At 40.0% G+C, this 144,179-nt stretch overlaps 1 protein-coding gene and 1 long non-coding RNA gene across 2 annotated transcripts; one reads left to right on the forward strand and one right to left on the reverse strand.

Annotated features, from left to right (window-relative positions):
• Positions 1-7,754: 7,754 nt before the first annotated feature.
• Positions 7,755-9,050, reverse strand: LOC138882653 (uncharacterized mitochondrial protein AtMg00810-like). The gene is made up of 3 exons (XM_070163260.1): positions 8,974-9,050; positions 8,108-8,419; positions 7,755-8,043 (listed from the first exon to the last, which is right to left on the reverse strand). The coding sequence occupies exons 1-3, from the start codon at positions 9,048-9,050 to the stop codon at positions 7,755-7,757; spliced, it is 678 nt and encodes a 225-aa protein (XP_070019361.1).
• Positions 9,051-27,332: 18,282 nt separating this feature from the next.
• LOC138884234 (uncharacterized) lies at positions 27,333-117,509 on the forward strand. Its single transcript, XR_011404409.1, has 3 exons — positions 27,333-27,379; positions 117,174-117,275; positions 117,477-117,509. It is a non-coding gene; the product is annotated as an uncharacterized lncRNA (long non-coding RNA).
• The last annotated feature ends 26,670 nt before the right edge of the window (positions 117,510-144,179 follow it).

Below are 144,179 nucleotides of genomic sequence, written 5' to 3' on the forward strand. Positions count from 1 at the left end.
AAGCAAGACTGGTTCTTGATATTTCTATCTCCCTATTGTAACGTTCATTGTTTTGGAGAGGGAGAGTGTAAAAGCACGAAGGGTGATGCCATGCACTATTTTTGTGAGTGTGTGATAATGCACGAAGGGTGATGTCGTGCCATATTCTGCGAGTGATAATGCATGAAGGGTGATGCTATGCCATACTATGAGAGAGTTAATGCACGAAGGTGATGTCGCGCCATTGCTATTGTTTCTTAGGGTGAGAGTGAGAGTAAAAGCACGAAGAGTGATGTTGTGCACTTGTTTTGCGATGTTATTGCTTACGTTGGTGCAAAGCATGTTATTTACTGCGTTCTTTACTGTTATTATTTTAAGGATCTTATATTCCCCTCGGCATGTTTTCCCCCTTCCCGTTATAATCTACTTAGTTTTCATTTGTTGTTATTTTCTCGTATGGTATTTAACTTAATAGGTTTATGTTATTGTTATGTCCTAGCCTCATCACTACTTCGCCGAGGAAGTTTGAGGTAAGTGTTTGGTCTAACATTAGCTTGAGGGATTAGGAGTCGTGTCTTATTTGCTATATGTTAATTGTGGAGTACGGCGTATAGGCATGGTGACTAGTATCTATACATCGGTGTCAAGCATGCCCGTGAGTCTTGTATTATAATTGTTGTGACTCCGTTGTGATTTATTCGTGCTTCATATGAGGATTATCATTATTGTTCTCTTGCCGGGATGTTATTGTGATATTATTGTTCCCTTGCCGGGATGCTGTTGTTATATTGTTGTTCCCTTGACGGGATGCTGTTGTTATATTGTTGTTCCCTTGCCGGGATGTTGCTGATATATTATTGTTCCTTTGCCGGGATATTGTTGTTATATTATTGTTTCCTTGTCGGGATTCTTTTATGATTGATGTTGATATATGAAATGAGAGCGAATTGAACGCCTACAACGGTACTATATGAAATGGGAGCGGGTTGCACACCTGCAACGGTACTATATAAAATGGGAGCGAGTTGCACGCCTGCAACGATACTATATGAAATAGGAGCGGGTTGCACGCCTGCAACGATGTTACATGTGTACTTGTTTCTTATTTCCTTAACTTTTGCTGGTAATTGATTTATGGCGTTCCTTGCATTTCTCTATTGGTATTCTGTTGTTATCTGTTACTCCCCGCAGCATGTTTCCCCTGCCTAACTTTGACTGTAATTATCTGCTTTTATTTTCCGCTCTATATGATTTAACTGCACAGGTTTATTTGGTAGTCTGGTCCTAGCCTCGTCACTAAATCGCCGAGGTTAGGCTAGGCACTTACCAGCACATGGGGTCGGTTGTGCTGATACTACACTCTGCACTGTGTGCAGATACTGATACCGGAGCGTTTGGACCGCAGTGAGGATGCTGTCTTCAGTCCACTCAGGCGACCCGAGGTAGTCTTGCAGACGTCCGCGGGCTTTGGCGTCTCCTCCTATCATTTCTCTTTATGTTTTTACTTATTCAGAGACAGATTTGTGTATTTCCATTCAGACCTTATTTGTAGTATTCTTAGATAGTCTGTGACTTGTGACACCAAATTCTGGGTAGTATTATATTTCAGATTATACAGAAAATTTTGGCTAATGATTAAGTTTTCGTCTTCCCCATTTCTGGTTATTTAAGTTATTCCGCTGTTTAATCACTTATTACTTTGAATTATTAAACATGCTTAATAAAAAGGGTAATGTTTTATAATACTCGACTTGCCTAGCTTTCACGAGTAGACGCCATCACAATTCCCGAGGGTGGAAAATCTGGGTCATAACACTAACGTTATATTTTTGGCCTATTTATGCCATTAACGTTATACTTTTGGCCTATTTATGTCATTGTCGACTAACTGTTCCATTTTCTGATTTTTAAATAATAAAAATTAATTTTTTGACTCCACCTTTGCTACGTGTCTTTATATTACTGGTTCTTCTTTACTTGGTCCTACATTTCTTTTAACCCTGATTATGTATAATTAACCATGTCCAACCCCATAAAACCCAACCATCTTTTAACTCAACCCCTAATTCCTTATCACGAGTCATATTCGCTGCTGCATTATTTGGACATTGTCAGTAGCTGCGTCAAGATCGCCACCGTTTTCTGCTAAAATTACAGCTCTTGTGCCACGTTGAAACAGCCTTGTTCAATGTATTGATTTTCTATAGAAAATCAAGATTTTCAAGAATATTAACTTCCCTCACTTTCATATCTTACAACTAATCATTTTCCCTCTCATTCTACATCATTCTCCTCTGTTACACAAATCTACATCATACTCCTCTGTTAAACTCTAGAAACTTACAAAGACTACACTACCATGGCAGATTCTGAAGAAATGAACATTGCTAGTTATCTACGTGCAAACACTCCTCCCTCTTTGGAAGATGCTCTGCAAAACAATCACAATGAAATGATTCAAGATGAAGATGCTATACAAGACAATTATAGTATTTAGTATGCTAAAGTATTCAAAAACTAACGGTGTTAACCAACTCTGATTCATGAAGCAAATCTTCTGCTCTGAAGCAAAACGTTTCCTCTCTTTTTATTGGATAATGTGAATTATCACTTTAGTTCCTCGTTTTTAGATAATATCTTCTAAAATTTTGACCTTGGAAATATTCCCTTTTGTGCTAGTTTTCCATGAGAAAATGATATCGTATAGTCTCTGTAAAAATAATAGCCAAAAAATAATATAAAATTTGTATACTATTTTGTACACATGTGCATTTTGTTTGTTAATACACAAAAATTATAGAAATTTTATTTACTTTTTCGGCTACCAAATGTAAATAGTTTCTGGCGCAGGCTAAAAGTGATAATACAATTTGGTTATTTATTTGCTTCAATAATATGCCTAGAAATGATCTTGGCAGCTCTATTTTTTCAAAGTTTAACTTTACATTTTGTAAAAATCAACCGAAACTTTTAAAAGTAAAAGTTTCAATGTTAAAATCTTAAATTTATGAGACGGTGTGTGTCGAAACCAATCCCGTAATTGATCTTGAGAAGATTCTGGCATTGAGACTAAATGTGCTCCACTTAAGCATACTTAAAGAATTGAATATGTGGGGTTATATTTAAGAGATCAAAATAGACCTACCTTCAAAGATAGACCTACAATATTGGCTAAAAACTCAATAAAGTTTCACCTAGATTAAAGTCATTTCAAATTTTCTCATAAGCCAAAAATCCTTTAACATCGTAATTTTGTTGTAGAAAATAATGGGTAAATTGGTTTATAATATGACTCTGTCAACTATATCTTTAATTTAAATCCGAAGCCCCTGGATTTCGACATCTTTCTAATCTTTATCGTGATATCATAACACAAACATAAAACTATCTGATGTTAAAGTTCACAATAAATATTCGTCGTCACTGAAATTGCAGAATGATATGATCTCAAGATGCGACAAAAACTAAACTATCTGTTGTAATATACCACAAAAAAGGAGAGAAATTTTGCATGTAAAGGATTTTTAAAGGAATGAAGGGACCCGCAGGAGGCTGAAAGGTCTAATGCGCTAGCGTGTTAGCGCAACAACTTATTCTTGTTTTCTTCGCTGCTATTTTTTTAACATAAGGTCCGTAGGAAAGCGGTGCTAAAGCTTGTAGCTTGCTTATGTCCGTTGGTACTCAGCATCTTCACGGAGAATTCAATTTCTCCGGCGGAGATCTGCAAAGGTAAGCAGATGCCTTTTGCTTAGGACCCGTTCCGAATGCTTCTACGATCCGGAAGTTCTTGCGAAGAGAACAAGATGGTTTGACTTATCGTTTATCAGTTTATAAATATAGTATCCGCTAGCCAACCAATATGACATTAGAAGGATTGATGTCGGATTAGTAATTATCGATCGATTTATCGGTTAAATCAAATAGACAATAAAAGAAGTACACACTATCATAAATCTTTGCTTGAAGAGTTTACAAGAATTTGTTTTTCAGGTTTTCGACCATAGTCACTCTTTAAGGGTGCTGTCGATGTTGAGCTGCTATTGATTTTTTGCTTGATGAGGTAAAGAGAAAATGCCTACGCTACCACTGCGGGCTGCTAGTATTGAATTGGAAAATTAGGAATTTAGGATTTTAAATAGTACTTTATATACATAGGGGTAAAAGTATAAATACAAAATTTTTTAATGGGTTAATAGTTTATCCGAGAAAATTGAGTAATCCGTCCCAAACTGTTAAATCATTAATTATAAAATTTTAATGCATTCATCAACCAGATAACCCGTAATCAATAATTCAATAAGTCAATTTTTCGACTCGATTAGCGGTTATGGTTCGATTTTGAACAATTCCACTTTTGAGGAGTCTAGAGCCCAATGATGTTGCCGATAAATGAAGTGGGAGGAGAACAATGAAATATTAGCATCATCTGTCAGTTGAACATAGCGGTGTTCGTCATTCGGTACAATACGATGTTTAGACATTTCGGTTCGGTATTCGATTTTTTAAAATGCTATACCAATACCGTACCTAATTAAATTCGGTATGGTTCGTTTTTTCTCCTTAACTTCAATTTATTCGGTTTGAAGACTAAGTAATGCATGAAGACATAAATATATATTCTTAAAAAGTACTCAAAAGTAAATAATAAGAACATTTGTTGACAAAAGTTTTGTTCAAAACCAACAAGTATTAACCTATAGAGAGAAAACTACACATAGAAGAATAAATTTGATCATTGGAAATATCTCGTTACCTGCTTAGGGTTAATTGATGAACTTGGAGAACAAAAGGAAAGTAAAATTTTAGAATTTTATATTATTATAATAGTATGTGTATTGTATTATTATAATATATATTTCGGTACGATATCGATATTTCAATATTTTATTTTAAAATACAAAATACCATATTTAATACCAAAATTTTTAAAATTTTATACCTAATACCAAAATACCGAATACACAAATTTTGTGTTTTGGTACGGTAATTCGGTATTTACCAAATTATGCACAACCCTAGTTGAACACTCCAACTTATCTAGTGATCATTTAGACACCTTTCGTTTGCGTAAGTGTACCGTGTGCACACTTGGATATGATAGATCTCAAGCGTGAGTTGCACTTGCGAATGACATGGTAAAGTAACAAACAGAAAAATGATACGTGTAATTTTGAGGAAAAAATAAAATTTAACTGATCATTTCGTGGACTTCAAAATTTTTGTCCTACTCGGGAAGGCTATAACTGATAAAAAGTATTCTTTTTCTCTATGCAAACGTTTTGGTGCCAGATATTTATCATGCCAAAAAAGATCATACAACAAGTTGAAGCTGTGTGTAAAAGATTTCTCTGCACTAGAGGAAACGAGATAACCATGAAGGCATTAGTTTCATGGGACAAAATATGTTATCCCAAATTAACTGGAGGTTTTAATGTGATTGATATCTATATATGGAATAAGGCTTCTATATGCAAACACTTTTGGGATTTATACAAGAAAAAAGACAGATTATGGATCAAGTGGATCCATAACTACTATGTGAAGAGCAATCACTTGTGGGAGGTTAAACATCGAAATGCTTCTTGGATGGTGATCAAGATGTTTAAGGCATAGGAGACTGTCGAAACTGCTGGCTATACATATGAAGATCTAATGGATATTACTTAGTTCTCATTTAAGAAGTTCTATCACATGTTATGAGGTGACTTCCACAAGATTAGCTGGAGAAGACTAGTATGTAATAATCCTGGATGCAACAAATGGACTTTTATCTTGCAACTGGTAGCTCTTGGGAGAATATATACGAAGGACAGGCTGCTTAAGTGGGGTGTAGTAACAAACTTAGAGTGTCCTCTATGCAACACTAAAGATGAATCCATATAACATCTGTTCTTCAACTTCAAGTTCTCTATAGAATTATGGACCAAACTACTCAACTGCCAAGGCATCAACAGATTACCTATGGGATGGAGTCAAGAAGTTAACTGGGCAATCAATTATGCTAAAGGAAAAAATGCCAAAGCTGGCATATTTAGGATGGTGATGGCTGGTTGTATATACTATCTGTGGTAAGAGAGGAACCAAAGGACTTTCTTGGGCAAACAAAAAAGTGTTGCATGCCTCTGCAAATTGATAGTACAAGACATACATGGAAGAGGACAATGGAACATGTTGTAAAAAGGGATGGGGGAGGTTAAGGAGATAGTTGTGCTAAAATTGGGGTTGTCCAGCTTTAAAGATTTTGATTTTTTTAACACATTTTTCCCTTGGTAAATAAAATTTGAATAATTACCAACAAAAAAGAAATATGTTAAAAGAGACCTCTCCCCTATGCCCCACTTTATGCCCCACTTTCTACTTCTTCTTACGCCGAATTCCAAACAAATAGAAAAATGATGTGTAAAAAAAATATATACTTATTAAAAAGCCCTTGCTTCAATTCTTTCCATTCCCTCCTCTTCCTTTCTAATTCATCCAAACCTCTCCCTCTTCAACTGTTATCTAAAGCCTAATGTTCTATAAATTTCTCCTATTTAAGTTAGGTACGGGTTTTCGAGCTTTCTATCCTGATATATAAAATACAACTAACTGGATAGTGTGGATTGTATTATATTTTTTGGAAGAGAGAGGGAGAGAATAAAATTGGGTTAAGGGATAGTGGGGTTCATGTGAAAAAAAAAATAAGTATAATTATAAGGGCCTTCACGTTGCGTGGAAAATAAATATTTTGCCATATCAGCGGAGAGGTTCACGAGATGCACTTGCGTCAAGTTGAGATCTAAATGATCATTAGGTAAGTTGGAGTGTTCAACTGACAGTTGGAGCCAACTTCAAATATTTGTTTATGTATTTTTGCCCTTTTATAAAGGTAACATAATTTTGCTCTGACATCAATGAGACATAATTGAAGAAGAGAAATATTAAATTTGTGACATCATGGGCAATGTGGTTACTAACTTCCCTTAAATTAAAAGAAGAATATGTAGTTAGAGCTGTGAGTTAAAAGGAATTGACAAATTGTTTTAATGCATAATCACAGAAAAGCAGAAGCCACACATACTTGCTGAAAATTTTCGTTGCACGCTATAGGAATTAGGGGCAGCCTCTCCTAAAACCATACTATAACATGGAGCAAAAGGTGTCACAAAAGTTTAAGGAAAGAAAAAGAACATAAAAAGAACATAACCCAATAAAAAATTAACAAATTCACTGTAGGCCTCTATATTGAAGATTTATGTGAATCAACTGAAGAACTTTAGTTGGACAGAATTGAGAAAAGAGAGGAAAAATGAGCTTAGCTCAGTATTTCTGAAATTAACTAAGAAGAAGTACTGTTACATTGCCTAACTAATCGCCTATGTACACATCTCCCTTCTAACTAACAAACTAACTCCCACGCGTACAAATACATATCCCATTTAACAAAATGTAATAACAAATATTCTACTCCTATTCTATTTCTATTAACAGATATTGACAGCTCATGCAATCCCTTTTTCATCACTCCCCCTCAAGATGGTAGGTGCAAAGACATTGAGCACTCCCAGCTTGCCAATTAGACACTCATGTTGTGGTCTTCCTAATCCCTTCGTTAGAACATCTGCCAACTGCTCCCTTGAAGGAACGTATTGAGTTTTCACTAGTTCCTCTTGTATCTTCTGTCTAATGAAATGACAGTCGATCTCTATATGCTTTGTTCATTCGTGAAACACTGGATTTGTTACTATTTGCATTGCAGCTCTACTATCACTATGTACATTTACTGGGAGTTTCAGCTATGTTCCCAGCTCCTTTAGTAATGCTGCTAGCCAAACAACCTTTGAAACTGCACTTGCCATGCTTCTGTATTCAGCTTCAGCTGAGCTTTTTGAAAGTGTGTTTTGCTTCTTTGACTTCGATGAAACTGGTGATTCTCCAAGCTTGATTTGGTATCCTGACACTGACTTTCTAATGTTAGGACATGAGGTCCAATCAGCATCACAAAAAACATTGATTTCACTTGAATTTTGACTGCTCAGCAAGATTCCCAGTCCTAGTTCCCTTTTAATACTACTCTTATGGCAGCTGCATAAATTGGCTGAGGGTTTGTATTGAGAATGCAATATCTGGCATGGACATAGTTAGGTACAATAATTTCCCAATAAGCTTCTGATATTGGCCTACATCTGCCAATATTTGATCTTCTATTGTGCACATCAGCTTGTCCAGTTCTGGAACTATCAGCTTGATATTTGTCTCTAATGGTGTCCAGGCTGGTTTTGCTCCACTTAGTCCCATGTCTGAAATTATTTCCAATGCATACTTTCTCTGATTTATCAGGATACCCTTGTTGGATCTACTGAACTCCATGCCAAGAAAAAACTTCAGTTCACCCAAGTCTTTGATCTTAAAAGCCTGTTGCAAGAAGACTTTGGTGGCTTCAATCAACTCCAAATGTTTCCTGTAACCAACATGTCATCAACATATATTAGTATCACCATTATATCTGCTCATTTCTTCTTGATGAATAATGAATGGTCTAAATTGCTTTGCTTGAACTCAGCCTCCACCAATGCCTCTGTCAGCTTTAAGTTCCATTATCTGCTTGCTTGTATTAGACCATAAAGAGATTTTACAAGTCGACGAACCAATCCAGACTCCCCCTGACTTGTAAAACCCTATGGTAGATGCATATAGACCTTATCAAGTAAGTCTCCTTGCAAGAAGGCATTGTAGACATCTAATTGTTGAACTGGCCAATTATGCATAGCCATCAATGAAAGGACTGTTCTCACAGTGGTGATTTTCACTACAGGTGAGAAGGTCTCATTATAGTCAAGACCATCTCTTTGATTGTAGCCTTTGGCTACCAACCTTGTCTAGAATATCTCCACATCACCATTATCCTTAAGCTTGACTTTGTAGACCCATTAACAACTTATAGTTGTTTTCCCTTGAGGCAGTGGAACCAGTTCCCAAGTGTTGTTGGCCTGTAGAGCTTGAATTTCATTCTACATAACTTCTACCCATCTTGGATCCTTAGAAGCTTCCTGAAAAGTCCAAGCCTCAACAACTGAGGAGAATATACCCATTTATGCTTGATAAGAAGTAAAAAGATTAGCATATGTAATATAATTGTTGGTAGGGTATAAGGCAGTGTTTCCTGTTTTCCTTGTGGTTGCATAATCTGTCAACCAAACCGGTTCTTTAGGTTCCCTCTGTAATCTTCTTAGAGTGTTAGGATGCGTCTGTGCCGCATGAGGATCAAGAACCTCTGAGGTGATGGCCTCTGAGTCTTAGACTTCAGTGGCATTGTATTGATCTGTTGCCTGCAAGATGTTGTCTAAGCTTTGCAAATCTTGTGTAAAACTGTCTGAATCCTATAAATCCGCTGCATATTGTATAATGTATTCTACAATACCATTAGAGACATCTAGCTGTTCTGTGGCTGTAGCAACAGGGCCATCTATATTTCCACCTTCAAAACCATAAGCATCATTAGCAGTACTGGGAATACAAGGCCTGATTTGGTCCCTAGAACCATCAGCTGTATCTTGAAAAGGAAATATAGACTCCTTGAACACCACATCCCTGTTGATAAAGAACTTGTCCTTATCCAAATCATACAATATGTACCCTTTAGTGATACCAGAATATCCCATAAACACAGCTCTGACAGATCTACTGGCAAACTTGTCTGTTCTGGGTAGTGTACTTGCAAAGCAAAGACATCCTAGTGTTTTCAAATGAGAAATGAAAGGTTTCCTACCAAAGAACAATTCATATGGTGACTTACCACTGAGTGTTTGTGATGGTAGCATGTTAATAACATAGGTTGCAACCAGAACACAATGGCCCAAAAACTTCACAGGGATATGACCTTGAAATTTGAAAGCTCTTGCAACTTCAAGCAAGTGTCTATACTTTCTCTCAGCCACACCATTTTGCTGTGGTGTGTAGACACATGTTCTCTAGTGAACTATCCCTATAGATGTGCATTAGTCCACCATAGCTGAGTTTACAAACTCTCCACCATTATTACTTTTAATTGTTTATACTATTCCATTAAACTGTGTCTGTATCAGCTTAAGGAATGATTTAAAAACAATCATAACATCATTCTCCAATTGCAGGAGAAAGATCCAGATTATACGAGAGTAATCATCTACAACTGTGAGAAAGAACTTATTACCATCAAAGGTTGGAAAAGTACAAGGTCCCCATACATCTAAATGCAACAGTTAAAAGATTTTACCAATCTCCCTCAATCTCTTCCATTGACACTGCTCAATGGAAAAGACTACCTCACATGTCTAGACATTGGATAAATATTATAACTATCTATTACACACTTGCAATCCTCCAATTTATATCCCAGAAGCCCATTCAATGATCCTCCAGATGCATGTCCTAATCTTTTGTGCCACAGAGATATATCCTCCTTAGTTGTCTGAACATTCAGCCCTTTGAATGTTGGTACATTGTTATCAGTATTTAAGGAAGCTCTTGGTACTAACAAATAGAGTCCATCTTTCTCTTTACCAATCTCCCTCACTTTCCCATTTGAGAGGTCCTGGAACAAGCAATAATAAGGATAGAAAGAGACAAAATAATGTAAGTCCCTTGTTATCTTTGATACTAAAAGAAATTTGTATGCAAACTCTGGGACATACAATACATCTTGCATTTCCCCTGTTTCTGTGATTTTACAATTCCCAACATGTGGCACAATTGTACATTCTCCATTAGGTAAATGAACTCTTTTGTCTCTAGTATGACTAATGTTCTTAACATTTGTTAACATCCCTAAATCTGCTACCATATGGTTTGTTGCTCCTGTATCAACTATCCAACTGCCTTTTGACATCTTAGCCATAAAGGAATAAGCTGTACCTGCCATGTTTGCCATCACATCCTTTGGAGTGTCTTTGTTGAGTAACTTCATGATCTGATCATACTGATTTGATGTAAGTTGGGGTACTTTTTGCCAATTTCTTGGGTCTATTATTCAGGGTAACGCGGAGATTGACGAGGATATTACGCATCGTGTTGGAGTGGGGTGGATGAAATGGAGGCTTGCGTTTGGTGTTTTGTGTGATAAGAGTGTTCTACCAAGACTTAAGGTCAAGTTTTACAAAGTGGTAGTAAGGTCGACTATGTTGTATAGAGCCGAGTGCTGGCCAGTCAAGAAATCTCATGTCCAGAAGATGAAAGTAGGAGATGAAGATGTTGAGATGGATGTGTGGGAATACCAGGAAAGACTGGATTATGACTGAAATTATAAGGGACAAGGTGGGTGTGTCCCCTATGAAAGACAAGTCGCGGGAATCGAGGTTGAGATTGTTCGGACATGTGAAGAAATGGGACGCCGATGCCCCGGTCAGGAGATGCGAGAGGTTGACCATAGCGGGGGAGAGGAGAGGTAGAGGTAGGGCCTAGGAAATACTGGGGTAAGGTGATTAGGCAGGACATGACACTACTTTAGCTTATCGAGGACATGCCCCTCGATATGGAGGTGTGGAAGTCGAGAATTAGGATTGTGGGTTAACAGGTAGTCGAGAGTCTCTTCTAATCACACTACTACAAGTAGTAGCAGCCTTGTATTCTCTTATTTCAAGTTCCTTCTTGTTAGACGATGCGACATTATTGCCAGTAGTTCTCACACTTCTATTGTAGCTTCGTATTTCTATTCCTTTGCTATTGTAGGCTATGTTATTTGTTTCTGTTAACTTATTTTCTTTACATTGTTGTTGTTTGTTTATTGTGTCTTTTTCATTGTTCTTGAGCCGATGGTCTATCGGAAATAGCATCTCTTCCTTCATAAGGTAGGGGTACGGTCTGCGTACACATTACCCTCCCTAGACCCCACTATGTGGGATTGCACTTGATTTGTTGTTGTTTTTGTTGTTGTATTTTTATGAATATAATGAAGTGCCTAGAGTTCAAAGAGCTTCTAAATATAAAATATATCACCTTTTTGAGACGTTCTACAAAAAAATAATATCATTTAAAATGAAGAAGACAAATTAATTTTTTGCATGTATATATCTTAGAGGATGTTTTATAGATATAAAAAGACTAAAGAAACTAATGAATGTAATTTTTAATATTTTTGTTCGAATGAGTGGATTCCTTGGACTCTTTGTATGGCTTGGGCAATTCATACTATTTGAGTTAGTTTTTGGGGTTGAGTTGGGCTCAAAGTTTATTCTTATCATGGTAATATAGCCAATCTCCCGATATTGAGCCCCAAGATAAATTAGTTATGCTCCAGTTGGCAGGTCTATGCATGCCGGTAATTTTTTTTGGGGGGAGGGGGGGAGTCCCGCATTGAAAATAGATGAGTTCCTTGAATTCGTTATATGACTTGGGCAATTTTTATCCTTTAAGCTAGTTTTTGGATTGAATTAGACTCAAAGGCAATTCTTAGCAAAGGCATGAACCAGCATTAAAAAGAAAGAAAGATTTCTATTTTCACTTGTCCTTTTTTCCTTAATTTTTTAAATCACATAAATTATTGTGTCATGGTGTTATGGGCAGGGGCAGAGCCACCTTAGCTTAAGCGATGTTAGATGACAACGCTTCGTCGAAAAAGTTTTCTAAATATAGAGTATTTGATTAGTAGCAAAAACTATATAACTAATAAATAAATTAAAATAACGCTGCTCTTCACACACGAAGTTTCAGCTCAGACGATCAATTGCCTGAAATAAATATTGGTGAGACGTTGCGGGTTCGAATCAAGTGGTTAGGTCTGTTTTGGTTCTGAAGGTTTGAGCAATGTTGGCTGTTGGGTCTAGAGTCTAAGTGTTAAACAAAAGAAAAGAATTATTGATTTCAATATCATTTGGAATGTAATTATTTTGTCTGGAGAATTCACAATGTTTTGTTAATGTAAATGCTATAACAGCCACTATCTTGTGTGCATGTTCGGAGTGCTTGTAAACAACAAAATTTGATTTATCACACTTTGTCTACAGTGAGATTGTAACTTGCATCATACAATATGTACGATGACCACACTGAACAATGATTGCACAATTACATACGCATCGTTCTCTTCATTAAAAGGTTAATACAAAGATTTTTACAAATTCAGTGCTTTGTACCAATCTAGCAATAGTTCAAAAGTTCCGCCGTCTGCAAATTCCCTGATCTTATCTTTGCAGTTTCGCGAATTTTCCTCTTTGGATCATTGTTTCTTGTGAATTTTCTTCTTCTTCTCATCTTGTGTAGCAGGCAGCTGGACAACATGTCTGCTTGGGATTTAAAGGGTAATATGGTAATTTAAGTTAAATGGGAACATAATGATTGGTCAAAATAGAATCTTACTGTAGCTCGTGCATAAAGTTTTGCATGCCTTGACTAAATTGCCCTTTGCTTATATTATTATCCATCACTACACACATTCCCATACAACAGCTTTTGCTGCCTTACTTTGTACTTCCCATGTGGACCCCAAGCCCAACCCCACCCAAACTATTTCTCTATGTAATGTGTTGCCGTTTCTCTTTTCTTGGTTAGACCTAAGTCTAAGTCAAGTTGGAAAATTACATGATAGACTACACTTCAAAATATGTACGAATAAGACTAAACTTTGGACGATCATATCTACATATATCTAAGGATTTATGTGATGAAAAATCTATCAAATTAAAGATCTTCAAGTCTAGCTTCTAACACTTCAAACTGTTCATCATTTGGACACTTCTACAAGAAATGACCAAATTACCAAAAGCTAACAGAATTTTACACTGACGAGCCACCCCGTGCGGCGTGCCTGTGGAGATTTCCTAAACACTTCCAAATGTCGTTTCTAGACACATTTTTCACACCAAACCATGCCCCGCAGCACCCCATGCGGTGCGACTGTGCAAATTTTGGATTTTTTACAACCCAACCCCATTTTAATAAGTAACCTTTAGGGATTTATTTGGGACGATTTTCTGGTGAGTTTAGAGAGAGGTAAGAGCATTTTAGAGAGAGAAGGAGAAAACCTAATACCACAATCATCCAATCATACACCAGTCCTCAAGAATCAAGGAAACCAATCACTAGATCATTATCTTTCCGGGTTAGTCCTACTTATAAGCTTTCATACAAGAGGTTATGAGTTCAAATATATTGTGGAGTTGGAAATAGGCCATGCATGTGACACACAGTTGTAGTATGTGGAGTAATGATTATTTTGAGTAGCTTCTTGTTGAAATTGGTTGAGGGATGAAAGAATCTCCATTGTAGAGCCTTGTAGTCTATTTCTCATGTTAGGTGTTTGACAAAATTTCAAAGAGAGTTACATCATGGGAATCCTTCTAATTATTAATCAATTTTCACTATCTTCCTATAGATTGTTATTGCTAGACATGTTTGGGTGTTGTAGTAACTTAAGAAAAGCTCGGACAAGGTATGTTGACTAAACTTTCTCTCTTAGAATCGAATTCCATAATGTTCCCGTAAGTTCAAGTATGGTTGGCTCAAGATTTCTAAATTCTATATTCTGAGTTAACCCCTATAACTTGGCTATTCCAAATGAGTTTTATGTCGTAAAATATATATTCAAAGTATAGATTACGTATTAAAATGTTATGTATTTGAGTCGTGTTTCAAATGAAAGCTAGTATGCCAAATTGGGTGAGAAAAAAACTCGATATGCTTAAGACTCTAAATTGCTCATATGTGTACCTAAAGTCTTGATTGAAAATGTGTTGTTGTTGATAATCTATAAAGATGCTTGAAAAGTAAATAAGTGAATTGGGGATATAGATTGTGTCCAATGCGCCAACAATTTAAGTTATGATTGTGGCTAGTGGTGCCAATGAAATGAGAGGATGGGATAAAGATTATGAAATGAGCCTTGACTCAACTGTTTGAAAATGATTTCGAAAATAGAATTTCCTAAAAGCTTTTGTACTCAAATTATGCCCATAAGTGGCTATTTTAACTAATGCTTTGCTTTTATAAATATATCCAATGTGATTCGAGTTCTTACATACTCAGGTGTTAAAATTGTACATTGTCATTTTTGGAAAAGAGTATTGCAAGCATAAATTGTGTATTGCTTGTCTATGATTTTGATGTATGTTTCTATTGCTGGTCGGTATGCCCCATTCCTTGGGAAGAAACCTTTTGTGTTTAAAGTTTCCATTACTAATGAATTTGAGGTATATGATTTATGAAATATTCTCTATGTTGGTATTTGATGGCGATCCTTGAAAATAAAAGAGGTGAGAGTGTGGAACATAAAATACGACCATTGTACCATGAATAAAGAATCTTGTAAATAGCCAAAAGAGCTAAGAAATTATTGTGGTTATGAGTGATTGAAAATGCTTAAGAAGATTTATACAACGTGAAAGATGTTAAGGTGGGTACATTGTATTTATGATACCTTTGTGTGCATATCAAATATAAAAAAATGTTTTTGGGATTATCGATGGTCGCCGAGGAAGGGTCGGTTAAAATAGCCTAACTCCGAAACTACACATGCCGGTGTAGGAGTGAATCATGAATATTTTTGGGATGATATTGATGTTGATGAAATTATTCCCCTCTATTGGGATGAGATTACTGGTAAAAATGGTTGATGTCGATCCACACGACAATGTGGTGAGATGGCCTAGCCGATCAGGTCGTGATCGGATTCCATGCTGCACGCATGGTGGTGATTGTGCTGGAAATTGTAATTGAAATTATTATTGTGGTTGATCGAACTTCGCGCTAGTCTATTGGGTCGTGATCGAACTTCGCGCTAGATTTACGGTGGTATATTTGCATAGAAATTGAAATTGTGATTGATCAAACTCCGTGCCAAGAGTACGTTGGCATTGTGAATAGTGGCATTGTGAGCAGTGGTATTGTGAACAGTGGTATTATTGGTACTTAAGATCCCCCAACCAAAAAAATATATATTATATTCGTATTTTGAAAATTTTTATATTTCAATTGGGCATTTGGATATTATTGATTATGAGTTGCTGTTTCTATGATTTTCCTTTTCGTATGTGGTCATTCTATTTTGAAAGAGGACTTTTAGCTTTACATACTAGTGCTATTAGACGGTACTAGCGCCCTTTTTGCCGGGGGCGCTACATTTTTAATGGTTGCAGGTGGTTCTACACCAGGCGATATTAATCAGTGATAGTGGTACACTCTATTCAGCTGACTTGGTGAACCTCACTTCATTTTGGGGTCATGTATTTTTTGTTTCTCATGTATTGCGTTTTGAGGTATATCCCGGGCCTTATTACCGACATTTTCATATTACTTTTTAGTTGTACCTAAAGGCTTCGTAGATAGGTTGTAGGTAGTATTTGATGTTGGGAACTGAATTAGAAATGTTGGTATTTGGAATACATATTTTTTAATAAATCTATAAACTCATACTTTTTTGGAAATTATGAATGAAGCTGCTAATGGAAATGGAAATTGGGGTTGTTAATGAAATCCCCTCGATGTTTAATTAATGAGATATATTTTCTATTTGTTCATTGATGAGTTTGGGTAGAAGGAAATCTAATAGGCTTGCTCGGACGAGTTCACTCATTTGAGCAGCAGTCGCGTTCCTTGAGTTCGGACCGTGACAGATTGCTTATGCTTCGCGACAGTTGAAGCCTCATGAGAAGAACTATCTGTCCATGATTTGGAGTTGGCTGCCATCGTTTATGCATTGAAGATTTGGATGTACTATCTCTATGGTGGTCCTGTGAGGTATTTACAAATCATCGGAGTCTCCAACACTTGTTCAAATAGAAACATCTAAATTTGAGGAAGCGGAGATGGTTGGAGCTGTTAAAGGACTATGATATTACTATTTGGTATCATCACAGGGAGGCCAATGTTGTGGCCGATGCCTTGAGTAGGAAGGCAGTGAGTATGGGTATGCTTTAATTCATTCTTGTTGGTGAGAGGCTACTTGCAGTTGATGTTCAGGCCTTGGCCAATCAGTTCGTGAGATTAGATGTTTCGGAGCCTAGTTGGATTCTAGCCTTTGTGGTTTCTCGATCTTTCTTATTTGATGGCATAAGAGAAAGTTAGTATAATGGTCCTCATTTGCTTGTCCTCAAGGACAATGTTCAGCACGGTGATGCCAGTGATATTACTATTGGGGTGGGGTATTGAGGATGTAGGGCCGTATATGTGTGCCCAATGTAGATAGGTTACGTGAGTTGATTCTTGAGGAGGCCCACAGATCGCGGTATTCCGTTCATCCGGGTGTTGCGAAGATGTACCAAGACTTGAGGCAACATTATTGGTTGAGGAGGATGAAGAAGGATTTAGTGGGATTTGTAGCTCGATGCCTTAGTTGTCAGCAGGTAAAGTATAAGCATCAGAGACCGGGCGGATTGCTTTAAAGGCTCGAGATTCCATAGTGGAAATAGGAGTGGAACACCATGGATTTTGTAGTTGGGATCTTACGGACTTCGAGGAAGTTTGATGCTATTTGGGTGATTGTGGATCAGCTGACCAAGTCCGCGCACTTCATTCCAGTTAGGACTTCTTATTGGTCAGAGTGGTTGGTTGAGATTTACATCCGCGAGATTGTTCGCCTTCATGGGGTGCTAGTGTCCATCATTTTAGATCGGGGCACGCAATTGACATCACAGTTTTGGAGAGTCATGCATCGAGAGTTGGGCACACGGGTTGAGTTGAGTACAACATTTCACCCTCAGATGGAGGGACAGTCCGAGCGCACTGTTCAAATATTAGAGGATATGCTATGCTCTTGTGTCATTGATTTCAGGGGTTCTTGGGATCAGTTTCTGCCACTCACAGAGTTTGTCTACAATAACAGCTATCAATCAAACATTCAGATGGCTCCGTATATGGCTTTGTATGGTAGATGGTGTCGATCTTCGGTGGGTTGGTTTGAGCTGGTAAGGTTAGGTTATTGGGTACTAACCCGATTCAGGATGCATTGGACAAGGTTAAATTGATTCAAGATCGGCTTTGCACGGCGCAATCTAGGCAAAAGAGTTACACCCATCAGAAGGTTCGTGATGTTGATTACATGGTTGAGGAGAAGGTTTTGCTTAAGGTTTCACCCATGAAGGGTGTTATGAGGTTCAAGAAGAAGGGAAAGTTAAGCTCTCGATATATTGGGCCGTTTGAGGTACTTCAGAGGATTGGAGAGATGGCTTACAAGCTTGCCTCGCCACCTAGTTTGTCAAGTGTACATCCAGTATTTCATGTTTCTATGATCTGGAAGTATGTCGGTGGTCAGTCTCATGTTTTGGATTTCAGCACGGTTCAATTGGATGGTGATTTAACTTATGATATAGAGCCAGTGGCCATATTGGATCAGCAGGTTTGAAAATTGAGGTCAAAGGATATAGCTCCAGTGAAGGTGCAGTGGAGAGGCCAGCCAGTTGTGGAAGCTACTTGGGAGACCGAACAGAAGATATAGAGCAAATATCCGCACCTATTTGAGACTCCAGGTATGTTTCTAGACCCGTTTCAGGACGAATGTTTATTTAAGAGGGGGAAGATGTAACGACCCGGCCGATTGTTTCGAGAGATGTAGCCTCATTCCCCCATTACTGCTTGATTTATGCTTTGCAGTTGTTATATGACTTGTCGGGGTAGTTGGTTCGGGTATGGAGGAATTTCGGAATGTATTGAGGCACTTAGTCTCAAGGTTGAAAGCTTAAGTTGAAAAGGTTGATCGGATATTGACTTATGTGTAAATGACTCCGGATTGGAGTTTTGATGATTCTATTAGCTCCGTTGGATGATCGTGGACTTAAGATCTTGTTCGGATTGTGATTTGGAGGTCCTTAGTGGAATTATGCTTGAAATGGTGAAAGTTGGAAATTTTGAAGTTTGACCGAGAGTGGACTTTGTGGTTACCAGGCTCGAATTGGGGTTCCGGGAGTTGGAGTAGGTCTGTGTTGTCAATTGTGACTTGTGTGCAAAACATGGGTTCAATTGAACGTGATTTAATAGGTTTCGGCATCGTTTGTAGAAGTTGAAATTCCTTAGTTCCCTTAGGCTTGACTTATGGCGTGATTCATGTTTTTGATGTTGCTTAATGTGATTTGAGGGCTCGAATAAGTTCATAGTATGTTTTGGGACTTGAAGGTATGTTTTGTTGAGGTACCGAGGGCCTCGGCTGAGTTTCAGATGGTTAACAGATAACTTTTGGACTTGGTATTATAGCTGAAGAGTGCTGATTTTCTGTTACTGGTTTCCTCTTATGCGTTCGCGAGAGAGGTCTCGCATTCGCGAATTGTATCTGTAGGTAGGCGAGGAGTTGTTCTTCGCATTCGTGAAGGGAGCAACGCGTTTGCGAAGGTTAGGGGTAGGTGTGCATCTCAATCGCGAGAGGGAGCTCGCGTTCGTGTAGAAGGGTGAAGCGGGCTTGGGCACCAGGCCCTAAGGCTTTGCATTCGCAGTCAGGGGAACCCATTCATGTAGGCTAAGCTCTATAAGGAACCACGTTCGTGAGGGAACATTCTCATTTGCGAAAGAGGTTTTTTCTGGGCAATCGAGTTAGTGCTTCGTGAATGCGAGGCTCTTTCTGCATTCGCGAAGAAGACACACCTGGGTAGATTTATAAGTTTAAAAAACGAGAGTTTGAGTTCATAACACAAACATTGATTTGGGAGCTCGGTGGAAGGCAATTTTCGAAGAGCTTTTCACGTGGGTGTTTGGGGTAAGTGATTCTTACCTAGTTTTGATTAATTTTCATGATTATGCCTTCGATTTCATCATTAAATTAGTGATTTGGGGTGAAAATTGGGGAAAATGGAGAAAAAGTTCTTAGGCCAAATTTTGAGGTTTTGATCGGGGTTTTGACGTCGGATTTGAGTAATTTTGGTATGAGTGAACTCGTGGTTGAATGAGTGTTCGGATTTTGTGACTTTTACCCGATTCCGAGATGTGGGCCCGAGGGCCGACTTTTGAGTTGAGTTTTTGACTTTTTATTTAAAGCTTAGTATTTTCTTATGGAATTGATTCCTTTAGCTCGTGTTGATTGTATCACACTATTTGTGGCTAGATTCGAGGCATTCAAAGGACGCTTTGCGAGGCAAAGTTGTGTTGGAGTAGAGATTTCCTCGGATTGAGGTAAGTAACATTTCTAAACTTGGAATTAAGGGTTTGAAACCCCAAAATTTGTGTTATATGATTTGTGTTTAGGTGACGCACATGCCAAGTGACAGGCGTGCGGGCGTGCACCATGAGAACAATGACCTAGTCGATTCCATAGAACTGTATAACTGATTTATCATGTTGATTTTCATTATGTGATTATGTAACTGAGGTGCCAATCATGTTAGAAATCATGTTTAGGTTACATGTTGGTACTATTGAGACCCATAATGGTCTTTTCTTGCTATTGACATATTGTTTACATTGAAATTTCGTACCCAATCATATTTATTCATTGCATATCATATCTCAGTCTCTATTGCTATTTATTGATACATCACATCATCATTTTGGGCTAGTTTTACGACATTGTGAGCCCCAGAGAAAGAGACTAAAGAGATGATCGAGTGAGGCCGAGGGCCTGATTATGAGTAACATTTATGGGATCGGGCTGCGCACATCAGCAAGTTTTATTGATTTATGCCTGAATTTGTCTTATGATAGCGCTTGGACTGAAGGAGCCCCTCCGGAGTCTGCACACACTCCTAGTAAGCGCAGTTGATTTATATAGAGGGATGGATCTTCCCTAGACATGGATCTTGTCCGAATCATTTATACTTTGGCATGGATCTTCCCCATGGGCTGGATTGGCCCTACCCAGTACTGAGTGACTGACTATTAGTTGATGTATGTATTTTTGGGATGGATCTTCCCTGGGCTGGATTGGCCATATACAATACTGAGTGATTGAGTATTCTAGAGTGTGAGTACATATGGCTTTTAGCATGGTGCACCACATACAACACGTGCATTGGCATGTAGATGTAGAGAAGTTATATATTCCTCATATCATTCAGAATCGATCTAGCGTACTTATATTTAGTTTAACTGTTGAACTAGAGAGAATGTCTACATTTCCATACTGTTACTTCTATATTGTACTGTACCTGTTGGGTCCGTCGCTACTTCAGTCGAAAAGTTAGATTTGTTACTTGTTGAGTTGGTTGTACTCACGCTACATCCTGCACCTCGTGTGTTTATCCAGGTGCTTCCAGGCACGGTGGTTGCTCAGTTGTGGAGTTCGGATCTTTGGAGATTATCTAGGAAGCTGCTTGGCATTCGCAAACCTTGAATCCCTCTTTATCTTTTATTTTATGTTTCAGTTTTATTCTTTGGACGTTGTATTAGACTACAACCCTATGTAGATGTGATAAGCGGGGATTTTGACTACTTATTAGTGCCTTTTTTGCTTTTGTTTTAGTCTAAAAATATTCAATTGTGTTCCTGACAACTGATGAAATGTGCTTAATTGTAAGACTATTAGAAGATGAACTCCCGAGATAGAATCCAACTCAAGAAGGAGTAATCTGAACTCAAGGACACAAAAGGCACAAAAGCTCAGAAGTGCGGACCACAGAATATCATCTGCGGCCATAGGTTATGAAGGAAAGGTCAGTAGAGAAGTGTGCAAAGTGCGGCCCACACATATATTATGTGGCCGCAAAAGCTAGGCGGGGAGAAAAGTTCATAGAACGTACATTCCCAGACCATCAAGAGTGTGGACCGCACAAGAATTGTGCGGCCGCAGATGTAAAAGTGCGGACCACAGAAGAGCAAGATGCAGTCGCAATTACAAATCTGCGGACTGCAGAAAGAGTGCCATGCGGCCGTAGATCAGAATTATGCGGCCGTAGACTTTCAGTCATGACAAAGTTGAAGAATTCTGTGGACCGCACATGGAATTATGCGGTCGCAAAACCTCTTGAAGGGCATTTTTATTAGAAATTTTCAGCCCTGTATAAATAGACGAGTTTCAAATTTTTAGGTTAACTTTTGACATCATCAGATATGGTAACCATTTCTCTTTACTTCTTTTAGTAGTTTTTCATCTTTTGGCTTATTTTAACATAAATTTTATCATTTTAATTTTGCAATATGAGTTTAATTAGCATTTATTCTTCTATTTCTTTAATTTCAAGCATGAGTAGTTAGATTTTTATCAGGGTTGTGACCTAACCCTAGTGTGTAAACCTTATGGGTGTTTGATTTGGTGCTTGTTTATGGTTGGATGTTTATTATTTAGCCGTGTTCATGTTTTAATTTGTGGAATTAAAGGTTGCAAATATTGGTTCATGCCTGTTTGACTTAGTCTTTATTTGAGAAAGAGAGACTTAGTCTAGAAAACTTGGCTAACAAGACATTGGGTCAATTGAGAGATTGATAGTCTCAATTAAAGGTTTTAACCTAGAGATTGTAATACCACGACTTGAGCTTTTACCAATTGTTTTGTTCAATACCCATTTGAATTTGAGAAAGCCAAATTGGGCAAAATCACTCTCTGACCGAGAGGTATTAGGTGGGTAATTGAGTGTTGATAACTATAATACAGCCCGACCAACAAAACAAGCATTAAACTTTATATCCCATTAGTCAAACACCTAGATGATGGTCATAGCCCTAGGCTTTTTAGAAAATTTTAAAAATAACAAAAATAATTTCCATGTTTCATTTCTTAACTTGCAATCTTAGTTTAAAATAGACAGAAACAACCCCAATTTGTGGAAGTATAAATTGAGATCGTTCATACTCATACACTACAATATATACTCCTAACTCCCATGCATAGCTCCCTGTGGAATTCGACCCTGACTCCTTGTTGGGTATTAATATTGCAATTGACCGTTTCATAACCTTGATTTGAGGTGTGAATTTGGATGAGATCAAGATGCTCATGTACTCGGTGACTCCCCTATTTTGGGAGAGATTTTGAATTGAGATTAAGTGTTTACCGTGAAAATAGTAACAACAATTAAATTTTTAAAATGAAATTCTAAAAATACGTGATCTATTTTTATCTAGTTGTTAGAGCAGATGATGCTAAGAATGTGGAGTTTAATGAGGAAATGCAAGCTAAAATGAGGTAGTAACCAAACCGAGGGGCCTGCTACCCGGGTATAGGACTGGCCGATGGGGGACCTTGGGGTCGATGTCTGGGTCGCGCTTGAGCTATCGGGGATAGTCGGGAATGGGAGAACAATTAGATTATGATCGAGAAAAGCTCTATATGGACAATACCAAGCGATAAAATGAAGAAAAAGTAAGAAAGTAATAAATATTAAAGTGGCCTCGGGCCAGCGAGAATGAGCAAGTTAGAAAGAAGAGAGAGAGAGAGATATTATTGCACTTGTGGAGAAATGGAGCAATATACGCCCTTTACAAGGTAGTGCGAGTTCCCTTTATATAGGAGGGAACTCAGCTACAGTACAACATGCATTAATTGTTAAGTATGGAGATGTGACGGCTAGACGTGATGCCTCGGCGTAGGCCCTGGATAGGCCGGCTTTGTCAGACTTAGCCGCGTGCCTCGGGAGCTTCTTCTTCTGTTCTGGCTTAGATTTCCATCTTCTTTGAGTCTGGCCTTGACGAGCCCCGAGGAGGGGATTCGGTCATGGCTTCCCGTCCTCGGGGTCTCGAGGTATTCTTCCGAAATGACCTGATAGCGAGAAATTAAGTCCTCTAATTTCACCGCGTACATATAGTCTCCGTGTTTCCTAGAACGAAGCGATGGGAAAAGATTCTAACACTTGTTTCCTCGAGCTTCTTATGGAAATGTCATACCGATTATGCGACCCATGGCGTGAGCTTTTATGGAGACCGGGGTGTCCCATGGACTTGTGCATTTTGATTCTTTCCTTATTTTTGTATGCTCTCGTGCCCTTCGAGGCTTTTGGATGTTTTCCTTTGTTGTCGACCGTTGATACCTAAGTCGGATGCGAGCGTTCTTCCTGATCCTCTACTGATTGACATGGCTCCTTTTCGAGCCCGTCGTCATACCTCAGATCGAGCCTAAATGATAGACTCGGGCTGTCGGGCCCTCTGAGTTGCATGGAGATAGTACGCTGAGTCTCGGAGCTTTTGAGAATGATATCCTGAATGTAGGTCAGCTTTGGGTACCTGGGGGTCCCTTTTGAACTTGATGTAGATAGATTTTTAAAGTGTATGTGATAGACTTCTGTTGAGGAGTTTCCTGTATTCAGGTACTGCCTCGAGCCTTCGTGGATCCTTTGTGATCGGAGCTTCGCGTGCCTATTTCTCTTTTTTAGAAAAGGAAACCATGAGACTAGGTACCACCTTAAGTCGAGTGATGGCATTGAAAGCTTCCTGAAGCCCGACTTCTTTTTTGGTGGAGGTCCTCGAGGTCGAACACTGTCCCGGGATTGGAGACAATATAGTTGACTTCTTGAGGCTTGTCCTCTTATCGGTGGATGCTTCTGGGGTCGGGTATCACCCCATCGATCTGTATTGAAGCTGTTGGCTTCTCGGGGTTCACTCCGGGTAGGCGAGTCATTGCTGCTTCTCACGTATATGTGGGGAGGTTTTGGCTTCTTTAAAAGACCTTACTATTTCAGATAGCTGCCCTTCAACTTTGGCATAGGGTTCTTCATTTCTTCAAGCACAAAAAGCGTTGGTGCACGTCCTTACTCTGGTCTATCAATTTTACCATAGTCATGGCAATTACTTTGGGGCCGGCCCGACAAAGAGTGGGGAGTGCTGCTCTTGGCGCTCAGGATCCATGGGAATTCGCCGTGAAGGCCATTTCTTTGATCAGAGAGGAACATCTGGAGATGGTAAAGAGATACTGTGGATGGAGCGAGGGGATACCGCTGTAGTTATTTTCCCCGGATGAGAGTATTACGGACTCTGCTGATGGATTCTTGAGCGTATACCTATATCCTTTCGCATTTGGCCCCCTTGATAGAGTATTACTTTGGCGCAGATACATCCATCATTTTGGCGAGTGGTGCTGATGTTGAGGTCCTTTGCGGAGGGGGCTGGGCTTGAATTCACGCTTAGCCACCTCGTTAGGCTATATCGGCCCTTTCATCACCAAGGCCTGCTAACCCGGAGGTGTCATTCGTCCATGCCCTTTGTTGTCAATAACGAAGAAGATGGGGATAGAGAGTGGGCCAGTTGGTTCATCCGGGTCCGGACGGCCGACATTATCCCTGTGGAGCTTTTTCCATTTCCCGAGGGATGGAATTATGCATGTAAGTGAAGCGTCTGGTGCTTTTTCAGATTTTGCTTATAGCAAAAATCAGTTGAGTAATCGTGTTTTTCCCCATCTACAACAACTTTATGGACGCCGGGCAAAGTTCTTGATCTGCCCGGATGGGTTCGGATGCTGGTGACCCATTCGACCTGCGATGAGCGTAGGTGGCGAGCTGTATTCCGCATTAGATGGGGAGCGAAATACGAAGGTGTGCGCGCATGCTGCCTTTGACTCGGCCTTCATATATTTGAGGTAACATTTTCCCTTTTCTTTTGTACTGGCTTTGTCGTTTGTAGGTATCAGGCAGTTCTTTGAAATGAGGTAGTGCTCTTCTGAAGAGGGGAAGGAGGCGTCAGCCTCCGAGCTGAGGGACGATGGCGATAAATGGGAGTGGCACCCGTAGTGTGATGGAGCTTTTAGTGGCGCTGAATGGGCCCGTGTCTTCGAGGAGAGGGTGTCGTCCGAGCCTGCTGTTCCCAGAGTGTTTGGTTCTCGGATGGCGGTTCGTCCAAGTGAATATGCTTTGCCTGAGGTTGGTCCTCCTAGGGCCGAAGAGGTAGGATCGACAGGAGTGTGCTCTGACTTCGAGGAAGTCCACTGGCTTCACTTCATGGTGAGCTTAGGCGTAGTTTTCCTGTATTCCGTGTTCTCCTATCTTTATTGAGTTTTCCTCTTGCAAGTCTGTGATAGGCTAAGGTCTGAGTTGCTCTGTCAAGGAGCTAGGCTTCAGAAAATTCTGGACGAGGGCGAGTCCCTTAGGCTATTTAGCCAGGAGAAGGAGGTTGAGTTACTGCATTGGCGATATTAGGCGTATCGGAGCTCGAATTATGAGAGCTATTTGATAGAGCAAGTAACCTTTTGTAGCACGCGCTTCGCTCTTTTTGGACTTTAAGATTAAACCCTTTTTGTTATATTAGTTGTAGAAAAAGATGGAGGCCTTGGTGTACCTCAAGGGAGACACAAACCGCGTCAGAAATGCTTGTGGTGAGCTAAGGGCTTAGATGCAAGATCAAGCTTTAGAGGAGGCAGGCGCTTTGGCCAAAGTCCTTACTTTCGAAGCCCAGCTCCGCTTAGCCCATGACAACGCCACAGTTCAAGCAGATATGATCGGGAAACTCGAGTCTGATCTCTCGAAGATCAGGGCTAAGATAATCGATGCCCGGGCTGAAGCGGCATTATGTTGAACCAAGGCTGATCAGGAGATGGTGATTCGTATGAAGGACAATGTTGATGCCCAAACCAAGCTAAAGCGGGTCCTCGATCGGGAGAAGAGAAACGAGGAATATGTTCGTTGCATATCCCAAAGAGAGGTACTCAAGAATATCGGTGCAAGGGGATTCGTTCACTCGGAGGAATTGGCTCGAGCAAGGGCGGACGAGTGTGACGCTCGATCACTTCTTGCTGACATCACGGAGAGCGAATCTGGTAGGTTATAGCCTTTTGGAGCGGAGTTAGATTTCGCTATTTTTTCGCTTTATATTTGATACTTGTAGAGCATGTTTGTATATGGAGAGTGCGCCTTTTTTGCGTATGTAAGATAAGAGGAAACTTGAAGATTTATTTTTTTTGCATTTCTTTCTGTATTGCTTTTGACCAGGCGGGCTAGTTTCGGTTTTTAGCAGGATCCTCGTAGGTCTGAAACTGATCAGGCAGGCCCAGAGGCTTTTAAGTACGATCCTTGACGTGAGCAGGCATTGGGGCCCCCGTGCTTTGCCCAACTATTTAGGCTTAGTCTCTGAGTCAGGCCTTGACTCGAGCTTGCCTAGCCTTTGATCTTGTGTGCCCGTGCGGGCAGATATTGATTGTTCTCATTTCTTCCCCTTGGGCATTCGCTGTTTCAACTATTTTGGGTTCAGTCTCCGAGTCGCATTGCGATTCGAGTTTTAATTGACCCTTAAGTTCTTTCCTTCCTGCATGGGCGGACGACAGTGGCCTCTATTTCTCGCCCTCGGGCGCTTGTTGTTTCAACTATTTCGGATCCAGTCTCCGAGTTGCGTTGCGATTCGAGCTTTAATTGACCCTTAAGTTCTTGGGCTGCATAGTTTATTTGATCAATTGTTAAATTAATATTTTTGCTTTGAGTCCCCAAGCTAATTTAAGCCCTGTAGCATATGCTTCATACTCGGCTTTGTTGTTAGTAATAAAATAACTTTTATGAATTATCTAACTACTTTCCCTGATATACATTAAGCATTGCCCCTAACTCGGAAAGTTTAGTACTTGTGGACCTAATTATGTAGAAGGTCTAGATCCCAAGAATTATCCCAGAAATAACATGTTCGGGTAATATGTTCGAGCTAAGATTAATCATAAAATCTGCTAAATTTGTGATTTATAGTCGTACGTGGCTAATAAATAATATCACATTCACTTAGTTCGACTACTAGTTTAGCTAGCCTTCTTGACAGTTCATGTTTATGCAAAATATTGCATAATGAAAATATAGTGACTACGGGAATTGAATTACATTGAAAATGAAGCCTTAGATTTAGGGCAACTACAATTAATGCCAACTTATCAAAATGTAGATATGTAGTTTCCGTATCTAAGAGCATTTTATAATAGATAGGAGAATGTGTACCTTTATCTTCTTGAATTAAAATTGCATTTACCGAGACATCCAAGACAATTTGGTGTACCGGCAACCATCTTTCTCCTCAGAATTTTGAAAGTAATGATGCATTGTTGTTAGATAGCAAGTTCGAATGATTCGACTTTTCGGACTAAATCGATATTTCAAAGTTCTGTAAATTTATCTTTTATTATTTGTATCTAGTTTCTTCTTTTGCTTGACCTGATTATACCACTGGTTAATATTGAGCATATAAACCTTTACCTCCGGTGGTACACCTGTTATGTTAGCATGGAGGCAAGCAAAGCAATTTTTGTTAACATGTAAAAGTTTAATCAACTTACCTATAAATTCGGTGTAGAGTCTCGACCAACGTAATCCTTCCTATTTGGGAAGTCAATGATAATTTTTAGTTCTTTAGCATTTGACCTCGTGGCTTCTGATGCTTTCAGTTCAATGATTGTTTCCGAAAATATTTGTATAATTGTCCAAGGTTATTAATGAACCTTCCTTCCTCGTGTCTATTCCATCTCGCAACTATATCTTCTTTTTCAGTTGTTAGGTGTGGTATCTTTGTAAGCAATCTCATAGGTGGTTTACCTTGTAAATTTTTACAATATAGCAAGGCAATTCCTTGCATGTTCGGGTAGAGCCGGATCTTTTCCAGCCCGTGAAGAAAATCTCGTATCTCTTTGCTCGGACCTGTTTTTTAGATTTTTGCATTTAGATTCGAATCACCCAAGAATCACATCCGCTTAATCTCCGGACCTGTTTTTAACTTTCAATGGAATGAACGTGTCTTCCTCTATTCGAAGCTTTGTATTATATCGAATGTAAATTTTACTCCTTAGTTCCGGGAAGGTCCGACTGTCACAGAATGAGTACTACAAGAATTTCCCAAGGATTTTTCAATGGAACAGTATTTTTTGTATTTTTTAGCCGTCTCTGATTTGTTTTTTGATTTTCAGCCCCTTTTTCTCTGCCTTGAATGGCAAGTCTTGATGCCTTTATAGCCAAGGCATTAGGGCAGCCTATTCTAGAATCAGATTTACAAAAGAAACCTTTTTTGATTATGATTTTAGCTTAGGAGCCCTTATTCAATTTTTGATTTTGCTCAAATAACCTCAGTTCACATATCAGAATTACAGAATATCCCCTTCCCCCAACTTCCTAGAAGCTTCCCTAGGTAGTTACCAAAGATTCCCTAAGCTAATTCCCAAAGTAACCCCTGCAACCCCTGAAATTACCCTGAACCAAAATGGGTCATGGGTCAATTTTGACCCAATTGTTCAGACCCAAATGAGTCGGAATGGACCCAAAGCCCAACTCACAGGATCAGAAATCTACTCAGCCCAGACTAACAATTATCCAATTAACAAGTTGTAAACACTAAATAACATGAGACAATTAAAGCTTTAGCCTAAATGATTTACTAACTAACAATTTGAACTAATATGATTATAGACTAACTACACTAATTAAGAAAAAGACTCACAATTACTCATGCATGAACACATAAACTCCAGAACAAATGAAAATGATTCAGGAAGAGGATAAGAAGCAGAAAACAGAAAAACAAACTAAGAAAAGATTAAACAGAAGTAAGAAAAGAACATACCTAAAAAAAATTCGAAAAACGAAGGAGGTAGCCTGGGTCTTCAAATCCTCTGATTTTCTGGCCAAATATGATGTTAATCGTGTGCTTTTACAAAGAACACACGAATAACATCAGATTAGACACGAAATTTCACCAAAAACTTGACTTGGATATTCTAGGGTTCATCTCTGATCTAAGATTCGACAGAATCTAGGGTGATTCGAAGGAAACAGAATAGAGATTGGGGAAAAGGGGGATGTGAGGGTTCTACGGTCTGAATTTGGGCTGGTTTGGCGGTGGCGCCGCCAGGTTAAGGCGGTGGAATTAGGGGCGGCGGGTAGGGTTTCTGTGAGAGAGATGAGAGAGATGCTGTTCGAACTGAACTATCTCTAGAGGTTTAGGACATGTTTAAATGAAAAAGGATGAAATGCTCTGGGCTGTTGGATGCAACGAGACGAACGACCATGATTTGTTGAGGTTTATCAAACTCGAAACGACGTAGTTTCACGCCTGTACTACGTCGTTTCCTGAGTCTTAGGGACAGAAGGGTTGTAAGCCGGTATGGCCATGGTTTGGATGGGCATTTGGGGGGGGGGGGCGACTTGGGCCTGGGAAATGGCCTGATTTTGGCCCAAAAATAAATTTTCCCTATTCTTAATTCAAAACTCTTTCTCTTCTTTTTTTTTGAAATTTAATTAAAATCAAAATTAATTCCTAGAACTAAAAAAAACTAATTAAACCTAAAATAATAATTAACACAATTAATTAAAAACAAATTAACAAAAATAAAACTACTCAAAATCAAAGCTAAAATTAAAAGTGCAAATTAAACTAATTTTTTGTGATTTTTCCATTTTATGCAACAATTAATTTTTTAATTAATCCTAAAATATAAAATTAATCCTAAATGCAAATGAAACATATTTTTGTATTTTTCACTAATTAAAATGCACAAACAAAATGCAAGTAATTAACAGAAAATGCCACGAAAATCCACAAAATTGCAAACACTGAAAGAAATTATTTTGTTTTGAATTTATGGGAGTAATTCATATAGGGCAAAAATCACGTGCTCACAGCTGCCTCTCGTTGCCCGGAAACACGAAGAGTTTTCGTGCAAAGATAAAGTGAGCGGATACGAGCGATTTTTGCCCGTTTGAATACTCCGTGGGAAGCATTTTTGAGAGATTTGACCGCACCCTGCTTCCGAGGTTGCCTACATATCCTTGGCTATAAATGAATCAGGTCAGTGTAGTTCGGGAATGTTTTATAGCTGAGACTACCATGAAGCTGTGATTTCACTGTTGTTGTTGTTGCTGCTACTGCTTACTGAACCCCCTTATTACACCACGTCAAAATAAAAGAAGCTAGCCTGTACTATGTTCTATGCATTACAAAATCCTATCTATATCTTCAACTTGCTCTTATGGTTCGTGTTGTCTCGTTGACTTGTATTCTCCTGGTGAAATCCCTTTGTTTCCGCCTTGAATTATAATCTGAGATGTTTTTTTTCCTTTTCTCCAGGTGGATGCCTGACTGTTGCACTTGAATGTATTCTCATGCTTTCCAGGTGGGCTCCTGACTTCAAAACGTGAATGTATTCCCATGCAATCCAGGCGGGCTCCTAACTTCAGCAAAATAGACAAAACAAAGAAAATTTTCTGCTCCAGTTTGGGTATGTGGGCCCATGTGTAAGTGTAAAACGAATCACATTACCGAATATCAATAAGAATTTTGAAAACCAAAACTTGAATTGTACTCCCTTGTTCTCCAGGCGGGCTCCTGACTGCTAAACTTAAAATGTATTCCCTGCTCTCCAGGCGGGCTCCTGACTTCAAAAAAGATAAAACAAAGAATTTGAAAGTTAAAACTTGAATTGTACTCCCTTGTTCTCCGGGCGGGCTCCTGACTGCTGCGCTTGAATGTATTCCTTGCTCTCCAGGCGGGCTCCTGACTTCAACTTGAAATATATTCCCTGCTCTCCAGGTGGGCTCCTGACTTCAACTTGAAATGTATTCCCTGTTCTCCAGGCGGGCTCGTGACTTCAACTTGAAATGTATTCCCTTCTCTCCAGGCGGGCTCCTAACTTCAGCAAAACAGATAAAACAAAGAAAATTTCCTGCCCCAATTTGGTAGCTGGGCACATGGGTGTGTGTTAAACTGAATTATTCTGCCAACTGTTACTAAGGATTTTGAAAGCTAAGTCCTATTATCTAGGGAGTCCTGACAACTGACAATTATAGATCTAAGTTGTATCTTCTAAAGGTATTATTTCCGCTAAGTCCTGTTATCTAAGATGGTTTTAAACAGCATCTTATTATCCAGGAAGGTCCTGAAAACTCTTAGTTGAATCCTATCTTAAACATGCAAACATTGAAACCAACTTATATTCCTTTGGGATACATTTATGCTGAATTATGCTACTCATGATTGTTTTGAATTTTAACTAAGCCACATTTTCCAGGAGGGTCCTGAAAGTTTACGGTCAAACCTGATTAGTGCTTGCTTTTCCCTTATAGAGAGTTCCTCCGGAATAAACGAATTTTCTGCCACTGTTTCAATCAAAGAAAATTTTGTCAGTTTAAAATGGTGGTTAGTTGATGGCATTCTTGCTGAAAATCTTTCCGCTGCATTGTTTTGTTCTGACTGGCTTCCCCGAACTGGCCCTGAACCGCTTTGACTTTCTGACTGACTTTCAAACCCCATGACCTTTGACGAACCGAGTGTTCTATACCCATGCTGTTGTTTTACCTCTGACCCCTTTATCTGAACCTTTGCATCTCCCATGACATTACAATACCACTCCATCGATGAAACATCCGGTGATTTCTTATATCCCACCTTACATCATGCTGTCTTTGCTATGCTCTGACCACACTGTGCTTTACCATTTTGGAAGTTGGTAGTGAGCTTTGAAATTTTTTTTCACTTGCTTTGAATAAGACTGACATTGAAACATCTTAGACAAATAAACCCAAAAGAAAATAAAATGCAATGCCTTTGCGGGTTAAGGATAAGAAGAATCCAAAACCAGATGACTGCTACAAAGGAAAAAAGAAAAAGAAACTTATCTGAGTGGAACAGCTGGTAGCAATGATCATGACATGCATTTCAGATTAATCGGCCCAATCTGTCCAACCAATCAGCTTTCAGTTGCCGTACTTTGTTGCCTCAGAATTTCCATGACCTGATTACTTTACCCAAACCTTGACCTTGTTCATCCTGCAGTGCCTTGAAACAGTTTTCTACCAACAGACCTTTCTCACTTGTTGACTTTTCAACTCACTTTCGCCTCAAGGTCCCGTGAGGATTTATACCAATAAGACTCTCTCATTTTAATTTCTCTCAACTCCCATCGCCTTACGGTGCTTGTGAGGGTTTTCACCAATAAGACTCTCTCATTTTTATTTTTCTCAGCTCCCATCGTCTTACGGTGCCCTTGAAGGTTTTCACCAATAAGACTCTCTCATTTTTTTGATTTTTTTTTTGCTTGAACCAGAGTGTTGCCCCTGACATGAATTACCTTTACCTGCTTGACTTGACATTTCTCGAAGGCTGATCAGAAGGTTTTTCTTTGGACCGTAACATGGACTTTTGGATGGGGTTAGAAAGAAAGGGTATCAAAGGCTTGAAACAATTTACATGGGTTCAAAATTACAACTTTCGGAATCGGATTTCTTACAACAACCACAACTTCTGCCCCAGTTTCTTTGGTTGGGGACTTTTGAATTTTTTTTTTGATGCGACTGAACCGTGAGGCTGCCTACATATCCTTAAAAGGAATCAGGTCGAATGTAGTTCATGTCATAGAAATTACTTGTTGTGATTTTTCTTTTTCTCTTTTGCTTTTCCCTTTTTTTTTCTTTTATTGTTTTTCTTTTTCTTTTCTCTTTTCTTCTTTTTTTTTCTCTTTTTTTCATTCTTTTCTTTCTCTTTCCTTTTCTTTCTCCTTTTCTTTTCTTCCTTTTCTTATCTTTCATGCTTGTGTTTCTGATATTCGCTACTGATTCCGAAAGAGGGGTATGAAAGAAAATAAATAAGGCTCAAAAGGGGTGACGAGGGATAAAGTGTTTAGATAGCAGAACAAAAAATGCATTCGTCATTTCAATCTGTCATTTCAATCTTCAAAATAGGCCAAATACAAACAAGTACAATCAAACAAAGAAATCATACATAGTATCTCTTGACTGCATCGGAATTGATAGCCATTTCTACATATTTCCCTTCTACATCTGTCAAATATAACGCGCCATTGGACAACACTCTAGTTACAACAAATGGCCCCTGCCAGTTTGGGGCGAATTTTCCTTTTGCCTCAGCCTGATGAGGCAAGATACGTCTCAATACTAACTGACCCACTTCGAACTTCCGTGGACATACCTTCTTGTTATATGCTCTCGCCATTCTTTGATAGTACAATTGGCCGTGACACACTGCTGCTAATCTATTTTCATCAATCAGACTTAATTTCTCCAAGCAGGTTTTGACCTATTCAACGTCATTAATTTCTGCCTCAGCGACAATCCGAAGGGATGGGATTTCAATTTCTGCGGGTATTACTGCCTCCGTGTCGTACACCTACTGAAGTTCGGACAGTAGTGCGATAACCCAACAATGCAAACGACAGTTTTTCATGCCACTGCCTAGAACCCTCCACCATTTTTTGAAGTATCTTCTTTATGTTCTTGTTGGCTGCCTCAACTGCCCCATTCGCCTTGGGGCGATATGGGGTGGAATTGCGATGCGTAATCTTGAACTGCTGACATACCTCTTTCATCAGATGACTATTGAGATTAGCCCCATTGTCTGTAATGACTACCTTCGGTATCCCAAACCGGCAAATGATATTTGAGTGCACAAAATCAACCACCGCCTTCTTGGTTACAGACTTGGATGTTTTAGCCTCTACCCACTTGGTGAAATAATCAATGGACACCAGAATAAACCTGTTCCCATTTGATGTTGATGGCTCAATTGGCCCAATGACATCCATGCCCCACGCAACAAAAGGACATGGTGCAGACATCGGGTGTAATACATATGGTGGGGAATGAATCAAATCTCCATGCACTTGGCATTGAGGACATTTACGCACGAAACTGATACAATCTCGCTCCATAGCGAGCCAATAAACCTGCTCGGAGAATCTTCTTTGCCAACACGTACCCACTCATGTGCGGTTCACAGACTCCAGAATGCATTTTAGTCATAATAGTTGTGGCCTGCCTAGCATCTATGCATCTCAGCAGTCTAAGGTCGGGAGTCCTTTTGTATAAAAACCCTCCGCTGAAGAAAAACCCGCTTGTCAGCCGCCTAATTGTTCTTTTCTGATCACATGTGGCTTGTACTGGGTATACCCCCATCTTGATATATTCCTTGATATCGTGGAACCATGGTTCACCATCGAGTTCTTCTTCCACCATGTTACAATAAGCATGCTGATCGCGGTCCTGAATATGCAATGGGTCTACATAAGACTTATCTGGATGATGTAACATTGACAGCAGAGTGGCCAAAGCATCAACGACCTCATTATGAATCCTCGGAATATGCTTGAACTCTATTGATTGGAAACGTTGACACAGATCATGCAAACATTGCCGGTACGGTATGAGTTTTAAATGCCGTGTTTTCCATTCTCCCTGAATCTGGTGCACCAGAAGGTCCGAGTCACCCAAGACCAAGACTTCCTGGACACCCATATCCATAGCCATCCTCAAACCCAAAATGCATGCCTCATACTCAGCCATGTTGTTAGTAAAGTAGAACCGAAGCTGAGCCGTAACAGGGTAGTGATTCCCTGTTTCAGAAATAAGTACCGCTCCTATCCCAATGCCTTTCATGTTAGCAGCCCCATCAAAGAAAAGTTTCCATCCTGGCTTTTCAATCTGTTCTAATTCATCAATGTGCATTACCTCTTCATTAGGGAAGTAAGTCTTCAAAGGCTCATATTCTTCATCTACTGGGTTCTCAGCCAAATGATTAGCCAATTCCTGGGATTTCATTGCAGTCATGGTCATATAGATGATGTCAAATTCTGTGACAAAGATTTTCCACTTTGCGAGCCTCCCTGTGGGCATAAGCTTCTGAAAGATATACGTTAATGGATCCAAATGAGAGATGAGGTAAGTAGTATAAAATGACAAATAATGTTTCAGCTTCTGGGCTACCCAAGTTAGGGCGTAACACGTCCTCTCGAGATGAGTGTACTTAACCTCGAAAGATGTGAACTTCTTACTGAGATAATATATGGCTTGCTCCTTCCTGCCAGTGATGTCATGCTGACCTAACACATATCCAAACGAATTGTCCAAGACCGTCAAATACAGAATCAAATGTCTCTCTGGTTCTGGTGGGACCAACACAGATAGGTTTGACAAGTACCCCTTTATCTTATCAAATGCTTCCTGACATTAATTTGTCCACTTGACCGCAACATCTTTCTTTAGCAATTTGAAGATAGGCTCACAAGTTGTCGTGAGCTGAGCAATAAACCGGCTGATGTAATTCAATCTCCCCAACAGACTCATCACCTCAGTCTTGTTATTTGGAGGTGGCAACTCCTAGATAGCTTTGATATTTGACAGGTCTAATTCAATACCTCGTCAGATGACTATGAATCCCAACAACTTTTCGGACGGAACACGGAACGCGCATTTTGTAGGATTGAGCTTGAGATTGTACCTGCGAAGCCTTTGGAAGAACTTTCTCAGATCTCTGACATGGTCAGACTGCTTTCTAGACTTTACAATCACATCGTCCACGTAAACCTCGATCTCCCTGTGTATCATGTCATGGAATATGGTCGTCATTGCCCTCATGTATGTTGCCCCAACATTTTTCAAACCAAATGGCATGACCCGATAGCAGTACGTTCCCCATGGCGTGATGAATGTTGTCTTTTCTGCGTCCTCCTCGTCCATTAAGATCTGGTGGTAACCCGCATAACAATCCACAAAAGAACCAATCTCATGTTTGGCACAATCATCAATCAATATATGGATGTTCGGCAGTGAGAAGTTATCTTGGGGACTTGCCTTGTTGAGATCTCGATAATCAACACACATCCTTGTCTTGCCATCCTTCTTCGGCACAGGCACTACATTGGCTAACCAAGTGGGATACCGAGTGACTCGAATGACTTTTGCATCGAATTACTTGGTGACCTCTTCTTTGATCTTCACACTCATATCAATTTTAAATTTCCTCAGCTTCTGCTTGATAGGAGGGCATGCCGAGTCAGTGGGCAATTTGTGAGCCACTAAGTTGGTGCTCAGACCCAACATGTCGTCATAGGACCATGCAAAAATATCTTTGAATTCAAACAATGCTTTAATTATCTCCTCTCTGATTGTGGTTCAAGATGGACACTTATTTTAGTTTCCCGGACATTATCTTGGTCCCCTAAATTGATTGCTTCTGTATCACTCAGATTAGGCTTGGGCTTTTCTTCAAAATGGCTTAATTCTTTACTAATTTCTTCAAAGGCTTCATCCTCGTCATATTCCGATTCAACATCACATTCTATTTCTTGAATTACTATTTTAGAATTAGATTGGCTCTTAAGACTGAGCCGGAGATTCCACATGCATGTCATATCATTGAAGCCAGCATAAAAAGAACTGTATAAGGAAGAAAAGAAAAATAAAAATAAAACTATCAGGAAGGAAGAAAAAAAGGAAATTGCATTTCATTGAAATTAAAGATAACAAGGTTTATACATCCAAACGGACGAAACATAGAATCTGAATTACAACCCTGGAATAATCCAGATAAACTGAAAGAAAATCAAAGCAAACTACCAAAACTCCTTCCTGGTGGGGAGAGGAGTAGCTTCCCAATTGTTAATCTTTGCACTGGGCCCAACAAATTGCACATCCGCCTTGCTAGAACCCTCTCCAGCTTCCACCATGTTCACTTCGTCGAATATCCTCTCGAACTTTTCCATCAAATCTCCATCCACATCAACCACCGAACTGGGAACCGTCGTCACAGGGCGCTTTCTGGTACAAGGCCTGACAAATGATCTGGAAAGACGCGGCACTGGCTTTGGGAGGGCCCATGCTCTCTATTTCATTTTCTTCGCCCTTCTCAGATCCGCAACTGTGGGATTGAACCCCAGACCAAATGTATCCAAGTTTTTGGGAAGAGAAATCGGTTGTACGATACCTTGCAGAGATGCACCCAAACCCTTGCCCAGTACAAAACCATTTTTCAACATTTCACCGGCTACCATGACTGATGTCGCCGCTACCTTGGGAGTTGGAACGCACTTCCCTTCTGGAATTTTCTCTATCGGTACTCTGTCAAAAACCTGATAAACCTATGGCCCTTTGTCGTCTTCAACCTCTATGAGCGGAACAATGGCATCATTGGGAATACACAAATTATCTTCGCCATGTACAACAGTTTCCTATCGATCCCATTCAAATTTGACCATTTGATGAAGAGTAGACGGGACCGCTTTGGCAGCATGAATCCAAGGTTGTCCCAATAGCAGATTGTAAGAAACAGCCACATCGAGCACCTGGAATTCCATAGTAAATTCAACTGGCCGTATGGTGAGCTCAAGCACTATGTCCCCAACTGAATATTTCCCTCCACCGTCGAATCCCCGAATGCAAATACTGTTCTTGTGAATTCTTTCTTCCTCCACTTTCAGTTTGTTCAACATGGAGAAAGGACAAATGTTCGCACTAGACCCATTGTCAACCAGTACCCGAGTAACCACAGAATCTTCACATTTCACCGTCAGATAGAGGGCTCTATTGTGCTCAGTACCCTCTACGGGCAACTTATCATCAAAAAAGTGATTCTATTTACCTCAAATATCTTGTTAGCTATCTTTTCCAAGTGGTTTACCGAGATTTTGTCAGGAACATGGGCCTCGTTCAAGATATTCATCAAAGCTCGACGGTGCTCGTCGGAATGGATCAATAATGACTATAATGAAATATGAGCCGGTATCTTCCTCAACTGCTCCACAATAGAATAGTCTTGCACTTTCATCTTTCTCAAAAATTCCTCTGCTTCTTCGTCGGTCACAGCTTTCTTCACAATACTGGGTTATCTTTGGAAATCTTAGCTTTTCTAGCTCTTCAGGGGCAAAGCATCTCCCCGATCGAGTCAAACCATGGGTCTCACACACTTCTTCTTTAACCTCTTTCCCCTTGTAAGTTACTGTCACTCGTTCATAATTCCATGGGACTGCCTTGCTACTGACTATCGGTAACTGAGTTACCGATTTGATAATAACAAGATCTTTGCGGGAACCCTTCACAATTACCACAGTCTTGTTTATCACTCCAGGCACTACCACTTTTGCTCTTTCATGTTTCCCTGCTATGTCACTTGAGGACCCCTTCTTGACCACCGCAGATGGTTCACTATTTGCCTCGTTCAACTTGATCACAGACTTCTCACTTGTTGACTTTTCAAATGGCTTGGCTTCACTAGCCCAAATCATCATAACAGTTTGCGAAGGCTTCTTAGGATCCCCTCCCTTATGCACTATCTCAATCATATTTGTCTCATGATGGGCTGGCAAGGGATTCTGATTGATATTGGGTAGCCTCCGGAGCTTGGACCTTAATCCGATTGGTGTCAATGAGCTCTTGAATAGCTATTTTCAATTTCCACCATTTCTCTGTGTCATGACCCGGGGCCCCTGAACAATACTCATAACTCACCGAGCGGTCAAGATTTCTGGGAGGAGGATTTGACAGTTTAGCCTCCATCGGATTCAACATACCCAACTGTCTCAGTCTGTGGAATAGACTAGCATATGATTCTCCCAATGGAGTGAAAGTCTTCTGCTTCTGCAACCTCTCATTCTTAAAGGCTTGATTGGGTCAAAAACCTGTTCCAGGAGGATTTTTGTAGGCTTTTGGGGGTGGATAGTTATTTTGTGGAGCTTGGAATGGATTTTGTGGAGGTGGCGCATGCCATTGTGCGTGAGCGGGAGGTTGGGTATAGGTTTGTGCGTGATGGACGGAAAAATGGGGATCTGGCGGTGGGTAATAATGTTGTTGTGGGCTATATGGAGTGTGGGGGCAAGTTTGGGGATAGAGTCGAGGCTGGTTGTAGTAATGTGGAAGGTTCCTGGATCCGACCCAAGCTCTTGACTCAATCGTCGCAACATCCTCTTTCTTCTTTTTACCGAGTACACCCCTAGTACCGTTTTGAATGGCTTGGGTGGTCACTTTGATTGCTGAATAACTCATGATCTTGTTGGACTTGAGCCCCTTCTCAACCATGCCTCCCATTTTTACAACTTCATCAAAGGACTTGCCCACTGCTGACACCATGTGACCAAAATAAGTGGTCTCCAAAGCCTGCAAGAAATAATCAACCATCTCACTTTCCTTCATCGGAGGGTCAACCCTCACTGCTTGCTCTCTCCAATGGAACCCATATTCTCTAAAACTCTCACCGGGCTTCTTCTCGATCTTCATCAATGACAGTCGGTCTAGAATAATTTCAAGATTGTACTAAAAATGGCAGGCGAAGGCTTGGGCCAAATCGTCCCATGTGTACCACCTGCTGTGATCTTGTCTGGTTACCATTCTAATACCGATCCACTCAAACTTTGGCTGAAATATGCCATCAGCAATTCATCTATTCAGACTGCTCCTCTCATCTTTCTACAAAATCCTCATAAGTGTGCTACTGGGTCACCATGCCCGTCATACAGGTCAAACTTGGGCATCTTGAACCCGGCTGGTAACTGAACATCTAGGAACAGACATAAATCTTTATAGGCCACACTTACTTGACCCCCCAATCCTCTCATATCTCTGAATGATTGTTCTAAGCTTTTGACCTTTCTGATCATCTCCTCATGCTCGGGATTTTTTGGTGGCTTCTCGGTCTCTGCCTAGAGATCGAGATGAGGGGTGTATGAATATGGTTTTGGAACTTTGAAGGTGGGTTCAGGGGGATAATACTTGTTGTCGTGAGTTTGGAACATGGGTTCACTGGAGGATCGGTGTAATGTAGCAGGTGGAGGTGCCACAAAAACAGGTGTGATTGGCGGAGGAGGGTGCAGGACTTCTCTGGGTGGTAGAGCTTGAGATGTATGGGAATTCGCGCCGTGGCACTGTTGGTAGAGGGGAAAGGCTGGAGATGAGTTCAGAGTGGGAGGTTCTTGAGGTTGAGCCAATAGTGGGATATAAGCAGGGTTGGTAGGATAAACCGGGGGTGGATGACCCTTTGCCCAGGCCTGGTACATTTTAGCCATTTGTTGCTTTAACTTATACATCTCTTCCCTCATTGCATTAACATCCAATTCTTCCACTTCTTTTGATGGGTCGACAATACTTGTCTCCGGTTCTTGGTTGACCATATTCAGCTTGTCTTTTGATCGGGTGTTGTATGAGTGAGTTGCCAGAATGCCAATCAACTACCCACCTGCCTGAACTCAATACATCAACAACAACCTTGTTATCGGTTAGGCGTTTAACAAATTGGTGACCACACATTTGGGGGATGAATGCACCTAAGCAGTTAACTGTTTCTATGTTGCATTTGATCGGCTACTTGCGTCATCCCGGCTTTTCCACTTGCAACTTTTTTTTTCATTCTATCCTTTGCTTTTCTTTGTTTTTATCCTCTCATTTTCCTCTTGTTTTGCCATTGTTTCTTTCTCTTATTTCCTTTCTTTTCTCATGTTTTTCATCTTTTTTTTTTGGTTATGGTCGAATCCTTTGGAGATTGCCTACGTATCATGACCCCGTATGAATAAGATTGAGCGCAGTTTTGGGGGATAAGTGTGAAAGTAAATAATAAAATATTTTTGGAATTTTCAGTTTTCATAAAAAATGAATACTTTCCATTATAAAAACTCAAAACTTAACAAATTTCGAAAGAAACTAACAGATTTTGATGCAAAGACGAAATACAGACTCCGAAAATAAACTATCATACTCCAACAAAAGAAAATATAGACTCGAAAACAATTGACAGACTCTAGCAGAAAGAAAATACAAACTCAACACGGCTGACAGACTCTAACGAAAAAGGAAATACAGATTCAAACGAAAAAATCATGAATACATCAATGCTCCTGGTGCCCGCGGGACATCATTCGGTCTCGTCGCGGGCCTATATGCAAGCTCCCTTTGAAGTCGGTCCAAGTCGTTCATTATTTGTTTAACAAATGTCATCACTGCTGCGAAGAAGGTAGTACGAGTCATATCCTCACAGATCTGACACTTCATAACGATGTAGTTGGTGATGTTTCTAATTCTCTCTCTTATGACGCCCTTTTCTTGTGACAAACACCCAATCTGCTGGGCCCTGGCTTCCAAAGTTTGCTCAGCCAAATGATTCTAGTCTTGAAGTTGTTGCAAATTTATTTCTAATTGCGCCAATGCTGTATAACAATGTTCCCTTTCAACCTTGAAGTCTTTTTCCTGTTTGATCATTTTGTTTTCCATGGCGATGACCTTTTTCTTTAATCCTGCGACCTCATCGTCGTACTTTTCTTTCAACTTAACCAGGAGTGCTCGTTCATCTACGTTTTTAGCCAATTGTTTTCGAGCCTTGGCTAGTTCACTTTCTGCTTTGCTCAAATCGAAACTATAGTCACTCACTTTCTACCTCAAGTTAGCTTAGTTTTTCATCTCTGTCACTTCGGGCTGGATTTTCTATAGCTATTTTCATTTTCTGAATTTGGGCTCGAAGGGCCTCATTTTCTTTGGCTAGTTTTATCTTTTCTCCTTCATCCGCCGCGACTTGCAAGCTATTCTCGAATTGAAGTTCTCTGACTTGCTTTCCAATTTGCTTATGGTAACCCTGTACTCATTTTCTTTGGTCAGCCAGTCCCATTACACTTAAGCTCCGTCGGTGAATTGTTGTACATGGGGTTTCTTTGCGGGCCTGTCAGGCTCATGTTGAACTCGAGATCTTTTACCATACCAAGCAATATAACTAGGCTCCACCTCGCCTCTGGATAGGTCTTGTACTTGATTACTAGGCCCTAAGAATCTGCACTGATGCCAAATCCGGCGCACTTTCTCTTCTAGGAAGGCAGCTTTTGGCTCTAACTCAATGACCTGCCGACTCAAATCTTCATTGTGTGGGATGGTCTGGTATCGGCCTAACTGATGTAGGACTCTGTACGGAGCATAAGGCTGGATACTCCGAAGTTCCATCAACAGCAAACACACACCTTAGCCGACATATAGATTACTTCATTGACCGAGAGCCACCCGAATGTCCAATCGATCTTATTTGCGGTCAAAGATCTCAAATGAGCATGCCATGCTTCCGTACCATCTGGGAACTCATAACCCTCTACTCGCCTTTCATGTTTTCAATGCACTCGAGGCCAGTCATACCGCAATTCAAGTATCCGGGCCGGTGGCAAAGGTGTTCCTCCATCCATATTTGTAACAGCATATTGCACCCTTCAAAGAAATTTTCTCCTTCTCGACAAAGAGTAAGAACTCGGTAAATTTCTGTCAAGATCAGCGGTACTATAGTCCCATTTACCTTTTCATCATAAAGTCAGCTATCCCTGCTAGCCCCAGCTCTATGTTCCCGTTTTTTCTCGGGCCAACCAAAATACCCAGGAACGCAACGCCACTATGAAAGCTAATCCTCTCTGAGCTTCCCACTTGTCTTGATTTCCAGCATGAGTAAGACCGATATCTGGCATTTCGAAGCCACGGGGATTCCCGTAACGTCGATATAGAAAGTAGAAGGTACAAAATCCTTTAGCCAAATTTCCGTCTCGGATGTTCCGACTGATGCTTAACAAGTCCAAACATTTGTGAGGGGTCACTGTTCATGGTGCTACTGGGTATTGACTTCTGAGATTTCCTTCGAAACCGGCATAGCCTGCTATCTCTTCCAACGTAGGGGTTAACTCGAAATCCACAAAGTGGAACATATTATGTGTTGGGTCCCAAAATGGTATCAAGGCCTCAATCACGTCTTTTCTGGGCTTAACCTTCAAGAGCCCAATAAGACCGCCCAATGCTTTTGTCACAACTTTCCTGTTGTCGCTCCCCAAATCATGCCACCACATATGTAGCTCCAAAGGGATCTCTTCATGGACTGAGAAAGGTTCCTTTTGATTTGTGCTCATCCTGCACATTTATTAAGGTGATTTAATTAAAAGAAAACTATGACTCATTTTGACTTAAGAGAAGTGACCATTTTTCAAAATTTTCACAAAACATCCGCCCTTGCCAACACGGCCTTTCAACACTTCGAAAACGAAGATTTTAAGGCTGTGTCGACTAACCGGCCAAAACCTTTAAAAGTGACTAAAAGTGGTTGTTCTTGCAAAAATAGCCTTCTGGTGCCCTTTTAGGGACATTCGGCTATTTCTGACAAGAATGGCATCACCTTAATTATTTTCAATTTAAAGTAAAATTTGTTCTTTCGGGCTATTTTTTTCAAAAAGGAAGTTGGACCCGATGGGGGTTGCTTACGTATCTCACACCATATGAGAATCAAACTGGCGTAGTTCGGGCGAGTAAAACAAACCATTTTTGAAAACAAAACTCTTTCTCTTTTTTTTTATTTCATTTTTCTCAAAAATTCGGCAGAATTTCAGCATTATTTGGACATTTGGTTTCTCTCAAAACAGGTGATCAATCCTCTTAACCCTCTATACTGCTATTTCCTTTTTTTTCGACTTTTCCCAATATTCATAAGCCGGTCAGCATGCAGGTCCGAAGCAAATAAATGCACAAGTAGCAAGTAAAATGAATCAGGTTGGTCTTTTTATTTCGGGTGCAGCTGTCCTAGATAGACCCAACCCCTGTGTTGAGTCTCCAAAGTCAAAATGTACATGATGCAAACAAACGTTCCTACTAGGGATTCGGCATGAGGTATTGTTATACTAGGTTTAAAACCTGGGTTGATTTGTTCTAGACCTGGCTTACCCGAGCGGACAAATCGAGCTGGGGGGGGGGCTGCGTACCGGGAATACAGAAGCTTCACCGGCTTTGCAACTTGTCCGAACCTCGTTCTAAATTTGGAATATGACTCTAACAGAAAAGAAGTCACACGAAGTATACACTTCTTCATGATTTAGAAGACTCAGAGAGAGGAGGCATTTCGCAATAATTTATATACAGTTCACGAAATATCAAAGCAGTAAAAGCAATCAATTAGCACATTAGGTCCAAATCAGGTAACAAAATCAGATAATGGATAAAGCCAACTATAACAGTTATTCTAAGTTCGAATACTTGAACCCTGAACCAGAGATTCTGGGTTCGATACCCAGCAGAGTCGCCAGAGCTGTCACAGAATAAGTACCAGAAGAATTTCCCAAGGATTTTTCAATGGAACAGTATTTTTTGTATTTTTTAGCCGTCTCTGATTTTTTTTTATTTTCAGCCCCTTTTTTCTGCCTTGAATGGCGTCTTGATGCCTTTATAGGCAAGGCATTAGGGCAGCCTATTCTAGAATCAGATTTACAAATGAAACCTTTTTTTGATTCTGATTTTAGCTTAGGAGCTCTTATTCAATTTTTGATTTTGCTCAAATAACCTCAGTTCACATATCAGAATTACAGAATAGCCACTTCCCCCAGCTTCCTAGAAGCTTCCCTAGGTAGTTACCAAAGATTCCCTAAGCTAAAGTTCCCAAAGTAACCCCTGCAACCCCTGAAATTACCTTGAACCAAAACGGGTCATGGGTCAATTTTGACCCAATTGTTCAGATCCAAATGAGTCGGAATGGACCCAAATCTCAACTCACAGGATCAGAAATCTACTCGGCCTAGACTAGCAATTATCCAATTAACAAGTTGTAAACACAAAATAACATGAGACAATTAAAACTTTAGCCTAAATGATTTACTAACTAACAGTCTGAACTAATCTGATTATAGACTAACTAGGGATAGAAGGGTTGTGGGCCGGGTATGGGCATGGTTTGGATGGGCATTTGGGGGACGACTTGGGCCTGGGGAAATGGCCTGATTTTGGCCCAAAAATATATTTTCCCTTTTCTTAATTCAAAACTCTTTTTCTTCTTTTTGTCTTTTTTTTGAAATTTAATTAAAATCAAAATTAATTCCTAGAACTAAAAAAGACTAATTAAACCTAAAATGATAATTAACACAATTAATTAAAAACAAATTAACAAAAAGAAAACTACTCAAAATCAAAGCTAAAATTAAAAGTGCAAATTAAACTAATTTTTTGTGATTTTTCCATTTTATGCAACAATTATTTTTCTAATTAATCCTAAAATATAAAATTAACCCTAAATGCAAATACAACATATTTTTCACTAATTAAAATGCACAAACAAAATGCAAACAATTAACAGAAAATGCTACGAAAATCCACAAAATTGCAAACACTGAAAGAAATTATTTTGTTTTGAATTTATGGGAGTAATTCATATAGGGCAAAAATCACATGCTCACATCGGCGTTATTCTTCTGACTCCTTCAATCATATCCGGAATCACCTCGGTTTGGTTTTCGAATTTGTTTTTGGACACTTATTAGTGTCGATTCGACTTACCGTGTCTTCTTCTGTTTAAATTCTGGTGTTGCAACGGTTATGCATATCATTCTCGCATGATAGATCGGAATTCCCGGAGGTGTTCTATCCGCTCGTTCTATTCCTTGATCTGTTTCTGTAAGGTTAGAACTAAATTTTTCAAATTAAAATTACCCGGTGTATCTGAACCTCCTATTCTGGAACTGTTTCGTACAGATCCGTTATAATCAGTTTTTGTACTGATAGTTGTGGTACCAATATATCGATGTACATTCTCCATTTTTCTCTGCTTGTTGCTTACATATCATTATCATGACTATTCTTCCCTTTTTATTTTTCATGGTAAATCCATCTCCAACTTGGTTGTCCTTAAATGTGTTGATTGGCAAATTTCGGTCATGATGAAGGTTTAGACTGAAAACAAGCGAATATTAACAAAACTTGTTACTATATTTGGATGAATAGCAAATTTGCTTGAGTTCCCGAAAGATATAAAATTTCGTTAATCCAACGTGATAGAGATGTGAAAAATAAATTCAATGACAGATAATATAATAAAAATAAAGCAGAGAAGAAAGAATTCTTATTGAATGATCCTTGATAGGATAATGAGCCGAACAGAGCTTGAAGGGCCGAACTATGGCTAACTTGAGAGCAGTATGCTATAAATTACAATCTATGGAATTGTAAAGAAGAAAATAGATCCCCCAGATGGTGGTAAAAGTATGTCTATTTATAGGGCTAAATCTAAGCAACTAGTCTCCTTGAATTATGGGTCCCTTATGAGCATTTACTCAATCCATCCATTACTTTTGGAAGACTTGTAACAGCTGTGTAAATACTGGAATTTCGTAACTGATGAGTTAATTACATAACTGATGAGTTAATTCCATAATTAATGAGTCAATCTCGTGCCTGTTGAGTCAATCCCGTGCCTGTTCTGGGCTATTTCTTGATGATCAATTTCGAGGCTAACAGGCACGGTACGAGTATGGTCGGTCCCGGAGGTGTTTCACATATCATCTTTGTGAGCATGTAATTTTTGCCTCGCATGAATTACTCCTACAGAATCCTCAAAATTAGGATTTTTTCTTTTATTATTTAGTTTTTAGGAATTAATTGCTCAATTTTCGTGTTTGTTTGCATTTTTGTGTGCATATTTAATTTTATTTAAACCATAAAAATAGCAAAAAAATCACGCATTGCATTTAGGAATTAATTTTACATTTTTTGAGATTAATTAGTAAAATGATGTTTTACAAAAATAGAAAAATCACAAAAAAATAACTCATTTTTTGCATTTTTAATTTTTAGATTCGAATTTTGGTAGTTTTCTTTAATTTGGTATTTAATTAGTTGTGGTAATTATTATTTAGAGTTAATTAATTTAATTTGGTAGGATAATCTAGTTTTAAGATTTTCATTTAGGTTTTTATTTTTATTTGGAATTAATTAAAAGAATTTGAAAATAAAAAGAAAATGAAAGGAAAAGAAGTGAAAAGAATCAGATTCTGGGCCATTTCAATTAAAATTACCAGGCCCAGACCCCTAAACCCGTCCAAACCACTCAAATACCCAGCCCAGACCCGTGTCCAACCCGGTCCAGCACCCCCATCACCAAAACGACCCTGTTTTGTATTTAATCGCGACCGTTGGATCTCCCTAACCAACGGTCCGGAACTGGGGTATCATATAATATATAATTGTCCAAACGTTACCCCCCCAAACTCATCTCTCTCGTCTTACCCCCTCTCTTTAGAGAGCACTCGAAAACCCTAGCAGCCGCCCTGAAATCCCACCGTCTGAGGGTGGCGGTGTCACCACCAATCAACCCCAGATTAACACCAAAGAACCCTCAAGCCTTCCTCATCCAAAATCTATCACTCTTTTCTTTCGAATTACCCTGGAACTTCTCGAATCTAGGTTCAAAGGAGAAACCCTAGCGCCGCCCTTGTTTTCTGCGGTGGCAGCGCCACCTCTAATTGGCCCCAAATTAACACCCTAGGACCGTCTTCTATCCCTCATTTCAAATCTTCACTCAGATTCCTTCGAACATCTCTGGAGATCCTCAAATATCAAATCGAAGAGTTGATCCCTAAGAGCCTAAAGTCGGAATCATGCATGCAAGTCATTTTAGGAATTTTTCGGTTGTTTCAAGTTGGTTTTGGCACAAAATAGTGTCACTCGTTTGTTCTTCACCAAGAACAAACGTTTGCCACTGTTTTTGGTCGAATCAGTACCTCAGTTTTGATTTCAAGTTTAGCTGGCAAGTCCCGTTCATTTTTGTTTTCAAAATCGTCTATGTGTCACCTCTGTTCTTTTCCTCTCTTTTAATTTGTTTTCTGATTTGCCTAGTTCTATTAATTGTCCTGTTAGAACTTTTGATTTGGTCACTTAGCTTAATTTAATAGCTTAATTAGTTCCCTGCCTGTTTGTGATCAATAATTAGTCGTTTTGTTTGGTTTTTAAGTTTTCTGAATTTGTTTGGGTTTCACCTTTGTTATTTGGGCTCTAAGGTCAGTGTAAGACCTCATTCTAAAGGAATTCTATTTGGTTTGAGTCTGAGCCCATGTCTATTGAAACATTGAGCCTGTTTGGGGATTCATAGCCCATACTCGAAGTCTGGCTGGCCTTCAAGGTAAAAATAGGGCACTAAGGGGGTATTTTGGTAAAGGGCATAGGGAATCTCTCAGTAACCACTTAGGAAGGTGCCTAGAAGCTGCAAAAACAAACTAACTTGATCAGCAAGTCAGAAAATGAAGGACTAAGTAGCGAAAATTTGAAAAGGACTAAAAATGAAATAACTAAACTCTTAAAGCTGCCCTAATAACTTGCCTATAAAGGCATAGTTACTTGGGGTTCAATTCAGATTTTTGGAGATTAGAAAAATCTAAGAAACTCAGAAAAAGAGAACGACTGAAATTTGAAGAAAAATCACTGTTCCATTGAGTTTTATTTCTGATTCTTGGAATTCCAACTTGCTAAGGCAATCTTTGGTTCAGTGGGTGTGTGAAATGGCTTGAACTTGTTCTTCTCTTAAAGTCTGGGGTTGAGTTCTAGGTCAAGGTCACTGTTTCATTGTTGGTTGAGTTGATTTCACTAGATATTTGGTGGAATCTGGGACTTTTCTTGCTGTTGAGTTTTTTTGTTTTGGTTTCTGCTGTTGCTGGACCTGTTACACTGCTGCTGTAGCTGCTTGTTGCCCTCACATTTTTCCTTTTGTGTATTTTCCAGGTATTTCCCCAAACCATTGTCAACAAGTGACTAAAAACATGTATTTCGAGTTGAGGCCTGACTGAATGCAAGCTATTTTGAATTCCATTACGTTCGTTTCCTCTATTTCTTAAATGTTCTGTAATAAGTCCTGAATTACACATATTATCTTAGTTATCTCATGCCCTTAATATGCTATACAAGTGAATGTGTACTCTTTAAGAGTTTTGGGTATTAATTAATTCTCTAGATTTTGTTACTTTTTTGGTATTGAAAAAGAGTTAGTTAGTTTAAAGTCTCGTGCTGTGTTTGTAAGTTTAGTTCAAGTGTGAATATTTGTCAGTCTGAAGTCAAACATGTATCCTCAGTAGTATTCAAATTTTTCCTGGTGTATTATTTATTGGGTAGTGATGAGATTTAACAGTTTGTGTTTGAGTGCAAGGGTTTGTTTTGCTTTAGTATAGACCTGATGTCGAGTCTGGAATCCTCAATTTTGTTCGTTACAGTGTTGGGGCTCATCGAGCCTTGAATTATGAAGTCATTTGCAAGGGAAGATGGCGTGCTATTGTTATTTGGGCTCGTTTCTTGAGCCCAACAGTACATTCTTTTGGCTACTGGATTGTTGTGGTAGCAGATTTGACTCAAGGATGCATGAAAGATAAAATTAGAAATTTAGCTTAGTTAAATTGTGTTAATTGTTTAAAATTAGAGTTTAAGTTTGTTAATCTGACTTCATGTTCCCGTTACTTATGGTTCTCTTCCCTGTCATTTTCAACCCGTTTCTTCTCAATTTTTAATTTTAATTGGTTTTGGACATTTTCCTTCTTACCTTCTCTATTACTTTCCTGTTTATACCTATAATAAAGAAATTCATCATTTTTTCTGATTGGCAAAATTCAAAATAGTGATAATTAAAATCTGCATTCTTCCATGTCGAGGATATCTGGCATCCAAGGCCAACTTCTAGAAGTTACGGGTGTGAAAAGTTTCATGACTTTCTCCTTCTCTTTATGATAAAAGAGAATTACCCTTATATACTAATTTTTGATTTATTGATTTGGTCAAAATTTCTAGATTAAGATTTTTGATTTTTAATTACCATTTAAGGTACTCTAGGCTTTTGGGTGTAGTTCTTTGCTTTATCACTACATTTCCCCTACTACTGTCAGGGCGACACCAGTGGTAGCGGTGATAGCCCTTTTGGTTTTGGGTCGTGGTATTTTCTGTGTTTTCAGGGAACTTCTCGAAGTTGTTAAAGACAAGTTGGGCGCACGAGAACTAGAAAAGGAGGGAAACCTGGACGAGCATCAGCAAAGGGCGGTGGGAAGCGGTACGTGACCGTACAACTACATCGAGTACAACAAATCAACACAGGTTTTGTCTCGGGAGTTGGTACCTCCCGTTCTACTGTCTCACTTTTGGTGTTAGCTAAATTGATGTTACTTTAGTTCACAATAGTTCAATCATTCAACTAGTGTACTTGTAGTCACTTGTTTACTTCTAGTTTGATTCGTTGTGCACTAGCGAGTCTTCTTTAGATTTGTATTAGGTGTAGTGGGTGCAACCTGGAATGATAGATTAAGGGCATGTCCTCGGGTGGGGCAGAGTATGGGGCCGGGGTCAGGGTGTGGGATGGGAGGCAAGGGAGGTAGATGGGGCAAGGGAGGCTATAGGTTGAGAATCGGGTCATGGAACATAGGTTCGCTAACGAGTAAGTCTATAGAGTTGGCGAAGATCCTTCAGAAGAGAAAGATTAATATAGCGTGTGTCCAGGAGACTAGGTGGGTCAGATTGAGGGTAAGAAATGCGGATGGGTATAAGTTGTGGTACTCTGGAGTCCTGAGGGGTAAGAATGGAGTGGGTATCCTGGTAGATAGCCATCTTAGAGAGTCTGTGGTAGAGGTCAGGTGGGTGAATGATAGACTAATGACTATTAAATTGGTGGTGGGTGAGTGTACTTTAAATGTCATTAGCGTGCACGTGCCGCAACTAGGCTTGGATGAGAAGATTAAAAGGCGCTTTTGGGAAGAGTTGGATGACATCATTCGTAATAATCCGCCTACCGAGAGGTTATTCATAGGAGGAGATTTCAATGGTCATATCGGGTCGTTTGCAGGTGGTTTTGGTTTCGGGGAGCGGAACGGAAGGGCACTTCACTGTTGGACTTTGCCAAGGCATTCGATCTAGTGATTGCGAACTCAAGTGTTCCGAAGCGGGAGGAGCATTTGGTTACTTACCAAAGCTCAGCGGCGAAGACTCAGATTGACTATATCCTCCTTAGGAGATGCGACAGAAGGTTGTGCGAGGATTGCAAAGTTACCCCAGGTGAGACCCTTACAACGCAACATAGGCTTTTGGTGATAGATATTGGGATTATGATAAGGAGGAAGAAGACGTCAACACGAGGCCGCCCGAGGATTAGGTGGGGCACCTTGACTAAGGAAAAATCTCAAGAGTTGGAAGGAAGGTTATCGGCAGTGGGATCTTGGAGAAGTAGTGGGGATGCAAACACTATGTGGTCGACGACGGCGGACTGTATAAGGAAGGCGACGAGAGAGGTGTTAGGGATATCTTCGGGCCGTGCTGGGGGCCACAAAAGAAAATTGGTGGTGGAATTAAATGGTCCAAGGTAAAGTGGAAGCGAAGAAGGCGGCTTACCTACGGTTAGTAGGGAGCATTGACGAGGAGGAGAAGAGAGTGAACAGAGAGAGATATAAGGTAGCTAGGAAGGAGGCGAAGATGGCAGTAACAGAGGCTAAGACGGCAGTTTTTTCTTGTCTATATGAGGAACAAGGGAACAAAAGCGGGGAGAAAAAGTTATTCCGACTCGTTAAGGTGAGAGAGAGAAAGGCTCGAGATCTGGACTAGGTGAGGTACATAAAGGATGAGGACGAAAAAGTTTTGATGGGGGATGACCAGATTAAGAAGAGATGGCAGACCTATTTTCATAAACTTCTAAATAAAGAAGGGGATCAAGATAGCATACTAGGTGAATTGACTAATGCAGAAAACCCCCAGGAATTAAGTTATTGTAGGGACATTGAGGTCAATGAGGTCATGGAGGCAATGCGTAAGATGAGGGGGGGCATAGCTACCGTGCCAGATGAAATTCCGGTTGAACTTTGGAGGTGTGTGGGTAGAGCAGGGTTGGAATGGCTTACTGGGTTGTTTAATGTTATATTCAAGACTAATAGGATACCTGAAGAGTGGAGGTGGAGTACAATGTTTCCGTTGTATAAGAACAAAGGCGATATCCAGAGCTGTAACAACTATAGGGGTATCAAATTACTGAGTCATACCATGAAAGTCTAGGAGAGAGTGGTAGAGATGAGAGTGAGAAGGACGGTGTCTATTTTAGACAACCAGTTCGGGTTCATGCCAGGGTGATCTACCACAGAAGCTATCCACCTTATTAGGAGAATGGTGGAACAATACAGGGATAAGAAAAAGGATCTCCACATAGTGTTTATCGATCTAGAGAAATAGTACGACAGGGTTCATAGGGAGGTCTTATGGAGCTGCTTAGAGGTTAAAGCAGTCCCGGTAGCCTACATTAAGGTGATTAAAGACATGTATGATGGAGCTAAGACTCAGGTTAGGACAGTAAGAGGCGACTCCGAGCATTTTTCGGTTGTTACGGGGTTGCACCAAGGGCTTGCGTTCGGCCCTTTCCTATTTTCCCTGGTGATGGATTCCATAACGCATCATATTCAAGGGGAGGTGCCATGGTTCATGCTATTTGCTGATGACATAGTCCTAATTGACGAGACACGATGCGGCGTCAACGAGAGGCTAGAGTTTTGGAGACATGCCCTTGAGTCTAAAGGTTTTAAGTTGAGCAGGACGAAGACGGAATACCTCGAGTGCAAATTTGGGGCCGAGCCGACGGAAGCGGGAGTGGAAGTGAGGCTTGACTCTTAAGTCATCCCTAAAAGGGGTCGTTTCAAGTACCTTGGGTCAGTTATCCAGAAGATCGGCGAGATTGACGAGGATGTCACACACCGTATAGGGGTGGGGTAGGGTGGATGAAGTGGAGGTTAGAGATGGGAGTACTGTATGAAAAGAAAGTGCCACCATTACTAAAAGGTAGGTTTTATAGAGCAGTGGTTAGGCTTGCCATGTTATACGGGACCGAGTGTTGGCCGGTTAAGAACTCACATATCCAGAAGATGAAAATAGCAGAGATGAGGATGTTGAGGTGGATGTGCGGGCATACAAGGATGGATAAGATTAGGAATACAGATATTCGAGAAAAGGTAGGCATGGACCTCATAGAGGACAAGCTGCAGGAAGCAAGACTTAGATGGTTCGGGCACATTTAGAGGAGGAGCACTGATGCACTGGTGAGAAGGTGTGAGCGACTGGCTCTGGTGGGCACGAGAAGAGGTAGAGGGAGACCTAAGAAGTATTGGGGAGAGGTGATCATGCAGGACATGGCACGTCGTAGGATTACTGAGGACATGGCCCTTGACAGGGAATTGTGGAGCTCGACCATTAAAGTTGTAGGATAGGGGGAAGTTGCGGATATTCCTTCATCGCACTAGAGTCAGACTAGCCAGTTAGGAGTTAATCTTAGGATGCTACTGATCATCTACTGATGCAGGGATTTATCTATTGGATATTAGTATACCTTCCATCTTTTCTGTATTTCCTATATTTCTTATATTGTTGTTATTTTGTTATTTTATGTTATGTTATGTATTTTATGTTATTTTAGTACGAGTCTATTAATTGTAATAATGTATCCTCTCTGGTTGCTATCTTGAGCCGAGGGTCTCCTGGAAATAGCCTCCCTGCCCCTCGGGGTAGAGGTAAGGTCTGTGTACATATTACTCTTCCCAGACCCCACCTGTGGGATTATACTGGGTTGTTGTTGTTATTGTTGTTGTTGATTTGTATTATTTGATTTGGGAATGAATCATTTGAATCATGAGAACTTGGCCTAGCGATGGCCCAGTTAACGAGGTCAGGGCAATTAATTCAAATAATTCTGATGTTCTGCATGTGTAGAGACTCGATCTGGAATCTCGCATCTGCCGTTGTCCATTATCTATGGCTTGGGGCTTGCGTTGGGCCTGTATTAGGGCAGGTCGGTTTTTTTTCTGGTAGTAGGGCCAGCCGTCCGAGGCCAATGTTCTTTAATTCCACCCGCTCATTCCCCTGACTGTTGGTCTTTTAGTTTTAAATTGATCCAAAATTTTAGTCTTTAAAGTGTTAATAATTCTGTCCTCTAATTAATTGAATTCTCACTAGTTACATTACGAGGTGAGCCATATCCATTAGAATATAACATATGGCCCTCCGACGCCTAGTTTGAATGCCTTTTTAATTTAGAATTAAAGTGCTCCATGCCAAACAAAAATGACAATTGCATGGCCCTCATTTAATTAATCTTGTGTTGATCCTTAGAATTCGAGACATGCCATTTAGCAAATTTCCATGGCTCTCGCAAAATTAACAACTCGTAGTTGCTTTAGGCGCGTTATTTTAATAATATATTACCTTCCTAAATGCGGGTGTGCATTTCATGTGACCCAAATCCAAATCTTAAAATGTTGAATAAAATGTGCTTCGGATTGCGGGTGCATTTCATGTGGCGCGATCCAAAGACATATTTTAAATGACGTTCAATCTTCTTTAAAATTAATTTAAAGCGGTTAATAGTTTAAAATGGCATCATAGGTTAAAATGTGTTTTAAAATCAGATAATAGGCCAATTATGATAGTTTAATTGACCGTGCTAGAACCACGGAATCCGGGGGTGCCTATCACCTTCCCTCGGGTTAACAGAATTTCTGGTTCGCAGACTTCAAAAGGAAAGTCGAATTTTCCTTGATTTGGGATTTTTAAAATAAACCGGTGACTTGGGATACCAAAAAATAAACCATCTCAAGTGGCGACTCTGCATGAATAAATAATCTCATTTCGAATAATGTCACTTAAATTAGAAAAACTCCCTTGTGCTACCTTCGGATGTGTAAAAAGGAGGTGTGATAGCTCTGGCGACTCCGCTGGGGACCGAACCTAGAATCTCTGGTTCAAGTTTCAATAATTCGAGCTTAGAATAGCTGTTATGATTGGATTTATCTGTTATCTCATTTTCCTACATGTTTGAGTCTAATGTGCTAAAAGCTTTACCGCTATGATATTTTGTGAAATGTATATAAACTGCTACGAAACCCTTCCTCTCTATGAGTCTTCTAAATCATGGAGAAGGGTGCACTTCGTGTGACTTCTCTTCTGTCTAGTGTCTTATCCCATTTTAGAACGAGGTTCGGACAAGTTGCTAAGCCGGTGAAGCTTCTGTATTCCCGGTACACTGCCCCCCCCCCCGGCTCAAGTTGTTCGCTCGGGTAAGCCAGGTTTAGAACAATAAACCCAGGTTTTAAACCTAGTATAACAAAGCCTCATGCCGAATCCCTAGTAGGAACGTTTGTTTGTATTACGTGCATTTGACTTAGGAGACTCAACACAGGGGTTGGGTCTGTCTATGACAGGTGTACCCGAAATGAAAAGACCATCCGAATGCATTCTACTTGCTACTTGTGCATTTATTTGTTCGGATTTGCATGTTGATCGACTTATGAATAATAGGAGAAAAGTTGGGAAAAGAAAATCAATGTGAGGGCTCGGAGAGATAATTACTTGTTTTGAAAAATCAGTGTCCAAAATATGCTGAAACTCTGCCAAAATTTTGACAAAAATTTTCTGGTTTATTTTCGTCCAATCTTCCCGAACTACGCCAGTTTGATTCTCACCGGATGTGGGATACGTAGGCAACCCCCATTGGGTCCAACTTCCCTTTTTTAAAAATAGCCTAAAAACAACAAAATTTTATTTTTGTTTTTTGTCACAAATAAGTAGGGTGATGCCATTCTTGTCTAAAGTAAGCCGAATGTCCTCAAAAAGGCGCCAGAAGGCTATTTTTGCAATAATAGCCCCCTTTGATAATTTTTGTATGGTTAGCAGGCACAACCTTAAAATCTTCTTCCCTGAAGTGCTGAAAGGCCGTGTCCGCAAAACCGGGTTTTATTTTTTTTTTGAAGTAAAATTTTGAAAAAATAGTATAACTTTTGGGTCAAATGAGTTATTAAATCACCTTAATAAATGTGCAGGATGAGCACAAATGAAATTGAACCCTTCACAGTCCTTAAAGAGATCCCCTTACAGCTCCACATGTGGTGGAATGATCTAGGAAAAGGCAGTAGAGAAACAGTGGCAAAAGTTCTGGGAGGCCTCATCGGATTACTGAACGTCAAGTCAAGGTTGGATGTAATTGAAGAATTAATACCTTTTTGGGACCCAACTCGCAATGTGTTCCGTTTCTCTGACTTTGAGCTCACACCTACACTGGAGCAAGTTGGAGGTTATGCGGGCCTTAATGGAAACTTTAGAAGTCGATATCCATTGTCACCAAGACTGGTATCTCCTCACAGATTTCTGGATTTACTGAGTATTACTCGGGATATTCAGGATGGAAATTTATCTGAAGAGTATTGCAATCTCCAATTCTTATATCAATGCTATGGTAACCCTCGAGGTTTCGAAGAGCCGAACACTGGTCTGACCCATGCTGGAAATAAAGACAAATGGGAAGCAAGGCGGATTTTGCTTTTATTGTAGCATTCTTGGGTGTTGTAGTCTGTCCGCGAAAGGATGGTAATATAGAGCTGGGTCTCGTAGGAATGGTAGATGTTGCAATTAAGAAAGCCAACATCACTGTGGTTCCCCTGATCTTATCCGAGATATACTGAGCTTTGACTATCTGTCAGGAAGGGGGAAAGTTCTTCCAAGGCTGCAATCTGTTACTACAATTATGGATACAGGAACATCTTTGTCACCGAGTTGGATATATGAATTATGGTATGACTGATTTGAGTTGCATTGAAGAATTTGAAAGCCGAGTAGTGGGTATCGAATTCCCCGAAGGTACTGAAGCTTGGCTTACACATTTAAGCTCCTTGACTGACGATAAAATTGAGTGGGCATTCGGATGGCTTCCTGGCACCGAAGCAGTGTACATGTCTGTTGAAGTGTGTTATCTCCTCCTGATGGGAATCCGAAGCATCCAGCCGTATGCTCCCCACAGGGTTTTGCGCCAGTTAGGAAGATTTCAAACCGTCCCTCATGGCAAAGATTTGAGTAAACATGTCATTGAATTGGGCCCAAAAGCCGCATTTCCATAAGGGAGAATTTGCCAGGTGTGGAATGAATGTAGGTTTATTGAACCTAAGACCATGGTGCGAGATCTATCTAGAGGTAAAATTGACCCTAAGTACATTGTTTGGTTCGGTAGAAGATTTCAGATTCCTGAGAGACCTGCTAAGAGAGCCCACGTTCAATAATTTACTAATGACTCACAAGAGCAGTGTGGTTGGTTGGCAAAATAAGTAAGTTAGAAAGACAAATCATGGACCTTCAATTTTTAAATGGCATGCAGGCCTCCGCAGACGAGGGAGAAAAGGAAAAACTAACTCAAGAAAATGACGCCTTCAAAGCTCAAATCCGAAAGATGAAAATAGCTCCTAGAAATCCGGAGAGAAGTCGAGCAAACGAAAGGCTTATAAGCAGTCTGAGAAAGAAAGCCCTTGAGTGCCAAGACGACTAGAAAAGGTTGAGGCCAGTTTAACAAATGCCCAGGCTCAATTAGCGGAAAATGCAAAAGGTAGGACACAGTTTGTGCAACAAATAAAGAGAAAATATGAAGGGACAATCACCAGCCTGAAAAGAAAGGTGACTACTATTGAGAATGAGGCAGCCAAGCAGGCTAAAGATTTCAAAGCTGATATGGAACACTGTTATGATTTGATGGCTCAGATGGAGGAAGGAATACAACAATTGCAAGATCAACACCTTCACGACTCTCAAGTGTTAGAAGCCCGGAATCAGCAGATAGGGCGATTGCTCCAGGAAAAAGGCAGAATCCGAGAGAGTATTAGAGCATTGCTGACTATATTACCGTGAAATGCCAAGCGTGCGAGGAAATGACTCGTACCACTTTATTTGCGGTAGTGATGACTTTCGTCCGCTAGATAATGAGTGATTTGGAGCGACTACAAGGGGATCTCGCATATAGGCCTGCGGCGAGACAAAATGATATCCCTCGGGCCCCAGGAGCATTAATGTATTTATGATTTTCACTTAAGTCTGTATTTTTCTCTTTGTTGGAGTCTGTCAGTTTATTTTCGATTCTGTATTTTCTTTCTGTCAGAGTCTGTTAGTCGGTTCTTGAGTCTGTATTGCCATCTTACTGTTGGAGTCTGTTGGTTCCTTTTTCGAGTCTGTTATATTGAGTCGTTGTAATCAAAGCATTTTTTTTTATGAAAATTGAAAATCCCAAAATATTTTGTTATTTATTTTTTACATTTATTTCCCTCAGAACTACGCTTGGTCTGATTCATGCGGGGTCATGATACGTAGGTAATCTACATAGGATTCGATCGTAACCCAAAAAAGTAAAGAGAAGGAAAGAAAAGAGAGAAAAATAACCAAAGAAAAAAAAGGTGATAAAAAAAACAAAAAAGAGTGGAAATGGAAAGAAGAAAATGGGAGAGAATAAGTAAAGCGAGGATGAAGCATGCAACCATTGCAAAACATGTAGGAACACATTTAACTGTATAGGTACATCACACCCCAACGTGCGATTACCTATCTGTTATTTGTTTCAAACTAATCGTTCGCTGCTGCTATTTAGTCTAGGTTTTTATAGAATGGTGGTTAGTTTTTGTGGTAATCTGGCTTCGCACCCATACTTTACAATATCAAAGGGAAGCGTCGAAATGTCTTCAAAAATGACTCTGCCAACAATTCCCATCATGGATGGTAGTCCCATCTCAGGCATCCCGACCTCAGAATCACCAGTTGCTGAAGAAAACAGAATTCTGCGTCTTCGGGTTATGGAGATGTGGGATGCTTGGGCAAATGGAAGAGAGGCACCAAGCGCCATCCCGGGATTCCCCGAACTCTTTCCTAGAGCAAGTGGTGCCTTCACTATTCCGACTAGTCACCCAAACACACCCTTAGGACACCCAACTATCTCAGCTCATTTTGTGGGAACACCTTCTGAGGTTTGCCCCCAGGTGTTAATGTCCGGTGCAGCTTCAAATATCTTCACCGCTCCCCCATGCTCAGCCACGGCACAACCTAAACTACCTTGACCCAGTTTTGACCCCTAAGCTTTCACCTTCCAAACGCCTACCTTCCAAATGGAACCTCCTCAGTTTCCTACTTATACTTACCCCCAACCACCCCAATTTGAGTTCACTGCGGGGAAAGAAAAGACCACCAAAACCTCTGAGCAAGAAGAGATTGTGAGAAAGATGAGGAGTATGGAACAGAGTCTCAAGAGCACACAAGGCTTGAGTGGACAGAAAAGTGTATCCTATGCCGACTTATGCATGTTTCCCCATGTGCAGCTACCATTGGGATTCAAAACCCCAAAATTTGAGAAGTATGATGGGAACGAGGATCCTATTTCTCATCTCAAGAGATATTGCAACCATCTGGGAGGAGCCGGTAGAAAGGAAGAACTCCTCATGGCCTATTTCGGAGAAAGTCTGGTAGGAATTGCACCTGAGTGGTACATGGACCAAGATATATCTAGCTGGCACATCTGGGATGATCTTGCCAGAGATTTCGTCAGGCATTTCCAGTACAACATTGATATTACTCCAGATCGGAACACATAGACAAACCTGAAGAAGAAATCCTTGGAAAGCTTCCGAGAGTATGCAGTTAAGTGGCGTGAGCAGGCCTCCAGAGTAAAGCCTCCGATGGATGAGTTTGAAATGGTCACAGTTTTCCTCCAAGCTTAGGAAGCTAACTACTTCCAAAATATGATGTCCGCAATGGGCAAACCGTTCGCTGAAGCCATTAAGATTGGCAAAATGGATGAAAATGGGTTGAAAACGGGTTGAATTCTAAGCCAATCTGTTATCAGAGCCACCTCCCAAGCCATTCAGGGTGGGTCTGGAGTAGTAGCGAAGGACAAGAAAAAGGAAGAAACATCTATGACAGTGTCGGGTGCAAGTAAACACCATACTCCTAGATCCCTTTTCTCCGAAAGAACCCCACAACACTATTACCCCCACCAAGACGTGGCCTATGCTCCTCAGCCATACCCGGTCATGAATGCTCAGCCTTATGTCCGGCCACAACAACAAGCCAACTGGAACCAAGCTCCATTTCCCAGAAACCAGCCTCCTTACCAAGCCCACTATAATCCCCGACCTCCACAAAACAACTTCCGTGCCCGGGAGCCACCAAGGAAATCAAACTTCACTCCAATTGGCGAGTCTTATTCAATCCTATTCCCAAAGTTGGTCCAAATGGGTTTGTTGCAGCTCGTACCCCCATATAGGCAAAACCCAGAATCACCCTCTTACCAACATGGCACCCGATGTGCCTACCACTCAGGGGTTGAGGGGCATGATACAAAAAATTGTTGGACTTTGAAAAGAGCTGTGGAAGATTTGACAAAATAGAGGAAGATAGTGCTAAGGGATGAAGATATTACCAATGTGACTAACAACCCATTGCAGACCCACAACAACAGGCCAGTAATTGGAATAATTTGGGAGGATAAGGAATTTGACCCAGCATTGAAGGGCATCATTGACATCGCTGATGTAGAAAAGAAACCTAATGTTGCCACGAAGCAAGACAAAGGGGAGGAAAAGAACAAAATCGCACCTCCAAAGTTAGAAAAGAAAGTCGAAGTCGAAACTGGGGAAACGCCTCCCAAAGATGTTGTTTACTATATCCTGCGAGGCCGCAAAGAAAAGCAGATGACTTTGAGTTCCCCCAGGAGATTCGAGCTGAACAAGACAACCCAGATGTATGTGCCCAAGGGGGTTTATGTGATGCGGGGGCCAATTAATCCACAAGGCTGAATGAGCCGTGGTTATTGGACGCGCGCCACAACAGCCCATGACAAATCCTACCGATGTGCCCTGGAACTAGAATAAAAAGGTGGTGACCTATAAGGGCAAAGAAATCTCAGGACAAGTTCAAGAAAATAACCCCGTTGAAATGTTCTAATTTGGAAGAGGTGAACAATGCCACTAGAAAGCGCTTCCCATCTAAGAAGCCCATGAGTTTCGAAGAAGTGGAGACCTTCTTTCAAAAGATGAAAATGGCAGATTATGAGGCGATCGACCAGCTTAGAAAATTTCCCGAATGAGCCTCCTTGTTGGCTTTGTTGATGAACTCCACCGAAGACCAAAAGGTACTGATCAAGACCCTTAACGAAGCATATGTTCCTACTGAGACTTCAGTAGAGCAGTTGGAGAGAATTGCAGAAAGGTTTCTTGCAGTTAACCAGATCTCCTTCAGCAAAAATGACTTGCCCCCAAAAGGGGCCGCACATAACAAAGCCTTGCACCTGACAGTCAAATGCAAAGGGTACTACGCGAAAAGGGTTATGTTGGACGGAAGCTCTGGGGTAGACATCTGCCCACTCTCAACTCTACAGCGCATGGAAATCGGGACCAAAAGAATTCGACCCAACAATGTGTGTGTTCGGGCCTTCGATGGAATCAAAAGGGACACAATTGGAGAGATCGATCTGATTCTGACCATCGGCCCAGTAGACTTTGAAGTAACCTTCCAGGTTCTGGACATGGACACATCCTCCAACTTTCTTTTGGGGAGGCCATGGATTCATACAGCGGGATCTGTACCCTCTACCCTTCATCAGATGGTAAAATTTGAGCATGAAGATCAAGAGATTATGGTCCACGGGGAAGACGAGCAATCAATTTATCGGGACCCATCAGTCTCATGTCTTGAAGCAAGGGAGGGGAGTGAGCACATAATTTATTAGGCCTTTGAAATTGTGGTCGCGGACCAGCACGAAGAGGGAAATCCTTGCCCCCGACCCTTCCTTTCTAATGCATCAATTATAGTAGCCAAAGAAATGATCAGACATGGCTTCAAATCGAGGAATGGGCTCGGGAAATCGATGCAAGGAATAGTTGAACCCATCACCCTGCCTGCCAGTGAAAAGTTCTTCGGGGTGGGTTTCTGACCCACCCCAGCTGATATAAGATGAGCAAATGATAGAAATAATGATGGTTGGGTCTTGCCTCAGCCGGTACCACATCTGTACAGAACCTTTGTCAAGCCAAATTACAATGAAGAAGAGGAAGATGAGGCCTTTACGGCCGAAGAGATTGAAGAGATCTATGGGGAAATGAGGAAGATACTATATGAAACCCACATGGTCCAGCAAGGGGAGGGCTCAAGCACCGCTGAGGTGCTGTATATGGGACCTAACGCCAAGCTGTAGAATTGGAAGGCTACGCCATTCCCAATCAGGAGGGAGTCCCGGTAGACCTGTCCTGCCACCTTTTCTGCATCACGAGTTATTTTAGGGTGTAACTCGGATGTTTTCTTTAGTTTCTTGTTTTTTAATTTTCTAATGTAAACCCTGTTATCGTCAAATTCCAAGAATTGAAATTAATATTTTATCGTTCATCTTTATTTATTCTTTCTGATTTTGTTATCTTTCTCTTTTATTTCTTCTTTCAGTTCTAATAATGCAGCTTTAAATAACATGACATGCTTGTGGACTTCATGCCCAAATCCAAACACGCTGTCTAACTACGAAATAATGAACCAAGAACCGGAGTACGGTGAAGAGGAAGCTTTTAGGGAAATAAATCGAGAATTGGAACAATTTGAGAATAAACCTAAGCCGAACATAAATGATACTGAACCGGTTAATTTGGGTAGTTTTGAATAAATCAGGGAAACCAAGATAAGCATTCACGTAGACGAAAAAACTCGAGACGCCTTAATCCAACTCCTGTTTGAGTTCAAAGATGTGTTTGCTTGGTCATATGATGACATGCCAGGACTGAGTTTTGATTTGGTGGTTCATAAGTTGCCAACATACCCTGATTGTCCCCCTGTTCAGCAAAAGCAAAGAAAATTTAAAACTAATGTCAGTGATAAGATCAAAGAAGAGGTTACATAGTAGTTGAAAGCGGGGGTGATCCGGGTGGTCCGGTACACCACATGGCTAGCTAATGTAGTCCCAGTGCCAAATAAAGACGGGACGACCCGGGTATGTGTGGATTACATAGATTTAAACAAGGCAAGTCCCAAAGATAACTTCCCTTTGCCGAACATCCACATCCTTGTTGATAACTGCGCCAAGCATGAGATACAATCTTTCGTGGATTGTTACGTAGGATATCACCAGGTGTTGATGGATGAAGAGGATGTGGAAAAGATAACTTTTACCATACCTTGGGGGTACATACTATTACAGAGTCATGCCATTTGGTTTGAAGAATGCCGGGGCAACCTATATGAGGGCCATAACTGCCATTTTTCACGATATGATGTACCAAGAGATAGATGTGTATGTGGACGATGTAATCATCAAATCCAAAACCCTGGATGACCATGTTCGTGACTTGAGAAAGTTTTTCGAGCGGCTGCGCAAATATGATTTGAAGCTGAACCCAGCCAAATGTGCATTTGAGGTACCATCCGGCAAACTCTTGGGATTCATCATCAGTCGGAGGGGCATCGAGTTAGACCCAACAAAGATAAAGTCTATTCGAGATTTGCCTCCTCCGAAAACCAAGAAGGATGTTATGAGCTTGTTGGGTAGATTTAACTACATCAGCCGGTTCATTGCCCAGTTGACATCCACATGTGAACCCATATTCAAATTGCTGAAGAAAGATGCGGCAGTCAAGTGGATAGAAGAATGATAAAAAGCTTTTGATAAAATCAAGGAATATCTGTCAAATCCGTCAGTCTTGGTCCAACCTGAGCCAGGGAGGCCTTTGTTCTTGTACCTGACAGTTTTGGAAAATTCTTTTGGTTGCGTCCTCGGGCAACATGATGTGATCGGAAAGAGACAGCAGGTCATTTACTATTCGAGCAAGAAATTCACTAGTTATGAAGACAAGTACACTTTGCTGGAAAGGACTTGCTGCGCTTTGACTTGGGTTGCTCAGAAGCTGAGGCATTATTTGCAAGCCTACACCACTTACCTCATAACCAGGTTAGATCCTTTAAAATACATATTCCAGAAGCCAATGCCCACTAGGAGGTTAGCAAAGTGACAGATCCTGCTTACGGAATTTGACATAGTATATGTCACTCGCACGACAATGAAAGTCGAGGCGTTACCAGATTATTTGGCTGAAAATCCGATCGATGACGAGTACCAACTTTTGAATACTTATTTCCCGGATGAAAAGGTAAATTCAGTTGAGGCAATATCCGAAGACATCAATGCTTGGAAAATGTTCTTCGATGGAGCGGTAAACGCAAAAGGTGTTGGAATTGGAGCAATTTTGATCTCGCCCACCGGTCAGTATTATCCGGTCATAGCCAGGCTTCAGTTTTTCTGCACAAACAACATTGCCAAGTATGAAGCTTGCATTATGGGTACGAACATGGCAATCGATCAAAATGTTGAGGAACTATTAATCATGGGAGACTCAGATTTGATCATCCTACAAGCTCAAGGAGAATGGGAAACCCGATACATCAAGTTTATTCCTTATAGGCAACACGTGGAAGAACTTGGCAAGCGATTCAAGTCAATAGAGTTTAGTTACATTCCTTATTGCCACAATGAACTAGCTGATGCACTTGCCACTTTAGCCTCGATGCTGCCATACCCAGGCAATGCCCAAATTGATCCCTTGGAAATCCAGATCCGGGAAAGGCATGTTTATTGTAATACGGTTGAAGCAACACCAAATACCCAACCATGGTACCACAACATCAAAAGGTTTTTGAAAACACAAGAATACCCCGAGCAAGACAGTGGAGACCAGAAGAGAACCATTAGGCGGCACGCAAGTGGTTTCTTTTTGAGTGGTGATGTCTTGTGCAAGAAAAATCCGGACCTCAACGCGATGTCTTGGAAGAATCATGCATGAGGTACACGCGAGAGTATGCGGACCCCACATGAACGGGTATGTTTTAGCAAAGAAAATCCTTCGAGCGGGCTATTACTGGATAACCATGGAAAAGGACTGTTTTAGCTTTGTCCGAAAGTGTCATCAGTGTTAGGTGCACGGTGATTTGATTCATGCACCTCCCACGGAACTGCATCCCATGTCAGCGCCTTACCCATTTGTTGCTTGGGGTATGGACGTTATTGGGCCAATCGAGCCGAAAGCCTCAAATGGGCACAGATTCATACTAGTTGCCATTGACTACTTCACGAAATAGGTTGAAGCCATCACTATAAAATCCGTCACCAAGAAAGCTGTGGTAGATTTCATGCACTCCAATCTTATATGCCGTTTTGGCATTCCTGCAAATATTATCACAGACAATGCTGCAAACTTGAATAGTCATTTGATGGAAGAGATATGTGAACAATTCAAGATAACGCACCGAAACTCTACTCCTTATCGGCCCAAAGCCAATGGTGCCGTCGAAGCAGCAAACAAAAACATCAAAAGGATTTTGAGAAAGATGATTCAAAGTTCCAGGCAGTGGCATGAAAAGTTGTCATTTGCATTGTTGGGATATCGCACTACTATGCGCACGTCAATTGGAGCCACCCCATATCTTTTGGTTTATGGCACTGAAGTCGTAATACCCGTAGAGGTTGAAATCCCCTCTCTCCGGATCATCGTTAAAGCTAAAATTGAAGACATTGAGTGGGTTAAAACCCGTCTGGAATAGTTAACCTTAATCAATGAAAAGCAAATGGCCGCGGTTTTCCACGGGCAGTTGTACCAACAAAGAATGGCCCGTGCCAACAACAAGAAAGTGCGACCTAGAAATTTTGAAATGTGGCAACTCGTTTTAAGGCGTATCCTTCCCCATCACCAGGAAGCAAAAGGAAAATTTTCTCCTAATTGGAAGGGCCCATACATCATTAGAAAGATATTGCCAAAAGGGGCATTGTATCTGCGCGATATCGAAGGGATTGATCCTGAAGTAGCTGTAAATGCGGATGCAGTCAAAAGGTACTATGTTTAGGTTTTCTGCAGCGACAACCTTGTCTGATTGGCATGATGAAGGCTTTCATTCTCGCTACCCTAACAATATTTACCCTTTTGCAAACCTATTTGAGCTGTTCACTCTTATTTGATTACCATCTTTGGAACCGGAAAGTGTTATGAAAAAAAAACAAAAAAAAAACAACGAAGTAAAATGTTTCTCTGAACTACGTTCGACTTGATTCTGAAAGGATATGTAGGCAGACTCTCCCTGGGGTTCATTCACACCAAAACAAAAAGCCAATTTTCCCCAAAAAGTGAAACTGGGGCAGATGATATAATGGTTCGACAATGATCCCGCTGAACGGTTCCAAAGTTGTAACGCGATCCAATTTTCTTTTTACACAAACCCTGTCCAAGTCCTTTGGATCAATAGGCAAAGGTGTCGGAATTAGAAAATACAACTGCTTGGATCTGATACAATCAAAATGAGAGAAATAAAATGAGAGAGTCTTATCGGTGAAAACCTACGGGCACCATAAGGTGACGGTGAGCAGAGAAATTGAAAATGACAGAGCTTGGTTAGTGAAAACTCGTAAAGATCACTATCAGGCGATGGTGAGAAGAGAAATGAGATAGGTCAATTGTCAAAAACTCGTAATGGGCTCCATTGATCGAAAAGAAGACACCCTCACCACCATTGGAGTCCTGGCTAGGTTTCTCGATTTGGAAATATGGTTCACAATGAGTTTATGAGGAATTGGGGAAGTTTGTGCGGGTCGGACATCCAGTCCAAGAAGCATTCCATGTCTATTGAAGCCCGCATGCACCCCAGATAAGTCCTTCCTTCCCTCCCGAAAGGGACGCTTCTCCTTTAAATTCATTTTTTCTTGTCCTTTGTTTACTTTTCCTTGAATCCCTTTCAGTCTAACTCCATTCCTAAACTGATACAAAGAAAAGGTGGAAAGATTGGTTTTACAGGTTTTCGCTTCATAAAAGCCAAATCCAAAGAAGAGTACCCAGCCTCAGCGGGTGCATCGAGTCGATCCCGACTGCCCATGATAGCTGATGCTTTGAAACCAAAATTATTGAAAATGAAATCCGAAGTCAAAAGCCCTAGAGGTGGGACAAAGTGGAAAGGCCAAAGCCCTGCACAGTTTAGCCGTCGTCTAGAAAGTTTGAAAAGTTGAGTTTCTCGGTTGGAAAGAGAGATCGGTCTTCAGAAAACTGGCAAGCAGCAGAGGTTCTCACCAAAGAGTTGGGCCGAGATCAAGTGATCAAAAAACAACGAAGGCCACAAAACCAACCACCGTCTCAAACTGACAAATTGTTCTTTGATTTGAAAATAGGGAAACAGGTGTAGTTCAAAATAACCCTGCAAGAAGCAGGTGCAATAAAAACAAGGCACGCGGAAACCAAAATTGTTTTGCAGCAAAAGTTGACCCGAAAAGGGAAGTCTTTTTAAACTTTTCATTCATTCTCCTAAGTAAAATGAAAAGTGAAGTAAAAAGGAAGAATAAAAAGAAAGAAGAAAGAAAAGAAGAAGAAAAATTCAAAGCATAGGGCCCCCATTCCCTAGATATCCCGGCGTAACCCGTGGATCTCCCAGGCATAACCCAAGGACCCTTTTTTCACTTATCCCGGCATAACCCGTGAATCTCCCTGGAATAACCCAAGGACCTTTTTCTTTTATCCCGGCATAACCCGTAGACCTCCCTAGCATAACCCAAGGACCTTTTTCTTTTATCCCGGCATAACCCGTGGATCTCCTTGGCATAATCCAGGACCTTTTTCTTTTATCCCGACATAAACCGTGGACCTCCCTAGCATAATCCAAGGACCTTTTTTCGTTTATCCCGGCATAACCCGTGGATCTCCCTGGCATAACCCAAGGACCCTTTTCTTTTACCCTGGCATAACCCAAGGACTCTTTTTTCGCTTATCCCGGCATAACCCGTGAATCTCTCTGGCATAACCCAAGGACCTTTTTCTTTTATCCCGGCATAACGCGTAGACCTCCCTGGCATAACCCAAGGACCTTTTTCGTTTATCCCGGCATAACCTATGGATCTCCTTGGCATAACCCAAGGACCTTTTTCTTTTATCCCGGCATAACCCGTGGACCTCCCTGGAATAACCCAAAGACCTTTTTCTTTTATCCTGCCATAACCCGTGGACCTCCCTGGCATAATCCAAGGACCTTTTTTTGTTTATCCGAGCATAACCCGCGGATCTCCCTGGCATAACCCAAGGACCCTTTTCTTTTACCCCGGCATAACCCGTGGATCTCTCTGGCATAACCCAAGCACCCTTTTTCTTTTATCCCGGCATAACCCGCGGATCTCCTTGGCATAACCCAAGGACCCTTTTTTTATCCCGACATAACCCAAGGACCCTTTTCTTTTATCCCCGGCATAACCCAAGGACTCTTTACTTTTACCCCGACATAACCCGTGGATCTCCCTAGCATAACCCAAGGACCCTTTTTCTTTTATCCCGGTGTAACCCTTGGATCTTGATGGCATAACCTAGGAACCTTTTTTGTTTTTTATTTTCTGGCATAAGCCGAGGATCCTTTTCTTTTCTTTCGGCATAACCCGATGACTTTTCCGGCATAACCTGATGACCCTTTTTCTTTTCCGGCATAACCCGATCAGCTTTCCAGCATAACCAGGCAATCCTCCCAATTTAGGGCTTCACACCCTACTCCCAAGGATATGCAATCTTGATTTTTATTTCTTCAAATAAAGAGACAGTTTGGATTTGTGTTGCAAATAACTCACGAAATTTTCCTAGTGAAAACTGGGGCAGAAAAATTTCGTTCGTTTGTTTGTTTTGGTGTCAGAGCAGGTTTTACCTCAAGGCACGGGATTCGAGATGACCAAAAGAATGAGGCTCAATCCAAAATAAAGAAAAGAAGAAAAAAGAACAAAAAGAAGTGAATTCAAATGCTGAAGCGGACTAAGATGCGGACTGCTCCTGATGTGATTGAAGTCACAGGCTTCGTATGACCCGCTTTGACCCAAAAGCTGAAGAGAGAACCAGCACACGCAGCTGATGAGCATCAAGATTCAGACTGGAGTCTACCGCAAAGTCAGCTAAGACTCGAGATCAAGCTTCAAGAGATTTATAGATCAGAATCTTGTAACTCGTAGTTGGTAGGCCTAGCTAGCTTAGCTTTTTGATTTTCTTTTGGTGTAATAAGGGAGTCAGCAAGCAGCAACAACAGCAACAGTGAAATCATAGCTTCTTGGTAGTCCCAGCTACCAAAGTTTCCAGAACTACTCTGACATGATTCCTTTATAGCCAAGGATATGTAGGCAACCTTTGAAGCAGGGTTCGGTCAGATTCTTTTCAAAAATGCTTCTCATCGAGTGTCAAACGGGCAAAAATCCCTCATAATTGCTCATTTTATCTTTGCCTGAAAACCCTTCGTGTTTTCGAGCAAAGAGGGGCAGCTGTGAGCACGTAATTTTTGCCTCGAATGAATTACTCCTACAGAATCGTCAAAATTAGGATTTTTTTATTATTTGGTTTTTAGGAATTAATTGCTCAATTTTCGTGTTTGTTTGCATTTTTGTGTGCATATTTAATTTTATTTAAAAAATAAAAAATAGCAAAAATATCACGCATTGCATTAAGGAATTAATTTTACCTTTTTTAGATTAATAGTAAATTGGTGTTTTACAAAAATGGAAAAATCACAAAAAAATAACTCATTTTTTGCATTTTTAATTTTTAGATTCGAATTTTGGTAGTTTTCTTTAATTTGGTATTTAATTAGTTGTGATAATTATTATTTAGAGTTAATTAATTTAATTTGGTAGGATAATCTAGTTTTAAGATTTTCATTTAGATTTTTATTTTTATTTGGAATTAATTAAAAGAATTTGAAAATAAAAAGAAAATGAAAGGAAAAGAAGTGAAAAGAATCAGATTCTGGGATATTTCAATTAAAATTACCAGGCCAAGACCCCTAAACCCGTCCAAACCACTCAAATACCCATCCTAGACCCGTGTCCAACCCGGTCTAGCACCCTCATAACCAAAACGACCCCGTTATGTATTTAATCGCGACCGTTGGATCTCCCTAATCTAACGATCCGGAACTGGGGTATCATATAATATATAATTGTCCAAACGTTACCCCCCCCCCAAACTCGTCTCTCTCGTCTCACCCTCTGTCTTCAGAGAGCACTCAAAAACCCTAGATGCCGCCCTGAAATCCCACCGCCTGAGGGTGGCGGCGCCACCACCAATCGACCCCAGATTAACACCAAAGAACCCTCAAGCCTTCCTCATCCCAAATTTGTCACTCTTTTCTTTCGAATCACCCTGGAACGTCTCGAATCTAGGTTCAAAGGAGAAACCCTAGCACCGCCCTTGTTTTCTCCGATGGCGGCGCCACCTCTAATTGGCCCCAAATTAACACCCTAGGACCATCTTCTCTCCCTCATTTCAAATCCTCACTCAGATTCCTTCGAACATCTCTGGAGCTCCTCGAATATCAAATCGAAGAGTCGAGCCCTAAGGGCCTAAAGTCAGAATCATGCATGCAAGTCATTTTAGGAATTTTCCGGTTGTTTCAAGTTGGTTTTGGCACAAAATAGTGTCACTCGTTTGTTCTTCACCAAGAACAAATGTTTGCCACTATTTTGGGTCGAATCAGTGCCTCAGTTTTGATTTCAAGTTTAGCTGGTAAGTCCCGTTCATTTTTGTCGTCTATGTGTCACCTCTGTTCTTTTCCTCTCTTTTAATTTGTTTTCTGATTTGCCTAGTTCTATTAATTGTCCTGTTAGAACTTTTGATTTGGTCACTTAGCTTAATTAGTTCCCCGTCTGTTTGTGATCATTAATTAGTCGATTTGTTATGTTTTTAAGTTTTCTGAATTTGTTTGGGTTTCACCTTTGTTATTTGGGCTCTGAGGTCAGTCTAAGACCTCATTCTAAAGGAATTCTATTTGGTTTGAGTCTGAGCCCATGTCTATTGAAACATTGAGACTGTTTGGGGATTCATAGCCCATACTCGAAGTCTGGTTGGGCTTCCTTTAGGACGTGCGCTCTATAAAAACAAAGTCTTCCTCCCAACACTGATACACCCTCTTCTACCATTCTATAGGACGTGCGCTCTATCACTGGCAGTGGTATCTCTCCATACATCTCATTCGAAATATTAAATGAAACCACGGACCTTGGAAACACACCGAGCCAATGAAATGCTCCATCCACAAATGCCAAACATAATTCCATTTGAGATATCGTAACGCCACTCATCCTACCTGAGGTTTCATCAATTTTTCTCCCGGAAGCACTTTTAAGTGCCAAAATTTCGTCTGGTGCTTCATCATATCCGTCAATCCTAAGGATTTTATAGTCATCACTAGTAGAGTCATATCCCATTCCATAAATATATCCTTCTGGTAGCAATTCTAGATGGCGGGGAAGTATTATTGACTCTCTCGTGGAGGGGTTCCATAGCAATAATATTGAAGGCTGTTCCTCAAATTTACTCCAAATCCCAATGAAAAACAAGCCATCACAACAACAATAAACTCTACCATCCAATGGTTTAGAGCTTGAAGGCCAATCTAGTCTACGTATATCCTTAACAAGTTGAGCTGAGGATAAAGAAGCAGAATAGAAGGTAAAAAAAATATCATTATGAGACATTTGGCTGATAAGCATTTTTTGGGAATTTTGGTTCTTAGCATGAATATTGATATGCATTTTCTTAAAGTAAGCTTCAGAGATTAATGTATTCCAAGATTCCGAAACACACTTGAATCGAAGAAGGGACTTCACGGATAGCCTGCTGAGGATGTCAATAATTACTTCTTCTTGAATATGGAGAATTCCCATTCCTATATAGCATAAGCGATTTAGTAGTTCACATATTGGACAATAAAAATAACAATAGTAAATACAGTATAATTCAAGTGGAAGATGGCGTGTATGGAGTCTTACCCTTGCCTTGTGAAGTTAGAAAGACCGTTTTGAATTGATAATTCACAGATTGGACACACAGTTAATTTTGTTAGGGAAGATATACAAAAACGACGAACAAAGATCGAAGAAGAAAGCGCTAAGGCAATTAGAGAATAAAAATAGGATTTTAAATACACTGACTGTTGTTCTAGAGAAAAATACGAAATAGGGTTAATTAGTCCCGATCTAGTGATATTCTATTTATAGCTTTATCAAAAGAACAAGTAGGAACTAAATTCTTAGGTTAAATAAAATTTGATTCCTCAAAGAATTAGGATTGCTTGATTGTTTTGTCATAATAACGATGTTTTATTGTTTTATGTCTTTGTCAAAGGACAATTATATTAATTCCTTAATCTATCTATCTATATTATTATAAAAGCACGAATAATTTACGCTAAAGGTTATACGACAAAAATATCCCTAAAATATCAACCGACTTTTATGCCCTTAAATTTTTAAAGTCTTTCTTTTAATATACTAACGCGCGTGTACCTTATTTCCATGATTAATTTTTTTAAAAAAAATTATATGAGTATTATTTTATATTTCTAACTCAATAAAGGAGAAATTTCTATCTTATAGAAGTCCTCAATCATAATCCTAACATATTCCAAACTTTCTTCTTCTTTTTTTAGTTCAATTTCACAAGTTATCACACTTCCCTTTTAGTTTGAACAAGAACGCAATCTTAGAGATTTAAGAATTTTATGGAAATATCTTTGAAAAGAAATTCTCAAATTCATTCTAGAAGGCAAAAACATACAATTATACTTTTATTATGATTTTTCAAAGTTTATCGGATAACACAATTGAAAGATTAAATATTATGTTTTTCAATTTATTTCCCCTCAATTATTTCAATATTATTCATGTAATGAGGTTTAGTCACTAAGATAAAATGTTAAAGGAATTTATCATTTATATAACTTTGCGGAATGTGCGTGGGCAAAGAAAGCATTCCTAAAACATGAAAATTTACCAAGACAAACAAATTATTCAAACATAATCACTTCTCTGATTTAATAAGTTATGAAAAATTATTGAATTCATTGATTTTTAAAGTTCCCATCATACTTTGCATGTGGAATATGTATGTACAAGTTTTATAAGGAAAGAAAATAAAGTAGAAGAGTTTCATTTAAATATTCCAATCTCAAAAAAGGAGTTATAATTATTTTACAGCATTTAATTATGGAAAGAATTAATATAAGTCACTAATTTTAACTTCCTGAACATTAGGAATGTTTAACTAAGAAAAAATTTAACACTCTAAATTTTAGTTAATTTTAAAGTCCTAAATATTTTTAAAAAATATAATATGAGTGTTATATTTAAGGTAAACTTTATTTTTAAGTTGTAAAAAAGTGATCAACATTTTACATAGAGATTTCGTGTTTTTACTGACTTATAATTGGATTAGAGTTGTTATTCCTTCTATGGTTCTACCTTACACCATATCGTTCTAAGTTCCTTCATAGTCAAATAATTGTTATTCCTTCTAACTTCCGTTGTTAACAAAAACCTTTTAATATAATATAGATTTTAAGTTCCTCTTCAACTTTTCCTATTGCAAAAAGTAAATGATTAGTTAAAAAACTTAGGGTAATATGGAAGAATAGAAAGCACATGAACTTAGTATGAAGTAATAAAGGAAAACGCGATTGGTTTGGGAACAACGTCTGTTCAAGTACGGTTCATAGAGGAATCCTTTTTCATGTGTCGAAAATTAAGGTTGGACCCATTTTTAGCTTCGTTTCCCCCCTAACAATTTATCTAACAATGGTGAATGCAACATATTAAATTAGTTATCATCGAACTAACGTGGTAGAACTAATTCAACCTTAGCTTAAAAGAATTGCAAATCTGCGTTAATTGTTACCTTTGTACTGTATGATGCAATAACATATAACTGAGAGATAGAAATTTTCATAACTAAGTAGAACACCGCATGTCATTGACATTAAAGCAACACCAACTAAAATTCTTTTCTTAATTAAAAGAAACCGCAACAATCACTGATTACAAGTAGGAATAAATAAGCACATGTACACCTTAAAAATAATAATTTCGTTATCTATCAAGAACAGAAAGACAAAAGAAAATTTAAGAATGGTATGTGCCAAAATCATATATATTATAACTTATAAGGTATGCCAACACAACAAAATCGAATTTATAAACTAAATCGTCAAATAATACAATCTGGCTTGAGTGGCAATCCAAGAATCAAACCATCATAAATAATGATTTAAATAAAAGTTACCTATAGTCAAGTTGGAAGTGCAGGGAAATTGCTTCAAAATACAGAACAATCCTTTCAGAGATTTTGACATGTGAACCTGGCATGGAGTAATCTGGAGAAAGAAATAATAAAGGGTGGTTGGTGGAGGCTTTTTTGTCGAACATATTGCTAGGGTTCTTTTTATAGATGTGTCTTTCTAATCTAAGTAGGAGTTTATGTTAGATTTAATAATAAAATTTTAGTTGATTTTAAACTCTTAAATATTAGGAAAATAATTAAATAACTATTTTGTCCAGTATGGACTCTATTTTAAAAGACTCGCTGAGGGGCTTCGTGCTTTTAATATAGTCATAATAATATAGATAATTTCATATTGGATAAAAGTGTAAAATTAAGAATTTCACTCATACTAGGATTTTGATTACCATCAATAGACACGATTACTATACCTAATTTGTAATTGGATGTAATTAAGTGCTCACTTTAACCCTCTATATATAAAAACCTTTTGCTTACAAAATTTATACGTGCTTTGCATAATTGTTGTTTGATATTCAACTTTGCCAACATTGATGCAGCCAATTCAACAGGAAATTCACTTCTAATGTCTACTACTATCTTATCTTTTTTTGTTTTTCATCTTTTTTCCGATCCTAAGTATTACGTGCGAGGCACTACGTAGAGATTAGTACTTTCCATGTTTCTACTTGTTTAAATTTTTATTTTGTTAAAATAAATTATAATAGAACTGCATATAATCAGCTACTAAGTTTTTGAGCATTGAAGAGTTATTCTTACCAATTAAAAGTATCTCGTCGGCTTGTATATTTATTAAATTAGATTTTACGTTAGACAAAATAGTTATTCAGTTACTTGCCAAACAAAATAAACTTTTTAATCACATAAAATTTTATTTACTAAATCTTTATTTATTAGAATAATAGTGTTCTAATATCATGGACTTTAAAATAAATTAATATTTTATTTTATAAACTAATAGTAAAATTAAATACTAAGGGTTAGAATCTTTTTAACATTATTCGTTCATTATCACAAATATAAATAATTAAGAGTTTATATTACGTAACTATAATACCTTCCATGTTAGTGTTTCTAATGTTTAGTATTTTTAAATTAGGAAATTACGAACTTAATGCATTTTCAACATATTACCTGTTAAAATAATCTTGAAATTAAATAACGTGAACGGAGCTGTGAATGTGCTATTTTCTTTATATCATAAATCAATTACTATTTGAAGTCTAAATAAGTGTCATATGGTAAGATAAATAGTTAACGGTGTTAATTAATGATGAAATTCTAATGGTAATTTCTGATTTCTATACTATATTATGGTTGAACTGCTTTTCTACTCAAATAATATTATTTATTTGTCATTTCTATAATATTGAAAAGCGGTACTCAATAATTAGAACAAACAAACTGGCAAAACTTATAAGAGATAGAGGTGATTAGCAATAGTCAATAACACTAATGATTCTTCAAATACAAATATTCAAATAAATGTCAGATAAATTTTTACCCTTTAAAAATAGAATTTCATTACATAATTGAAATTCGGAATGAACCAATGATCACGCCCAACTATGCCTTATAAAAAGGACCCTGCGGACGTTGCAAATATAACCTGAGTATTCTGCCCAGAGTCGAATCCACAGAGAGTTAACCTATCAATCACTATATTTAGACCCACTAAACTCTTGAGAATCAATTTCCCCAAACGTTTGAATCACAGTTGATGGTGTCTTTAATAACTAAAATTGCAAGTAAATAAACAGCTGTAAACTAAGGATGCTAAGGTTGTAAACAATAATGAGAAAACGCTAAGGTAATGACTTCCCCTATTGATGGAATCCTTTCTATTTATGCTTCATACAAATTGTCCAGCATCTCTCTATCAATCATGAACGCTCATCTTACCGTAACTCTCTCCCGAGTAATCATAGTAATATACTCAATGCACTCTTCCGAGATACACTAGCTAGCTCTAATTAACACGGTTCACTTTAGATTGCACTCAAGGATTCGTTATCCCTAATCCCTCCTTTAAACCCTCAGTTATATATCCCTCTTATACTTTGGGAGTAGTGTTGTTCAATAATAACCTAAATATGCACTCTCTCCCGAGTTATGCACACTAAATAGGCATAGCTAATTGAGGATCCTGTCAATTAACTACAACATGCACAAAGTTGAACAAATAAAACAAGAAGTTCATCTCCCAATAGGTTCCATCAAAACCTTAGACAAAGGATTTAGCTACTCATAACTATGGGTAAACAAACTAAACAATATACATCATAAATCTTGCAAGAAAAATCAAAGAAACGAAGAAAGATGTTTTGGGTGATATCTCACAATTGTTTTTCCTTGCCAAAATACTCTCCAAATCAATACATGCCTCTCTTGGGCGAAGTCTAGTGTTTAAAATAGGGTTTTGGGCTAAAAATCCCGTGTTTTGCACTTTAGTCCTTGAAGTTTTCCGCCTCCGCCGCGGTTCTACCGCGGTAGCGGTCAAACCACGGCCAAACATGCTCTCTGATTCTCACTTTGTATGCATCCATCTTCTACCACGGTTTTGCCGCAGGCGCGGTGGAACCGCGACAGTCCTCTTCCAGTTCTGACTTGAGCTGTTTCGCGTGGTTTACTTGATGGAATTTTACGATCGGCCTCTTTTTCTCCATATTTGATCCCAAAAGTACTCCATAGCCTTCTCTGGTCATATATAACCAGCAAAGCATGAAAAGCACTAATAAGAGCATTTTGTTATCACTTTTATCATCCAAACTATACAAGAAGGTGGTTATTTAGGGCTTAATTATAGTTAAATTCACCTATTATCAACACCCCACACTTAAACCTTTGCTCGTCCTCGAGCAAGTTAAACCACACTTCTAGTCCTAATCGTTCGATGCATTACCAAAATTTTTTTTATGCCACACCCGCCATTATGAAGGAACAACCTAAACAGTGCAACAGTCACGCCTCAGATGAAGACTCTAATACCATGACACACTCATGCTCACACTAGTTACTCTAACAGAGGTAAAAACTCACTTTTTCTTCCTGAGTCACATGCCCTCACATCATAGTTCTAAGAGAAGTTCCACACACATAAAATTCAAGCAGCAAGGAACCAAAGATAGGAAGAATTCACTCACTCTCAGCAAAGAATATTCACATGCCACACAGACACACCATAAGCTTGCCCCTAGTGTAGTACTCTACTATTCGAGCTATTCAGTCAAAGATCAAGAGGTCTTTATTTGGTTGTAATGTAGGCTAAGGGACGGGTAGGATATATTTGGATATAGTGACTAACCTCCCTAAGTACTTTTAATACACACTTCCTTTTATTTCAATTTACATGCTCAACCCACTCATTCTTCCACATTTTAGTTCATAGGTGACCCCCACTTTTCTTTAGGTGCAACTGTTTTTTTTTTCTTTCTTTCTTTTACAAATCCGTTGCACCATTCAAGTATTTATTTTCTGATTCCCCTTTTTCCTACTTCATTACCACCCCACACTTTGACTTTTGTATGTTCTTTAGTAATTCAAGTGCTTCTAGGAGGTACAGGTTCAAACAGTCAAACTATTCAAACACAGGGATATAGGTCATTATAGGGTTATCAAAGAACAGGATTCAAGCTCAAAGGGGTTAACTATGACAATATATACAGGTGGATTCAAAAATATACAAGCTACACAAAGAAATGCCTCAATCATCTCTAAAACCAAACAACTTCTATTTCGCTTTGCAAACACACATGGCAAGTTCTAGGTATCACATGCAAGCACAAAATACAAGTAATAGCTCACACACACTTGGCATGTAACTCATTCCGAATCAGTTTATCAACACACTCATACGAGCGTTCAAGCAAGACAGGATGTGCAAAATTAAGGCATAGATTTAGGAGTCTTTAAACAAGCTTAGACGTCGCACCCTCATGTTCGTTTTTGTTATTCTCAGGTGTGTACATCACGGGTTGCTTTCTAGCCTTCACCCATTTTAGTCCTAAAACTACAAACGAAAAAATTTACCTAACCTGGTTAAAATAAAGCCCTTGAAAAAGAACTGTGGTAAAAAAAAACAAGGGAGAAATACTACACTACCGAAAAAAAGAAAAAATAAAATAAAATAAAGAAAGTACATGGACTACTTCCCTCAAGAGTACTATCCAAGTGGTCTGTCCTCGGGAAGAGTCCTCTACATTTTTTTTTTCCGACTTTGACCCTCAAGAGACCCGTCGACTAGTGTCCATCGTTGGGCCAAGTCAGTTACTTCTAATGTGAGTACAGTCAATTATACACAACAACACCAATCAAATACTACAACATACACTATGTCTATATACACTACAATACATTACCCGAGCAAGTCTCCCACCCCATACTTAAAAATTATGGCATGTCCCCATGTCATATAAAAAATAACGAGCAGAAGGGTAAGAAGACTTCCATGAGCCTCAATAGGAGTCGGAGACGGTGATGGGGTCCATATGGCAAGCTCTCCATAAAGCACGGAACCAGGACATAAACCGACTCTCAGACCTGGCCTGCCGCTGAGACATGGCATCCATACGCGTGTGTAGGCCCTCCACCGAGGTGCGAAGATCTGCGACCTCTTCCTTCATAGTACCCAACATAGGATGGGTAGACTGTGATCTGGATAAGCCTGCCCCAGCATGGGGGCACCGAAAGGGTCCGGCACTGTCATAGGATCTCATGGATGGTGCCATGGGAATCGGGTCATCATCCTCATCATCGATCTAAATGGTGGTGCGTGCACCCCTGCCCACTCTGATGCCCGAAGCTTTGAAAGCTGCTTTAAGGGACAACTCTCTATCAGTAGGATTGGTGGGGACATTATTCAGTAGGCACAATGTAGTCACCAGGGAGGGGAAGTAGAATCCCTTTCAGTGGGGACCGTATGATCATTTCATCACCAATAAGTCTTGCCGCATCAAAATCTTTCTTTGTGACGAAGCACCGTGTCAAGAGGGCTCTTTAGAAGTTCACGTTAGTCGTGTTGCCTGAGGGCAAGAACCGACTACAAATGACAGTGAGCCAACACTTAGCCAAATGGGTGAATGAATTGAAGTTCAGGGTGATATGGACACGTATCCAGATTGGTTGGCCCCTTGCGCAGAGTGCATCAGTCATAATATCCCAAGTGACTCCTGGGGCGTCCTGGTAATAGTCGATGTCACCAGTAAACCGGGGCAGCCGCAACACCTGTCGAATAGTTTCAACTGAGGCATCTACCCATTTGCCCCGCATAGTCACCTCCCGCAACGTATGTGCTGGGCAGTTCGCGTAGAACTCTCTTACAAGCATCCTGTTGACCGTTTCAGGTTCATCAAATAAGAACTCCATTTCCCTCCGCTGGATTTCCTCATACATCTCCTCCTTTTCTGCATGGAGGGCTGCCCTATCAATCGGAATCTCAGGGAGGAAGCTCTTTGAGACCTTGGCATGAAAGTCGTCCTCTGCCAATTCTGATTCGAACCTTGAAGTATCATATGTAGGCTGTTGGGACGAGCCTGCCGATCTATTTACGAGCTATATGACTTGCAAAGAATACAAGAGAACCATCAAATATATCCTATATGTGCCAACCGGATGGTTACTCAGACTTCACCACCCGAAAGCACCAAATAATACCCCCCATTTATTCCATTCATACACTATGCCAAACCCCCAACTAGTAAGGTGTTCAAGATTACAACCTCCACAATGTCCCCATAACGTTCTTACAAATTCTGGCATACAATACCCCACACTTACTCCCTCAAGTGATTCACGTTAAATATAACACCACCATTCACTAAATACAACACCACCACAACCTAGGATAGGCACAAAATGCCTCAAAATAGCACCACAAGCACCAAATTATGGCCAAAAAGGGCCCTCCATCAAACTACACCGCAAAATTATTTCTAGGCATCCGAATCATCTAAACAACCCCCACAATCGAAGTATAAGAAAGACCCAACCATTTTAGTACCAAACAAATCCACAAGAAGCAAATACAACAATAAAAACAGAGAAGAAGCAAAAATTGAAAGAAAATCTACACTATTCCTACCTAGGGTTTTACTAAACTAGTTTAGACTAAATTATACTAATTAGAAGAAGAAATAGAATCAAAAAGAAGAAAACACTTACTTGATGAAGGTTGGAAGGGGTTGGTAATTGTGCGAGGAGGTGTGGAAAAGATAACAATGGAGGTGTTTTGGGAGTAAGGGAGGGATTTAAGAGAGAAGGAGAAGAGAGGATTTGGGTTTTATTTTGGGGGGTGGGGGGTGGGGGATTTGATAGAGAAAGAGAAGAGAGGATTTGGGTTAGGTGAATTAGAAAAAAAGGGATGGGGGAAATAAATAAAACTTTTTTTTGCATACCTGGTTCTATCGCGGTTGCGGTGGAAACGCGGTGGACGAAGTTCAGAGGGGGTCTATGACCGCGGTTTGACCGCGGTCGCGGGGGAACCGCGGTCTGGGCAGTTGTCTAATTTTTTTTATTTTTTTTCTTTTATATAATGTGTTACGCTTACAACAATTTCGTGGGTTTATTCCCACGCAACGCCTAATTTAACGTCGCGGCACGACGCAGGATGAGCGCATTTAAGGCTGGCTCGACCTCTGTGGTTCAGTCAGGTGCAGCTCAGACACTTCCTTTTTCTCGCTCATGCCCACATATGGCTTCAATCTTTGACCATTGACTCTGAATTTACGAGAGTCATTCTCTGTGGCAATCTCAACAGCTCCTGACGGGAAAACTTCAACTACTCGAAATAGACCAGACCATCGTGACTTAAGTTTACCTGGGAACAGACGTAGTCTTGAGTTGTATAGCAATACCATGTCCCCGGGTTTGAAATTTCTCTCAACAATGTTCTGGTCGTGCAACCTCTTTATTCTCTCCTTGTACAATTTTGTGCTCTCAAAAGCAAGATATCTAAACTCCTAGAGCTCATGTAATTCAGTGACTCTTGACGTGGTCGCAGCTTCCATGTCTAAGTTCAACTGTTTCGATGCCCACCACGCTTTATGTTCAAGTTCCACTGGCAGGTGGCATGTCTTCCCAAACACCAACTTGTAATGTGACATACCAATTGGAGTTTTGAAGGCAGTTCTGTAAGCCCAGAGTGCATCATCTAGCTTTCTTGCCCAATCAGTTCTTGTGGCGTTCACAGTTTTAGTCAACACACTCTTGATTTCTCTATTGGACACTTCAACCTTTCCACTAGTTTGCAGGTGGTAAGGAGTAGCTACCTTGTGGCGCACATCGTACTTAGTAAGCAACTTTTCAAAGGCCCTATTGCAGAAATGAGTGCCTCCATCACTGATAATTGCTCGTGGTGTCCTAAAGCAGGTGAATTTGTTCTTCTTTAGAAATCCCACCACCACTTTTGCATCATTGGTGGGTAACGCAGTAGCTTCCACCCATTTGGACACAAAGTCTACAGCAACAATAATGTACTTATTGCCATAGGAGCTGAGGAAGGGGCCCATGAAGTCAATCCCCCAGACGTCAAACACTTCCACCTCTTGAATTGGGTTCATGGGCATCTCGTGGCGTCGGGAAATATTCCCGGTCTGCTGACATTCATTGCAGCTCTTCACCCATAGGTGCGCATCTTTAAACACTGTCGGCCAGAAGAATCCAGCCTTTAGCACCTTTGCCGTTGTCCTAACCCCTCCAAAGTGTCCACCATACGCAGATGCGTAGCAAGCCTGCAAAACAGAAAATTGCTCTATCTCGGGGACGCATCTCTGGATCATATTATCAAGTCATATTCTAAACAGATAAGGTTCATCCCAGTAATACTGGCAGCTTTCACGAAAAAATATTTTCCTTTGGACCGATGAAAGTTCGTGAGGAACTATACCACTGGCCAGGTAATTAGCAAAGTCTGCATACCATGGTGCTTCTTGATAAGTGGTGGCGAGCAACTGCTCGTCTGGAAAAGTTTCCAGTATTTCCTCAACCTCAACTACATTTTCAGCTCCCTCAAGTCGTGATAGATGATCAACGACTTGATTCTCAGTGCCCTTATGGTCACGAATCTCAAGATCGAACTCTTGCAATAGCAACACCCAACGAATCAGGCGTGGCTTAGATTCTTTCTTTTCTATTAAGTACCTGAGATCTGCATGGTCAGTATATACAATTACCTTGGACCCTATCAGGTAGGATCGGAACTTGTTAAACGCGAACACTACAGCCAACATCGCCTTTTCAGTCACAGTGTAGTTCAACTGGGATCCACTCAGCGTTCTACTAGCATAGTAGATTGGGTGCATCAGTTTGTCTTTCCGCTGGCCAAGCACTGCTCCCACTGCATAGTCACTGACATCACACATTAGTTCGAACGGTTTCTCCCAGTTGGGGGCAACAATGATGGGTGCTGTGACCAGTCTCTTTTTCAACTCCTCAAATGCTACCCTACAATCATCAGAAAACACAAACGGGTGATCTTTTTTTAACAACTTACAGAGAGGGTTGGCGATTTTGGAGAAGTCTTTTATGAACCTCCGGTAAAAACCGGCATGTCCAAGGAAGCTTCTGATGGCTTTGATTGAAGTTCGCGCGATCCACCTCTATTCCCTTTCTTGACACCTGGTGCCCCAAAACTATGCCTTCTTGTACCATGAAATGGCACTTCTCCCAGTTCAGAACCAAGTTGGTCTCGATGCACCTTTTCAGCACACACATCAGATTTATCAAGCACTCATCAAATGAATTCCCCACCACTGAAAAGTCATCCATGAACACCTCTATTATGTCCTCAACCATGTTAGTGAATATGGCCATCATGCACCATTGGAATGTGGCAGGTGCGTTGCATAGGCCAAAGGTCATCCGTCTAAAGGCATAAATGCCATACGGGCATGTGAAGGAGGTCTTCTCTCTGTCCTCCGGTGCAATGGAGATCTGATTGTACCCTGAGTACCCATCCATAAAACAGAAGTGTGACCTCCCTGCCAATCTGTCCAACATTTGATCAATGAAGGGGAGTGGGAAGTGGTCTTTCCGGGTGGCTAGATCAACTTTCGATAGTCCATACAAATTCTCCAGCCTGTGACGGTTTTTGTTGAGATCAATTCATTATTGTCATTTGTCACAACCGTCATGCCACCCTTTTTAGGAACACATTGCACTGGGCTTACCCAGCTGCTGTCAGAGATTGGGAAAATAATTCCCGCATCCAACCACTTTATCACCTCCTTCTTCACCACTTCCTTCATGTTGGGGTTCAGCCTCATGTGATGTTCCCTGGAAGGTTTGTGCCCCTCTTCCAGCCGAATCTTGTGCATGCAGTAGGTGGGGATGATCCCCCTGATGTCTACCATGGTCCACCCAATGACAGTTTTGCACTCCCTTAGTACCTGTAAAAGCTTTTGAACCTGCACATCTAACAAACTAGACGAGATAATAATAGGTAATATGGAGTGAGGTCCTAGAAATTCATACCTGAGGTGGGCTGGCAATGGCTTTAACTCCAGCTTTGGTGGTTATTAAATGGATGGCTTAGCTGGAGGAGTTTCTTTTTTTTCTAAGTGAAAGGGCTCAAACTCTAGATTTCTCTCCCAGAACCCTCTACCTTCCAATGCCAACACCCATTCCGCCAAATCCTCACTATTCACTTCATCTAAGTTCATCAAACATGTAGCAAGGGGGTCCTCGATTGTCAACACCTCATCATCAGACTCTACAATTATGTCCACGACATCAATAAGAGAGCACTTGGCGAACTCACTTGGTCGCCTCATAGACTTCTGCACATTGAATGTTATTTCCTCATCATTGAGTCTCATTTTGAGCTCCCCAATCTCATAGTCAATCAGAGCTCTCCCCGTGGCCAAGAATGGTCTTCCTAAGATTATAGGAATCTCTTTATCCACTTTGCAATCCAATATCACAAAATCTACAGGGAACACAAATTTCCCCACCCGAATAAGCACATCATCAAGGATACCGAATGGACGCTACTGCATCATTGCTTCAAGTCTAGTGAACCCATCTTCTTGCCTTCAAACATGCTATTGCTGATGTGGGGGATACCCTTGCTGCTGATTGTTGTACAACTGTGGCCTTGGATAAGGTGCCATATTGTTGGAGGGTCTCATATATCCCATGCTTCCAGCGTTGTACTGTGGCTGAGGTGGTCTGTATGGCTGCTGAGTTTGCTGACCCCAGATCTGATTGCCCTGTCTCTGGCCTCCATAGTTTGACACATAGTTCATGTCTTCAGGGTGTTGATGATGATGATCATGTTCTGCATTCCAAGGATTACCAACTGGCTGACTAATGCAAAATGTGCACAAGCCCCCATTGGTAGTATCAACAATGTGCACTTGCTGTTTCTGCCCTGATTCCTCTACCTTTTTGGTGAGTATGCTCATCTGTGTCAAGAGGGTCGCCACTGGAGTGATAGGTGCATTCCTCCTCATCCACCCCGAATTATGAGCCATTTTGTCAAGCAGACTCTTACCTTCTCTCCAAGTTTTGCTAAAAAATGCCCCACCAGTTGAGGCATCTACAATGTTCTTCATGTTATCTGACAGTCCCATGTAAAACCGTTGTCCCAACATCTGATCTGGAATACTATGGTGTGGACATATAACCAACATTCCTTTAAACCGGCTCCATGTCTCATGCAGTGTCTCCATTGGTTTCTGTTTAAAGCTCACAATCTCATCAATTTGTTGAGCTGTTTTGTTGGGTGGGTGGAACTTGATGTGAAATTGCTTGACTAACTCATCCCAAGTTTCTATAGAGTTTATGGGGAGTGAGTTTATCCAGATCTGAGAAGCTCCTGTCACCGAGAATGGAAATAATAACACCATGCTTCCGGGGTTACGTTGGGTTGCCTTTGAGTTTTGCAAATCGCAGGAAGTTCTTCAAGTGCTGCTGAGGATCTTCGGCTGGTGTCCCAGAAAATAGTCCCTTATTTTGCAACAAGTGCAGCATGTTGTTCGTGATCTGGAACGATTCAGCTTGTATTGCGGGCACAACAATGGCAGTGGCCAGATTGTTAGATGTCGGTTGTGCCTAGTCATATAGTGTAGCCTCAGGCACAAGAGGTGCCATATCTCTGACGTTTCCGTTGACGTTGTATATGTCACCCATGTCAGTTTCGAGTTTGTGTGTTTGATGAGGTTGTTGAAGTCTTTTGTTGGCACGGTTCAATATCTAGAATGTTTTCTCGGGGTCTGAGAGTCCTTCAAGTAGTTCTCCAGTCCTCGTAGAGTTTCTAGGCATACACCTGTGCAACCACGTCAACAACCGTCAAAAATTTCAATCAAAAATTTGGTGTAGAGAAAACTGACTACACTAAGAATTTTTGTATTTCTATCAACGGTAATTGATAATTCCGTTAACTCCCTGGCAAAGACACCAAAGTTTCATCACGCCCAACTATGCCTTATAAAAAGGACCCTGCGAACGTTGCAAATATAACCTGAGTATTCTGCCCAGAGTCGAATCCACAGAGAGTTAACCTATCAATCACTATCTTTAGACCCACTAAACTCCTGAGAACCAATTTCCCCAAACGTTTGAATCACAGTTGATGGTGTCTTTAATAACTAAAACTGCAAGTAAATAAATAGCTGTAAACTAAAGATGCTAAGGTTGTAAACAATAATGAGAAAACGCTAAGGTAATGACTTCCCCTATTGATGGAATCCTTTCTCTTTATGCTTCATACAAATTGTCCAGCACCTCTCTATCAATTATGAACGCTCATCTTACCGTAACTATCTCCCGAGTAATCACAGTAATATACTCAATGCACTCTCCCGAGATACACTAGCTAGCTCTAATTAATACGGTTCACTTTAGATTGCACTCAAGGCTTCGTTATCCCTAATCCCGCCTTTAAACCCACAGTTATAGATCCCTCTTATACTTTGGGAGTAGTGTTGTTCAACAATAACCTAAATATGCACTCTCTCCCGAGTTATGCACACTAAATAGGCACAGCTAATTGAGGATCCTTTCAATTAACTACAACATGCACAAAGTTGAACAAATAAAGATTGAGACTAGCAATTTGTATTCACATAAACAAGAGGTTCATCCCCCAATAAGTTCCATCAAAACCTTAAACAAAGGATTTAACTACTAATAACTATGAGTAAACAAACTAAAACAATATTCATATTAAATCTTGCAAGAAAAATCAAAGAAACGAAGAAAGATGTTTTGGGTGATCTCTCACAATTGTTTTTCCTTGCCAAAATACTCTCTAAATCAATAAATGTCTCTCTTGAGCGAAGTTTAGTGTTTAAAATAGGGTTTTGGGCTAAAAATCTCGTGTTTTGCACTTTAGTCCCTGAAGTTCTCCGCCTCCACCGCAGTTCTGCCGCGGTCAAACCGCGGCCAAACATGCTCTCTGATTCTCACTTTGTCTGCAGCCATCTTCTACCGCGGTTCTGCCGCGGTCGCGGTGGAACCGCGGCAGTCCTCTTCTAGTTCTGACTTGAGTTGTTTCGCGTGGTTTACTTGACGGAATTTTACGATCGGCCTCTTTTTCCCCATATTTGATCCCAAAAGTACTCCATAGCCTTCTCTGGTCATATATAACCTGCAAAGCATGAAAAGCACTAATAAGAGCATTTTGTTATCACTTTTACCATCCAAACTATACAAGAAGGTGGTTATTTAGGGTCTAATTATAGTTAAATTCACCTATTATCAACCAATACTAAGAATTTGCAGAAAAAATACATTATTTCATTTGGAATTAAGAAAAAAATGATTACGCTTTAAAATTAGCTATAGCAAAAGATCCAATTCAACTCTTTTTAAACTAATCATCGTATAATAACTTATTTTTTTAAGTAGACATAACTCTTAGGATATAAAAATAAAGTAAATCATTTATATTATAGTAATTGCAAAGATAAAACTTAAAGCAATAAGTATGGAACAATTAAAGACCAAATATATTCTAACGAATGACTACTCATTATATTTTATATAAATTAAATTACTTCTTTTGAAAAATATTAACTCAATATTAGTCTTTTTAGGATTTATATTGTCATGGTAGGCCAACCACTTTAACGTTATTCCAAAATTCCTAGAAAACTAATAGTCAGTTTTTCAATTTATGTTAATTCATAAATTTTAAAAAAAGCATGATAAAAGGATTTTTATGTTACTTATTTGTTTTCGGTACGTCGCATGAATAACAATAATTTTCATAAAACCGTTCTACGGAAATCCTCATACAACCATAGTAGGATAATAACTAATGATTGAGGATTTCTATTTATAACTTATTTTTTTATTGAGTTGGTGATATATAATCAATAATAATCATCCTCAACTTTTACGTGTTTTATTTTATCTATCAAAGAAAGACTTTAATATTATAAGTATGTGATTATTTCAGAAAAAAAGGTTAGTCAATGAGATAGGGCACACGCGCAACGCGCGTACCCTGAGACTAGTTAAACAAATATAAATCCTTACTCTCTCTCTCTCTCTCTTTACATATACTAGTTTCTGGGTACGCACGTTGCGCGTGTATCCTATATATAAGTATAATTTTCTTTTAAACTTATACAAATTTTATTAAAACATTGCATATGAATTATTAAGGTACAGGGAGTAACGTGAGTACTTCCAAATTAGTAAGTAACAGAAACAAACAAAGGAATGAGAAGCAGTGATGAGCTATACAAGTAAAGTTCATTTCAGTAGTTTCAGTAAAGAATAGACATGCTTTCAAATTCGGCAGTTTAAGTCAAGACAGTTTTATACAGTTTCAAGTTAAAATTGACCGGATATAAAATCTTCTAAGAATTGCACAATAATGACTGATATCAAATAAGTTCAACAGCAAATGAAAGCAAGTACAACATCTTTAGGCAACAATCACTCAACTCATCTCAACAGCTCAATCACTAGGCTCTCAACCCTCAGTACTCACACGACAATTCACGTGCTGCACGGACAACTCACGTGCTATAATATCGAATCAAAATCCGTACGGACAACTCACGTGGTGCACGAATTAAGGTGCAATGTCAAGCCCCCTTTTTCTCGCGAAATCGGGTTTTGATATTTTGACAACTACTTTGAGAGGGTAGGGAAAAGGAATTGGTTAGAGTCGCCACCTAACGGATTAATGTATGTTAGGGCACCTAGAGCTTCATATTATACCAGTTTGCATTACCAAAGGTCGGGTAAGGGCTCGAAATTACCTTGAGGGGAAGGTGTTAGGCACCCCTTGAGGTCCATAACGGTGGGTCCCGGCCGAACTCAATGATGAATTAGTCTAAAGAAGCGAGAGAATTATTTAATAAGGATGGGGGGATCCTAAATTTTTTAGCCTAAAGTATCACCCCATGCAACATAAATAATACTTCGTAACTCGAGTCGGGGTGTTACTCATATTATTCAGCGGGCACAGAAAAGGCGCTCTGTGATTTAGGGGCCAGCATTAATATTATGACCTGACTATCTATAAGATGGTTGGGCATTTGGAGAGCTAGACCCACCTTCATATTGTTGCAGCTGGCCGGCAGGACTGTGAAGCGTCCATTCGGTATCCTTGATGATGTGCTTATTCAGGTGGGGAAATTTGTGTTCCCTGCAGATTTTGTGATCTTGAATTGCAAAGTGGATGAAGAGATTCCTATAATCTTAGGAAGACCATTCTTGGCCACGGGGAGAGCTCTGATTGACTGTGAGATTGGGGAGCTCAAAATGAGACTCAATGATGAGGAAATAACATTCAATGTGCAGAAGTCTATGAGGCGACCAAGCGAGTTCGCCAATTGCTCTCTTATTGATGCCGTAGATGTTATTGTAGAGTCTGATGATGAGGTGTTGACAATTGAGGAACCCCTTGCTTCATGTTTGATGAACTTAGATTAAGTGAATGATGAGGATTTGGCAGAATGGGTGTTGGCATTAGAAGGTAGAGGATTCTGGGAGAGAAATCTAGAGTTTGAGCCCTTGCACTTAGAAAAGAGAGAAACTCCTCCAGCTAAGCCATCCATTGAAGAACCACCAAAGCTGGAGTTAAAGCCATTGCCAACCAACCTCAGGTATGAATTTCTGGGACCTGACTCCACATTTCCTGTTATTATCTCATCTAGTTTATTAGATGTGCAGGTTCAAAAGCTTTTACAGGTACTAAGGGAGTGCAAAACTGCCATTGGGTGGACCATGGCAGACATTAGGGGGATCAACCCCACCTACTGCATGCACAAGATTCGGTTGGAAGAGGGGCACAAACCTTCCAGGGAACATCAGAGGAGGCTGAACCCCAACATGAAGGAAGTGGTGAAGAAGGAGGTGATAAAGTGGTTGGATGCGGGAATTATTTTCCCAATCTTTGACAGCAGCTGGGTAAGCCCAGTGCAATGTGTTCCTAAAAAGGGTGGCATGGCGGTTGTGACAAATGACAACAATGAATTGATCTCAACAAGAACCGTCACAGGCTGGAGAATTTGTATGGACTATCGAAAGTTGAATCTAGCCACCCGGAAAGACCACTTCCCTTCATTGATCAGATGTTGGATAGATTGGCAGGGAGGTCACACTTCTGTTTTCTCGATGGCAGGGAGGCACACCGCAGCAATATAGCGCTTGGGCTGAAGGAGCCCCTCCGGAGTCTGCACACCCCCAATGAGCATACTTGACTATTATTATTATGGATCGAGTTGTGTGCCACAGCGATATACGGATCAGGCTGCACGCCACAACGGTATGTATATTTATTGATTCGATTATCATGAGAGGTATATGGATTGATGACTGAGGATAAGAACGAATAAATGAACTGAAATGCTTGAGGAGCTGATTTATACTGATTATATCTATTTTACCTGGTTTAAAGAATTTCACAGGATTTCCTCATTCACTACTGCTTAAATGATTTTTACTATTTTGATATAGAACTGCTTAGTGCCTTTACGTGATTTCATACTGTCACCATTAGTTATTGTTATTACACACTGGGTCAGAGTACTCACATTACTCCATGCACCGTGTGTGCAGATTCAGGCATAGCATATTTCCACATAAGAGCTGATCCTTCCAGTCCAGATGGAGTTTCGGAGACTATGAGGTAGTTGTTGGCGTCCGCAGCCCCGTGTCTCCCTTATCTTATCATTTACATGTTATTCGAACTACACATTTCGTATTTAGTAGACTTGTGCCAGAATTCATTAGTTTCCCATGACTTGTGACACCCAGTTAGGGCTGTGTCGGGCTGGGTTTCTGCATCTTATCTATATATTTTGCTATTTGATATTATTAAACCATGTTGTACTATATTTGTGTTAAACAACTGTTTAAAAAGACGAATTGGGTTAGACTGGATGGCTTTGTCTTCACGAGAGGCGTCATCACGACCAGGTTCCTGATTTGGGTCGTGAGAGGCTGAAAGTAAGAAAACACAGGAAAACACAAGGCATTCTATACCGAAGCAGTAAAAATCACTTAAAAACCGTAACTCAGTCAAGAATCAAGTAAAATCCCCTTTTCAACAAGTAAAACAAGTAATTAACAGGTAAATGCAAATAGAAGTTTGCTCCTCGGGCACAGTATCAACAAATCCGCTCCTGGGGCAACAACTCAGAATAGTACTAGCCCCTCGGGCTCAATCTCAGAATAATACCAGCCCCCTCGGGCTCAATCTCACATCACAATGGGTACCCGCGCTCATTGGGGGTATTTAGACTCCTGGAGGGGCGCCTTACGGCCCAAGCGCAATAACAAGCCACCTCGTGGTATCAAATCTAGGCCCTCGACCTCATATCAATCAAGCCACCTCGTGGCGTATACGTGTATCTCAGGCCCTCGCCCTCATATCAGTAACAATGTTCCTCACAATAGAGTCCTTCGGCCTTACTCAGTCCAAAAATCATCACAAGCCTCTCGAGCAATAGTAAAAATAGTATTTTCAGCCCAAACATCATTTAAAATATTATTTAAGTTTTAAAACTGAGAAAGAGTGGCTGAATAGTAAAACAGTGGAAATTATCGGGACTTAGTTCAAGTATTAAATTAAAACAGTGAGGGAAATATCAATAAATTACCCCGAAGGGTTCACATAAATGGCACTAGGCCCAAATATGGCATTCAGTCCAATTTATGATGAAAACAAATAAGTCTCATCCAAATACGCGGTAAAATCATCAATCAGGATGGACTAAATCACAATCCCCAATAGTGCACGACCCCACGCTCGTCATTAAGTGTATGCCCCACCTAAATATTGCACTACGATGTGTCAATCCGGGTTTTCAAACCCTCAGGACATCATTTACATTCATTACTCACCTCGAACCGGCTAAATCTCTAGCTCGCGATGCCTTTGCCCCTCGAATCAGCCTCCACGCGCGTTGAATCTATCCAAAAGCAGAACGAATACATCACAATATGCTAAGGGAACAAAGCCCAAGAGAAAACAATCGAAAAATATAAAACAATTTCCGAAATTAGCAAACCCCGAGCCCCGGGCCCACTTCTCGAAACTCAGAAAATTTTACATCAACGGGTTCCTTATCTCCCCACGGGTTTATACATACCAAAAGTTCTCAAATCCGACCCCAACTGGTCCTCCAAATCCCTAAATCAAAATTCCAAAATTCCAAGCCCTAGTTCTTCCATTTTTAGCTTAAGTCCCATGATTTTCTAGGTAGATTTCACAATAGAAAGGAGTTTTAAGTTAAAAAATCTTACCTCCAATCGATTCCCCTTGAATCCCTCTTTAATCCCCACCAAGAAGCTCTCAAAATGATCAACTATGGGTGAAAATAGACCCAAAATCGCTGATGAAATGACTTAAAACATTCTGCCAAGGTCTGCTTTTCCTTCATCGCGACCGCGGGAAAAACTTTGCGATCGCGAAGCACAAAAATCTCAGCTCCCAAAATAACTCTATGCGATCGCGTCCAAGACCCTGCGATCGCAATGCCCGAGCCACTGACCTTACGCGATTGCAGACCACCTCCCGCATTCGCGTTGAACAAAATCCTTCCCAGACCCCTGGTCCAATTAACACAATGCGATCGGGACTCCTTACACGCGTTCGCGATGCACACTCTTCCCAAACAATGCGACCACAATCCAAGCTCTGCGAACGCGAAGAGAAATTGGGCCCCTTCCTAAATTCCTTCTATGAAATTGGAGGACTCCCCTCGCGATCGCGAAGGGCAAAACCCTACAACAGCTGAACCTGAACTTCTGCAATTTTCCAACTTAGAATTGGTTCGATTGATCACCCGAAACTCACCCGAGGCCTCCGGGGCCTCAACCAATGGCACCAACACTTCCTAAAACATTATTCAAACTTGTTCCAATCATCAAAACACCTCAAACAACATCAAATCACTCAAAACACATCGGATTCAAGCCTAAGTTTCTAAAATCTTCCGAAATATGCTTTTGATCAAAACCCCAACCAAATCACGTCCGAATGACTTGAAAATTTGCACACACATCCCAAATGACACAACAAAGCTACTGCATTTATCAGAATTCCATTCCGACCACCAGATCAAAATCTCACCTACCAATCGGAAATTGCCAAAATATCACGCCAATTCAAGCCTAATTCTACTCCGGACCTCCAAAACCCATTCCGATCACACTCCTAAGTCATAAATTACCTTCCGAAGCTAACTGAACCATCGAAACTCACATCCGAGCTCTCTAACACATAAGTCAACGTCTGGTTGACATTTTCAACTTAAACCTTCATAAAAGAGACTAAGTGTCTCAAATCTTATCAAAATTATTCCGAACTCGATCCGACCAACCCGATGCCACAAAACATAGATAACAAAGCATAAAGAAGTATAAATGGGGGAAACAGAGCGGTAACTCATGAGACGTCTGGCCGGGTCGTCACACTTCCGTCAACCAAGCGTCTTCTTCAATAACCTTACCTCCGAATATTTCATCCCCATATGTCATGCTAAGAGAACTAGAAATGCACTAAGAGAAAAATAAAATAGTTATAAAAATAAAATATTTACAAAAAGAGAAGGAAAAAAACTTGTAAAGATAAAAGTAAAAGTCTAATCTAGAAAAATAGTTAATTTCTAAGTCCCGGCAACGGCGCCAAAAACTTGTTGCGGCCAAACGCACATGCAAGTATACGCGACCGTCAAGTAATAAAGTGATTAGAAGTCGGATGTCGAACCCACGTGGATTTGTGATTAACTGTTAACTAAATTAGACTATTCTAACTATCTAAACAAGAATTAAAACTAGAAATATTTGATTCTAAACTAATTAAAATAAATAAAAACAAATAATGAATTTTGAATAGAGGAAGAACAGATTTTTATGTTATCAATATTATGAAAACGATCTAGGGTTATGAGATATTTAACAATCATATTGTATTCTTCAATTGAATTGACTAATTAATTTATCTGATTTATTGGTAGACAAAGTTAATATTGCTCAAAAGAATCTGTCGAGTTCTTACTAGCCTATTCAAGCTAACCTAATGCTTATATGTCTATGGAATTAGAACTAACAAGAACGCATTTATAATTCCTGTAAATCAACCAAGCAAGGCAATTAGGTATATGTCTATCCTAACCGCGAATTCATTCCCCGATGCCCAAGTTCAAGAACTTGCTCTACTCAATCCTATATGCAATCTAAAATTCCCACTTTCGAGTTCAACTCTATATTCATAGATAGTATTCAATTGATGATCAAGCACTCAAATAATTAAGTGCAAGATTGAGTAAATAAACCAATACGATAAATCAAGAAATCAAAATCAATATTCTAATAACAATAGTAATGAAAGAACCACAACCCTAGAACGTGGAGTTTAGATCCACATAGACATGGTAGCCAAACAACAATTCATACAAAGAAACATAAAAAAAGTACTAAGTTTGGTGGAAGAAATGATGAAACCCGGCCTCCACGGCGGCTCTATGCTCTCCTTTGGTTAAAAGCTACTGTAGAAAACGTCCTCTTCTTTCAAAATAGGTTTAGAACCAATTTATACAAATTGAGACCGTGTAGGACTGAAATAACCTTGTCCCGAACAAAATAGGAAAAATTATTGCTTCGAGCGTCCAGGGCAGCGCCTGGCGCTGGCCCTGGTGCACAATACGGTAGCATTTTTTCAATTTGTAATTCCTCCGCTCTTTTTTTGTCTTGCATTTGGGGGGACAAAACCCAAAGGGTTCCCCCCCTTTATATTCTTTTAATTGTTTTATTTTCCTTTTTTTGTGTTTTATTCAATTTTGCTCCAAATCTCTTTATTTTCACACCGCTTTATTCCTACACAGTTTAAATATTAGCGCAAAATAATGTGATTAATACTTAAAGGACAATTCAAAGTACCAGAATATAAGGTAACAATGGGTAAATATATGTATTTTTTAGCCGATCATCAAGTAGCTTGAGTGTCTGACACTGTATCTCATGGAAGTACGTAGGAACAACCATCTTAATATTTTTCATAGCTGATCCACGACATGAATCAACAATTTATGTAATCTTTATAAGCACCATAAATGATATTTCATCAGCAAGATTTGTTGAAGAAGTAACCTGGAGTGTCCGTGATCCTTTGGCATACTTTGTTACCAGATTCTCATGATTGTTTAACTAAAAATAAATTTCACGGTCAAAGTTAATATCTAGAAAAAGTTGGATTACTGATAATTAAGGTTTACTTCACATTCCCAATGATTTTAGAAGAATGGCTCAAAGAATGAAAATGATTGACAGAGAAAATAAGAAATAAATTAATAATCAGTCCCAAAAATTAAGGCTTAAAACTTGAGAATAAAGCAAAGAATAACAATATGGATTTCAATAATAATCATTACTTGCCATTACTAGGGGTGTCAATGGATATTTAAAAACCGATTAAACTGTACCATACCGAACCCGTTTTTAGATTTCTTTTAATAAAACCGTAGGTATTTATATAAATCTATAACTGTACCGATAATTAGGGTAGGTTTTTATTTTGTGAAAATAAACAGAAAAAATATTGAACCGTACCGAATCAATTTACAATGTGAAAAATATATTTATTTATTAATTTTAAAATTAATAAAGCATTAAATTTTTTATTGGGCCTTGGAATTATGAAACAGTTACAAGATAACAAGTAATTCAACTCAAAATCCTAATTCCCAAACCTATTATGCTACCTTTATTGAAACTAAATTATGCATATTCACTAGCAAGGCACAAAGTATTGTAGAGATTATGAATAGAAAACTACAATGTATTGAATATGTTTCGCTTGAAATTAAATTATGTATATTCACTAGCAAGGCACACAGTATTGTAGCGATTATGAAAAAATTGTGGAACTCTACTTGCTTTACTTTTCTGCACTTTTCTTCCTTAACTGGTATGTCCCTAGTTCAATTCTGAAACTTAACTCTATGTGCTCCATTGTTTGCCAATCCCTGTCTCTTTCTGCACTAACTCATTGACTCATGTGTTTAATTATCTTTCTAGTTTACTGCTTTATTCAGCATGCTTAAGATATGTCATCTCTTGTTCAAATGTAATCAGCATGTCTACTTGAGTTCCTGTTTATGTCCCTCAACTAGTATTTCTCCTAATGTACTTGACTAACACTAAGTTATGACTAATTGTGTGTAATAGACCCCTGCATGATTACTCCCATACCCTGTTCCTATGTCTTATTACTTTTCTAGTTTCAAGCATGATCCCCTTATTAACACTTTGAAGTAATTGTTTGTGTTCTAAAGGCCAATCAGCCCCTACTTGTTCTTTTTGATTGCTGGTCAATATGCTTCTATTCTCATCCATGTTTATGTATTTCTAATTTGGGCCCTCTGAGTCCCCAACCCCTTACTCCCCTGCTTGTGAATGTTCCTATTCTTTGAACTTGTCCTATGTGTGTTGGCTTGCTCCAAGTTATTGTTGCTCCTATTCTCTCCTCCTTTCTAAACTGTTTTTCCCTAAGCAGCTCTTCTGTTATTTTTCAAACTTATTTCAAATATGTTGTTTCAAAATCATTTTCCAACTCAATTCTTTTAAATCTATGTCAAACACTATCACATATACTCTTAGATCACTAGGTTCTGCCCCTTTTGTGTGAGCCTTGCCTTGGGACCCTTGAGCTCTCTCTAAACATGGACACATAAAAATTGGCCTTTCCACACTGCACTTACTCTGTCTTGGTTATGCAATCTGGGTGTGAGTACTGTCCGGGATCCCTTGAGGTCCTTAGGGAACTCTGACACACCCAGATATGAGAAAGGCTATGGAACCATCTTGGCACTTGAGATGATTGATTACATAACTCAGAGAGGAAGTCCTAATCAGGCATTCTGTAGTGTAACTTCTTATTTTTCATTTCTACTTATGTAATTCGCTTCAATGCTGGTCTGTAATAACCTGTTGTAAATAAGTATTGGGGTTGGTTAGTAAAAGGGGATGGAATAAATATGCATGCTATAGTTGTTAAGGGTAGAAAACATGTTATTAGGTTTATATTCCTAATTGCGCAATAGAAACAATGCTTAGGATTCATACGTGCATTAGAAATCGTTCTCTTAGGTCCCATGTTTCTTGCTTCAACATCTCATCCATCACTAATCCATGTTTTATGCCCATCACTTAGAAATCCTGCTCCTAGGACAATAACAGCATTGGCATAAAAGTTGTTACTCTTGTACTTTCAGAAGTTGTATTTCAATAATTCTGCAACTCTTGTGCGCATTTAGAAATCATGCCTTAGGGGTTCTATTTTTTGACAATCCTGCCATTTACATGTGCATATTATATATCATGTCCTAGGATCCTGTTTGCATTTTTGTTTAAGACGCCTAGTTAATTACTGATTCATGAAAAGGTAATAATATAATCCCACATTGTGATATTTTTTGAATAAAATTGGTAATAATCTCTGCATTAGTATCAATTAGAACAACATGCTCTTATAGTAAAATAATTTCCAAACTATTTCAATAACTTTGAATAACTGCTACATATTATTTTATGCCTAGGCAGACCTTAGTTAATAATTTAAATGAAAAGCAGAACTGTCTTTGTTTAACTGCCAGCATGTTAAAATCAGTAGGCAATGCCTGATTCAGACTTCTTTTTTGAGTCATGTAATAGATCTGGTTCTGCTATTATCACTTAGATACCATGTTTTAGAATTCTGAATTTAGACCTTATTTGTGTATCATCCATGTTGTTCATATGCTCTGTATGTGGAGGTATATTTGAGCCTTTCGTTTATCTTCCATGCTCCCTTTAAATGCAGTCCTATATGTTCTTGTTTGTAGCCTAGCATTTTGCATTTAAACCTAAGGGTCTGCCTAGAACCTCCCTCATAGGATAGAAGTCCTAAATTCCTCCAAGATTGATAGGAAGGGACGGGTAACAGCATGCAATAAGGGTCTAGACCAACCCTCGCTTCAATTACCTTCACGGGAAGGGAAAGGGTAGATATGGATATGATGATCGGTGCATTAATACCACGTGTAGCCCCTTTTTGAGGAGTGTCATACTGGGTATTGCATTGATGTGATCCATATTACAAAGAAACCTAGGACACCCCCTTTACATTCGTAAGCATGCTTAGATTGTAACTCTTTTCAAAATCTTGCTTTTTCACTAGTTGTTTTTCAAACACTTGTATATTTAAACATAAATCCCCTGCTATTTGAGCCATACTTGTTTATTTGCTAATTGTACAATTCACAAAAACTCTCTGCTCGGGAACCACACTAGTAGATCCTCAGGGGTGCCTAACACCTTCCCCTTAGGATAATTTGAAGCCCTTACCCTATCTCTGGTTACCAAACGTAGTTATAAATGAAACCCATAGGTGCCCTAATGCACCTTAAAAATCGTTAGGTGACGATTCTCCAAAATGCAACCCCCTTCCAAAAAGAAAGAGTTGTCCCAAACCAAAATGTCATGAACCAAATTCCCGCGATGGAAAAAGGGGGCACGACAGCATGGCGACTCTGTTGGGGATATTTAGGCTTTTACCATTTCATACCGTTTTTGTGAACTTGTACCCCTCCATATGTGCAATTATTAATTTCTTAAGCATTTAATTTATTCTTCAATTGCAAAACTGACATATCCTTCTTGTTTCCTTCCTTTACTACTGCTTTAAACTATAAAACTGTTGTATTTATCGCTTTCTTAACATGCAAATACATGTCAACATACTTTTAATTATTGCATATCATGCTCAATATCATACTCCACTCGTGCCAAACAAATACTATAGCAATGCTTGATGAGTGGTTGCGCTCTTCCTATATAATTACCCCCTATATTTGGAAAGGTTTATTTGCGGTAAAACTAGTCGATCAGCGGTGCAGTCGATAGTTCCGTGCCTTTCCTCTTGAGTTGTACACTCAAGGTTACCAGTATAAAACCCCGTAGAAACCTTACTATATTTAAATTATGCATGCATCATGGTCAAACCTAGTTGGGTCAGTTATGTTGTCCACATAATGATCCTTTAATATAGCCTTGTCCAAAAGTCCACTGGGTTTCTCTAAACCCAAACGTACTTCATCGCGTTCTGTGCATTTATTTGGAGAACTAAATGCTTTATGCTAATTGTTGATATTAAATAGTCGAGTCTGGTGGGGGTAAAGGCCTAACCTTGTTTATCTTGCAGAAATATGAGGCACGAAGTCCCCAGATTCGGCGTAGTCACCAATATCCACCCAAGACTGCTAAATTGGTGGGAAAATTTACATTCCAGTGACAAAACCCTCGTCAGAAAATATCTGGGTAATCTACCATCCCTCCAGGAGATCCAGCCTAACAACATGATAATAAAAGCTGCTACCTTATTTTGGGATTGTGAAAGTGCCGTGTTCCGCTTTGGGGACATCAAAATGACACCTTCGCTAGAGGAGATAGGGGGACTGGCCGGTCTAGTGTGGGAAACTCCGGGTTTGCTGATGCTTGAGAACCGCACAGGCAAGGGTTTCCTTAAAATGATGGGTTTGAAGAAGATCACAGAATTGGTATGCCTGAAGGAATCATTGATAATAGGTGAATTTAACTATATTAGGGCCCTAATTAACCGCCTTCTTGCATAGTTTTGATAATAAAAGTAATAACAAAAATTGAAGCCATATATTGTTTATAACAAATTTATAGTAAGAACAGAACGGCCTTTACTGTTCATGATTATGACATATACTATTTACTTTACGACTTTTTACATGACTCTTAAAATTCATGAACGACCTTTACTGTTCATGATTATGACATATACTATTTACTTTACGACTTTTTACATGAATCTTACTATTCATGAACGACCCTTTTGGAGTCAAAAATTGAAGAAAGAGAGGCCATCCGTGAAATATCCCAAGTGAACCACGTAAAAAACAGGCTGAAGAATCAGAGAAATGATTCTGCCGCGGTTCCACCGAGACCGCGGCAGAACCGCGGTGAAGACTGCTCGCGGACAGAAGGATTTTCAGAGGAGTTGTTTGGCCGCGGTTCCACCGCGACTACGGCAGAACCGCGGCAGGAGCGAGAAAATACAGGGACTAAAGTGGAAACACGGGATTTTTAGCCCAAAACCTTATTTTAAACACTAGACTTCGCCCAAGAGAGGCATGTATTGAATTTTAGAGTATCTTGGCAAGAAAAACAATTATGAGAGATCACCCAAAACATCTTTCTTCTTTTCTTTGATTTTTATTGCTAGTTTATGATGAATCTTATCTTAGTTTGTTTACCCATAGTTATGAGTAGCTAAATCCTTTGTCTAAGGTTTTGATGGAACCTATTGGGGGATGAACTTCTTGTTTATGCGAATACAAATTGCTAGTTTCAATCTTTATTTATTCAACTATGTTCTTGTTGTAGTTAATTGACAGAATCCTCAATTAGCTGTGCCTATTTAGTGTGCATAACTCGGGAGAGAGTGCATATTTAGGTTACTATTGAACAACACTACTCCCAAAATATAAGAGGGATCTATAACTGCGGGTTTAAAGGCGGGATTAGGGATAATGAAGACTTGAGTGCAATCTTAAGTGAATTGCGTTAATTAAAGCTAGCTAGTGTATCTCGGGAGAGTGCAATAGTATATTACTGTGATTACTCGCGAGAGATTCACGGTAAGACGAGCATTCATGATTGATAGAGGTGTGTTGGTAAATTTGTATGAAGCATAAACATAAGGGATTCCATCAATAGGGGAAATCTTTACCTTAGCTTTTTCTCATCATTGTTTACAACCTTAGCATTTTAGTTTACAACTTGTTATTTACTTGCAATCTTAGTTAGTAAAGAAACCTTCACTGTGATTCAAAAGTTTGGGAAGCTGGTTCTGAAGCGTTTAGTGGGTCTAAAGATTGTGATTGATGGGTTAACTCTCTGTGGATTCGACTCTGGGCGTAATACTCGGGTTATATTTGCAACATCCGCAGAGTCCTTTTTAGAGGGCATAATTGGGCGTGATCAATCATACATCCCGTTTGACTACCTGTATGAAAGATACGGTCACAACAAATCATACCATACCTACCCTGACGAGTTTGCCATCACGTCCTTGGGACATATTTATAGTAGGGTTTTTGTCTTCATGTTTTGATTCCTGGGTCTGATCGTATTTCCAATGAAGAAAGGGAGAATCCATACTAGGCTCACTATGGTAACCAAGACCCTAATGGAGGGGATTGGTGGGCAGATATTCAGCATTGTACACATGATCATCGCAGACATATACCGAGCATTAGAGAAGTGTCAACGAGGGGCGAGACACTTTGAAGGCTGCAATCTATTACTTTAGCTTTGGCTCATGGAACATCTCCAAAAGGGCGAGTACCGACAAGAAATTCAGCGGAGAGTCTGGGATGATCACATCACTTTCTACCACCCAAAGCGAATGAATTACATCCCCGACATATTCGCTCAACCTGAGAATGCCAAAGGATGGGTTGAGCTCTTTGATAATCTGACTGATGAACAGGTTCAATGGATGTTCGAGTGGTTTCCGGCAGAGGAGTTTATCGCCCGATCTAGAGATGTAACTTCCCTGATACTGATTGGTCTAAGAGGAACATACCCTTACATCCCTCTTCAAGTTAAGAGGCAAGCAGGTAGGAAGCAAGTCATACCCAGGGTCGACAAGATGAGCCATTTCCGAGCTGACTTCCAAAATGATGATAGTCCCTACAAGTACCAAGCCCAACACATGTGACACTACAAGATCATAATGGGGAAAGACACCATCGAGCCAGACAGATATCATGCAGGTTGTACTCCTTTCTATTCAGGATGGTTGGAAGACAATTGGGATGGTCTGGGCCAGCCAGGGTTCGTTCGAGGTCATAGAATTATATATGAAAAGGAAGTGGCGCAAGTCAAGTATAACCAGTTGCGCAAAAGGATCCGTGAATGCGAGAGCGAACATCGCGAGATACAAGAGTCCAACAAGAAGCTGATTGAGGAATGGAAGGATATAACTACCAGTGTCAACAAAAGGCTAGGATACTTGGAGCAAGGCATAGTAGAACTGGAGGGAAAATTTCTCAAAAGGGTTGAAGACTGTCAATAGGCTGAAGGGACCGAAAGCGGACATTTAGCCAGAGCATACCTGTTGGTAGGACTTCGCAAGTTTGGGAAGCTGTTCAACGGAGCCAAGGATGCCAAATCTGGGGAAGGTCCTTCTGGGACCAAATAGATAGGAATTTACCTTTTCACATTATGAATGTAATAAGGCCAATGGCCATTAATGACTTTTATTTCTTGCTTATTTAGTGTCGATTTGGGATTCGTCTATTTTTATCAATAAAATGAGGCTTTTAGTATTCTAAGTTCTCCAACTAAATTTGCCGTTAGGCCTACCTCGGGCACAAAGAGGTTCCCAAATTAAGACACACTTTACATTACCGCACTATGTGTTTAAATATTGCAAAAAATTTTATAATCCTCGCTGACTTGATTACCTTTTGTTTTTGTTTTATTTTTATTTTTATTATTCCCCCTCCCCAAAGCTTAGTTCGTGCACTCTGGCATCATCATCTTATTTCACAAGATCCAGGGGCCCTCCACCCACTCCTCCTCTTAGTCCCATTAAAGGCAAGAACAAAGGCAAGATGGAAGATTTGAACAACATCAGGAAGGAGAACACGACTGAACAGGTAGATCCCACTGATGGCCAGGGTATTTGGGTTCCTAACAAGAATGTGTTACAACTTGAACAGAAACTGCTGAAATTCCAAGAAGAGCTCGATCAGGTTCGGAATCAGGCAAACCTGTCATTTTCCCTTAACACCCTAGATATCAACTTCCCCAACACTCAAAACCCTACACCTCCTCAAAATATCCCAAAACAGCAGAATTATCCCGCTCCTCACCATCACGTTGCTCCACTAAAGAACCAATGCAACACCTGCCTTACCCCAAACAACACTCCACTACTCATCCCAGAACCTCAGAACTCCACAAACGACCATTTCCACACCCATACACCAGGCCACCATAACACTCCTATCTACGTAGAGACCATGCCACACTCCACCCAACCCATCACATACACACTTGAGTCTGACGAAAAGGATCTGCTTATTAGGAACTTGGCCGAAGAACTTAAGAAATTGACCAGCCGGATTCAGGGCGTTGAGGGAAGCAAAGGAATCGAGGGACTGAACTATGAGGACCTTTGCATACAGCTTGATGTCGAACTGCCTGAGGGGTACAAGCCTCCTAAGTTTGAAATGCTTGATGGTACGGGTGATCCAAGGGTCCATCTGAGGACATATTGCGACAAGCTGGTTGGAGTAGGGAAGGATGAAAGGATCCGCATGAAGTTGTTCATGAGGAGTCTGAAAGGAGATGCATTATCTTGGTACATCAGCCAAGATCCCAAGAAGTGGTCAAGCTGGGTAGGCATGGTATCTGACTTTATGGACAGATTCAGGTTTAATACAGAGAATGCACTAGACGTGTTCTATATCCATAATTTGAAGAAGAAGCCCACGGAGACGTTTCACGAGTATGCTACTTGCTTGAGGTCCGAAGCTGCTAAGGTCAGACCCGCCCTAGAAGAGGAGAAAATGAACAAGTTCTTTGTCCGAGCCCAGGACCCGCAATACTATGAACGGCTTTTTTTATCTGATACAAGTGTCAAACTAACAGCAAAAATAAAAATACAACCTCTCAAGACTGGTAATACTGAGTCATGAACTCTAACTAAATACATGAAATAATCTCAATGAAATGCAATATACAATATTGCTCGAATAATAATTGACAGTACGATAAAATGGAAAGACTCCAAGGGACTGCAACAACCAAGCAGCTCTACCTTGAATCCTTGCGATAACACCTAACTCTGTCCGAGTCCGATATCTCCAATACCTAGCTCTATACAAAATGTACAAAAGTGTAGTATGAGTACACCACAGTCGATACCCAATAAGTATCAAGACTAAGCTCGGTGGAGTAGTGACGAGGTACAGTCAAGACATTCACTAATTAATTAACCTGTACAGTGTAGCAATATATAATAATAATAATAATAATAATAATAATAATAATAATAATAATAATAATAATAATAATAATAATAATAATAATAGAAACAAATAGCAATGACAACAACAATAATCAAGCAGTGATATAAATAGCAGGACAATAAGAACACCATAAATATTGCTCAACAAATAATAAATATAGGTTTTTTAGCCCATCAGTTTTTTAAATAATAATCTTTAGAATATAATCCTTTCCAGTAAATATATCTCGACTATACTTCCTTCAAATAAATCTCATTCAAATATTATTCTTCCAAATAAATATGATTATGAATGCATGAATATGACTGAGTATGAAATGTTAATGAAATCAGTAAGATGACAGCAAGAAACGACCAGTATGTGTCCTAACAATATCAATATAAAGCCTAAGCACGATATCTAGCATGATTGACAACTCAGATACTTTATCACATGGTAAAATACAGATATCCATAAAAATAGGGCCACCATACAGTACCATGGAAACAACGGAGTCACAATTCACAGGGTTCACGCCCACACGCCCTTAACCTACCATGTGTGTCACCTAAATACCAATCACACAACACTTATACCCTCAACACTGAGTTTAGAAGAGTTACGTATCTCGAAAAAGCCAGTTCCAATACCGAGCAAGCCAAGTGATGCTCCAAAAATGCCATCACACGCGTAGTGACCTCCGAACGGCTCAAAACTAGCCAAAAGCAACTCAAATACATCAGATAAAGCCCAAGGGAACAATTACAAATAATAAAGATTGAATCCTTAATCAAAACCCAAAACCGGGTAAAAAATACACCCGGACCCATGCCTCGGAATCCTACAAAACTCACAAAATTAGACAACCCATTTAATTACAAGCCCAACCATATTAGTTTCACTCAAATCCAACTCTAATTCAATGCTTAAAACTCAAAAATTCATATTATGAAACTTTTGGCTAAATCCCCAATTTCTCTTTAAAATTCATCAACCAATTGCCAAAAATAAAAATGAAAATTGCTCCAAACATCGCCTCAATCCGAGTCCCACGTCTCTAAATATTAAGAAAGAACCAAAACCTTTGATTTTTATAGCTTCTGCCCAGCAGGTTCCACATTTGCGGACAATAGGTCGCATCTGCGACCTTGGCTTTTGCAGAAAAAGGGTCGCATTTACGAGACAGGTTGCATCTACGATGCTCAGAACCGCATCTGCGATAGCGCTTCAGCTCAAATCCTTCCACATTTGAGGACTCCCACCCAACAGTGCATTCTCGCACCTGGGCTCGCTTCTGCGGACATCGCACCTGCGCAAAACCAGTCGCAGGTTCGATCACACCAGAATCAGCAACCACCAACCTTAGCCAAAATTTCCAAAATGCTCCAAACCTCGCCCGAAACTCACCCGAGCCTCTCGAGACCCTGTCTAAATATACCGACAAGTCCCAAAACGTAATACCAACCTAAGGCCAACATCTCACATCTCCTGACAGGGGCATCTGCGCTTCTCCTCTTAACATGCCCGAACCACCTCAACCTTGCATCACGTATCTTTGCTCCACAGGGGCCACTCCCACCTTGGCTCGAATAACTTCATTCCTAATTTTATCCAACCTAGTATGCCCACACATCCATCTCAACATCCTCATTTCCACTACCCTCCTCTGCTGGACATGAGAGGTTTTGACTAGCCAACACTCAGCCCCATACAACATAGTCGGTCTAACAACTACCTTGTAGAACTTACCCTTAAGTCTCAACGGTACATTCTTATCAGACAAGACACCGAAAGCGAGCCTCCACTTCATCCACCCTACTTCGATACGGTGTGTGACATCCTCATGTATGTCACCATCCTTCTGGATTATAGATCCCAAATACTTGAAACTCTCTCTCCTGGAAATGACTTGCGTATCGAGTTTCACATCCCTGTTTGCCTCGTGGGTAACACTGCTAAACTTGCACTCCAAGTATTTTGTCTTGGTCCTGATTGACTTGAAACCCTTAGACTCTAGGGTATGTCTCCAGACCTCTAGCCTCTCGTTAACACCACCTCACATCTCATCAATCAGGACTATGTCATCCGTAAATAGCAAGCACCGAGGCACCTCCCTCTGAATGTGACGTGTCAAATAATCCAACGCTAGGGAAAACAAGAACGTGCTAAGTGTTGATCCCTGATGCAACCCCATCTCAACCGGAAAAAAATCTGAGTCTCCACCTGCTGTCCTAACCCATGTCTTAGCTCTATCATACATGTCCTGAGTCACTCTAATATACGCTACAGGCACTCCTCTAGCCTCCAAACATCTCCATAGAACCTCACGGGGGACTTTGTCATAGGCCTTCTCCATGTCAATGAACACCATATGCAAATCCTTCTTCACCTCCCTATACCGCTCAAACAATCTCCTCACAATATGAATGGCCTCAGTGGTCGACCGTCCCGTCATGAAACCAAACTGGTTCTCGAAAATGGACACGCACCTCCTCAGCCTCCCTTCAATCACCCTTTCCCACACTTTCATCGTATGGCTTAACAACTTGATACCCCTATAGTTGTTGCAGTTTTGAACATCCCTCTTATTTTTGTACAGCGGGATCATTGTGCTCTGCCTCAATTCTTCGGGCATCTTCTTCATCCTAAAAATGACGTTAAACAACCTAGTAAGCCATTCCAAGCCCTCCTTACCCACACTCTTCCAGAATTCTACCAGGATCTCGTCCGGCCCCGTCGCTCTACCCCTACTCATCCTGCTCATAGTCCCTACAACCTCCCCTACTCGAATATGTCTACAGTACCCAAAATCTCGTTGCCTCTCTGAGTGCTCCAACTCCCCCAGCACAATGCCCCTATCTCCCTCTTCATTCCAGAGCCTATGAAAGTAAGACTGCCATCTCTTCCTAATTTGAGCCCCCTCCAATAAAACTCTTCCCTCCTCATCTTTTATGCATCTCACTTGGTCCATATCCCGGGCCTTCCGCTCCCTCACCTTCACTAGTCTGTACAACTTCCTGTCCCTACCTTTATCCCCAATTTCTTCGTATAGACGACTAAACATCACAGTCTTAGCTGCAGTAACCGCCAACTTCACCTCCTTCCTGGCCTTATTATACCCCTCCCTGTTAGCACTCTTCTGCCCCTCATCAATGCTCTCTACGATCTTCAAATATGCCGCTTTCTTGGCTTCCACTTTACTTTGAACCTCTTCGTTACACCACCAGTACCCTTTATGGCCACTAGAAAAATCCTTTGAGACCCCTAACACCTCCCTCGCCGCCTCTCTAATGCAATTTGCTGTCGTAGACCACATACAACTCGCATCCCCGCTACTCCTCCAGGCCCCCAAAGCCAGCAACTTCTCCCCCAACTCTTGGGCCTTTTCCTTAGTCAATGAACCCCACCTGACCCTAGGTATACCAGACATATCCCTTTTCTTCCTCGTCCAACTGACCTCTAGGTCCATAATCAAAAACATATGTTGGGTTGTAAGATTCTCACTCGGGATGACCTTGCAATCCGTGCATAAACCTCTATCACATTTTCGGAGAAGGAGATAATCAATCTGGGTCTTCGCCACCGTACTCCGAAAAGTTATCAGATGCTCCGCCTTCTTCGGGTAATACGAGTTAGCGATCACCAGCTCAAAAGCTTTGGCATACTCCAGCAGTGAAGTACCTCCACCATTCCTATCTCCAAACCAAAGCCACCATGCACATCATCATATCCCCCAGGCAGCCTCCCAATGTGGCCGTTAAAATCACCCCCTATAATAAGCTTCTCGGTGGACGATATACTGCACCAACCCATCCAAATCTTTCCAGAAGCGTCTTTTAACCTCCTCGCCTAAACCCACCTGAGGCGTATAAGCACTAACTACGTTCAAAATATACCCTCCTACGTCTATCTTAATGGCCATCAACCTGTCATTCACCCTCTTAACCTCAACCACTAGCTCCCTTAGACACTTGTCAACTAAAATGCCTACCCCGTTCTTCCCTCTCACCATCCCTGAATACCACAACTTAAAACCATCCACCTCCTGAGCCATGCTCCCCACCCATTTAGTCTCCTGGACATAAGCTATGTTGATCTTCCTCTTATAGAGTATCCTTGCTAACTCTGTAGACTTTCCCGTTAGAGACCCTTTGTTCCATGACCCCACTCTCAGCCTAGAAGGTGCCTTACCCCCTGCCACCCTTACTCCCTACCCCCCGCTCCGCTCGCTCCCCCCGAGGACATGCCCTCACTCTATCATAACTCAGCGCGGCCACTAGAACAGCACAAAGCTACAAAAGGATAGGCTAGAAAGAAATAAACTCAACAGAAACCTACCAGTGCACAAGGTGCTAATAAGGGATCCAACTAAGCAGTGACCAACTATGTATCGGCTATAACACTAAGGAGAAAGACAGAGACCGATATAAGCAGACAAGTCTAACTAAATAAATTAAACAAGATACTATGGATGTCAAGGATACCGGCAAGCAAAAATGGAAAAATAAAATAAATAAAAAAATAAACTACAAAATAAACTAAACAGAAACCTACAGGTACACAAGGTACTAATAGGGGATCCGACTAAGCAGGGACCAACTATGTATCGGCTATAACACTAAGGGGAAAGACAAAGGCCGAATAAGCAGACAAGTCTAACTAAATATAATTTAAATAAGATACTATGGATGTCAAGGATACCGACAAGCAATAATGAAAAAAATACAATTAAAAAAATATAATAACAATATCACGGATACCAGCTATAGAATGAAAGAACCTGGGGCAAGTTTTCCTGAAGTTTATTGGAACTGGTAGTTCTGCTGCGTCCAGCCGGAAAGCTGAACGGGAGTCGCTGGAAGTAATGTAACTTCCCGGAAATCCTCGCCGGAAAAATATTTCACCTGTCCGAAAAATAGAACACCCCCCCCACACACACACACACAAGACGGAAGAGAGAAAGGCAAAAAAGAGAGAGAGAGGAAGAAGAATGTTACAACCCATATCCACATGTGTTAGTTCATGCCATATATTAGTTAACATAAATCCAAGAAGTAATTATCTTTGAGATTATAAGAAGTCAATTCTATTGGTCTTAAATGATACAAGAGTGTATAAGGGTGATTAACCAGTATTAGAAGTTAAACGAATCAAGGATGTTGTAACTCGTATTTTCAGGTAATCTAGAGGTGCTTAATACACTCAAGAGGTCATTTATTAAGGTATTTTAATCATATAATATCCGTATCATAAGTCTTGAAGTCAAACGAGTTATGAAACAAAAGTCGACAAAAGTTGTCGCAACTTAGGTTCATAATTTTACTTAAATATTAGGTCAAATGTTTCTAATCTTTTCTCATAATTTACAAGGAATTACGGGGTGATCTACCCACCAAATTAAAGATCTATGAGTCTAGTTTCCAACGCATTAAACCGTTCATCGATACGATCTTGGAGTAGAGAGATATTCGCGTTTTTGCGAGACTGCGCCAAGCACCTCTCTATGGGGCCCACTAAGTCGGTTTAAGATATTTGGACCTATATAGGATGACTCCAACCCGTTTTAAGTCATTTCTTTTCACTATTTTCAGACCTTAGAACCCTAGGAACATCCTCTCAAGGTTCTCTCAAGATTCAAGACCCAAAAAAGGGCAAACAACACAAATCAAGTGTCGGGAATTCCGTGGCGCTAGTAAGTCTCTTGTTCTTCTTGTTGTTGCTCATTTTTGTGTCGTTCCAGCTCGTGTGGGAGGTTGTTTTAAAGGGTTTATGTTCTGTAAATACTCCCTCATGTTCTTAATATCAATCCTAGGTGATTTCAAGCCTTCTAAAGTGATTCTAGTGCCGAAAAACACTAATTGATCGCTAGTTTCATTTTTTTTGTTGTGTGGCAGCATTGGAGGGATATTTCATGGAAATTTAAGGTCAAATTGGAGTTGTTCTTTCTGTATAAAGGTAAGGAACCTCTTACTCTATATGTATTTAAGATTATCCAAGTTGCGGCTAAGCCATTGAAGCTAGAACTTGTGAGATATATATCGAAAGGTTTGGTAGTAATGTTATTGTTTTGTGGACTGTTTTGCGTTGTTGTTGGGCTGCGTATTTTACTACTATCTTGTGGAGTTTTGGAGGAGGAAGGGTGTGGGGAAACACCATATATATGTAGGGTTATGGGCTGATAGTTATTCGTAACATTTCCAGATTGTTTGACACGACTATGGTGGTCGTCGTATGTATGGAGTGATTAGGCTGTGTGTGGACTATATTGGGAGGCTCAATATGTTTATTATTGATGTTGTTTGGGATGTTTGGTGACTATTTTGAATGGTGTGAGGTCATATATATAGGGGATGTGCTGTCCGTTTCATCGTAAAATAGGTTGTGGTCAATACATAATAGTTATGACGCTTAAATGATAACGATAGTATCGTTTCTCTTATTGTAGACTAAGGAGTTTTGACAATTGCATAGCTTGATATTGGGGAAGTATATACAAGGTATGTGAGGCTATCCCTTTCCTTCTTTTGCACGACTCCGATTGTACATAATGTAATGAACGAGCTTCCAAAGATACTCTACTCTTAGAAGCTAGCAGTACTTACATTGTTTTCCCTCTTATGGAACGATTGATGTTAATGTTGCTTCTCTTATTCTTATGTTATCAATGTTATTGGTACTTCCTGATTCTTATAAGGTTCATAGTGAAGAGTTAGTCCTAATAACGTGTACAGAGGATACCGACCTTACGTCACTCCGAAAGGTTTAGAATGTGATTCCATGAGTCGAGCATGCATTATATATATGTATCTATTTTACTCTACCGAGCCACGCTATAGTTGGCCGGGTACGGCACCTATTGTGCAACCACTGATCAGTTGGGTTTTACCGAGCTCCACGTGGCCGGGTACGATTCTACCGAGCCTATTATGGCCGGGTACGATATGATGATGATGATGCCCACAGAGGCGAATGCTTTAAAGGTTTATGTATTTATACATATGTATCATGCATTTCATGTAAGTAGCCCTCAGAGGTACTAAGATGTTACAGGTTGTATATTCTCTATCCTTGCTTACATTACTGATCGTATTTATGGTTCCTTGCCTTACATACTCAGTACTTTATTCGTACTGACGTCCTTTTATTTGTGGATGCTGCATGTCGTGCTGCAGGTCCTGATAGACAGACAGGTGCAGCTCCCCCACCACAGTAGACTGTCCAGTTCAGCGGTGATTGGCGAGATCCCTTCTCCGGACTTGCCTTGGTCTTGGTATGCAATTTTTGTTATAGACATTATGGGTATGTCGGGGCCCTGTTCCGGCTATGTTGCAACACTTATGTTCTTTTAGAGGCTCATAGACAAGTGTCGGCTCATGTATAGTTTGGTATGCCTTGTCGGCTAGTTTTTGTTGTATAGTCTTTCATAGTAGCGTGGTAGCTCATACCTTATATGTAGTTTCTTGATTGTCTGGTCATCCCCTGCTATGTATGTTCATGCCGTCATATTTTATTGCTGGTTGTCCATGATCTAGGTCTACCATTTATATTGATCTCTTTAGCCTTAAAAGATAATAATGAAGGTTAGATGAAATGTACGTTGGTGCTCGGCAAGTGTGGTCGGGTGCTAGTCATGGCCCTTCAGTTTGGGTCGTGACAAACTTGGTATCAGAGCAAGTCTGTCCTAGGGGTTGTCTATGAGCCGTGTCTAGTAGAGTCTTGATTATGGATGTGTAGCGCGCCACATTTATAATCAGGAGGCTACATGACATCTAGGGTTGTTACCTTTTTCCTGAATCTAGATCGTGCGTAGAGTTGAGTCGTAAGTGTTTGTCTCTAATATTCACCTTGTTTTTTTTTCAGTGATGCCTTCGACTAGGAAGCAAACGATTAGTAGACGGCTTGATACAGCAGCGGGAGAGGGTACCAGTCAGGTGCCCCAAGTCAGAGCAGGACAAAGTGAGGCTCAAAGTGAGATGCCCTCTCATACCTCATCTACTCCATCTCCTCCAGAGGATATTAGAAGGCACCCAGCGCCTCCAGTTCCTCCGTCTGGCACTCCAGACCAGGATATGCAGAGTGCTTTGCAGTTATTGACTAGCTTGGTAGCTGCTCAGGCTCAGAGGCAGAATACAGGTGCTGCTGAGAAACCAGTTAGTACAAGAGTTCGTGATTTTATTAATTTAGACCCTCCAGTGTTTACCGGATCAGACCCCAAGGAGGACCCACAGACTTTTATTGACCAGGTTCATCGTACACTTCGGGTTATGCATGTTAGTGATACAGAGGCAGTAGAGTTGGCTTCTTATCGGCTACGGGATTTAGCAGTTCTCTGGTATGATAGTTGGGAGAGATCCAGGGGTCCGAACCCTCCTCCAGCTGTGTGGAAGGAATTTTCTGAGGCCTTTCTTCGTCACTACTTGCCAGTTGAGATACGACGAGCTAGAGCTGATAAGTTCTTGAACCTTAGACAAGGTAATATGAGTGTGCGAGAGTACAGTATGCAGTTTGATTCTTTGGCAAGGTATGCTCCCCATATGGTGGCCGAGATGAGTGATAGGGTGCATATGTTCGTGAATGGGTTGGGACCACATCTAATAAATGAGTGTACGACAGCCTCCTTGGTGGAGGGCATGGATATTTCTCGTATTCAAGCTTATGCCCAGACCCTAGAGGATCGTAAGCGCCAGCAGAGGGCAGTTAGGGAGCAGGATAGAGGCCAGCATAAGAGGGCGAGATTTGCAGGGTATTCTGATGACTTCAGAGGCCGCATCAGGCCACAGTTTTCGAGGAGTTCGGCGCCACCTGTAGCTAGTGCTCCTCCACAGTTTCAGAGGCCTCGATATGATCGATCCTATTCTGGTCCAGGTCAGAGTTCGCGGGCATCTGGCTCGCAACATCACAGGGATACTAGTCAGATGAGACCCCCAACACCACATTGTGATCAGTGCGGCAAGGCCCACTTTGGACTGTGTCGTCGAGGTTCTGATGCATGCTATTCGTGCGGGCAGCCTGGCCATATGATGCGGGATTGTCCTAATAGAGGAGGTGATGGTATGGCTCAGCCGACTGGATCTGTGTCTGGTTCTTCCTCATCAGTTCGACCTCCAGCACGGGGTTTTCAGCAGTCGACAGGTCGTGGTAGGGGTAGAGGTGCAGTGCCGAGTTCGAGTGGTGCTCAAAATCGAACCTATGCTCTAGTAGGTCGACAGGATCTCGAGTCGTCTCCAGATGTTGTTACAGGTATTATATCTGTATTTTCTTATGATGTATATGCGCTGATTGATCCGGGATCTACATTATCATATGTTACACCCTTTGTGGCTAATAAGTTTGGCATTGAACCTGAATTGATAAGTAAACCCCTCGCGGTATCTACTCCGATAGGAGATTCTGTGATTGCTAGAAGGGTATATAGAGGTTGCACTGTGATGATTTGTAGTCGTCAAACCTCGGCAAATTTATTTGAGTTAGAAATGGTTGATTTTGATGTGATAATGGGAATGGACTGGTTGGCCTCATGCTATGCAAATGTTGACTGTCGTACGAAGATGGTTAGGTTCCAATTTCCGGGTGAACCCGTCATTGAATGGAAAGGGAACATTGCTACACCGAAAGGTAGGTTTATTTCCTATCTTAAGGCAAGGAAAATGATCTCAAAAGGTTACATTTATCATCTCGTTCGCGTTAGGGATGCGGAGGCGAAACCGCCTACTTTACAATCAATCCCTGTGGTTAACGAATTCCCAGATGTTTTCCCAGATGAACTCCCGGGCCTTCCTCCTGAAAGGGAGATTGAGTTTAGCATTGATGTGTTGCCTGACACTCAACCGATCTCTATTCCTCCATACAGAATGGCCCCGGCAGAGTTGCGAGAGTTGAAGGTGCAGTTGAAGGACTTGCTGGATAAGGGCTTTATTAGGCCTAGCACTTCACCTTGGGGTGCACCAGTCCTATTCGTGCGGAAGAAAGACGGGTCGTTACGGATGTGTATCAACTATCGACAGTTGAATAAGTCTACTATAAAGAACAAGTATCCACTTCCAAGAATTGATGACCTGTTTGACCAACTCCAGGGTGCCAAGTATTTCTCTAAGATTGATTTACGTTCAGGGTATCATCAGGTGAGGGTTAGGGAGAAGGATATTCCAAAGACGGCCTTCCGGACAAGATATGGGCACTTTGAGTTCTTGGTGATGTCGTTCGGGCTAACAAATGCCCCAGCAGCTTTTATGGATCTCATGAATACTATATTCAGGCCCTATCTTGATGTGTTCGTGATTGTATTCATTGATGACATTCTAGTGTATTCTCGTTCGGAGGTGGAACATGCGGGCCACTTGCGGATAGTATTACAGACGCTTCAGGATCGTAAGTTATATGCTAAGCTCTCCAAATGTGAATTCTGGCTGAACTCAGTAGCATTCCTTGGCCATGTGATATCTGATGAGGGTATTAGTGTCGACACTCAGAAGATCGATGCAGTAAAGAATTGGCCGAGACCTACAACACCATCAGAAGTCCGCAGCTTCCTAGGGCTAGCAGGATATTATAGGCGGTTTGTAGAAGGATTTTCCTCTATATCATCACCATTGACTAAGTTAACACAAAAAGCTACCAAATTCCAGTGGTCTGACACTTGTGAACGTAGTTTTCAGGAGTTGAAGAATCGATTGACATCTGCACCAGTGCTCACTCTTCCTGAAGGAACAGAAGGTTATGTGGTATATTGTGATGCCTCAGGTATAGGTTTGGGGTGCGTATTGATGCAGCATGGGAATGTGATTGCTTATGCATCAAGACAATTGAAGAAGCATGAAAAGAATTATCCAACCCATGATTTGGAATTGGCTGCAGTAATATATGCTTTGAAGATATGGCGGCACTACTTATACGGCGTCCATGTTGACATCTACACAGATCACAAGAGTTTACAATACATCTTCAAGCAGAAAGAGTTGAATTTGAGGCAGCGTAGGTGGCTTGAATTATTGAAAGACTACGACGTCGAGATATTGTATCATCCCGGTAAAGCCAATGTTGTGGCAGACGCTCTCAGCCGTAAATCAATGGGAAGCTTAGTACATATTGAGGCAGGTAGATGGGGGTTGATTAAAGAGCTTCATCAGCTAGCCAATATGAGAATCAGATTGTTAGACTCTGATGACGGAGGTGTTACTGTACAGAATACATCAGAATCATCTTTGGTAGCCGAGGTAAAAGCACGACAATATGAAGATCCTATCTTAGTACGATTAAGAGAAAGCATTCAACAGTGTAAAAGTATGGCTTTTAGGATCGGAAAAGATGGGGCACTGAGATACCAGAGCCGATTGTGTGTGCCTAATGTGGCAGGGTTGCGAGAGAAGATTATGAATGAGATTCATCAATCCCGATATTCCATCCATCCCGGCTCGACAAAGATGTATCATGATGTCAAGGAGCAGTATTGGTGGGATAATATGAAGAAGTCTATTGCTAAATTTGTAGCCCAGTGTCCCAATTGTCAACAAGTAAAGATAGAACATCAGAAACCCGGTGGATTGCTTCAAAATATAGAGATTCCGACCTGGAAGTGGGAGGTGATTAATATGGACTTCATTATTGGATTACCTCGCTCTTATCATAAGTTTGACTCCATCTGGGTGATAATTGATCGACTTACAAAATGTGCCCATTTTCTGCCAGTGAAGACAACTTACGCGGCTGAAGATTATGCAAAGTTGTATATCAAGGAGATTGTTAGGCTTCATGGTGTGCCCATATCTATTATATCAGACCGAGGAGCTCAATTTACGGCTAACTTTTGGAGGTCTTTCCAGAAGGGTTTAGGCACACAAGTAAATCTCAGCACTGCATTTCATCCGCAGACTGACGGACAGGCTGAACGTACCATTCAGACACTGGAAGATATGCTACGAGCATGTGTTCTAGATTTTAAGGGGAATTGGGATGATCATCTTCCACTCATAGAATTCGCCTATAACAATAGCTACCATTCCAGTATTAAAATGGCCCCATACGAGGCACTATACGGGAGGAGATGTAGATCACCAGTTGGATGGTTCGAAGTCGGTGAAACAGAATTATATGGGCCAGATTTGATTCACCAAGCTATTGAGAAGGTGAAAGTGATACAGGAGCGATTGAGGACGGCACAAAGCAGGCAAAAATCTTATTCTGATGTCCGACGTCGTGATCTAGAGTTTGAGGTTGGTGATTGGGTTTTCCTGAGGATCTCACCAATGAAGGGTATTATGCGTTTTGGGAAGAAAGGTAAGCTGAGTCCAAGGTATATCGGGCCGTATAAAATTCTTCGACGGATTGGACAGGTTGCTTATGAGTTAGAATTGCCATCCGAATTGGAATTTGTCCACCCGGTATTCCATGTATCTATGTTGAGAAAATGTATTGGAGACCCTTCTCGAGTCGTCCCTATCAAAGATGTACAAGTTACAGAGGACCTATCATATGAAGAAGTGCCAGTGGCGATATTAGATCGGCAAGTCCGCAAGCTGAGAACAAAAGATGTAGCTTCCGTCAAAGTATTGTGGAGGAACAAAAATATGGAAGAAATGACATGGGAAGCCAGAAAAGGAGATGAAGTCAAAATACCCTTACTTATTCCAGAATGAAGATAACAAGGATGCTGGTGGAAGACAGGATACATTGGAAGAAGAAACGGCTCTATGAGGTAAGCAATAATTTGAGAATACTCCTCCTTAATACAAAATGATGATATGTAGATAATGTAAATACGCATAATGCTTTGTGTAGACTTGTGAAACCATATGTTGGGCTTAATTACTTGCAAGTTTTGCTAGTGACCATTTTATAGGGGAAAATTGATCGGAAATTTCCATTGGAATCCACGATGATTTAAACTCCCCATAAACCCTTACATTCGAGGACGAATGTTCCTAAGGGGGGGAGGGTGTTACAACCCATATCCACATGTGTTAGTTCATGCCATATATTAGTTAACATAAATCCAAGAAGGAATTATCTTTGAGATTATAAGAAGTCAATCCTATTGGTCTTAAGTGATACAAGAGTGTATAAGGGTGATTAACCAGTATTAGAAGTTAAACGAATCAAGGATGTTGTAACTCGTATTTTCAGGTAATCTAGCGGTGCTTAATACACTCAAGAGGTCATTTATTAAGGTATTTTAATCATATAATATCCGTATCATAAGTCTTGAAGTCAAACGAGTTATGAAACAAAAGTCGACAAAAGTTGTCGCAACTTAGGTTCATAATTTTACTTAAACATTAGGTCAAATGTTTCTAATATTTTCTCATAATTTACAAGGAATTACGGGGTGATCTACCAACCAAATTAAAGATCTATGAGTCTAGTTTCCAACGCATTAAACCGTTCATCGATACGATCTCGGAGTAGAGAGATATTCGCGTTTTTGCGAGACTGCGCCAAGCACCTCTCTATGGGGCCCACTAAGTCGGTTTAAGATATTTGGACCTATATAGGATGACTACAACCCGTTTTAAGTCATTTATTTTCACTATTTTCAGACCTTAGAACCCTAGGAACATCCTCTCAAGGTTCTCTCAAGATTCAAGACCCAAAAAAAGGGCAAACAACACAAATCAAGTGTCGGGAATTCCGTGGCGCTAGTAAGTCTCTTGTTCTTCTTGTTGTTGCTCATTTTTGTGTCGTTCCAGCCCGTGTGGGAGGTTGTTTTAAAGGGTTTATGTTCTGTAAATACTCCCTCATGTTCTTAATATCAATCCTAGGTGATTTCAAGCCTTCTAAAGTGATTCTAGTGCCGAAAAACACTAATTGATCGCTAGTTTCGTTTTTTTGTTGTGTGGCAGCATTGGAGGGATATTTCATGGAAATTTAAGGTCAAATTGGAGTTGTTCTTTCTGTATAAAGGTAAGTAACCTCTTACTCTATATGTATTTAAGATTATCCAAGTTGCGGCTAAGCCATTGAAGCTAGAACTTGTGAGATATATATCGAAAGGTTTGGTAGTAATGTTATTGTTTTGTGGACTGTTTTGCGTTGTTGTTGGGCTGCGTATTTTACTACTATCTTGTGGAGTTTTGGAGGAGGAAGGGTGTGGGGAAACACCATATATATGTAGGGTTATGGGCTGATAGTTATTCGTAACATTTCCAGATTGTTTGACACGACTATGGTGGTCGTCGTATGTATGGAGTGATTAGGCTGTGTGTGGACTATATTGGGAGGCTCAATATGTTTATTATTGATGTTGTTTGGGCTGTTTGGTGACTATTTTGAATGGTGTGAGGTCATATATATAGGGGAGGTGCTGTCCGTTTCATCGTAAAATAGGTTGTGGTCGATACATAATAGTTATGACGCTTAAATGATAACGATAGTATCGTTTCTCTTATTGTAGACTAAGGAGTTTTGACAATTGCATAGCTTGAGATTGGGGAAGTATATACAAGGTATGTGAGGCTATCCCTTTCCTTCTTTTGCACGACTCCGATTGTACATAATGTAATGAACGAGCTTCCAAAGATACTCTACTCTTAGAAGCTAGCAGTACTTACATTGTTTTCCCTCTTATGGAACGATTGATGTTAATGTTGCTTCTCTTATTCTTATGTTATAAATGTTATTGGTACTTCCTGATTCTTATAAGGTTCATAGTGAAGAGTTAGTCCTAATAACGTGTACAGAGGATACCGACCTTACGTCACTCCGAAAGGTTTAGAATGTGATTCCATGAGTCGAGCATGCATTATATATATGTATCTATTTTACTCTACCGAGCCACGCTATAGTTGGCCGGGTACGGCACCTATTGTGCAACCACTGATCAGTTGGGTTTTACCGAGCTCCACGTGGCCGGGTACGATTCTACCGAGCCTATTATGGCCGGGTACGATATGATGATGATGATGCCCACAGAGGCGAATGCTTTAAAGGTTTATGTATTTATACATATGTATCATGCATTTCATGTAAGTAGCCCTCAGAGGTACTAAGATGTTACAGGTGGTATATTCTTTATCCTTGCTTACATTACTGATCGTATTTATGGTTCCTTGCCTTACATACTCAGTACTTTATTCGTACTGACGTCCTTTTATTTGTGGACGCTGCATGTCGTGCTGCAGGTCCTGATAGACAGACAGGTGCAGCTCCCCCACCACAGTAGACTGTCCAGTTCAGCGGTGATTGGCGAGATCCCTTCTCCGGACTTGCCTTGGTCTTGGTATGCAATTTTTGTTATAGACATTATGGGTATGTCGGGGCCCTGTTCCGGCTATGTTGCAACACTTATGTTCTTTTAGAGGCTCATAGACAAGTGTCGGCTCATGTATAGTTTGGTATGCCTTGTCGGCTAGTTTTTGTTGTATAGTCTTTCATAGTAGCGTGGTAGCTCATACCTTATATGTAGTTTCTTGATTGTCTGGTCATCCCCTGCTATGTATGTTCATGCCGTCATATTTTATTGCTGGTTGTCCATGATCTAGGTCTACCATTTATATTGATCTCTTTAGCCTTAAAAGATAATAATGAAGGTTAGATGAAATGTACGTTGGTGCTCGGCAAGTGTGGTCGGGTGCTAGTCATGGCCCTTCAGTTTGGGTCGTGACAAAGAAGATGGAGTAGGGGTGACCGGAAAATGTAGAACGGGAAGAGTTGCCGAAAAACAAGGGTCGCCGGACTTGATGCAACTCTCCTACACACGCACGTCCCGACCCCAGCAGCAAGAGGGACAGAAGCTACTGGAAGAGAAGATAAAGCAAAAATAGGAGAGAGAAAGAGAAATAGAGGGAGAGAGAGGCGATGAAAGAGAGAAGGGACTTACCTGTTCCCGCACCTGCGGCGGTGACGGCGACGACGAAGCAGTAAGATGCAGGAGTGGCGCTGCTGTGTTACCGTCGTGAGGGGGGTCGTGGGGCATGGGGGAGGGGATTGGAACTATGCAGGAGACATTATAAGGGGGAGAGAGAAAAGTTGGGGAGAGAGAAAGTAGGGGATTGTTCCCTTAATTCAAAATCAACAAACTTTAAAATTTCAAACTTCCACAATAGATATTGAAACCTTAAAAATCATGTCCGATTGACCTCACATTTTGCACACAAGTCACATTTGACATTACATACCTGATCCAACTTTGAGAATCGAAATCCGACCCCGATATCAAAAAGTCCACTCCCGGTCAAACTTTCCAAAATTTCAACTTTCGTCATTTTCAAACCAAATTCTACTGCGGACCTCCAAATTACAATCCGTACGCGCTCCTAAGTCCAAAATCACCCAACGGAGCTAACGGTATCATCAAAAATCAAATCCGAGGTGAACTACTAAAAAGCCAAACTTGGTCAAACCTTTTAAATTTAAAGCTTCTAGTTGAGAATCATTCTTCCAAATAAAATTCGAATAACCTGAAAACCAAAACCGACGATTAGCATAAGTCATAATATATCATACGGATCTACTCATTCCCTCAAACAACCAAGAAAAGTCCAAATGCTCAAAACGACTGGTCGGGTCGTTATATCCTCCCCCACTTAAACATGTGTTCGTCCTTGAACGCGCCTAGAGGTGTTCTAAAAGCCATCAAATTGCCTTGTAACCTTACCATGCACATTCCGGGGGTGATACCACATCACTCTATCCCCTATAGGTCTAACAACACAACATAATTGAAATTTTTTAATTCAACCTAGCCCATAAGCCTTAACATCCGAATTTTTATATGATCAGAATCTCGCATCTACACATTATATAAGTTTGAACAAGTTGTATCAAACCATATCCATAACCTAAGATTTCATCATATGTTATATCGCATAACTCACATACTCATAGCGATAATTTCCAATCACAGTAGCTACTCAAAATAACCCATACCGGTAATAGACTTCATATCAAACAAAGCATTGGTCTAAAACCTTAGTACTCTACTAATGATGAAATAAATACGTAGAAAATCATAACCATTCATCACATCAACCGGTCATGGAGCTCCCTCTCCTTCGGCAAGAACTATAGCAAATTTTTAAGACGATTTTCGATGTTATCCTTCCAACTATACTATAATAAATTTCGATAGTATACATTCTAGGTTCAATGACCTCATCTCATCCAACACGACCACTCTAGTGACATGACACATCAATACAATATAAAGCCATAACCTACGCAATCTGTGCACCAAATAGCAATATTCCAAATGTACTCAATCATGAAAATGACTCAAACGAGGGAACTATATCGCAAGCTCAACGGGTACCACCACAATGCAATGCTAAGAACCCATTGCTCATCGCAGAACCAAAACACATGAATCTAACACAAAGGATCATACCTCGATATAAATCCTCTATAATGTATGACCCCATCCAAATACTGGTCCATATGAAATACCTCAGCCACCATGCTCAAAATCAATAACCATACGCAATTCGACATCAATTACCCAAAGTGTATTACCATAAGCACTGAGAGCAAATAAAACAACACCACAATCCAGAAAGAACATAGCCAGTGCTCAATCAACCATGCCATACCCAAATACTCATCTTGCTCAAATTCCACTATAAAAGCCTAGAGAGAACCGCACCGTGCGTGCATATAACCCACAAATTGCAACCCCTCGTAGCATAGAAGAGTAACTCACAGATCATTTTAGAACACGAATAAGCTCAACAACAACTGAATGGCACATCCCTCAATAATAGTAGTTTGGAGTCAACAAATCCGACTCAGTGTAGAATACACATCCTAATTGGGCCTACCAATGGACCCCCAAATCAGATCTAGTCATTGATAAATAGATAAATAACCCTTCGAAAGTCCACAATGACTGAATCATAATACATACTATCATCTGGCTAGCTTCAGGCACAACTTCACATTCCACAACTGTCACGACCCAAAATCTAACTATGGTCGTGATGGTGCCTATCGTGTTACAAGGCAAGCCTACTTGCCAAAATATTACTACTAAACCGATTATACGAAATTAATAAAAGATTTCAACATTTAAATTTTTAATAAACTAAATCAACTCTAAATATAATATAGTAAAATACGGAAATGAGCCCCAAAAATTGGGTTGTCACTAAGTCATGAGCGTCTAAAACTATGAACTAAGATATATAAACTGTCTAACTGTCCAAAAGAAGAAATGACAAAAGGAGTAACAAGGTCCTGCAGACGCTAGCAGCTACCTTGCAGTCTCTAAAGATAGCCAGCATGGACTCAACGATCACCGCGCTCGAACTCACCTGGATCTTCACATAAAGTGCACGGTGTAGTATGAGTACAACCAACTCAATAGTAACAAAAATAACTAAGGAACTGAGAAGTAGTGACGAGCTAAGTAAAACAGTTCAATTATTTATTTTCACAATTTAAAAATAATAGGAATAAATAGGTAAATGCTACAAAGAAAATTAATAGATAAATGCAGCAACAACAAAAGTAAATGCAACCTCACAGCAATATCACTCAATCACTCAGCACTCGCACTCAGCACTCAACACTCAACACTCAATACACTCAACACTTTGCGCTCACTGGGAGTGTGTACAGACTCCGGAGGGGCACCTAAAGCCCAAGCGCTAAGCATAGACAACTCACGTGCTACCATATCAATACCTGGATCTGCACGGTCAACTCACGTGCTACGCGGACAATTCACGCGCTATGGTATCAATACTTGGACCCGTATGGTCAACTCACGTACTATGAGGATAACTCACGTGCTATGGTAGTAATATCCTCACAACCAGGCCATCGGCCTCACTCAATCATGTATCGTACAGACAACTCATGTGTCATCATATCAATACCTGGATATGCACGGTCAACTCACGTGTTACGCGGACAACTCACGTGTGATAGTATCAATACCTGGACCCGCATAGTCAGCTCATGTGCAGCGCGGACAACTCATGCTCTATGGTATTAATATCCTCACAACCAGGCCCTCTACCTTACTCAATCATGTACCTCACTAGCCTCGCCATCATTAAAAAATAAGGGGACACAACCCACATCAAGTATAACAGCAGATTAGAAAATAATAGAGACTGAGCTAAACATGTACACTAATTTCTATGATATAGTACAAATAATGTGAGCATTAATAAAGCCTAAGCATGATCTCTAACATGAAGGCAAACAATTTCAACAACAAGTAAACACATAACCACAGATAAAAGCCATTAGGACTCATAGCCTCACGGGACGGACCAAGTCTCAATACCTCACGATGAAAACCCACATGCCTGTAACCTAGCATGGGTATCACCACTAAACAATCACATGATATCAATTTCTCCGAGTTTATACCCTCAAAACCAGAGTTAAAACTATTACTTACCTCAACCGCATAAAATCTTACTCCGGGATGCCCTCGTCTCTGGACTTTGTTTCCAAAAGCTCTGAATCTAACCATAATCAGATTAATACCATCACCATATGCTAAAGAATCGAATTCCACAATAAAAACTACAAAATATGCCAAAAATCCGAAATTGGCCAAAACTTGGACCCCGTCCCACGACTCTCAATCAGCCAAAAATGGCATAATATTAATTCTCGTCCTCTCCCGAGTCTGACCATATAAAATTCGTCAAAATCGGACTCTGTTTGGTCCCTCATATCCTCACTTAAAACTCTCCAAAACTCAAACCCTAGCTCCCTCAATTTCACTTTGAAATCGTCAATCAAATCCCAAAAATAAAGATAAATTCATGAAATATAACAAAAATTAAGTAAAGAATACTTACCCTAATCCATTTGATGAAAATCGCCTCCAAAATCGCCCAAATCCGAGCTCCCCAACTCAAAATATGACCGAATGAACAAACCCTAGTTTTATATATTTTTCTGCCAGATATTCTGCCTCGTTTCTCATGCCAAACGATCCCAAAATTCGTCTTTTTATGCATCTAATAGATTCCTTGTAAAATTTGAGTCAAGTTAGGCTTTTGAATCACTCAGTTTGACCTTATAATGAATGAGATATGTTGGTTTTAATATTTATATATTGTGCAGATTTTTAATACGCCGTTAATGGCAATTTTGTAATTAATCTGAAAAATCTAGCAACCTAATTATTAGTAAAATGATCCTAAAATCCTCATACGATGTCCAAATTCGATCATTCTTTTTTGCTACGAGTCCGTAATTGCGATACAGATCTAATGCTTCAATCAAAAAAGATATTGAAGCTATATGATATCATTTATGTTTGAAGAAACGACGTCGAAACATAAGAAAAACTAGCGCAACACAACCCAAACCTATCCAAAACTCACCTGAGGTCCTCAAAACCTCAACCAATAATTTTAACAAGTCATATATCACTACCCGAACTTAGTCGAACCTTCAGAACACCCAAAACACCAAATTAACCTCGAATTCAAGCCTAAGAATTTCTAAACTTCCAACTTTGGTCAATTCAAGCCTAATTCTACCACAGACCTCCAAATTATATTCCGGACACACTCCTAAGTCTAAAATCACCCAACGAAGCTAATCGAATCATAAAAATCCAAATCCGAATTCGTTTACTCATAAGTCAACTTCCGATTGACTTTTCTAACTTAGCTTTCTAACTAAGAGACTAAGTGTTCATTTCACTCCAAAACTACTCCGAACCCAAACTTACCAACTCGATAAAACTCAACACAGCTGAACAATACATAAAGAAGCATAGATGGGGGAAATGGGGCTATATCTCTCAAAACGGCAGGTTGGATAGTTACAACAACCATGAAACAACCTGCTCCTGAGAACTCACAGACTCCAACATCATAGAACACACGAATCACCATATCTGATCCTAACTCCATCGCCCGAATATCTGACACATCTCTCATACACGACCATCTCACGAGGAATGCTTCTCTAATTCTTCCGTGCCACAAAGAAAAATTTGAATATCTGCAGTCGATCAACCAGGACAATGCCACAATGCCAATGAAGTATCCATAAATCAAAACACAGTCCCCCTTATGAAATGTACACTCTCATCGAGTAATACCAAATAGTAACATTATTTACTTAGTCATCTGATACCTTCTATGCTGCCTAAGAATTCAGGACGTTCTATTCAATACCGAATCCTGACCTTGCATATTCAAATCTCAATCCTACACAACATAATGCAGTTATCATTCCATCATATAAAAAGTACGAAAATCTCATAATCCACTCCGAGTCACAGCAAGCTACATGCCCAATCAGTTAGAAATGTTCTATTTTATCTCATCCAGGAGAAAATTACAATAAGCATCATGTCCCGCACACCAATAGGAAATATACACCTCAAACCGTGGTAGAAACCGCCGAGAACTCTTCGAAGCCCATTTGCACATAACTAAGCCGACATAACTGCATCCATCCAACTCAATTAAGCCACGTAGGTTTCCAGAACCCAAGAGCGATGCCATGAAACACCTGTAGAGACTAGCCATATCATAAGTATCCAAAAAACTAATTATATCCATTACTGTGCTGATCTAACCCACTACCAAGTTGTCATGTTTCTTCGAGTTCCTTCGGAATTACCCTCAAATGGATACTTTCCCTTTCCATAATACCACAATCCTCAGCCAAAACTCACCATATAAGACCGTAGCATAAAACCACACCGCCATAAGTCCCATAAGCTGCTGAATTCCCTCTTAATCACCCCAAAGCACCACAACTGAGATACCCACCCTGAAAAGACCTTCTGTGAATCTAAAGCCGCTTTTTTCCCCTTTCCTGATACTGAATATGATATAGAAATACGGCAAGTCTCGATACCACCTAATGTAAACCTCAGTTTCCAGCTATATACAAATCTAGAAAATTCCCAATCGCTACATAATATTTTAAATCTATTTAAACTGTTCTCGAGAGTCATCCACTATACTCAAATCTCAATTGCACCGTCCAAACAGACCAGACGACCTATGCCCCATTAGAACACTAACACCCAAGTACGTGACTCTACATTAATGCAACCAAGCAAATTCCTTCTCCATGCGCACTACATCTTTTACGCATAACTAATCAATTATTCAATGTTTCATATATACTCATAAAGTGTAATACATCATGCATCCACAAATTCCTTTGCTTAATTCCTCTACAAAACCAACATCTGCAGGTCATAACTGATTCTCTAATATACCTCAAAGTGAAACCCTTACAACACATAATCATGCAATCAACTTATCAATAGCAGACTCCCCCACTTGGATCAAAGCCAAGGAATAAAGCATCTAATAACTTACAATTGCCACCCCAATACTTCCATGTTACCGTAATATGATTCCACTAAAACCCTCATTAGCTCATGTAACACAAACCATCTAATACCTCAAATCATGAGTAAATCTCGCACTCACCCTTGTAATATCAAGCCAATTTCCACAAGCAGCCCAAACTCAAATTGCAACAAATATAATTCGATGGTAAAGGAGAACTCTCCGCAAAACAACATAGGGATCACGCAACCTTAGGACCTTTCTCCCCCCCCCCCACTTGCCCAAGAGATAACCCACCTACTTTGCCTCAAACTGACATCTCTCTATACGCTTCCACAGTTACAACTACTACGCAATCACTTAATCTTCCTGAGTCTGAACCCATCAATAAGAAATGAAACCTACTTCGTTCCACAATTAAACAACATGCAAGATCCTCCAATACACTCATAACGCGAGACTATACGTCACATCAAGACATAAATATAGCACCCAATAGTCCTTTTTGCATCTCAAGCAAACTCTTCCCTCCATATATTCAAACCATATGAACACATTGTCACACCTCATTTTTCTACCCGAAAGGGTATAGGGGAGTTTTTCCAATTAAAGTGACAATAATCAAAACGGAATTATTAATTCAAATTCAGAGTCACCATTTGGGATAATTTATGGTGTTCCAAGTCACCGGTTTAAAATCCCGTATCGAGGAAGTTGACTATTATTTATGGTATAAGAACACAAAAATCCGGGTAAGGAATTCTGTTAACCCGGGAGAAGGTGTTAGACATTCTCGGATTCCGTGGTTTTAGCATGGTCGCTTAACTATTAATATTGGCCTAATTATCTGATTAATTACACATTTTAAACCCACGTGCATTTTTAACTTTCTAACCGCTTTTAATGTTTTTAGGAAAATTCATGGTCGTCATACACTTGTTTGTTTTTGAAAACACATTATAAACCACGCTACATGAAATGCACCCGCGGTTCACGACTTGTTTATTTTATTTAATATTATTGAAAATTGAAGTCGGATCACATGGAATGCACACCCGGATTTGGAAATTATATATCATAACTACGTCACGAGAGCCGTACCCGTAGCTATTATGATTTATTATAGCGTGCCTAAAGGAAACTATGAAGGTTCGTGTTTAAACTAAGATTCAGGATAAAATGATAAGGTCCATGGGTTATGGATTTGTTTTTGCAAAATGTTGGTATGTAGAAGACTGATTTTGAAATGTGTTGCTTTCTTGATTTCGAACAAGTGCGTTTAAAGCAACGTTTAAATGGAAATCGCAGTACATAGCAAATGTGATAATAACATCAATTTAACAAGTTTGCACTAAAGCACATGGTCTGGTCAGGCGGGAATCGAACTTACTTGAGGCATGACACAAAACAATCCAAAAACCTAGCACTATTTTACCTTTTTCGGGGTTAAGCTCTATCCCAATCCTATACAATACTAAGCTCTATCTTGTTTTGCTCATATGATGCATCACAATGTCTCTGTCCGAAGGCGTCATAGTCTGAAGGCATCATCCTCATAGCCTGAAGACACCATGCCATGGCCTGAGGATCTCTATGCACATCATTATTCAAAGGCGTCATGGTTCGGAGGCACCATTCTCATGGCCCGAGAACATCATTTCATGGCCTGCGAATCCCTTATCTCACGATTCATGGCCCAGGACATCATGGTCTAAGGACACCATCCTCACCGTCTGAAGACAACCCTCATGGTCCAAAAGGAATTTGCATCATGTCTAACTTTATGCAATAATTTATACATATGTGCCTGCAGTTGTATTTTTATGAGTTTGCAAGTGATCCGGAAAGTAACCTTTATCCCAATAGGAGCAATCCCGCTCCAATTACCATTCACATCCATCAAAATTATTTAAAAAATAACCGTTCATCATCCGTTACCCTGTCTCATTTACCCATAACCGTTTCAAATCCTAATTAACCCCATTTGCAACATCTTGTCTTTTCTTGCAACAACTCCATCGGTTTACTCCACCGTTGGATCCAAAACTACACACGTCCTGATTCCTATAAAATTAGGGATATGTATGCAGCTCAGAGACCAGGATGCAGCCTATATTTTTTAAAACACTCCATTCGGTCAAAATCGGTCATCATTTCTTTACCCGACAACTTTTTCATCCTTCCCGGGTAAAGAGGGGCAGTTGATACCCAATTTTTCCCTTGTATGTGTATATATGTATATATATATATATAGTTTCAAAATAGTGCACATGCATCATCATTTGATTTACAAGCATGCATAAATATTTTTCATAATTTTCATAATTTTTAAAGGCTTTAAATAAATTTGTTTCTACATTTTTATTACATAAATATCCAATAATTACCCTCCAAATTATTTTCTATGATGATTCAATCATCTAAACTTATCATTTATACCAGTATAATATTTAAATACTTTTCAGTGCATTTTCAAGGCTAAATTGCATATTTTGCAATAATAGCCCATATATAGGCATAATTATATTATTTATACAGAAAATGACTTTTATATTTTTATAATGTTAAGTAATTATTTTAAATCATTTTCATATGCAAGTGATATTTTTGTTATTTATTAATTATATTTTATAAATTATTTATTGGTTAAATTGGGTATTTAAAATATAGCCCCCTAAAACCCCAATTTCGAACTTATACACTACCCAATTACCCCAGCCCACAACACCATGCCCAATACCCCAGTCTAAGACCCATTAACCCAATCCTGTACCCGTCCAAATTACCCATCCCAACATCTTTAAATCAGGACCGTTGATCTCCCAAAGTCAACGGTTCACATCACTCCAACCCTTTTAAACTAACCTACCCGGCCAAAACCCTAAATCAGTTTTACCTAGTCCGTCGTCTCTATTCACTCCGTCTCTCATCTTCTCCCCCTCTCCTCTCAAAATCCTAGCGTTGTCATCACTCTAATCTCTCAGATTCCAACCCCATAATGGAATCAATCGTTGATTCCTTACCTTATTTGGCCCATTCTCCTTACTGGCTACCCTATTTTGGTATTACCTAATAGCTTGCCTAAAATGGCAAGTAGATCTTAAGAGATTCGAACCAAATTTAGTTCAAAACACTTAACCTGTTATGTATTCTGTCTGTGTTCATCCCGTGTTCTTTGTGATTACGGTTGTTTTACCTATCTCTTGTGGATTCTTACTTGGACCTAAAGGTTAGGGTTTTAGATTCTCTTTGATTCGAATCTAAACTGGTTAAAACTTTGATTTTTAGCATGATCTCGTATATATTCACTTCATTATGTGTGAATCTGCCTATTATTATTAATTTCCTTTATTTGTCCTAAATTACGGTTCCAGATCTTTTCTAGTTCGATTCTTTGTTTCTTTTTGAATAAATCTCCTGTCTATGTTCATTGAACAGATTATGTGATTGTTTTGCCCTTGTTTCTCTGCTGATTTTATGGTTTACCTAAAACTAGGGTTTGACTTTTACTCTTTCCTTTCTCGTATGGTACTGATATTTTCCTTATTTTGTTCAATCTAACATGTTTCCATTATTTATTTACCTTATTTGCCTTAAAAGTGATTGTTAATTGATATTTTCTTTATTTTAAATGTTACCCACCTGATTACACGCTATTATGCCCTGTTAATTTACTAAACTCTGTATTATTTATTCTGTGATTAATTTCTTTCACTACTTATATGTGTTTGTTGTTGTTGTTGTGTACTTATATGTGTTTGATTACTTCCCTTATTTGTTCACCTAATTGAACACTATTTAAACCCTTCTCCCTTTCCTCTTTAGACAGACTAAAAATCTATATACTCTCACTAAAATTTAAGGTTTTTGGTTCTATACTCTCTTTGTTCTCTCTTGCTTACTAGTGGTCTTGGCCGGCTAAAAGCCAAGGCCAAACATTCTGGACTCTCAACTTTGTAGTATTATTCTGATTTTGCTCACTTAACTTGTGAGTGACTGTGAGCACGTGATTTTTGTCTTACGAAAACTACTCCAAAATAAAATCAAAAAATAAAATAAATTTCTTTTACTGTGTAATTTTTGAATTTGCGTGGTGTTAAATATTTGTGTTATGACCATAAATGTTTACTTTGTCATAAATAAAATAAAAAATAAAATAAAATACATGTTGCATGCATATAGTATTTAATTATGTATTTAAAAGATAATTTAAATAAAATCACAAACAATATGCAATAGTTCTATTTTAAATATTTCACTGTGTGATTAATGTTTTGTCTATGTATTAATAGGAAATTTATCTTTGTAAGGATAATTATGTTTTTATTATTTTTATTAAGAATTTAATAATTAGGAATTTAATTAGGAAATTAAAAGAAGTAGAAATTAAGTGGGTAAAACGGATCTGGGCCAAATCTTAAAAAAAACAATCAGGCCCAAACCATTTTAACCCACCCCCACAGCCCAATCCAAAACAGCCCAGGTAGCGGTCCAATTCAGCTACGCCAAACGACGTCGTTTGGTGATCATTCATCAAGGGCCGTTAGATTAGATCAATTCAATGGTTGAGATACACTACCCTTACCCGAAACCCTCTACCCGACCCATCGCCCCGACTCAGCCCGACCCTGGCATTAAACCAAACGACATCGTTTGGTTTAATGAACGAATCCTGGCCACTCATTCTGATTGATATAACGGTCAAGATCAATCCACCCCTCCCCTATATAAGTTCCAGACCCCTACCCCGGCCTCTCTAACTAAACCCCCCCTCTCTACTGTTCATCATCACCTTCCTCAGACCCCCCCCCCTAACCCTAGCCGCCCTAAGACCCCAAAGCCTGAAACCCGGCGGCATCAACGCCGCCGGTCACCACCTTAACAACCTAGAACCCCTTGAACATCCTCTATCCAGTTATGCTAGCCACTTGGCTCGAATCTGCTTGAAGGTTCTCGAATCTTCATTTGAAGATTCGAGCCGAGTTTAGATCTAAACCTAACAGCCCCAAATCGACATCATAGCTTCCCCTAACCACCTTGAGTATGGATCTATTGTTTGTTTGGCTCGAATCAGTTCCAAGCTTCTCGAATCTTCTTTTGAAGATTCGGACCAAACAAGAACAAACTCAGATCTGTTTTAAGCTGACACCAAATGACCCCTAGGCTACCCTCACCCTTGTATCATGTTTGGTTCTCCTCGAATCTGACCAGAAATGGTTAAATCCCAAATCGAACTTTCAAGAACCCTAAAAATACCAAACTTTTGGATTCCGTTCAGATTGAATAAAGATTGAGGTTTAATCGACCTTAGTCGAAGTATTTTCAGTGGAAAATACTTCGACTAAGGTCTGTTTGATTTCAAACAAAATCCGAAGCCGAGTTGAGTTCGAGTCTGATTAAAATTCAGAGGTACTTTTCTATTTCTGTTTGCATATTCTGTATGTATTTTTGTTTGTTTTAATAACTTGTTAATTTTTTTTATATTTTTTGTTTTGATTAATTCTGTCATTTTGTCTCATGCCCGTCTATATGATCAAAATATGAAACTGTTTCTGTTGGTTGTGATTGTTCATAATGTAAGTAATCGACTCGATTAAGTTCGTCGATTAGTTATATTATGAATTCTCATTTATGATAATGCTAATAAAAACAGTCTGCTTCTATTGTTTTAGACTGATTATGGACAAATGTTGTAAATAGTCTACTGATTAATACTTGTCAATTAAATCATGTTTGGTTGTGAATCAGTGAATTTAAATGTATGCTGTATATGTTATTTTCTGAACAGGGCATTGTCAGTATATTGACAATGCTCCTGTGTATGTTTGATCTTAGTTCAATTTGAAGATCAGTTTGAATTATTATGCTGAACTCAGTGTAATATTGTTGTAATGTCAAGTTTGAATTCAAGTTTACAAATGTTGATTGGATATAATTGTGTTAGGGGGTTACATTCTTAGTCAGGATTCAGTCCAAACTTTAGGATTGGTTTGTAGCTGTTGTAAATCAGACTAATAATCAGGATTATACAGATTTTAAAATCTGTATTGTTAAGATGCTGAATTTAAGGCAGTAATACCAGTATAAAACAGTAGGTCAGGGACATTTCTGGGATAGAACAATGAGAATAATATGTTAATAGCAATGTGCTGAAAGTGGAAGTTAATGGTTATAATTTAAGATACTAATGGGGAACAAGGGATAATAGGCTGCTGAAAAACAGGATAAAAAGCACTCAATAGGATTTAAAGTATTCAAAAGTAGTTTTAATGGAACTTTTCTGATTATTTAAAAAAGAGAAAGGGTCCAGGCAACATTTAAGAGAGCTGGACAGACCTGTATAAGATAGGGGGAATGGGGACTGATTAAAAAAGAAAAAAGAGTTTTTAGTGAGACAGAAAACAGAATTTTGGAGACTTTAAGAGTTTTCAGAGAGAAGAGTGATCAGTTAGACAGAGAAGAGAGTTTAGAGAGACTTCATAACAGATTTTGAAAGAGAATTTAAGAAAAATACACCTAGAATGAGATAAAAGAGAAAAATCCAGCAGAAAAATCAGATTCTTCTTGGAATCTGAAGAGGAAGAGGAAAAAGAAAAACAGAAACAGATATAGAAACAGAAAAGAAAATCAGAAACATATTTTTCTTTGGATCTGTCCTGGTCTATTTGTTTGATATTACTTGGATTAAATATGAAAGTTTTTTCCAAAAATCCCGTTACTGTGCATCTGGGCTCCTCGAATCCTATTCTTGTTCAGATTTGCTGTGTTATCGGTACATTCTACTGATTTTGTTATTGCTGATACTGCTGAAATTTACTCCTTCTACCTTCATTTTCAGGTACTTATCTTTTAAATTCTATGTTGGAAAGAGATTCAACATGACAAATAAACAAAGTTTGAATTGTAATACTGTCTTCTATTCATTTGAGTTCTTTAGTTAAAAAATTTCAGCTTTGGTTTCATGCTGGTTAACCAGTAGTGGGTTCGAATCGATGGCTACAAGTTAATTGTCTTATTTTTGAAATTCATATAAAACTTTGTAATAATGTTATCCATGTCAAATTTCATTAGTTTAGTTATCTATGAGTTGTGTAAATAGGAAGCATGGCAGAAAGTTGGCTTTATTTACATTTTTTTGCGGTATTGTTAGATAGGTATAGCATAATATGGAAATATCAAGGAAAATATGCTATCAGTTTATTTTGTTAGTTAATTAGTTGTTGTTTAAAGCTAGATGATGATTGGTTGCAATTAGCTATCTTTTGGCATAACATTGGTTGTGTTCATAATCTATAGTTGAAAGACGAGTTAGTATAATCCGTTATGTTTATGATGTCAAATATGGTAAGTAATATTGCATGCAATATCATTTTATTAAGTCAATTAGACTTGTTCTCTTTCTTAATAATAAAAGGGTTTAGGAACTTATACGATGCGAAAGTTAATGGTTGTAATAATTCACATAGATTTAGAATCAAATGGGTTTGATTACATATATAACTCAATCATAGGCGTAATTAATTAAATTAATTTCTCCTATTGGATCAAAACAAGTATATAAGAGTAAGATACAAATTGCAAAACTTTATATCAATGGTAATTAGAATAGAACTTGCACTAATTAATGATAATAAAAGTTCTTGAAAATATTCTTTCCTTTATAATTCATTTTCAGTTTTATATACAATTCATTCTTTGGCATATATATGTTTTATAATTGTCAAAAATAGTATTAATCATATTTTTATCCTTTCACTGAGAGTTTGAATAGTCTTGGGATGAACATAATTAATACTCGGAAATTATAGTCAACGGACAATATTTAAAAATTGTGAATTTCTTTTAAAAGAATTTAAAGACACCCATTGAATATGAATTTCTCAGTATTTTCATATAAAATGTGTAGATACAACAAACAATTTGTGGAAAAATCCCTAATATCATTGCAAATATTTTGCGCAATTAGGGATACGTTCGCGTACCCTGATTATATTTTTAAAAGCAAAATTCGGATTATGCGTACGCGCAATCTCGAGCGAATATTTAATAAAAGGATTTTTTCAAAGGCGTTAAATTAATTTCATAAAAACCCGCGATATGCGGTTCAATATTTAAGAAAAACAAATATTCTTGATTCAACACAATCTCGAAAAATGATTGCTTAATAAATATATTATCAAAAGTTATTGTGTACACGTACGCGTGACACAAGTCCGCATTTTTATAACACGAATATACGTACGCGTAATTCGATTCAAGTAAGGGTCCTTAATCACAATAAGTAAAAGCGGTAGAAAAATCACGTAACAAAATGTATTTAATAAAATCAAGATAATTAAGCCAATAATAAAAACAGTTAAGCGACCGTGCTAGAACCACGGAATTCGGAAATGCCTAACACCTTCTTCCGGATTAACAGAATTCCTTACTCAGGATTTCTGGTTCGCAGAATAATAAACAGAGTCATATTCTCCTCGATTCAGGGATTAAAATTGGTGACTTGGGACGCCTTAAAACTCCCAGGTGGCGACTCTGAAACAAATAAACAAATCCCGTTTCGACTGTCCTTTAATTGGAGAAAACTCCCCACGCGCCCCGCGGGTGCGGTAAAAAGGAGGTGCGACAGCTCTGGCGACTCTACTGGGGATAAAAGTGTTGTAACCCAGAACCACTGGTTCAGGGTTTAAATAATTCGAGCTTAAGATAACTGCAATAATTGGCTTTATTTATTATATGATTTTCAACTGTTTATATGCTAATATGCTAAATGTTGCTTTTTACCGCTTTGATATTATTTGAATTATGAATATATACAACTGCTACGAAACCCCCTTCTTTCTGAGTCTTCTGAATTTATGGTGTACACGTGCGCGTGACCCACCTTTCTGTTAAAGTCATACCAAATAAGACGGAGTTGGGACAAGTAACTAGGCCGGGCAGACTTTCGTGCTCCCGGTACGTTGCCCCCGCTTCGGCTCAAACTGTCCGTTTGGGTAAGCCAGGTTTAGAACAATCAACCTAAGGTTTTACACTTAGAATAACTCAGCCATGTACCGGATCCCTAGTAGGAACGAATATTTGCATCATATGCATTTGGCCTTGGAGACTCAACACAGGGGTTGGGTCTGTCTAGGACAGGTGAACCCAAAATAAAAAGACCATCATGATGCATCCTACTTGGTACTTGTGCATTCATTTGCCTCGAACATGCTTGTTGACCAGCTTAAATAAAATCATGGTAAGAAGAAAGGAATAAAATGGTTTGTTTTTAAAAAAAAAATCGAAAAAAATAATAATTTTAAATTTTGAAATAAAGGTATTTAATAAATAAAAAGAATTTCGAAAATGATTTTTTTTTTTTAGTATAAATTTTCAAAATGAATTTTGACTTTATCAAAATTAAATTTCAGATACAAAATGAGCACCACACAAAGCCCCTCATCCACAAGTACGGAAGAATTTCTATGTCAGCTTCAAATGTGGTGGTATGATTTAGGCGAAGACAGTCAAAAATGGGTCGTCAAGCATTTGGGAAATCTCACGGACATTATGAAAGTTAAACCCCGTGATGATCTGATTGCAGCGTTAGTAACTTTTTGGGACCCTGCTCACAATGTTTTTCGTTTCTCTGACTTCGAGCTTACTCCTACATTAGAGGAGATAGCTGGATATGCTGGTTTTGACGAAAGTCTAAGAAATCAAAGCTTGATATTCACAAAGGCTCCTTCGGTACATCGATTCTTCGGTCTTCTGAACATCAGCAGTCAAATCAGGAAAAGCAATGTCATCAATGGATGTTGTTCCTTCAACTTTTTGTATTCAAGGTTCGGAAAGTCAGATGGGTTCGAAATTCATGAGAAAGGCCTTACCAATAAGCAAAACAAAGACACTTGGCAGATTCACCGTCGCTTTGCTTTCATGGTGGCTTTTCTAGGAGTCATGGTCTTTCCAAACAAAGAGCGAACAATTGATATTCGCACCGCAAAAATTGTGCAAATCCTCACCACCAAAGAAAATCACACCTTTGTCCCCATCATTCTATCAGACATTTATCGGGCTTTGACTTTATGTAAATCAGGAGCAAAGGTCTTCGAAGGATGCAAAATTTTGTTGCAAATGTGGGTGATGGAGCATCTCCAACAACAGCCCAAGATCATACAGTATGGGTCAAACAATGATAATTGCATCGAGAGCTATGAGGAAAGAACAAAAAATTATCAAGCTCCAGAAGGGATAGAAGCATGGGTATCTCATCTAAAGGCTTTAACGGCAAATCAAATTGAATGGACTCTGGGATGGCTCCCGATGAGGGAAGTAATACACATGTCAGCCTCAAATAGTTATCTACTACTATTGGGATTGAGAAGCATTCAGCCGTATGCACCACTGAGAGTCCTAAGGCAATTAGGGAGATATCAAATAGTTCCTGATGATGAAGATTTGAGTGTGCAAGTAATCGAATTACACCCAGAAGCCACTATTCCCGAGGCTCTACTTCAGCAGATGTGGAATGGGTGCCGATACTTGAAAAGTGATACTCAAGTCCCAGACGCTACAAAGGGTGAGATAAATCCTGGATATGCAAGGTGGTTTGAAAAACGGTCTCGCGTGGATGATGTACCAGAGCCTGAGCTAAGAAGGCCAACAAAAAGACCCCATGTTCAAAACTTCAATGATAAAATCCAAGAACGGTTGATCTGGGGAGAAAAGGAAAAAGGGTACAAAGCAACTATCCATGCCCTAAAAGAAAATCTGAGAAGCCTCAGTTTGGAAAAAGATTTACAAGCACAAGAAGCCGAAGGCGAGAAGAAGAGTCTAGCTTGTGAGAATGAAAATCTTCATGCTCGATTCCAAAAAATGAAAAGAGTTTCTGAAACGCCAAAGAGGAGCTGGAAGGATCAAAAAACCATCGCCAATCTCTTTGAAAGAATGCAAGATTATGATTCCATTCTTGCGGAAAACGAAAGGGCATTGAGCAAGGCAAAAGAAAGGATCCAACAATTAAACGAAGAAGCCAGATCTAACAAGGAACGCCAGGATAGGCAATCCGAAAAAGACAAGGCACAATTCAAGAAGGAAAAGGACTATTGGATGCGATCAGAAGACCAGCTTCGTGCACAACTAGAAGAGGCAAGAAGATGCAACAGAGACCACCAACAAGCAGATCTCGACAGGGAAAGAGCGCAAGCAAGATTAGAGCAGGCCAGACTCCGAGCTCTATTAGAATCAGCTCTAGATCGTGAGAACCGTGTCAGAGATATAGCCACCACTCGTCAGCAGCAATTGCAAGACCAAGACCAACGTCTCCAAGGTTTCAGGGCACAAATCCACGACCTGGCAGTCTTCACATCTCAAAGTTATGTAAACTGCCAAGGAATGGATTATGAAAGGTTTACAGAGCATGCGCCCACTTTTGCTCGTCATCTAGCAATGGAGTTGGAAAGGATGTATCGTACGCTGGGAGGCCATCCAGGTCAAGCCCCACATTGAGCAGATAATCCAATATTTGACAACAAAAGTGGAAAGTGGGGCACGTTGTGAGATGTTAAGAATTGTATCTTTTATTTTGATTTAAGTGTGTGTTTTCAAGCCATTTTCTTAAAGTTTTCAAATGTAATTCCATCTTTGTGTAATGAATAAAAGTGATTGCCTTTGGTCCGAACTACGCAAGGTCTGATTCATGTAAGGCATGATACGTAGGCAATCTCTAAGATTCGACCACCACGATAAAAGATATATATAATAAATAAAAGTGAATAACAATAAAAATTTCAAGAAAGCTGGGACGACACAAGCAGCCGAGCAAATGCATAATAGAAAGGGATTATTTGTCTAGGAGCATTGCATCTCAACGTGTGATTATATATGTGTTAAACTCTCAAAACTAACAAGTTTGTTCATTTTCAGAATTCAAGCAGTTAGTTTCTCTAAAGAGTATACTGGCATATTATCACTATCACACAAGATCAAAAGGACCAATACCCGAAAGTATGTCTATCCCAGATGTTGACACAGGTATGGAGCTAGAGGAGATGGATGTCGGGAAAATGAAAGAAGAGATGTTTAAACTCAAGCAGCAAATGGCTGAGATGTACCAAGCCTGGTCTACAGGACAGTTACCCCCATCTCACCCAAATAACCCTGCTCCATCAATGACCCAAACTCAGGATAATATCACCACTGAATTATCCCCAAATTTCCCCATTTACCAGCACTACCGAGGCACCACCTCTCAGACACCACAGTCTCCACCTCCAAAACCAGTTCCGTACTTTCCTCCAACTATGACTCCTGTTTTCGTAGCACCTCCCCCTGCTACATTTCACAAATCTCCTAGTGAGCCTACATTCCAGGCCCAGGACAACCAATATTACCCCCCGGAGCCCACCTTCAAAGCCTCCGAAATCAATTCAACTGCTCCTCGGTTTGATCTCCCAACCGAAATTGACAAGCCAGCCAAAAATGCTGAACAAGAAGAGATGTTCAGGAAGGTCAAAAGTCTAGAACAATCGTTCCGAGACATGCGGGGATTAGGTGGGCAAGTCAGTGTAGCATACAAAGATTTATGCTTATTCCCCAATGTACAATTGCCAGTTGGCTTCAAGATGCCCAAATTTGACCTATACAGCGGGCACGGCGACCCAGTAGCCCACTTAAGGGGTTTCTGTAGCAAGATGCGAGGAGCTAGGGGAAAGGATGAATTATTGATGGCTTACTTCAGTCAAAGTCTAAGCGGATCAGCTTTGGAGTGGTATACACACCAGGACCATGGAAGATGGTACACCTGGGATGACCTGGCACAAGCATTCGCATACCATTTCCAATACAATCTGGAAATCATCCCAGATCGATTATCTTTGACCAAATTTGAGAAGAAACACAATGAAAGTTTCAGAGAGTATGGTTTTCGGTGGAGAGAACATGCAGCAAGAGTGGATCCTCCTATGAAGGAGAGCGAAATGGTAGACTACTTCCTCCAAGCCTTGGAACCGACTTACTATGCCCACTTGGTTTCAGCGGTTGGGAAATCATTCAACGAAGTAGTGAAGATGGGAGGTATGGTGGAAGAAGGCCTCAAGACAAATAAAATCATGAGCTATTCAGCAATTAAGGCAACTACTCAAGCTATTCAAGGCGGGGTAGGAGGAATCGGAAGAAAGAAGAGGGAGGAAGCAGCCGTAGTTGATTCAGGAATTTGGCCGGGACCCAGAGGTTCACCGCTTTACTATAATCAACAACGACCTCGCCAATCAGCTTACCACCGTGATTCATCCCAACACTACTATCACCCTTCAGAGCCTCATTTTTCCATTAACCATGCTCAAGCATACAATCAGCCACCTGTTCACACCAATTGGCGTGCTCCTGTCACACCAAATACTTACCCACGAGCCTATCCCGGACCAGGTTTCAGGCCTAGGCCAGCATTCAGGGGAGAAAGGGAACAGAAAAAGAAAACTTACACTCCATTGGGAGAGTCTTACACTAGTCTGTTCCACAGGCTGAGACAGCTAGACATGCTGAGACCAATACAATCCAAGCTACCCAATCCTCCTCCAAAGAATTTGGATTACACCATTAGCTGTGAATATTGCTCCGGTGCACCAGGACATGATACGGAGAAATGTTGGCATTTGAAAAATGCAATACAAGAGCTGATTGATACTAATAAAATCGAGGTTCAAACCCCCGAAGCCCCAAATATCAATAGAAATCCAATGCCAGCCCATCAAGAGGCTAATATGATAGAAATCATACAAGCTGATGGGGAGACAAAGAAGCCGTCACAAACTGTCATGATGATCAAGTCTCATGAAACCAAGCCAGATAAGCAGTTAATGGAGGAGAAGCCGGTGTCTAAGCAGAACAAAAATGGTGATGAACCGTCTATGATAGTCGATGAGGGATCATCGAGCAAAGTTGCCGCAAAACAAGAAAAGCCGAAAGTGATAGTACCAGGGGTTGCTAACAAACCCATTATATTTGTGGAAGGGGCCCGTACAGATCGGGTTATTATTGCACCTGTAATCCAGCTACCGGTCATCAACAACAAAGCCATCCCATGGAGCTATGAACGGGTGACTGTAATGTATAAAGGCAAAGAAATCAAGGAAGAAGTGTGTGAGGTGCAAGGCTTGACTCGTTCGGGAAGATGTTTTACTCCCGAAGAGCTGAGAAAAACTAAAAACAATCCAATGCCAACAAAGAGAGCTGTGACGGAAGAAGAGGCGGAGGAGTTTTTAAGAAAAATGAAACTCCATGATTATTCTGTTGTGGATCAATTAAAGAAGACCCCCGCTCAAATTTCATTGTTGTCATTACTGATCCATTCAGAGGAACACCGTCTGGCGTTGATGAAAATCCTGAATGAAGCTCATGTTCCTGAAAAGATCTCTGTAAATCATTTGGGAAAAATAGCCAACAGAATCTTTGAGACAAACAGAATTACATTTGCTGATGATGAATTACCTGTGGAAGGTACCGAGCACAACAGAGCTCTTTACCTCACCGTGAAATGTGAAAACTCCATAGTAACCCGGGTATTGGTTGACAATGGGTCAAGTGCAAACATATGTCCCCTCTCCACTTTAAACAAATTAAAAATTAAAGAGGAGAAGATCCAGAAGAATAGTATCTGCATACGAGGATTTGACGGTGGAAGCAGAGATTCATTTGGCGACATAGTGTTGGAACTAACTATAGGGCCAGTTGAATTCACAATGGAATTTCAAGTGTTGGACATGACTGTTTCTTACAACTTGTTGTTAGGTCGACCATGGATCCATGCTGCTAAAGCAATCCCGTCAACACTACATCAGGCTGTCAAGTTTGAATGGGATCATCAAGAAATAGTCGTGCATGGAGAAGAAAGTTTAAAGGCTCACAACAGTACCATTGTACCGGTCGAAGGAACAGAAATTGACCAAGGACCATGGGTATACTAAGTGTCTGACACGGTGTCGGTAGAGAAAATTCCAGAAGGGAAATACTTTCCGAATCCAAAGATATCCTCTGCATCAGTCATGGTAGTTTATGAAATGTTAAAGAATGGCTTTATACCCGGCAAAGGTCTGGGCTTATCTCTGCAAGGAATTGTACAACCGGTATCTCTCCCCGAGAACTGGGGAACATTCGGTTTAGGGTTCATACCCACCGCCAATGACGTGATAAGGGCCAAGAAGTTGAAACACCAAGCATGGGTTCTTCCAAAACCAGTACCACATCTGTCAAAGTCTTTTGTCAAGACCGACGCTAAAAATCGCCCGATAACAACAATTCCTAAATCCCGGGTCAATCCTGAGAAGGAATTAATTGAAAGGTTCGAGAAATTGTTTAGTGATGTGAATATGTTGGAAAGCGGAGAAGGGTGTAGCAACGCAGAAGTTCAATTCGTTGGACCGGAAACAAAGCTCAATAATTGGAAAGCCACTCCTCTCCCAATTCGAAAGGAGTCTTGGTAGTTTATTTTGATTTTCTTTCAGTTTGTTTGGGTTATTTCAAGGTTGTAATCCCAAAGTTTATCTTACAGTTGGTTTGAAGTGTGCAAAACCTTGTTATCTTTCATCATCCAATAAAAAGCAGTTTCCTTTTTATTATCATTCCTGATAGTTTTCTTTTCTTTTTCTTCTTTCCTATACAGTTCCTTTTACGCTGGCTCTAGTGATATGGCATGCATGAGGAATCATCAGCCCAGTCTTAAAAATCAATCTGGTTCCGAAGTAATAATTCAAGAAATATATTGTGATTATGAATCAGAATATGAGGAAGATGAGGTTTTTGAAGAGATTAGTAAAGAGTTAATTCACTTTGAGGAAAAAATCAAACCTAACTTGAGTGATACCGAGGACGTCAATATAGGGGACACGAGTAATGTCCGGGAAACTAAAATAAGTGTCCATCTCGAGCCAAAAATCCGAGAGGAGTTAATTAAAGCACTCATAGAATTCAAAGATATTTTTGCATGGTCGTATGACGACATGCCGGGCTTGAGCACTGATTTAGTGGTCCACAAATTGCCCACCGATCCAACGGTGCCTCCTGTCAAGCAAAGGCTGAGAAAATTCAAGCCTGATATGAGTGTGAGAATTAAGGAAGAAATCACCAAACAATTGGAAGCAAAGGTCATTCGAGTCACTCGATATCCTGTTTGGTTAGCTAATGTCGTTCCTGTGCCAAAGAAAGACGGCAAAATTAGAGTATGCGTCGACTATCGCAATCTCAACAAAGCAAGTCCAAAGGATAATTTCCCATTACCCAATATCCATATTTTGATCGACAATTGTGCCAAGCATGATATAGGGTCTTTCGTGGATTGTTATGCCGGGTATCATCAAATTCTAATGGATGAAGAAGATGCAGAAAAGACGGCATTCATCACACCATGGGGAACTTATTGCTACCGGGTAATGCCATTCGGTTTAAAGAACGCCGGAGCAACCTATATGAGAGCAATGACCACAGTGTTTCATGATATGATACACAAGGAAATTGAGGTATACGTGGACGATGTGATCATAAAATCAAAGCATCAGGCCGACCACGTTGGGGATTTGAGGAAGTTCTTCTTAAGACTTCGCAGGTACAACCTCAAGCTTAACCCTGCCAAATGCGCATTTGGAGTTCCATCTGGAAAGTTGCTAGGATTCATAGTCAGTCGACGAGGCATCGAGCTAGACCCATCAAAAATCAAAGCCATCCAAGAATTGCCACCTCCCAGGAACAAAACTGAAGTAATGAGTTTGTTGGGAAGGTTAAATTATATCAGCAGGTTTATTGCTCAGCTCACAACAACTTGTGAGCCAATTTTCAAATTGTTGAAAAAGGATGCTGCGGTCAAATGGACCGATGAGTGTCAAGAAGCGTTCGATAAAATAAAAGGGTACTTGTCGAACCCACCAGTGTTGGTCCCGCCAGAGCCAGGAAGACCTTTGATTCTTTACTTAACAGTTTTGGAAAATTCATTTGGTTGCGTATTGGGGCAACATGACCTCACTGGCAAAAAGAACAGGCCATCTACTACCTCAGCAAGAAGTTCACAGCTTATGAGGTTAAGTATACTCATCTGGAAAAGACATGTTGCGCCCTAACATGGGTAGCTCAAAAATTGAAACACTATTTGTCATCCTACACTACTTACCTCATTTCTCGTTTGGATCCATTGAAATACATTTTTCAAAAGCCTATGCCAACGGGAAGACTTGCAAAGTGGCAGATATTGCTCACAAAATTTGACATCATCTATGTGACTCGAACTGCAATGAAGGCTCAAGCACTGGCCGATCATTTAGCCGAAAACCCGGTCGATGAGGAATATGAGCCGTTGAAGACTTATTTTCCTAATGAAGAAACAATGCATATATACGAGGTGGAGCAAATTGAAAAACCTGGCTGGAAACTTTTCTTTGATGGATCCGCTAACATGAAAGGAGTCGGAATAGGAGCTGTAATCATTTCTGAAACAGGGCATCACTATCCTGTTACGGCTCAATTGCGATTTTATTGCACCAATAATATGGCTGAATATGAAGCTTGCATTTTGGGGTTAAGGCTAGCCGCAGACATGGGTATCCGAGAAATCTTAGTCATGGGAGATTCGGATCTTTTGGTACATCAAATTCAAGGAGAATGGGAAACCCGAGACTTGAAGCTCATCCCATACCGACAATGTCTACATGATCTTTGTCAGCGGTTTCAATCAGTGGAATTCCAACATATTCCAAGAATCCATAATGAGGTTGCCGATGCATTGGCTACCCTAGCATCAATGTTGCACCATCCGGACAAAGCTTATGTAGATCCAATACATATTCAAGTCCACGATCAGCACGCTTATTGCAATATGGTTGAAGAAGAATTTGATGGTGAACCATGGTTCCACGACATCAAGGAGTATATCAGGATGGGGATATATCCCGCACAAGCCACAGGAGATCAAAAGAGGACCATTAGGCGATTGGCAAATGGATTCTTCTTAAGCGGAGGAGTTTTGTATAAAAGAACACCAGATCTTGGATTATTAAGATGCATAGATGCCAGACAAGCTACAACTGTCATGTCTGAAGTACATTCAGGAGTTTGCGGACCCCACATGAGTGGATATGTGTTGGCAAAGAAAATCCTCCGAGCTGGTTACTATTGGCTTACCATGGAGCGAGATTGTATCAGTTTTGTGCGCAAGTGTCATCAATGCCAAATACACGGAGATTTGATTCATTCTCCACCATCCGAGTTGCACACAATGTCGGCACCATGGCCCTTCGTTGCCTGGGGCATGGATGTGATTGGACCAATTGAGCCGGCAGCATCCAATGGGCACAG

The sequence above is a fragment of the Nicotiana sylvestris genome, chromosome 12, assembly GCF_000393655.2.
Source record: "Nicotiana sylvestris chromosome 12, ASM39365v2, whole genome shotgun sequence".
Taxonomy (NCBI): domain Eukaryota; kingdom Viridiplantae; phylum Streptophyta; class Magnoliopsida; order Solanales; family Solanaceae; genus Nicotiana; species Nicotiana sylvestris.

Coding starts and splice junctions, on each gene's coding strand:
- LOC138882653 (XM_070163260.1), bottom strand. CDS start 9,050: ATGGGTATATTCTCCTCAGTTGTTGAGGCTTGGACTTTTCAGGAAGCT. Junction 8,420..8,973: donor CCAAGATGGGTAGAAGTTAT/GTAGAATGAAAT, acceptor TGTTGGTTACAG/GAAACATTTGGAGTTGATTG. Junction 8,044..8,107: donor AAGCTTATTGGGAAATTATT/GTACCTAACTAT, acceptor CAATTTATGCAG/CTGCCATAAGAGTAGTATTA.